Source organism: Callospermophilus lateralis, chromosome 8 (genome assembly GCF_048772815.1).
Source record: "Callospermophilus lateralis isolate mCalLat2 chromosome 8, mCalLat2.hap1, whole genome shotgun sequence".
Lineage (NCBI taxonomy): Eukaryota > Metazoa > Chordata > Mammalia > Rodentia > Sciuridae > Callospermophilus > Callospermophilus lateralis.
Window position 1 is genome coordinate 18536734 of NC_135312.1, and position 144179 is coordinate 18680912.

At 48.8% G+C, this 144179-nt stretch overlaps 2 protein-coding genes and 1 non-coding gene across 3 annotated transcripts in view; 2 read left to right on the top strand and 1 right to left on the bottom strand.

Moving 5' to 3' along the window:
- Sod3 (superoxide dismutase 3) overlaps positions 1-1726 on the top strand; it is a 5422-nt gene extending 3696 nt beyond the window's left edge. The window contains exon 2 of the mRNA XM_076864678.2: positions 239-1726. Within this exon, the coding sequence (XP_076720793.1) occupies positions 255-989 (735 nt within the window). The 5' untranslated portion in view covers positions 239-254 and the 3' untranslated portion in view covers positions 990-1726. The remainder of the gene's footprint in view (positions 1-238) is intronic.
- Positions 1727-5911: 4185 nt separating this feature from the next.
- Ccdc149 (coiled-coil domain containing 149) lies at positions 5912-97376 on the bottom strand. The gene is made up of 13 exons (XM_076864301.2): positions 97263-97376; positions 65720-65881; positions 63775-63813; positions 48721-48828; positions 37922-38038; positions 37081-37253; positions 36410-36482; positions 35019-35103; positions 31744-31888; positions 25301-25377; positions 23778-23810; positions 19284-19400; positions 5912-8781 (listed from the first exon to the last, which is right to left on the bottom strand). Exons 1-13 carry the CDS (start codon positions 97320-97322, stop codon positions 8345-8347), a joined length of 1626 nt encoding a protein of 541 aa, XP_076720416.2. The 5' UTR covers positions 97323-97376; the 3' UTR covers positions 5912-8344.
- LOC143406585 (small nucleolar RNA SNORA67) lies at positions 81207-81350 on the top strand. Its single transcript, XR_013092231.1, has one exon. It is a non-coding gene; the product is annotated as a small nucleolar RNA SNORA67 (small nucleolar RNA).
- Positions 97377-144179: the final 46803 nt, after the last annotated feature.

Here is a 144179-nt window from a genome sequence, read left to right on the forward strand (position 1 = left end):
AAGAACCGTGATCGCTGGAGACTCAGATCTCTCGAGATTTTTCAGCTGGGGTCTCATCCTTTTTACACCCAGTGCCCACTACTCAGCAGGCCCTTGAGAAACAGCACAAAAGCACGCTGGGTCCGGAGCCCCCTGGGAACTTGGGGGGGTGGATCTGAGAACGGTGGGGGTCCTTGGGATTGGGTATTCCCAGTGACTAAGGCTTGCTCCGCCCCGTCCTCGCGGGGGCGCCCCGCAGGTGCCTGACCCCGGCCATGTTGGCCCGGCTGTGCTGCTGCCTGCTCCTGGCGGCCCGTCTCTCGGACACCTGGAATGTCCCCGAGTCCGCGGGGCCCGGCTCCGACGTGGCAGAGCAGATCCGCGACATGTACGCCAAAGTGCTGGAGATCTGGCAGGAGGTCGCGCAGCGGCGGCCGGCGGCCGGCGGGCCAGACGCGGCGCTCCACGCCGTCTGCCGGGTGCAGCCGTCCGCCTCGCTGGACGCCGCGCAGCCGCGGGTGAGCGGCCTGGTCCTCTTCCGGCAGCCGGCGCCGGGCGCCAAGCTCGAGGCCTTCTTCGACCTGGAGGGCTTCCCGGCCGAGCCCAACAGCTCCAGCCGCGCCATCCACGTGCACCAGTTCGGGGACCTGAGCCAGGGCTGCGAGTCCACCGGGCCGCACTACAACCCGCTGGGGGCGCCGCACCCGCGGCACCCGGGCGACTTCGGCAACTTCGCGGTGCGCGACGGCCGCCTCTGGAAGTACCGCGCCGGCCTGGCCGCCTCGCTCGCCGGCCCGCACTCCATCATGGGTCGCGCCGTGGTGGTCCACGCCGGCGAGGACGACCTGGGCCGCGGCGGCAACCAGGCCAGCGTGGAGAACGGCAACGCCGGCCGCCGGCTCGCCTGCTGCGTGGTGGGCGCCAGCGGCCCCGCGCCCTGGGCGCGCCTGGCGCAGGAGCACGCGGAGCGCAAGAAGCGGCGGCGCGAAAGCGAGTGCAAGGCCGACTGAGCGCCACCCAGTCCCCTGTGTCCCCAAGGCCCGACACCTTGCGTGCCTCTCACCTGACACACCCCAGAGCCCCCCACGCCCAGGCCCCCCGGGTACTGGAGAGCTCCCTCCGCCCCTTAGACACCCTATGTACCCCAGGACCCTTCACACCGAGACACCTCCACAGGCCCAGACCCCTCTACTCAGGAGACGCTCCCACGTTTACTGAGAACCCCTCTGTGTCCATAGAAAAATCCATCGTCCTAGACACCCCTCTGCCTCTGGGTCCCTCTGCGCCCAGAGACATCCTATACCCTGAGGTGTCCTCCATGAGTGCAAGACATCCCCCTTTTCTATCCTGAGGGCCACACAGGATCTCTGAGCCGCTGCCCTCCAATATCTCTGAGCTCCCTGCACACTCCCCTCCCCTGCGCCCCAAGGCGCATTGAAATACGCCATCCACCGGAGTCCCTTCTCCTGTGGTCACTTTCCTCCCTGACCTTCAGCCCCCACCTACTGCCTAAGACCCCTCTCTGTCCCAAGGACCTTCTCCTCCCCACTTTTCTTTATTCCTAGGCCCTCTGAGAGTCCTCTAAGGCTTCCTTGGGCCCTTCTCTCCTGCTCACAACCCCCCTGCAGTGCCGCCCTGTTAGGTCTCTGGCCTCGGCCTTCTGCTGTCTCCCAGACAGCCCGAGAGCGCTGCTCTTTGGGGGGATGTTTAGCGATTTTGTGTTGCACATTAAAAACGCAGCAATTCAGTCATGTGTTTGGGGTTTTGGTTACTTTTTATTTGTTTGAGCTGTCTCTTCCACACTCAGCTTTAATTTTTTTTTTAACTTTTGATTTTTTTTGAGATAACAGAAAAATATATACATGTATGTTTGTTATATGTAAATATGTATGTGTGTGTGTGTGTGTGTGAGAGAGAGAGAGAGAGAGAGAGACTGTGTGTGTGTGTGAGAGAGAGAGAGAGAGAGAGAGAGAGACAGAGAGAGAGAGAGATACACATCCCAAATTCCTTTGGAATCCAAAAGGAAGGGAGAAAAACATCTGCAGCAAGTGCCCAGGGGAGTGATTTCATGCCAATGGCCAAGGTGGGATGAGGCAAGCACCAGCCTTTCAGTGGCCAACCATTCAGTGGCCTCCGCCTCTGAATGCAGCCTTTGGTATACTTCGCAAACGTCCAAGTCATTGCCAGTCAAGCCATGTGACTGGCGAGTTTCAGGGCGCGGTGCTGGCATCCGAAGGTGCTGGAATTATCTGTGCCAGGACAAGTTGCAAAGGCAGAGGGAAGTGGTGGGCCCCAAAGGCAGCTGATTTTGATTGGGGCTGGGGTGGGGGGTCCTGCTCCCTTTTGAAGATCATAACCTGTACACACACTAGAAGAGTCTTGGCATGCCCCTTCATTCACCAAACAAAAGCACTTGTGGTAACTGCCTCCCGGGAGACCCACTTCCCAGCTGTGGATTTTCCTCCCTGGATGCTCAGAGGTCATTTCTCCCAGACTCATCAGGCAGTGAGTCAAACTGAACCACAGCCAGAAACCCATCCCCATTGGTTATTTTTGCCTCTAAGGAGGACTAACTTGTTATTTTAACATCTTGCCTTAAACCCTAGTGACAACTGGAGAAAAAGGCTGGTGGCTTTGCTCCACCACCTGGTTCCTCCTAGTTTGAAATGTTCACTGGAAACTTATGGGTCAGCACTGAAAGGGCACTAGCAAACGGAATCTTTAAATACCCTGATCTTAAATGGACTGTTTGCTTAGATGCACAATGGAAAGTTGTGAAAATGCAGCAGCAATTACCTAAGAATCCTCAGGAAGGGAATAAATCACCCCCATCCTGTCTTCCCTTCTGCTGCCCAGAGAAAGGTTGACTCAGGATCACCAAGGGGGTTTGGTTTGTATTTTCCCAAAGAATGCAGGTGCTTGTTAAAGTCTTCTATTGTAGTTTCCCTCTTCCCCACCCTCGGCCCCTAGACAGGGCCGGGGAGACCCCTTAGCAGACTCATTCATCTCCCTTTTGTTAATGGGAGTAGGATTGGCACATTATCCTGGGAGGCTCCAGAGGCAAGTAACAAATCGGAGGGCAAACCACTTTTCTGGGAGGGCAAAGGAATTGTCTAGCACAGCAGTGGCCAACTCAGGTTCAGGTCAGAAGGCTGTTTGAACCCTAGCTTTGGAAGCTGTGTGACCTGAACATGTCATTCAACTTCTCGGAACCTGGGTTTTCTAATCTGTAAAATCAGATCCTCACACTGGATTGTTCTGAAGATTTCATCAAGTATTATTCATAACAGGTGCATAGCACCTGCTTACCCGCTAAGAATCTAATGAATATCTAGTTAAAGCAATGGCTCTAAGTCAGAAAAACAGCTCCCTATTGATGGACTGGGCTGACTTAGAAGACAGTGTCATGCAACCAGAAGGATCCAGGTGAAGGTGGCTACCTCTGAGGTTTCCAAAAAGGACTTCTGCATCCATTGAATGGTTGGCTGAGATGAACCCTGCTATCCCAGCTCCTGGTGGGTGGTGGGCGGGGGTGGACTGATGAAGGGAAGACCGTGAACCACAAGGCAGACATCTGGCTCCTGGCATAGAACCTTATGGGTGCCACCAAGACTGCCCAGCGGACCCTGCATGGCCTCTGGAGTCTATTTTTACTCCTCGAATCTTACAGATCTGTTTTGTTAATCTCCTTATATTTGCTGTTTTGACTTCCCAGCGGCTTGCTAATCAGTTTGCCTATTTGACTCACAGGGTTCTCGTTTGTCACTGGGACTTGAACACACACTTGTTTTGATTTCTTTTTGTAAAATTAGAAGCGTTTGATGTAATGACTCTACCTAGACACAGCTGGTAAAGTGAGAATAATGTTCAAGTTTGCATAGTTTAAACACAATGTAGACAATAATTAGAAATGCTATCTTTAGATGTTTAGGATAAGCTTTTTCTCAGAATTGCAGTGAATTTTTTTTTTTTCCCCCCGGAGCGGGGCTTTTTAGTGCATATATACAGAAATACTAAAAACGTAAGAAAATAGAGCAAATCAGCGAGCGCTTTGGTCAACTTAAAAGACTGCAGGAAATAAACTAACTGATTTTAGATCTGCCTTTTTCGACTGAAAGCATAAAATCTTTACATCCCCCATCTTTTTCATGACTACCAGATGATAAAATAATTTTAGGTGACAGATTGGATGAGTTGCTACAATACAGTTGGAAGCAATCTTCAGCCCCTGCAGGGAGAGTAGCAGGGAGAACAGGCAAACAATATAATTAATCATCAATTTCAGGAAAATTATCACATTTTTATTTCAGGTAACAAAAAAGATATAGTTGGGATACATGATGATCACAGAACCCAATCTAGCAAGGTCTGCACATGAATAGAAGTTCCTTCTTTCTTTAAATAAAAAAAAATTTTAAAAGCCAATTGTTTTAACTTTAATAGGCTATCACTGGCCTTGGATAAGATCCCCAGATATATTCCTGAGCTCACAGATTCTCCAGATCAAGCCATCCAGATTATGCAGACTTTCCTTCTGCATCCAGAAGAAAAATTATCTTAGTAAAGAGGTGATATGAAATGTAAGACAGCACATCTGTATCTATCACTTTAAATTGGCTTCATGCTGTATCAACTTGTTTTATTTTGTGAGCCACAGTAATATCGAGAGACGACGCCTTCTTGTTTTTTTCGGTTTCTCTTTCTAATTAGATTGGCTTTGAGCTCCTGATCGCATCTCTCTGATCTTCAATTTTTTTCTCTGTGCAGAAAGACATTTAGGGAAAAGGGAATGTATTAAAGCAGTGAGGTGGGCTTTGACTTTTTGGAATCCTAACTGGAGCTGTCTGAAGCTACCGTCGGTGTTAGTAAGGAGGAGGACTGATCCAGATGGAGGCTTCCAGAATGATACCCGAGAGAGAAGGTGCTCAGATAAAGAACTTTTCTGAAGAGAAGTAGGTGCCATCACCCACAAAGCTGTAGGAGCAAGACGGCCAGAGGGACAGGGAAACTGTCATTTTAAAGAGCCAGGAAAGATGCCCTCAATAAGCAAGCGCCTGGTCTTTGAAGTTCCTTCAAGAGGAAACAGAACTTTCCTTGCCGTATGATCAGCAAATGCTCCCAGTGGAGGAATTCATAGGAAAATTCACTCCAGAGTGCAAATGGCTGATGGCAGAGCCTGGTTCTAGAACTTGGCACAGGGATGGGGCTATATGTTTGGGAGTGGAGGCCATTCAGGTCTCTGGCCAGTGGTCCTGGGGCAAGCTGTGGGAGAAGGCAGGGGAAGAGGGTGGCAGGTGGGCAGGAGGAGTGTGGAACAGGAAGGAATCTGGATGAGAAATGCCTGGTTTACAAACACCAATCCATCTCCACGTGTTTTAATTAAAAGAAAGAAATAGCATCCCCAGGAAGGCAGAGTGTGGGAAGAAGCCTTCTTTAGGAGAACGGCCAGCTCAGCTGCATTTATCCAGACTCTTCTGCGTTCTGCAGGCAAGCCAGCTGGGACAATAAGTGGACAGACACACCCGTAGAGTCTAACAGGCGGGAGCCTCCGCCTACAGAGCAGGACAGCTGGAAGACCCTAGACACGTGAGGCTCAAAGTCTAGTTAAATCTATTCCAAGTCTCCTATGCCTAGAAGACATGGTCTGCTTTGGCCTATTATCCCTTCAGTGCCTGTGCACCTGGGGACAAGACTCCTCCCCAACCCAGAGGGTGAGTCTTGATGGACTCAACCCTATCACAGGAGAACCATCTCCTTGCCAGGGACTGTTTAGACATAGGCATGTGACTTGGTTAGGTGGTATGTGATGATTCTGACCAATGAAATGTGGCAGGAACTGGGTTCCTTGTTCCTAAAGCACCCACCTGCATATGTGGGGAGAAACTTCCTGCTGCCCTGGGACATGTGTGGCAGCAGGTGATCCCTGGGGCTGGCGCAGCTGTATTGTTTATCATGGGGAAAGTGAACCAGGGACATGGAAACCCAGATTGCCGCTGACTTTCTGGAATGAACCAGCCCTGGAGTGCCCCACTTCAGAGGTCCTTGTTATGCAAGAGAACTCACTTCCCTCTTGTTGACATTTCTGTAAGGGTGACTTGCTGCTGAGAGAACCATGATTGGCGTGGGGTCATCTGGTGGAGTGGGGACAAGAAACTTGCCACAAACTTTCCCAACAACTCTTAAGAAGACAGGCAGACAACCACAAGAAATTGCTGATGCTCCCTTTAATGTCTGAGGGACAGACGAACAGTGTTGGAGGGGACATAGTGTCACACACACATATGAATGGCATGTTGGACTTGGATCCTATGTGACAGGATCCTAACTCACAGGCTCCTGGTCTACCTAATAACACGTAACCCTCCCAAGCTCACTGTACACAGAGAATTTAAGTCAAAGCTCCCTTTGTCCCCATCTCCCCAAACCCCAGGCTCTCTGGGGCTCCCAGAGCTTTCTGGTCCTGATGACGTGTGTTAGAGTTTATCATAAGCCCTGCTTTCCAAAAGGTGGTGAACAAGGCCTTAGAGATAAACACTTGGCTAACTGTGTCAACACCAGAACTTCTGTGGCAAAATTTTTCTTTTTGTTATTCTTGTATTAAATCTGGTTGTGTTTTCCTTTGGTGGCTCTGGTGTCCTGTGCAGTAGTTGAGGCCCAATCCAGAGGAGTTCTTGACTGCTGGCCTGTGTGAGCTTCGGAGCTGCAGAAGCCACCCCCCTGAGCAGGCCTTATGGGGTAGGTCTGAGGGGTGATGGACAGACTGGAACACAGAGGCAGGGACGCAACACTGGGAGTTCTGCCGTCAGGGATTGAGGACGTGTCCTTGTCCCAAGGAGCAGCAGGGTACTGACTCCAGGACCCTCTCATTTCTCAAGGGGGGTGACCTCTGGTGAGTGGGAGAGCGACAGCTGGAGGCCCACACAGTGGGCCCTTCTGGTTGCACTCCTTCCTCTTCTGAGTCAGGCAGTACAGTATCCCACTGGGCTGCCATTCAGCCAGGAGAGGGTCACAGGAGATGAAAACCACAGGGAAGTGCAGGCCGGGGCTGGCCACCTGTACAGGTTTCCCACCCAGGACCATGGCCCTGGAACAAACTTTGGTTTCTTAGGATGAATTTCCAACCTCTGCCACCTTGGGAGGCTCTCTTTTCCCTGCAGGGGGCATTTCAAAAGAGTGACTGTGGTTCAGAGGGTTCTGAGCTTTGGGATGCGGCACAGGACCATCCTGGGGGGAGGAACCTAGCCCGGCTCAGAGAAAGGTCTGTGGGCTGATGCTCTGCAATTCCCTGAAGCTCTGGTGCCACCTGGAAAGGCTCATTTCATCCCCAAGGAAAGTAGCAGCTGGGTGGGGTGGGGGGGACTATTCCCTCTTTCTGTGCCCTTGACCTTGTACACTTGGTTCTCAGGCCTGTCCGTGGGCTGTGCTGTAGTGAAGTCATGGTGTTTTCCTCTCTCTTGCCCTGTAGGGCCATGGGCTCTGCCTTGTCTCTAAAACCCCAGCATCTGGGGGCACAGAGGCAGTGGCCTGAAAGTTCTGAAGGTGTGAAGGGCTGGTCCAGGAAACCAGACTGACCCATCAGCAGCAGCTCTTCCCCAGCCCCAAATGGAAATCAAAGCAGGTAGGTAGCACATGCCGAATAGGGAGGCCATCATTTCTAGATCCAGCCCTCACCTCATCTCAGAGCACCGCTGGGGTCCCCTGCCCCCTCCCGTCCTTCCGGCTCCTTCACTTGAGATCAGTTAATCCTTCAGCCTCGAAGGCTGCAGAGGGGCAGGGGCTGCGGATTCCAAACCAGAAGCCAGCCGTCTCAGCCCGCCCAAGTCCCCTTCGCCGGCCAGTCGGCGCTGTGACAGGCAGTGCTGCGGCGGGAAGCCAGGAACACCACGCGGCCGCGAGTCCTGGGGCCCTGACATGATGGAGTGCAGCCGAGGGCCCCGTGGACACATTCCACTCAATTACGCCTCTCCCTCCAGCCGCCTGGCCGTTACCACGACGGAGGTCTGATTAAAAACCCCGGCCCTGCCCAGCTCTTCCCATAATTTTGATCGACAACATTAAATGCTAATAGAAAAACATCTTATCTCGAATAAAACAAATGCCGGCAGAAAGACGGATGCCGCGAACCAGCCATAGGGCAGCCACGGTCCCCGCGCCCGGCCTGTCACAGCAGCGCAGAGAGAGATGGCGCCCAGGAGCTCCCGCGTTGAATCAATCAAACGGCTCCGGCGTCGTCCTCGGAACGAGCCCAGTTTGCAGCCGGAGCAGGTGTCCTAGGAGAAAGCGGCCCGAGAGCGTGCTGGACGTCCCCCCTTCCCTTACCACCCTGGTGCCTCCAGTGTGCCCTCACGTCGGGCCCTGATCCCGTTCAAGTTGGCACCGCGCTCTGGGTGTCTCCACCCTCCGGGACCCCTTCGCCGCCTTCCCGTGTGACATCCTCGGCCACTGGCTTGGTGGCCTCCAAGCTGTCCAGGGGAGCCGTGGAGAGCTCCCCGCCGGAGGCCAGGCCCTGCGGGGACAGCCCTGGCTCGCTCTTCGGGCCCTCGGTGGGGCTCTCTCCCCTGACCTCTTCCAGTCCGGCGGCCGCCTGCCCCTTTGTCAGTTTCATCATTTCCCTTCCCAGCCTGTTTACTTCTCCTTCCGCAGAAGGTAACTGGGGTAATGAAGGATGAAAGTGCTCTCGCGGGTTCCCGGGGCTCGGACTTGCTGGGGAGCTGACAGCGGGCCTCACAGCCTCGTCAGGCGCTGTCAACACCCCGGCGGCGGCGGCCAGGCTTTCATCTCCTTCTTGCTTCTGAGCCTCCCCTGAAACAGAACGCAGACAGCCTCAAACCTTCGCAGCAAGTCAGCCCTCGCCCCTCCTCTCCTGCCCACCTGCCGCCCCACCCCGTGGTGACCGGCGCAGGGACACCCAGGAAGAACTCCTCTTGCCCTCCTCCCCTTCCATGCATTTGGGGAGCCCCCGCCCAGGGGAAACACTGGACCCACATTTAAAGAGTGAGTACATGCTCTGGTGCTGGCTGTCGCTGATGAAGGACAGGGTGCACGGGGTCACGTTCATGATCCTTCTGCTTGAGGTGCCTGGCCTCCTCCTCCTCACCTCTACTGGCCTCCCTCTGACCAGAAAGTCATTGGGCAGCTCAAGGAAGACCTGGGGCTTTTTATAGTAAAGGAAGGAGGCTCTGAGCACCTCCAGGGTGATAAACAGAAGGCCAGTGTGAGAGGGATTTGGTGTCACTGCGTCCCTTACTGTCCTCCATCAGCACCTCTGTTCTTTGATGTTTCTTCAATCTCAAAGAAAAGATTATGTGCAAAAGCAGCTTCATGTTCCCTCCTTCCACACTAAGTTGCTATCCTTGAACACCTTTTCCATGTGATGCAAATTCTACAGCTGCAACAAGAAGGGGCAGGAGACAAGGGGGAGCCCTGGATGCACCTTGTCCCTGTTTCTCTGCTCAATTACTTTGTAATCAGAAGGACCTGTCTGGCCTCTGATTCTCAGATACAGAGTGAGGGGAAGGACTCCCCTGGGTGCCTCCCGGACCTAATGATGACAGACAGCAGCTTGATGGAGTGATCTCGGAGGGCCCAGACCTGCGTCCAGCTGCAGACTGCTTCCCACAGCCCAGCGGTTCTTAGCCCTCGGGCAAAGCAGTGATGAACCTCACAGAAGAGCACAGTTGGGCCTGTTTAGTGCAGGCACAGGCCCTGGCTAGGGGTGGGCTTGCCATCAGACACATGCAGGTGTGTTTTCAGGCTGCATGCTGGATGTGGGGAGCGGAAGAACAAGCAGGGGTGGGGACAAGGTGGAGCATGTTCTAAACAGGTCATTTGCTTGCTTAAGACCTTTTCCTTGGAGGCTTGGGATCAATTTCCATTCCTTTCACTTAGGTCTTTGCAAGATCCTGCTTCACTCTGCAGCTTCCTTTCCCAGGTTCACTCACATACAGGTGACCTTCCAGGCAGGTGACATGCCCTTTAGGTCTCTGATGACATCATTCAGTTTCTCTCCTCTCTAAAGTGAACCCTGCCAGCTCACACGTAGGTGCGCTTCTGGGCTAGGTACTGAGCTAAGCATTTGACAAGCGTTAACTTATCCAAGAACTTTAAGTCCATGAGAACAAGAGCCTCGGCTGGCTGGTCCACATTATCGGACACATTGTAAGCACTCAAGAATATTTTCGAAAATAGGCCTTACTTTTCTTTTTTAATGAAAGTATAACATGGGGAGATTGGACAGATCTACATAAGCATACAGCTCTGCATTATCAAGCTTCCCATTACTACAGCCAATACCTGAGACATCTAACTTAGAAAGGCTTATCTGGCTCACAGTTTTGGTTGGGCCCATCACTCTGGGCAAGGCAGCACATCGTGGTAGGAGTATGAGATGAGCCACAACAGCTTGCCTCCTGACCGGGAAACAGAAGAGAAGAGAGGAAGGGTCCAGGCTTCCACTGTTCCCTTCAAAGGCACCCCCGCCCCAATGACCTGAAGACGTCCCTCTAGGCCCCACCTTTTAAAGGTTTCACACTTCCCAGCAGCATCTCCCTGGGGACCAAGCCTCTAACACATGATCTTAAGATGCCACACAAGATCCAAACTATACTAAGAAAAATGAATTTTCTCAAAGTGAATACACTAACAAAACCAGAAACTGGGATAAGAAACAGAATACTACCCATCTCCTCCAAACACTTCCTAGTCTAGTGCCCCCAGAATCCCTGCCTGGTCACTTCTCTAATCACTATCCTGTTTAGAATGTCCAAATCAGTTTTGCCTGGTCGCTGAACTTTATATACCGGAACCTGTGCACACCAGTCTCTGTCTGGCTCCTTTTGTTCTATATGAGGTTTGTAGGATTTTTTTCCCCGTGTTTAGAAGTGGTTCATTTAAACACACAATTTCCAACAAATATTGAATGAAAAACATTGAATGAAGACAGGCAATTCACAGGAAAAAGAATACAAATGGCCAGTGAGCACATGAAATGACTCATATCATCACACATAATTAACATAATCCAAATTGCAACAGGTGGTTTTCCATCATATCAACTGGCAAAATTAAAAGATTTTACAAAGTTCAGCATTGCTAAGGATATAGGGAAATAAGGGCAATTATATCAAGTAAGAGAATGAAAAGTACCCAAATGCTTTTATAGGTCATTTGGACATCATCTATCTCATCCTTAAAAGCATTTGAGAAAGTAATTCTATCATTAAGAATCTACCCAGGGAGATCAGCCCAAATACTTCAAGACATTGGTTCCTGGATGCTCAATACAGCATTGATTTTAATAGCATAAACATGGAAACAGAGAGCTCACCAACAGGGGATTATGTACAGAAGTACTCTGACCAATTGTAAAATTCTTTCTAGAGGTACAGGTTGAGCATCCCTTATTCTAAGTGCTTAAGACTAGAAGAATTTCAGATATTTTTTTGAAACCTCTGCCCATACATAAAGAGATATCTTAGAAGGGGACCCAAGTCTAAACATGAAATTCAGTCATTTCATACACACCTCATACACATAGCACAAAAAGAATTGTATGCAGTATTTTCAGTGCATGTGCATTTTGACTGTGACCCATGACATAAGGTCAAGTGCAGAACTCCACTTGGGACATCATGTTAGCATGCAAAAAGTTTAAGATTTTGGAGCCTTCCAAATTTCAGATTAGGGATATTCAAAGTGAAGACACTAAAAAATGTTAAGTTGCCTCTGGGGAACAACAGACTAAGGACCAGGGCAGGAAGCAAGAGTGGAGAATGCTCTGAATTGAATCGCACTTTTGGTGCTATGTACATTTTTTTTCTTTTTGCTATTTACATTTTTAACAAGTGCTTGTGTTACTAGTTTTAAAAAATAAGATATGCACACTCCAAGAATCTGCCCTGATTTGTAGGCTGGGGAGTCTACACCCACTGCTTCCATTTCCCAAGTCTGATTCATACCTTGGATCCTTCAATCTGACCTATGTTCTCCCCCCCAGGGAGTTTGCATCACCAGCTCCTGTTCTCTTCTCAGTCCCCTCCTCTGTCTCCCTGGTAGCACCCATCTTCACTGGCCACATACCCCTCTCAATTTTCCCTGCCTGTGTTTTCTGGGACAATACCATGTTCTTTTGTTTCTCCTCCAAGCTCATTCTGTGAGCATGCTGTATTAGTCTCCTATGGCTGCTGTAACAAATAACCACCAACTTCATGACTTAAAACACCACAAATGGGTTCTCTTATAGATCTGGAGTTCAGAAGTCTAAGGTGGGTTCCACTGGGTGGCAGCCAAGGCCACACTCCCTTGGAGACCTCAGGGAGGTCTGCCCCTGACCTCTCCCAGCTTCTGATGGCTGCCTCCTTCCCACCTTTGTCACCTTCTCTGTCTCTTTTTGCTTTCTTCATGGAAGGAGACATGTGACCACATTTAGGGTTCACCCAGATAATTCAAGATCCATCAATCAGTCATCTCTATGAAATTCCTTTGCAGAGGAGGTAGGGTTTATGGATTCCAGGGAATTCAGCCTGAAATCTTTGGAGATGTTATCTGCCCTCCTGGTTTCCTTGGCTGATCCTGATATCTCCTGGCCCCTCTCAGAGGTCTTCCCCAGTGATGTGGCCTGTTTCACTTCCATTCTTCATGCAGTCTTGCTCACTGGCCACCTTAACCCCTGCCCATAAGTGCAACTTCCACAGCTGTATCCGTGGCTCTACCTCCTACCCCACAGGACGATCAGACGGAATGTTTCTGACTGCTGATTGGATCCTCTACCTTGAAAACCTGCTGGCTCTTTCTGGAAGACAGTTTTCCCCCAGCACACCTTCTTCTGATGCCATAATGCCATTCCAGTACTGCCCTGTGGTCACCTAGACTTCAGACTTGAAGCCACTTTAGTATATCTAGCTCCTTGTCCTTTCCATCCATGGCCAAGCCCTGCCCGTGTCCCTCAGGGTGATGAATTGAATGCCGTTTCCTCTCCAAATTCCTGTGCTGAAGCTCTTGCCCCCAACATGATGGCTTTTGAGATGAGAACTGTGGGTAGTGATCAGGTTTCAAAAGGTCATGAAGATGAGACCCCCATGAAAGGTTTAGTGCCTTTATAAGACTCTCTGTCTACCACGTGAGGGCACAGAAAGAAGGCCACCATGCAAAAGCCAGGAGGAGTCCTCATCACTGAAGCCACAGCACCCTGAACCGGGACTTCCCAGCCTCCAGAATGATGAGAAGTTAGTATTTGTTGTTTAAATCAGTAAATACATAGTATTCTTCTAGAGCAGCCTGAGCTGACCAGGCCACTGCTGTCTGCCTCTGCTCACTCTTCCTTCTCAACGTAAACCACGGGTCAGCCGTCTAAGGTCCCTCCACACCAGCGGTGGTGGCCTGTTTCCCCACGGCTTGGCTGGACATGACTTTCCTACACCATCCCAGCCAGCGTACAGGGAAGCATTCACACAGCAGATGCAAACCAGGCTAGATATTTCAGACACTCAGACCCCCACAGGTGACAGGTACGTGGTAACTGTCCATAAGGATTATATATAAACTTTGAGGATTACTTGATTTAGAAAGATCATATAGTCAAGAAGGCATAATACACTGTTATACTTCAAGTTTTTACCTAAAAAGAAGATATGATCTAAAAAGATGGAGTTGAAATGTAGTTAACGCATAACAATGTAACATATAATGATGTCATGATATCCATGATCCAGTTGAATTTTATACAAAGCATAACAGTTTTTATGAATTTGTTTAATTAAATAAATTAAACAAATTTTTATGAATTTGTTTAATTAAATAAACAAATTTTTATGAATTTTTTTAATTAAATAAAGTGCTCAAAACTACATTTAATTAAACAACTAGATGCATTTTAAGCACTTATTTACCTAATAAGTGCTTAAAATCTTAAGAAAGTAAAAAAAAGATTATATGGTTCACATTTATTGTATAGTTCAAAACATCTTTTTTGATAGGATTTGAATGTTTCCAATGCCCCAAAAATCATGGATATTTGAGATTATGGATATTCTATGACCTTGATTTGATCTTAACATAGTGTACACATGTATTGAAAGGTCACAGTGTATCCCAAAAACATTAGTATCATTATGCATCAACTGTGTCAATTAAAAATTAAGAACAATATTTTTAAAGGGCTAAATCTGGTTTTAAAAAGCTGAGAAACCCTAGAAATGAGACAGCTAAATAAGATGGATCATGAAATAAAAATGAAACTACCAAAATAAAGAAGGATGGAAAACAAGAGAAAGTGATTATAGGTGATTGAAAAAAAAAGTGAAATCGTTAGGGAGGATGGTGGGTTTCACCTGAGCAAGGCAGCTCTTCCCTCTAATTCTCCTGGTACAAATTTCCTTTTCACACTTAAAAAAGCCATTTTGTTCCCTTTAGCTGTGTGTGTGTGTGTGTGTGTGTGTGTGTGTGTGTGTGTGTGTGTGTGTTTTATTAGGGGTTGAACCCAGAGGTGCTCTACCACTGAGTTTCAACCCCAGTCTTTTTAATTTTGAGATGGGATCTTTCTGAGTTGCCCAGGCTGACCTTGAACTTGCAATCTTCCTGCCTCAGCCTCCACAGTAGCTGAGATTACAGATGCATGCCATCACACTCAGCTCTTTTGACTTTTTGATGACCACAGAAAAATCTCAGAGACGCTTTCAATCAAATCTACTTAATACTCTCCAAGTCTGAATTGAGTCATGTATAACTGTGCATTCCTCTTCTACATAAATACTGTACCTGAAAATAAGACCATTCCTTGTGCTTAAATGAAATACATGAATATATAAATTAGTGAATTAAGCAAACCTGGATTGAAAAAAAAAAAAAAAACCCTATTCAGACCTGTTCACCTGGGATCACATGTTAGTTCCTAATCAGTTCCTTGGCCTCACTTCCTCCTGTTCCAGTTCACCCTCCTGGGGAGGAGCCATCCCTAAAAGCTTTGCTACTCAAGGTGGGGTCCAAAGACCAGCACTGGGAGCTTGGTGGACATACAAGATCTCAGATACCACCTCCCCACCTCTACTGGTTCTGCAGCTGCATTTTAGTAAGATCCCAGGCGATGTGGGTACACACCACAGTGTGAGGAGCACTGGGAGCTTCAAGTGCAAACCTCACCCCGGCTTCCCCCAGAGAGCAAAACCTTCCAAGACTGCCAGTGCTTTGGAGCAAAGCCCAAGCTGGTAACCAGCACTCAGGCTTCCAGGACCCCACGTGCATCTCCCTTAACTCCTGCCTCCCCAACCCCACCCTCCAGCAAGGCCAGCCCTTTCTGGTGCACCACCCAGTCCCCTGCCTTTGCTACGGTGGTTGATTCTTCCAGGACTGTCGTTTCCTTTTATATCCCAATGATAAACCTCAAGGGTCAGGCCCAACGCCACCTCCCACATGAAGCCCATCTGGTTCACTCTGCCACAGGTCACATTCCCAGTCCCTGACTCCCCATAAGGCCACACTCCTCCCACCAAACTGCTACCTCAAAATACCTTAAGTATAAATTCTAGCCTGATTAATTTTTTTTAACTTTATTGGTATTCTACTGTGGGGACTCAATAAATAGTTCATTAAATAGTTGGATATATGGACTGGTACATGAATGCATGAATAAGTGAACATATTAGCACACATTTTTAAATGCCATGCATTAATATATGAAAATTAATCCTGAATTTATATTCTTCTTTGCAAGCTGTATTCAATTCAGATTACTACCCTGAAAGTTCTTAAAATGGTACTTTCTGGGGGAAAAAAAGAGATTTATCCTAATTCATACAAACATTTAGCTACACCTAAGGTAACTCAAGGAGCGATCATATACATTTCATACCAACAAATGGAAATTTTTATGGTGGTTGCAGAGGGGACATGAGAAACAGGGAGTCAAAGGAGCAAGTTTGCAGCGGAGTCGGGGAGCTTGATTCAGAAGGAGTAAATGATGGTGCCTTCTGCAGCTAAATTTTTCACCAATGTGAGATGAATAAACTCTTCTGAAATTATTCTTATGAAATTACTTCTTCCAGGACACTTAATAGTATATTCTGCTGCCCCTGAAAAATTAATTAACCTCACTCCTAACACCCTAGCCCTGCGCCATTTGCAGTGTGTTCTCAACATGATTCAGGTTGATCTTTTCTGTCTCATTCACCTCGCAGGGAGCGTAGTCTAAAAGACACGGGGCCTTTTGGTCACTCGTATTTTGCCTCCTGCCATTTCTTTAGATGACATTCTGCTCATGTCCAAATATATGAATCTTTTTTAAAAATGGCAAACCTCTGAGATGACCAGGGAGACTTTTTTAACCTTTTTGCAGGGGAATGGGGGCGGTAGAGGGGACATGACTGTCACCATTCTCGTTCTAGGTTAAAACAGCCGCAGTAAGGGGATGCACAAACACAGGCTGCAGTTCTTGTTTGGTCCTATTTATTTTTTCTGAGAAAGGCTATGTTTCCAGAATGAGGATGGTAAAGATAGAGGGGCCAGGCCCTGGCATTGGATTATGGGTCAACTGTGGGATTCACCAACACAGTTCCCTCTTTCATTTACCTAAAAGATACCTCAAGAGTGTTCTATACTCAAGTCATCATCAGGACAAGTGAAAAGTTCCTGAAAATGTCACAACTGTTGCTCTGTCCCTGAGACTTCTGGTTACTGGCTGTGGTGGCAAAATCCCCCTTTAACTCTGGGACTCTGGAACGTTAATTCTTAAGCTGTGGGGGTTGTATTCTTCCTTCCAGAACAGCATTGCCATTTGCATAAAAGATTTTCGAAGCAGCCAAGAGTAGGAAAATATTATTGCAAATAATAGCAATTTTCTGTGCTGTTTTAGCAAACAGAATTAATATCATTAATACTTATTCATAACAATACTCATCTCAATAATGATAAGGCAGTTGACTGACAGAGATGCCTCATGACACAAATAGTGTGGAAAGAAAAGTGCTTTTTCTTCCTTAAAGATGAAAGACACCAGTGTTGCTTTATAGAAATGATTGCTAGACCCCTAAATGCGTTCTGCCTCTTTGGCCCAAAGGGGACATTTGTCTGCCTTTGTTCACTGGTCTCTGCTGGGCCTTGTGCTCCTGAGTGTGCGCTGCTTTGGGTTGGAATTAATCAGGGCTGCAGCAGCGGTGTGGCCATCCCAGATGCTGACAGCCACTCCAAAATGCCTCCTTGCCTCCCCCAGTGCTGGTGAGGACAGGGTGGGAACAATGAGAGCTGATGATGGAGCTCTGGAAACTATCATTTTGAATCAGTCCATTACTTAACGCCGCCCTTGTGAAAATCAAGCCAGGTTCATGCTCCAGTTCAGGGCAGCAGGCCCAGGCCCAGGCCCAGGCCAGCCCCCCGGCTCAGCGCACCCAGAGCAGACAGGGCATTCTGCACTGGCTGCTGCAATGGGATGACCACCAGCCAAGACACGAGGTGGGGTGTGTGACTGGCCACCCTTGCAAACAGCCACGTGCTACAGATTGGAAAGTACCACCCTTGCTCTCTGTCAGTATGGAACCTACCAGAGTTAGGGGTTTTCTCCAGGAACTCCCCCACAGGTACTTGGGGAGCCTTTTAGTTGAAATCCCAGACACGGCCTGGCTTCTACTTGACCCCCCTCCTATGTACTACAATGAGTGTTTTGAACAGGTTCTGATCCAGCTCAGAGCAGCAGAACCACCTATCTGACCCAAAGACTCCTGGTAAGTAATACACTGTTGATACTTCAGGTTGTGCACAATCATAGCTAACTTGTTAGTCCACTGGATAAAAGTTCTGATGACCATAAGGTTAGAAAGGTGGGCGAGTCCAGGTACAGAGCTGAGGTTTTAGGCAAAAGACAGTTAAGCACCACGCAGGGTTTTACAGACATGATGGAAAACCAGCTGGCAGCCTTATCCTGCTGTGGGAGGCAGAAAACCCAGGAGGGGGTTGCCAACAAGGCCACAGGGACCTGAATCAAGCCAGCGGTGGGAGGGACCCAGGGGCAGGACATTACAGAAGGAGTTCTGTGACAGACAAGATGGAGAAGGAAGGAGGCTGACTCCACCATGTTAAGTCTGAGTAGCTGAGAGGGTGAGGAAAAGGAGGAGGAAGCAGGAAGAGAGATTCAGTGGGAAAGCCAGGCCCTGGGAAATATGGGGTTGTAACCGCAGGAGGAAACCAGTGAGGGGGACGCTTTGAGAATATTCTTATGGAGTTGATGATTGAAGATATGACTCTGAGCAAGAGAATATGGAGAAGAAATGCAGATGTTTAAGGAAAGAACCTTGATAGTCGCATTTTGGGAATATCAGCTATCTACTGCTGTGTAACAAATCCTTCCAGAACCTACCAGCTTAAGACCCAGGAGTCTGGGAACAGTTTAGTGTGATGGTTCTGACTAGTGGTCACTTGTGAGGTTCCCATTAAAGTGTTGACCAGGATCATAATCATCTGAGGGCTTGACTGGAGCTGGGTGATCTGCTTCCCAGATGGCACACTCACATGGGGGCTGGCTGTAAGACTCAGTTCCACACCATGTGAAGCCCATGTGGGGCGGCTTGAGGAGCCTCCTGACATGGCAGCCAGCTTCCTCCAGAGTGAAAGATCCAAGACAGAGAGAGCAAGGCACAAGCCACATGTCTTTTATGACCCAACCTCAAAATTCACATCCCATCACCTCCATAGCATAACAGACCAGCCCTAATACAGTGTGAGAGGGGACTACACGAGGGGGAATGCCAAGGTGTAGGGATCACGTGGTGCCATCTTGGAAGCTGGCTACCACACTGAGGGGTGGAGGAAAACTTCTAAAAATGTGAAGGAAAGTTTTCTTGGGGAGACAAGACTCCACATAGAAAGAGACCTGGCGCCCGTATCTGTTGCCTTATCTGGTCCTCTCGTGGGTCTTTGATCTACTTCAAACCCCCAGCCTCCAGAACTGTGTGCCTCATGGAGGAGATGTTCTCTCCATTCCAAGTTCCCAGATCACTTACTAGGCACAGGCAAAGTGCCAAGATGTCCCTGAGGTTGGCACCATCATGTCACTATTTATGGCAGAGGAAACTGAGTCACCATCCAAGTTCTCACAGCCATTTTGCTGTGGGGCTGGAATGTGAACTCAAGTTGGTCAACTCCTGAGGCTACTCTTATTGTTATGCCACCTGGCCCAAAGGGCAGGGATCTCCCAACAAGATGAACCCAGGTAAATGTGAGGAAGGTCGTGATTGTTCACAGAGCTGCCACAGGGAAAGGGACTGGCGTCCACTGTGGTAGACACAGGTCAGGCAAAGGCAGAGAAACCATGGTGTGCTTACCATCCTTGAGATTCACTCTGGTCTCTGTGGGCTGGTCAACAAACTTCAGCAGGGGGGATCTTGACCTCTGTGTGGTGGGAAGAGCAGGGTCGCTGAACAGTAGGGTGTCCTTGCCTCCTGTCACAGAAAAGGGGAAAGCAGACATACTATGTCATCAGTGGGACCGGGTTACACTTACTCCCCTGTGATTACCTGGCTGTGTGGGTTAGGAATCCTCTTTAATTATAGGTGATCCAGAGGGGACAGGCCAGCTTCTCCTTTTCTACCTGAGAATAGAGCCCTGAGGTCTAGGGCCAGATGCGTGTGACTAAAGACCCTGCTCAGGAATGGCCAACAAAAGCCACCACTAAAGGGCAGCCTGGGTGCACCAATACCAAGTGGCTGGGGGAGACAATGACGATAAAACACTAGCAGAGGGCTTAGGTGCACAGGCGTTGGAACTATACCATACGGTTTGTGCCACATCAGAAGAACCCCCTGACCTCTCTGGGCCGCACATCTCTCATCTGTCAAATGAGGAAGGAATTACCCCCTCCCCCACTCCACCCCTGGCATCTTTGGATGGTTGTGAAGATGAAATGAACTGATAGATGAAAAGCATTTGGGTGTTCAGAAGATGGTCAGCAAATGTCACCTGCTGGAACACGTAGTTCGGCCACACATACTCTGATTTAACCCACTTGGTCATTTAGATGACTGATCACTCTGTCCTAGCAGGTTGTATCAAGTCCTCCACATCATCCCACCTGAGCTTCCAAGTGGATTATTCATTCAGTGATTTAGCCAAAGCCCTTGTCTGTGAGGAGGGAATCCTTAATGGATAGGAGAAGTTTGGAGCAAAGAGGAGGAGGAAAGGAGCCAGTCCAACTCTAGAGGACACGGCAAGCTTCAAAGGTGAGCGGCAGGGAAGAGTGGCTTTGAACATGAGGGTGATGAGCATGAACGGACACAACACATGTGGACAGGAGGCGAGGCCACCCCAGGGGTCAGAGAGCCATCCAGCCAGGATGCAATGCCAAACTTTGGCCCATCAGGCCTTGGGATTCCTACTGCAAACGGAACCCTCAGGGCCCCCTAGTTCAGCCTGTTCTCCAACTTGAGTTCACATTCCAGCCCCACAGCAAAATGGCTGTGAAAACTTGGATTGTGACTCAATGTCCTCTGCTATAAATAGTGACATGGTGCCAACCTCTGGGACATCTTGGCACATTGCCTGTACGTAATGAGTCTCACCTGTCTCACTCTGAGCAAGACCCTTGCTAAGGCTGTGAAGCCAACCTACTAAATGTCTCTGGGCTCAGATCAGAGGCTGTAAACTCTATGATCTTACCCAGGTTCAGGTTCACAGAGCACAGAACTACACTTGGCTAATGAAAGTCTGCTATCTTTGGAGAACCTTCTATCCTTGTGTCCTGGCTCCCCTGAACTTATTCATGATTCCCTTTCTCCATTAGACCACGTCCTATTAACTTGATTTCCAAGACCATGCAAGAGAGTCTGGCATGTGGTGGGTGCTTGGTCGGTGTCTGACAGCATCTGAATCAATGGCTGAGGTGTTCCTGGGAATCCTGCGGCAGGTGGTCGGTGTGCTGCCGTCACCCCACGTGGATGGAATGGGTGATTGGCCGCCATCTGAGAGTCATCCCAGAAGTGTAGAACCTGGTAGGAGCTGAACTTGATGTTCTGCATCCCTCATGTGGAAAAAAAAATTCTAGAAATCTTCAGGACCTTAGTCAGAGGTTTCCTAAAGACAGCTATTGATCTGCAGTTGGGATGTGAGGAGGCCCTCAGAGTGAGTCACCACTCAATCAGGGATCCCATCATGCTGCAAAGGTGCAATCAGGAAACTCCTTGGTGGATTAATGGGGAACAGGCTCTGGTCACCATGAATGGGTAGCAGGTGTCTCACAGTGGACCTCTTGTTTCCTTCCAGCAAGGCCACACAACCTGTCCACAGGTCAAGGAAGAGACTGCGTATCCAGACCCATGTTTCTCTTGCAAGGAGACTGAAACCTGTCTAGCCTTCAGGAGGCTCCGTAAGGAACACACCCTGAGCCACTGTGTCCAACCAGCCTTCCAATATCCCCTGTCTTGGTGGCCAAAGAATCAGAAGTCTAAGCAGAGGTGGGAGCTAGCTGTGGCTGAGTGACCAAGCCAGCCTCAGCCTTCTGCTCCAGAGGAATTCTTGAGGTGGACTGTCCCGTTGGCCCCACTCAGCCACAGGGTCATTATCCATCCCACACAGCTCCTCCAAAACACTGGGACCAGCAACATCAAAGCTCTCAAAAAAAAAAAAAAAAGAGCACGTAGAGAGAGGAACAAGCCACTCCTCATCCATGCCCCATCCCAGAGGGGTGGGGAAAAACTCTTACCCAGAGATTATTTCCTGATAAGGTAAAACACCAAGTTTCCATCATTCTTCTAAATGTCTGAAGGACTCAAATACCTTCCTCAGAAGGCTCTTTGTTCTCTTATTTCTAAATATCAAGTCCAGATCCCATTCATGTTGGTCAAGCTGGCCTCAAGTCTGATGGCCGGACACCTTGTACTCCATCTGGCTCCTTGGGTCTAGAGGTGGAAGTCCACAAACTGGAGTCCACTAGTGTACACAGCCCTTCCACTCAGCTGTGTCGGAGCGTCTGGAAGTTCTACTGAGACCTTCTGGCACAAAAGCCCTCCCCTGCTCCAAAATGTACCAAGTATTTTCTTTTTAATATTTATTTTTAGTTATAGGTGGACACAATGTCTTTATTTTATTTTTATGTGGTGCTGAGGATCGAACCCAGTGCCTCACGCATGGTAGGTAGCCCAGCGCTCTACCTTTGAGCCCCAGCCCCAGGCCCTGTTCCAAGTATTTTCAAGCCACACATTTTCTTACTCAGGCTGATGCCTGGAGTACAGTGGAGGAAAGCAAAAAAGCTTAAAGGGCCAGGCGCTGCACCAGCCAGAGTTCCTGGCTTTCAGTGTGTCTTTTGGAGCATGAACACATCCGGGAGCCACCCTCAGAGGTACCCTGTGCACCAGTCTCTGCAGAGGTGGGACGAGGGCTGAGAGAAGGAGCTGGAGGGCAGGAGCCTGGGGAGGTGATGGAGGGCTATTCCTTGCTGGGGGGCATGGTCAGTAGAGTCCCTCTGGCTCCCTCAATAGCCCCACACCCTTCCCACCCATGGCAGACCGTTCTAGAGTGTGGAAGAGGCTTTGCTACCCGTGACTTCTCTCTGCAGGCTGTGACATTTATTGAACGTGTCCACCTCCCGCTGTCCACTTGTCACTGAGAGAGCAAGCGGGGAGGGAGAGGGCAGCCGAGGAAGAGTCGCAGCGCAAAGTCCAGCAGTCAGTGCATGGCGTGGTAGCGAGGGGCAAGCTCTCCACAGCCTGCAGGCTCTCCGAAGGGCTGTCACCGACACTACAGGCTGATGCCTGGGTTCAGTGCCACCTCTGTGGCCTTAGGTGTCAACTAATGTCCTTCCTGTATCCCTATCTAACATGAGGGGATCCGACTAGGTCCGCAGAGGGAAGGATGTTCTCTCACACAGCAGCTCTGGCCGCTGTGGGCAACATCTGGGGCCAGCCAGGCAGAGCCCGGTGCCCATCAGCAACGTCTGCCACTGGAGTGGCACCCAGTGCTCGCCCTCCTGCCCCTGCTCTCGCCTGGCCTACCAGGGACTCCTCCCGTGGGTCCCTCACACACCAACTTCTTTGGAACCACGTACACTTTGTCCTCCTCTCTATCTGAGCCATCCCTCTCGCTCCCTAACTGCAGGCTCCTGGAGGGGACGGCGGTGTGACCAGCACCCTGGAACAGCACCACATCCACCAAGTCTCTGCCCGGCAAGGTGTCAATGCATCAACGCATGGACGGCTGGCTTACTGGAGAAGACACCAAGCCCTTCAAGACACGGTCAAGAAGACGGAGCTGGTGATCTCTGGAACACGGGGGCTCACCAGCTGGCCAAACACAGGGATTTGGGGAGTGAATGCGGAAGAGGAAAGGGACAAGGGACAAAGCAGGGAAGAAATGGGGGTGGGGAGGAGAACCCTGCCTTTCTCCACCCTGCGGTAGCTCAAATGGAGACACAGCGAGCGCAGGAGGGACTGCGGGGCCTTCAGTGGAGGAGGCTCCCCATCCTGTGTCACCAGGGATGGAAGACAGCATACCACGCAAATTTCACAGCACCCTCCTCACTGCGCCAGGGAGATGCCACCGCCGTGACACAAGCTGGGAATCTTTCTCTGTCCTCCCATTGGTATCTATGAGGAGGCAGGGACAAGAACAACCAGGCGGTGACATAAAATCCACCCAGGCGGGTCCCTGAAGCTGGCTCCACCCTCTGGTGTTTGCCTATACTAATTGATCTCTCTGTTCCCCTCGGCTGTTCCAGTCAGAAAGGTTTAAGGAACACAGACAATGCACTGCTACTTATTTACACGCAGGGATGATACACAGCATGGCTGGTGTGAGCCCCAAAGCCCATATTTCAAAAAGGAACATACTCCCGAGTCCCACGGAAACATTGTAGCTCAGACCTTGGGCAGCAAAAAAGAGAAAGAAAAAGAAGGAAAGAGACAACTGTTATTGCAAAATGGCCATTAAGTCCCCCCAGGACCAAACAACACCAGAGACAGGAAATTCTCTGCACTCGTTCACTCATTCAGCTTTTATCTTTTTACATAAATTATAGAAATGAAATCGAGGGAAATTTCGCTAAGTCATTTTGAGAAAAAAAACAAACAAAAAAACAAACCCAAACCCCAGTAAGTGCACAGAAACAGGAATCTGACTACACAAATAAATGGCAACTTTGCCTGAGTGTGTGGAATGCAGGGCCCTAGAAGAGAGGTCTGGCTTGGAAGATGAGGTTTAACAGCATCAAAGGGGCCGTGTGCAAGATGGGGCATTCGATCCCCAGGACGCACTTGCCACTAATTAGTTCTGTTAGGTCTTTTGACACCAAGTTCAAGGAACCTCTGCTAAAATTTCCAATTTATGAGACGCACTTCCAGGCAACCGAAGGCAGCTGTTCAGATTTACATTTAAGAAAACTTGATGTCGTCCACCTCCCTGTGGCAATTTCCATTTGTCATACGTTACAGGGAAGTAGCCCAAATGAGTCAAGGGGAGAAGAGACTGGTTTGAACAGAAAGGGTAAGTAACTAAAAATACCCGCACAATGCTCCTTCCAGGGACAGAGGAGGTGGCGGGAAAGGATAAATATAAGTTTCTAAAGAGTATCAAGACAAGGGAGACCGCTGGGGGGGGGGGTGTCTCCTGAAAGGGGTATTTTATCAAGATAAATGGGATAAATATAGCTAATTAAAGGGAGAAGTCAGAATTTCCTCTCGCATTGTACAACTGTGGGGAAAAAAATCTCAGGAAACTTGTTTTCCAGCCGTGTGGAAATGTGATGGGGAAGCAGGAGACGATGGTGGGGAAGGATGTTGGGGTTAGAAAAATTTGTTGGCTCTTCACTTTTAGCACAAATTAAATTGGTGATTAAATTGCACAAATCTTTGTACAATTTTACATTCGATTTTAGGGCTCATGATTAAAGTGCACAAATCTTTGTAGAGTCTCACATTCATTTTAGGAGTGATGATTTCATTGAAAGAATCTTTATATGATACAGAAAAAAAAAAGAAACAATTCGCTATATTCACAAAGATTAAGAGTGTGTGTGTGTGTGTGTGTGTGTGAGTGCGCTTGCGTGCACAGACATACACAACGACAGTTTCAGAATTCAGGTTAGCGAAACTTCAGTGCCCCACAGAGGAGACTTGAATATTTTTCATATTTTTCTGATTCTGTCCCCTCCCTTGATGGTTTCTACATTTGAACACCAGTAGACTTTTCAGCAATGCTCTCCAAATAAAAGGACGTTGCAAAGACAGAATCTTCTGTCATTTACGTGTAATTTAATCCTCTGCAAATTACGTGAGAGTTTCCTTTAAAACAGAACAAAATAAAACACTAAAACCAAACAAACCCACAGAGACCATTTCCATGAAGTCCCGCTTACCTGGAAGACTCCACAAACCAGAAACTTCCAGAGTTCTTAATTTTTTCTCGAGCTCAGCCACACGATTCCCTAGGATTCTGGAAAAGGGGAGAACGGGGCAGCAGATCGGTGAGTGACCCACCAGCTGTCAGCGCTGGGAAACCCGCAAGTTCCCTAACAGAAAGGGCTGAGATTTAAGGCCTGCGGACGCGAGGCACGTGCACCTGTGTAAATAATATTCTGTGGAAATACAAAAGAAGTGAATGGCTACGTGTATCCACAAACGCCAATCAAGAAAGTCCTCTGCTGCAAGGTGGATGCCTGGGAAACTATATGGAATTTCTATTTGAGAATTGTTCATTATTAAAGACGGCAACTAATCATGACCACCCTAAGTGGTGTCATACTTTGGTTTTTTTTGAGGGTGGATTTGATTTTTACAAACAACCAAGTCCAACAAATCAGATGGCTGAACATACTGGGTCATGCTACTTTGGGGGTCAATAGAATAAGGTGTACCCTCTTAGACTCTTCTTAGTTGTCTTCCTGATGTCCATATTCCTGGTGCCTAGCACACTGCCCAGTGTAGGGAAAGTTCCAATAAATATATCTGATTAAAAAACACTTTTCTTGATGGGTGTGGTGGTACAAGTTCACAGTCCTAGTGACTCAGGAGGCTGAGGCAGGAGGACTGAGAATCCAAAGCCAGCCTCAGCAATGGTGAGGTGCTAAGCCACTCAGTAAGACCCTGTCTCTAAATCAAATACAAAGTAGGGCTGGGGATGTGGCTCTGCTTGAGTGTCCCTGGGTTCAGGCCCCAGTACCAAAAAAAAAAAAAAAAAAAAAGTTTTTGTTTTTGTTTTGTCTATGATTTGATATTATCTATGGTGAGTATAAAAACAAGCATTTGAAAGAGTTTTCAATAATTCTCTTGCTTTCCGAGATATCTACCATTCTGACTCCCTGGGCTATGTAAGTTCTGGAATGAATATTGGTGAAGGTCCCATTCTTCAGTAGGAAGCCACACTTTGTCCTGTGCATGGTTAGACATCAACATGGACATGCACTCCCTCCTTCCCTTTATGCAAAATTAAATACAGCTGGGAAGTCACTTGATGGTTATCTAAAACGTCAACCACTTTCCTTTGGCCTGGAAATTGAAAACCAGTCTTCATTTTCTGGGGGGGCCTTCCTGGCACTGCTGAGCTAAAGTGACATGGAGATGACTTTAACAGCAACATTTCAATTCCTTTCAGCAAGAGAAATCAGAACACCAGAATTATTCTCCCACCTCTCTTTAGATCCAGAGATAGCTGCACACACCCACGTACACACACGAACGTAGCGTGGATCCGTCTCTCCCTGCACATATAGCTGGCTTGGGATCATCCTGCTTCACCTGAGTTGACCTGCAGCCTCTTAATTAACATTCCCTTTGAGTTCACAGAGAACTCTGATGCTACTCTGTGTGGCTTTCTTCATCTGGGTACTTACGGCTTTTCTTGTCTTCTTTTCCTTATGTCTTAAAACTGTGCATCGTCTTTATCAATTACTTTTCATTTTCACTGCATTTATCGGGTCTGTTCTGCTTTCATGCCCCTGACCCTTCCACAGACACTGTTCTTCCTAATCTCACTTTCAATATTTTGCTCAGACCTTCTGATTCGAGCTCTCTTTTCACAGATGACGGGTTTGAGATGCAATCATAATGGTTGGTGCTCAAGTGGACGCCTGTTTCTTAAGGAGATCAGATCGTGTGTTCCCAGCCGCCTCTTGGAAACAAAAGATAAGGCTTCCCCCCCGCCTATGCTGAGGGGTGCCGTCCAGGCCGTGGGCGAAGGCCTGACGCACAGACATTAGCTGAGACTTTTACAGGTGTTTCTGGATAACACAGCCATTTCTCCCTGAAAGGACACAAAGGGAATTTGCTGGTGTCCCCAATAATCTATGTTCAGGGTCCCTACCCAGGTCTCTCTGTGGAAGCTGCTTTCTTCTCTAACTTAACCATCATCTGCTGCAGGACTGGAGGTGGTAAAATGAACCCAGGAGAAGTTGTGGTCGGAGTAATAAATAGTAACAAGAACACCGTCAACACCAATAGCAAGTGCACTGCCATCAACAAAGAGCACTACGTTAACAACCTCATTTTCCTGAGTCATTAGTATGAGGGGTGGCTTAGAGGATGTGCCTGACCCTTGGGAGGTTTCAGGACCAAGAAGCCAGTGACATGCTGTAGCAAAGCAGCCGATGAGCAAGGGGAAGAGAGGGCTCTTCCGAGTTCAGCAAAGACTCAGACACACAGTGACTCGACTCGAGGCAGAAATAGGCTTAAGAGAGGTGTTTTTTTTGGGGGGGGGAGGGATGGGAGGGAGATTTTTATGTGGAGCTCTTATTGGCTGAGGGTTTTTTAGGACACCAGAGACTGTAGCCCAGGAAGACCCCAGAGACTCCAGGCTTCCCCTCGGCCTCTCCAGCATGGCTCCCCCGACCATGGCTGCCCCTGACCACGGCTCCCCCTGACCATGGCTCCCCACGACCACGGCTCCCCCTGACCACGGCTGCCCCTGACCACAGCTCCCCATGACCATGGCTCCCCCTGACCACGGCTCTCCCTGACCACGGCTCCCCCTGACCATGGCTCCCCCTGAACATGGCTCCCCACGACCATGGCTCCCCCTGACCACGGCTCCCCACGGCCATGGCTCCCCCTGACCACGGCTGCCCCTGACCACGGCTCCCCACGACCATGGCTCCCCCTGACCATGGCTGCCCCTGACCACGGCTCCCCACGACCATGGCTCCCCCTGACCAGGGCAGGGGAAGAGGAACTGTTGGAGGGATAGCAGGAGAGGCGTGTTAATACTGTCCCCACCCCCTCCATGCAAGGACATGGCTTCTGGGGAAGAGCAGGGGCACTAGCGGTGCTGTTCAGTGGACGGGAGCAGTGACAACAGCCGCTCTTACTAGCGTGCCGCCACCTGCTCCTTAGATCAACCAACCACACAACCGCCAACACATTGGCAGGAAAAACCTCAAACAAACTGTCCATTAACTGAATGTCAGTCACCCCATGATGTTCACCAGTGTGCTTCAGGGTGGCTCCCGTGGCACCTTCTCCCGCAGAGGACAACTGTCAAGCAAAACCGGAAAACCAGAGGGGGAGCTCACACTTCCAGAAAGGGGTTCCTCCATCGTACCCACAGGGCTCCACCAAACAGCTCACAGATCACTTCAGTTCAGAAGGCAAAATCACGCAGAATCACAGCCAACAGGCCAAATTCAGATTCTATTCTATCCTTAGCCCTTCATTTGTAATTAATTTCCTTACATGCCCCCAAATAAAACAATGAAAATATGAAACTTAAGACCGTCTAAGTATTAAAAAAGGCACATCAGGCACCTCATGGACTGATAGGAAGCCATCTCTAAGATCTCTTCTTAAAGGGAGAAGGCATGACGCAGAGCAACAGAAACAAAACCTCTTTGTGGTGAACACTAGCTACCATTGTTCACCATTTTTCTATAAACACATGAATATTTATGTGTGTGTATGTACGTGCATTTTGCATTTGCCTTTGTTATGTGTCCTTTGAAAGCATAAGAAATTAGGAACCAGCGTTTCTCCCAGGAAGGGGATTTGGGCAACTGAGAGAAGTTTGGAGATCCATTTTTATTTAACCACGGATGGCTCAAAAATTAATAAAAGCAGTTAAACAGGCAAAGGTGCTTGAAGGCCAACCAGCATGGCCAAAGGAAAATGCAGGCTCTCTTGGCAGAGGAGGAAGTGCTGGAGCCTGGGATGTGGCTGGCCTGGGTGTGGGCAAACAGATCTGCCAGAAGAAGCTGGAGTCCTCTGCAGAGAGGACCAGGCTGGTGGCCTTGGCAGGCTGACTCTGGCAGGCAGGGGACTCAGCCCAGCTTGACCCTGGTGGCCGAAGCTGGGGCTCAGGACTCTGATGGGCAGGTGTTCCTGGGGGAGGGGTGCAGCGGGGGTGGGATGCAGCTGGAGTCTGAGGAACCGCGAACCTAGCAACTGGAAACAGGGGACTGCCCTTGATGGGTTTGTGGGGACAAGGATCTGACAGGAGTCCGTGAGAGAGAAAGAGAGGCAGAGAGACAGGGCACGAGCTCGTGGGGAGGGTGGTAAGAACAGGAGACAGAGGCAGGAGACCTGGGGGCAGGGGGATGAGCAGAGGAAAAGCGAAGGAGACCCCAGAGAAGGTTGGAGCTGCCAGCTCAGCACCCAAGGACGACGCGGTTCAAGATGGGCGTCTGATTAGAGGAATCACAGTGCCGTCCACTCAGGAAACAGTGAGTGACCATCAAAGAAAATGACAGCCGGGAGGTGGGTGAGCCAGGTTCCCTCTCTTCCCGCACAGGACTCGCCTGGGGCTGGAACCCAGAGCCCTGACCCGCCTCCCACCAGCCCCCTGATCCCGCATTCCTGGTCAAGGCCCAGTGCCCTCCCAGGGAACTCCACCACAGGCAAGGCCCCGGGACACACTGGAGGGTGGCCGGTGCAGAGCCCGGGAGGCCTTCTTCACAACAATCCCAGGGGAGTGGGATTCCTGGGAAGGCCCAGGTTGAGGAGAGGCTCTGGGGTCCAGGGTAAAGGGCAGAGGGCCACTGGGGGAAGGAAGGTGAAGAGGTTGAGAGAGGAGGCCAGGAGAGCACAGTCCCCAAAGCAAAGTGATGGTATGGACCACGAGGTGACAGGTGGTGTGTAACGGGAGCAGGGGAGGCAGGGACACTGGCTGCAGGGTGGGGGCAGGTGGAGGGACTCAAGTTGGGTGACCCCTGCTGGCTCAGCAAATGAGGAGCTAAGGCCAATTGCTGCCGCAGATCAGGGTCTGGAGGACCTGAGGGGGTTTGAAGTGCCCCAGAGCTCCCAGGAGGGGCTCAGTGGGCAGGAAAACAGAGCAGGCTCACTGCGTGCTCGGGGCTTCCCGAAGGGACGGGACAGACCTGTCAGGGTCCCACAGATGCCAACTCCTGTTGCTCCCTGGGAAGTGTCCCCAGGTCGCATCAGGGCGGTTCATCCCTTGGCGAAGGTTTCATTTTGCAAGAATGCTGCAAACATCGGATGGTCATCCCCTGGAGACAGCCCCTGGAGACAGCCGGCCGTGTCCTGCTCTCTGCTTTCTTCAGCACATATCTTAATCTCTTGCGTGGTCTTCCCTGGGCTTCACCTTCTCCTTCTCCTATTTTGTTTTTACAATGGTCTGTCCCCACCAGGGGCCTGCCTTTGCCAGCCCCCAGTGCTGGATCCCTCCCCTTCTCCCTTGCAGCCTGCCTTTCCACTCCCTGCTGGGCCCCTCCACACTCCATTCTGGTTCTGAGTGCAGGTCTTGTGAGCAGGACCCAGAAACAGAATTTGCAGAGCTGTGTGCAAAATAAAAACATGAGCCACGCCGATTAAAAAAAAAAAAAAAAGAATTTCAAGATGGTGACAGAGGAACAGAAGGGTCACATGCCAGGCCCTTCTCAGCACAGGCTGCGTGCCAGGAAGGGGGCCCTCCTAGGTTTTGAATATGCTCCCCAAAGTTCATATGTAGGAAACTTAATCTGCACATTTATATGCTAATGGTATCGGAGGTAGGGCTTCTGGAAAATTATTAGGACTAGATACGGTCATGAGGGTGGGGCCTTGTGACAACATCAGAGACCCAAGCTGGCATCCTTGCTCTGTCTCACCATGTGATGCCCTTGTCATGTTATAATGCAGCAGGATGGCCCTCCCTGGGTGCCAGTTCTGTGCTCTTGGACTTACTGGTCTCCTGAACTATGAGAAATATATATTTTTTTCTATAAATTACCCAGTCTCGGGTATTCAATTACAGCAACAGAGAACAGACTAATGTGTGTGATATTTATTGCTTTAATTTATTGTTTTTCCTTACCATTCTCTGAACACTTTCAATTTTGCTCTGTCACTTCTAATTGTTACTCTAACCTACTGTAACTTGCTTGATTTTATATGACAAGAGGCAACGTGCTATAAAAACCAAACGAGACGTTCTGTTTTATTGGTTGTTCCTTTTCACCATTTCTTTTGCTTATTTGGAAGAGTGACATGAGACTTCCTCATAGGTCCAGCTGCCTGCAGAAGTTGACGGCTCCTGCCAGTCAGAGCCCCTCCAAGTCACGCTGTGAGGGTGAAGTGGCACTGAGTCCCCCCACCAAAAGAAGACCCAGAGGAGCAGTAGGTTAAGCCACCCAGGCAGAAATCACGAAATACACATTCCTCAGTGTGCGCCTCGGGGCAAGCTCAGCAAGCTATGCCCGGCTCCAGCAGATGGCCGATTCGCAGGCACAAAGCAGAGCACAGGTCTGCACGTCTAGCTTAATGCTTCCTCCTCGATTTGAGGGATGTCACCTTGAGCTTCTCCCTGGCTGCCATTCATTTCTGGTCACCTCGTCCCATCTCTTCCCTCCCAGCCCCACCCCAGGGCCCTGCCACCTACTTGTTGGTTTGCCTCTGGTGCTGGATGACCATGTTTTTCTCGTGGATCGTCTCCAACAGGGCGGTTGCCAGAGATTTCAGGTCAGAAATGGACTGCGGAGTAGCGGGGAGACTGCACCCGTGGTCCTCGGAGAGCAGGTCCTGAACTAGGTAGGGCATGAATGGACAACTCGGGGTAAATTCGCTGGACTGCACACCCAGGTCAACCCCTCCTGGAGAACGGAAGGTTCCCAGCTTTGAACTGCTACTCTACTGCACCGAAGGTTCACCTCGATTGTTAAGAGTCAAACAACATAAACCCCACGGTGATAATGGACTTTCATCTGCAATTTGAAAGAAGATAATAATATATGCACTTGCCTAGTATGTTAGACACTTTCAGGCTAACTCACTGAGATCTAAAATTGAAAAAAAAAAAAAGGTAATATGTATTTCCATTTTGTGGACAGGAAAGCAAGGCACAGATAGGTTAGACACATTGGCTAAAGGTCACACCGCCACACATGACGAGCACTCCTACCCCTGAGCTCCTTGTTTGTACTCTGGAAGTATGATACTCCTGGCAGGTGGTCAGATAATGCAGGAGGTGATTTGGAATGCAAAAGAGTTTTTTTGTGTGTGTTTGGGTAGCTACATGGCTATTTGAAAGTATTGTAGGAAAGAAAATAAGTGGCATAACAACTGAGTGATTTTACCAATCACAGATGCTACTACAGAAGACAAGCCCAAGTGGAACGAGCCATGTTAAACTGCTTCAAAGAAAAATATTCAGCAATAGTAGCATAAAGTGGTCCAAAGATACGGAGAAGAACTGCACGGCAGACTGCAAGTGCCTGAGTGCTGGGGAAGAGATGGCCACAGACTCGCTGTTCCTGGAAGGTTTTGCTCCACTAAATGCCAAGCCACGCTCATGGCCAAGTTCAGCATGAAGCCAAGCCCCACACAGGGCAGTTGCCTGCAGGGTTCTGACCCCCGTGAAGGGGCCCATCTCTTCTGCACCCCTGCTCTGGATGAGGAGTCCCTGTTGACAAATTCTCACGTGCCTATAAATGGCTCTGATAGGAAATGCTCTGGCTTTTTGTGTTAGCTGCAGAAGTGTCTGTTGAAAATAAAATCATTTCTGATTTGTCTCCACGCCAGTTATCAATATATAATGGGAGATCCCAGGTATGGGATGCTTAGTTTAGCGAACAGGAGGCCCACTGCTTCCTTTATTGCAGAGACCATACTTCTGTTAATACAATAAAGATTTCATTAGCATCTCTGGCAACGAAACACCCCTGATCAATAACACGTGAATATCACCCGCTAAACTTTCTACTACTTTTTCATAGGGATGTGCTAAAACTCTGCTTCCCCATTTATGTTGGGCTGAGGGCTCAGAGTGACTTAAATGTCAGGAAACACAAGCCCCTCCCCCAACATGGACCTGATCTACATGTGGAACTCTGCCTCTGCTACCCATCATTGAGAGGCTTCTGCCTACAAGTTCTTTCTTACTCTGAGTGTCTATTCTTCAAGTTTGGTTTGCATATTTTGGCGGGTGGGGTACTGGGAATTGAACACAGGGTCGCTACCACTGAGGTACACCCCTGGCATTTATTTATTTATTTTATTTTGAGACAGGGTCTCACTAAGTTGCTTAGGGCCTCACTAAGTTGCTGAGGCTGGCTTGAACTTGCAATCCTCCTGCCTCAGCCTCCTAAGTCGCTGGGATCATAGGCATGTGCCATGGAGCCTGGATTGGAGTTTTTGCATCTATGCATTATCCCACACTTATTTTTAGAAACAGAGATAATGTAAAACAAGGACACTGGATCTCCTTCTAGACAAAAGAAACAATATAAATCTCTCATTATGTATCTTTGAATACTGTTCCTATGTGACTATATGTAAATCTATTGATAATATGTAACTATATGTAAATATATGTAACTATATGTAATTAAACATACAATTTTTTTTCCTTCAAAAATGGAGAAAAGTCTTGATTTCTCTACTTAACAATATTCTACAACATTAACATCCCCTAAAACATAAAACTTAATGGCTATTTTAGTAGTCCATATAACAATATTTGCTAATTTATTTAACTACTGTTTGATATTTGATGTTTGCGATTTTTTTTATAACTAGTGAAGAACTTTCTTGCAACAAATTCTTGCATGTGTCTGTGATTATTTCTTGCTGGTTCAAAGGGGGGGTCAGTTTTGGCTTTTCACAGTGCTTTGCTGTAGATGTATAGGCTTTGATTATGGATGCCAAAGATCACTGTTGGTAAGCTTTTCATAGGGGTTTTCTGGAAGGGTTGAGGCAGACTTAGAGATCTGTCACTGTGTGAGGGGTGGCTGGCGACGCCATCAAGGACCACACTGGGAACCACACTCAACGCCAGCTTGTTATTTATGGTAGCCGGAGCTAAACGCAGATGGGCTACTGCACGTTTTTATAGATCATTGTTTTCTTCTTAAAAAACATTCTAGGGTGTTCTTCCCCCGTGGAGTGGACAAACAGAAGTTGCCTGGTGCAGAGCCCTGGCTGCTGGGAGCTGGGGACCTGGCACCTCTGTTTCAGCCTCTGTGGCTCTGATCAGGATGGCCACATGTAGGTACGGTGGGCCACTGAGCACGCGCTACTAGAGGCTTATGTTTAGAACTGAATTCCAAATATTGAGTGTCAGACGCAAGCTCTCTGCTATTTATTCCCCTGGACTGTTCCTGGAAGATCATTATTTTTCATAGGAATCGACGAGAAGGAGGAACAAAATTGCAATCAATACGAGCTGCTTTGAAAGAAGCTCATGTTCCAAGATAGAACAACTTCAGCAGCTACGGGCTTTCCATTTTGATCGCAGAGGCCAGGAAAGGAGACGCTCAAGGAGGTTCAAACACATCTTGGAGACAGGTGCTCAGCTGGTGATGAGGGGAGGAAAAGCCTCCCTAAAGGCAGAGCGCCGTGTGGGGCACAGGTATCAAGAAGACCTCTAGTGCAGTGGTTCTCAAAGTGGGGCCCCAAGGCAGCCGCAGTGCCGCCTGGGAACGCAGGTATTCTCAGGCCCCCTCCTTAGACCTACTGGTTGGGGACCTCTGGGTGGGCCTGGCACTCTGTGTTAACAAGAGCTGCGGGGGATCCTGATGCAGGTGGGGGTTTGGGAACCGCTGCTCTTGGAGTGGCCTTGCTTTCCAGCCCACAAAACCAGCAGCTTGGATACCACGTGGACCCGAGCTCCAGCGCGCCACGTTCATAAGTCGTCCCACCCGGGGCACGAGATCCTACCTTGCTTCGCAGACAGGACTCCAGTCAGAGCGCTACTGCTGGATTTGCCCTGGCCCTTTGAGTTTTTCCGTCTCTCAAGAGCGTTCTATAGCAGTATTGGGAGAAAACAAAACCTTGGTCAGGAAACCCAACGAAGGAAAACACAGGAGAGGCGTTTCCCCTTGGCACACGAGGGCCCCCTGCAAGCTCCGAATGTCAGCCTAAAACACGGAATTCTCAGTCCTTGCCAAAGAGTTATGATTTTATGGATCCAGTAAAGAGTTTTTAAAAATGTTGCCCCCTACATTCAAAAGGTGCTCACTGCATATTCATTAAGTTAGATTAAATCTGAAACAAGAACACAGTCTAACGTGCTTATGTTATGGAACACCCTTTCAAAGAGACATGAAACAGAATAAGTTTATTTTCATGCAGCAAAGGTGGTCTCTGGAAGGATCTGGGCCCCGGGTTGGAAAGAGAGCCACAGTTGATTAGTGATGTCTGCCATGGACACAAGGTTAAAGCAGTGCATACGTGCCACCTACGCGTCTTTCTTAAAACAGACTCTTGCATTAAAATTCATGTGCAATATATAATCAGGGCTTGGCACATAGGAAAGAATAAATGTTAAATAAATGCATCCACACATTTTTAAAAATCATGCATTAAAAGATGCATATTTCTCTGCTGCACGTGTTTGTATAGATCGGTGTAAACCTAAGCGTGGCCCCACAGAGTGGAACAGCTTGGCGATTTCTGCAAACAAAAGCTAAAGCCAACCACCAGGACAATGAGTGGGCTCTCCCAAACATCTAGATGGCTGCAGCACTTCACCCTCAGGAAGAGAAATCAATCTATTTTCAAAGCAGAGAAACCCAGGAGATTTTTCTAATTATAACACTTAGAACCAACATCTGCAGAAATAGATTATCATCAAACTAATGGTGCTAGAATCAGACTAAATAACAATGGGGAGAATTTAGACTTTCTGTCTTTTCACTGTGACGTGAACATGGTCGTTGGACTGCGATTTCTCGCCCGTTGTTCCTCCGTCCCTTGGAAATCATTTTCTTATGGGTGATTAGGAGGCAAATAGCATCTAACGACAGTGGATATTACAAGAAAATAGGCAGGAGCCCTAATTTCATATGGACTGGGGCCAAGAGTACAAATTACAGGATTTGGGGGTTCAGTGTTCCCTGACTAGACTTCAGCAACAAAGGGGCTCTGGCAGACACCACTTTGGTGGCCTTTGCTGTTTGGAGGTTAATTGTTACTGGTGATCCCAGGAAAGTGCTCCCCCAGGTAGAGCACCCCCAAGTGAAGCTCTATGCCTGCAGCTCATAAGAGGGCTGAAAACGGGTGACCTTCAGATGTCAACAGCGGACCGCCCCGTCGACCTGATCCAGTACCTTGTACTTGGCAATGTTGGATTTCAGGAGGTTCACCTCTTCGTGGAGTTGCTTTAATCTCTCTTGAAGGTACCTGGGAAGGAACATCCAGTCAGGATGTGTTTGGGGACCACGCTAAAGCACGAGAGGAAACAGTGGCGATCACCTGCCAGCCGGGCCACTTTGCACACCAGGCTCGCTCTCATCTCAGAGAGGAGGGGGAGAAAAACGTGCATCTTTGTGACCTTTCCTTAAGTGGATGCGATCAAGGTCAAACATGCCCAAGTCACAGACACCCTGCTCTACGCAGGCCTGGCAGAGCTCCCCTCAGGGACAGGGCACAGTGTTCACAGAGTTCTCATTAAGAGGGCGCCTCTGGGGGGGCGACACCAGGCCCAACGTGAAGTCAGACACACGCACACTCTGAAGTTCGCCTCGGGGGAGAGAAACAGCTGAGGGAATTTCTCAATTTATTTTCTCATTCTCCTCCTTCCCCCTGACAGCAATAACACGGAGCTCGGGTGGCTCCTCACCCTCTGGCCCAACCGGGCGGGTGCGGGGAAGAGGCAGAGGGACGCGCAGGTGTGGGGCCTCTGACCTTTACCCCTAGTGTGTGACATTGGTATCATTTTGAGGCTGTGGCTTCCTTTCCCCTCTAAGGCAATTTTCTCCAATGCCTCAGGGACTCTTGCCTGTTTTCCATGCACAGAGCATCCACGTCGATGATGCGGTTCTCGTGGCCGCCCAGGATGTGGTTGAGCTCCTGGTTCAGCCGCTGCACTTTGCTCTGGTAGGAGGCCCGCTCGTCCTTCACGTCCTGAAGCTCGTCCACCGAGGCCTGCAGGTCCTGCTCCAGGGACTCGATCTGGAACCCAGGCCAGAGCCGCCCTCAGGACCCACCGCCTTGGCCTGGCTTTGTGGCCATCCTGCCCTGGGCTTCCTGACCCACATGCTGTGAAGCCACCGGCAAGGCCCGGGACCCAGGCAGAAGCAGGGGCCGCCTTTCTGGCCGGCATCACTGTCCCTGAGGTAACCGGGCAGGGCAGCCTGGAAGAGCAGAAGCAGGTCCCCCACCTGCAGCAGGCCCTCCGGCCTCAGCTCAGAGAGGCTGAGCTGGACACTGGCGACAGCTGCTCCCCAGAACCAGTTAGTAAGAGGGCAGAGCTGTCTGGGCCCCGGGCTGCTCCCTACCCAGGGCCCTGTACCCGTGGAGATTCTGCCGAGAGAAGCCTTGCTCAGCATCTTAGGGCAAACTTGGCCAATTAAGGTCGGTTTTTCACATTTCCTCCCCTCGTGGTCTGTCCTGGGAAGGGGCAAAGTTGCCTGTGTTCAGCACACAGGCTTTGAGCATGGGGCGTCCCCCCCTGAGCCAGAACCCAGAGCCCGGGGAGCCCGGAGCAGGAGGGAGAAGAGCCCAGCTGCTGTTCCCTGCACCGTGTCCCCCGTGCCAACGCGTCCCCCGCCCAGCTGCTGTTCCCTGCACCGTGTCCCCTGTGCCAACGCGTCCCCCGCCCCACAGATGCCAGCCCTCACCTGCTCCTTAGCCCGCTCCAGCTGCTGCACCAAATCCTCACGCTCGTGGGCCGCAAAGTGCCGCACGCCAATCTCTTCGTCCCCGAGCCTCTGTTTGGCAATTGTCATCCTCAAGAGCTGCATTTCCACAGGATGAGCAGGGGATGGAGAGAGACAGATGGACAGACAGACAGACGAAGAAACAGAATAGGAATAAGTAAACAAGGACACCAGACTGAAACTTCGGATAGGAAATATGCTTTCAAGAAATACTGGGGGAATGGCCAGGTGTGGTGGCACACGCCTGTAATCCCAGAGGCTCGGGAGGCTGAGGCAGGAGGATCGTGAGTTCAAAGCCAGCCTCAGCCAAAGTGAGGTGCTAAGCAACTCAGTGAGACCCAGTCTCTACGTAAAATACAAAACAAGGCTGGGGATGTGACTCAGTGGTTGAGTGCTCCTGAGTTCAATCCCTGGTACCCAAAAGAAATACTGGGGGAAAAAGACAACTGCGTGTCGATACAATGGATCCTTTAAAAAATATTTATTTATTTATTTATTTATTTTCTTAGTTGTAGTTGGACACAAGACCTTTACTTTACTTATTTATTTTTATGTGGTGCTGAGGATCGAACCCAGGGCTTTGCACGTGCTAGGTGAGTGCTCTACCTCTGAGTCACAACTCCAGCCCCCTATGACGGATTTCTAACCGCCTACATGCGTGCAGGCGACACAAAGCCTGGCCTAGAGAGCGAAGGCAGATGCACCGTGGGGCAGACTCTGGGTCCCACTTAAAATCAGCAAAGATTCAAAGAGGAGGACCCCACGCTGGAGAAGACACCCGGATGGTGAGCTCCCACGTTCTTAGTGACTAGGCGATAGAATCCGGGGCCCTAGGAACGTCCCTACCCAATGACGTGGCACCTCCACTTGTGACCATCTGGGCTAAGAATAACCCAGTAGGGAATGGCCTTGGGGAGGAAGACAGGTAGACTGCACGGCCATTCAGAGTCAGGGGGCCCGACACAGAGCCGACAGCAGAGGGTCAGCAAACACAAGCACACAGCTGCGCGGGCTCCGTGAACTGCGTCGTGCCAGGCAGCGTCTTCGAGATGCCAGGTTAAACGGGAAGAGGGGACACAAACTCTCCTACGAACGTGATTCAATTGTCCCCAGAACTCATGAAAGAATGACCGACCGCGTCCACCAAATCACTAACATGACATGTTTGGGGAGGAGGCTGCACGGCTACCTGGCCTTTCTTTGTGGTCTAGTTTTTTAAACCATAGGCACAAATTTCATTTGATTTATAGGTCTGAAAATCTCCAGGGAGAAAATTCCAGTCTCCAACAACGTCGTTTTCCAAGGGACCGCCCAGAACCCAAGCTTCTCCAGGGCCCTGCAGCCAGGCCCACCCACAGCTCCAGACCTTGGCGGGAAGGCCCCAGGGGGGTGAAGGGGGCCCAGCAGGGGGTCTCAGAGCCTCCATCCGCAAGCCACCCATCACAGGGACACAAGCCACTGAAACGGAGTGTGGTGACAGCGCGGCTTCCTGATGCTTCTTGGAAGGTTTGAGGCCTGAGTCCCCCTCTCCCTGCAGGTGCACGTGGATGGGCCTTTCCACGGATGAGGTCCTGGGGACAGTCTTCGCTGCCACTCGATGTGACCTGGCCAGGGCAGCCTGCTGCGGCCCTCCTTGCTCCTGCGTGGATCTTGAGAGATCAGTGGAGACGTCCTCGTGACTTTGGAAGTCTCTGAAGGGTGCAGGGCAGGGGGACGCGAGGGGCACAGGAAGCAGGAAGCAGCAGCCATGGCCTTGGGAGACCGAGGAGGAGGACAGGAAAGCGCGTTTGCCCGTGACATCCACTCTAGGTCCTTGTCTGAAAACTACTCTGCTGAATTCAACAGATACCGTGGGGTGCCAGGAGCTGCCGCGTCCCTGGCGTGGGCCAGGCTCTGCTCGCCGGAGTCTGCTCGCCGTCCCGCCTCCGCCCTGTTCTCAGCTTCTGGACCTGTGACTCTGCCTCCCCAGCAAGCCCCCTTGTAACCCCAAATCCACATTCGAGGTCTCCCGTGATCACTGCGGGACACACACAGAGTGGTGAAAATCCTAAGGGCCACACATGCGTCCCCTGTTGAGGTCACACGAGGCCACTTCCCCCTCACGATTCAGTGGGAACCGGAGACAAGGGGACTTCTCACAGCCTCTCGTTAGTGCCAAGGTTTTTATTTTTCAATCCTGCTGAGGTTTGGGGACATTCAACTGTGTATGTTTGTGGGGCACAACATGCTGTTTCAACACACGGAAACAAGGGGTGCTGGTCACGTCTGGGCAATTACCCCGAACGATTGCCACCTCCTTGTGGTGAGACATTCTGTTTCAGCTATTTTGAACTAAACCGTGGATTCTTGCTAAGTACACTCCCCCAACTGCACAAAAGAACATGGGACTTATTCCCCCATCCAGCAGCCGCGTTGTACCTGTTGACCATCCTCCCCTCCCCCACCCCCTCTAAAAACCACAGTTCCACTCTCTACTGCTCTGAGATCCTGAAGAATTTGTCCTTCTGTGCTTGGTATGTCTTCCAGATTCATCTGTGCGGTCACAAATGATACAACAACATCTTTTTAAAGGCTGAATAGTATTCCATCCTGTGTGTGTGTGTGTGTGTGTACACACTCACATTTTCCTTATCCATGCAGCTCGTGGTGGACACTGTGGCTGGTTCTACACCTCGGCTGTTACGAACAGCGCTACGGTGACAAGAGCTGGTGTCTCTCACACATACTGATCTCAGTCCTTTGAGATGATACACCCAGGAGTGGGATTGCTGAAGGCCAAGAAGCGGAGCATCCTTCATGCCACCAGACTCTTGGCTCAGGACGTCAGAACCCCAGAAGTGTGCGTACAGAGGGACAAACGCCAGTGGAACAGGAGCAGCCGTCAGAGGAGGGCCGGGAGCCGGAGCGCTGAGCCGTCCCGTGTGGCCACGGAGCCGGTCGTGCCCTTGAAGCGGGACTTCTCCTGGGACGTGAAAAGCAGATCGACGGCCTGAGCTTTAAGTAATAGGTGGCCCGTTCACAGCATGCCTCGCGACCGCTTCATCCAGAACCCCACATCAGGTTTGCGCTCTGCCGATTAATCATTCAACGTGTTTATGGAGCTCCAACAGCCATATGAGAGTCGCCTTCTATACACCGACACCGTGAAGCTTCGATGACCGCGCTGACAGTCATTGGGCGTTTAACGTGCACAGAGTCGCGACTGCAGGCTGCCGGGCTGCACGGGTGGAAACGCTTGCTTTTTGGAAGTGAGTCCCGAGTGTAAGAGCTGGTGGTGAGTGAGTCTGAGATTCAAGTGCAGCGAGCCGAAGGAGCCTGAGATGACAAGATAGGGACAGCAAAGCCCGGGGAGAGTCCTCCTGCCTCCCCAGCCCCAGAGAACAGCTCCTGTGCTCTGGAACCGGCAGCCTGGGGCCCCTATCCTGGCTCCACAGACCAAGCTGTGCCACTCGGAGAATATATCTCAACATCTCTGGGCCTCCGTCTCCTCATGGGTAACAACTGGGCAGTGGGACACTCGTCTGAGGGCTGCTCCAATGTGAGGCGAGAAAGTGGGGGACATTCAGTGGCACCTACTTAGGGGGACTCAAATACACAGGTTCGGCAAGAAAAAAAAGAGAGAAAGAAAGAATTTTAAAACCTTGGCGATCATCCTGTGGCCAATGCCCTAGCCTTGGAGTGAGGTAGGAAAGTAACCACCGTTGATCTATTAAATGTACAAATATCATGTTTGTTGATACATTTGTGCAAAACCACGCTGTTGATACCTTCTGTGATACTGCAACTCAGCAGCGTGACCACAGCAGTGTGCCCTGAATTCCTGGGCAAGTTAAGGGAACATCCAGGAGAGCTTGGGCTGGACACGGATTTCTGTCACGTACCAGGCGGCACCTGCCCCTCATCAGAGACGGCGCATCTTCCCGGGGACACCTGGTGCCACCCTGGAGCATGAAAGGGCTCCACAAACCCCAGCGGCTCCTGGCTCACTGCTCACATGGGGCCCCGCGAGGGACGTCCACCTTCCAGTGCACCCTCATCTGCAGGGTGCAGGCAAACAGGGCTGACTTCCCCTCGGAAAATGCCACCAAGCAACTGCTCAACTCCCTCAAACAGGGCCGTCCGGGTGCCACCACCCGCCTCCCCTGCAGCCCGCAGGTGGGTCCGAGCCCAACGCAGCCCCCGCTCCACCAAGAGATGCATCCATGTGCTGATTGGGATAGAAATAAATGTTTATGAATGGATTCCGGCGCCAGGCGTCAGCTGCGGATGAGGCACAAGTGCAGCTGGGCCGTAGCTGAGGGAGATGGCCCCAAACAATGTGCTGAGATGGCTTGGAGAGCCCTTCCCCCAGCCGCCACGACCCTCCCCAGGCTCCGAGTGAGGAAGACTCGCTTCCTTCTTTGACCTCGGCCTTTCTCTCTCCTGGCCCTCAAACGCTCCACCTCGTCTTGTTTTCAATCACCTGAATCTATTTTACCCAACAGGCAGGCAGCCAGGTGCCGGAACAGCTATTCTCTGTGTTCAGATCATTACTCCTGGCTGTGTGCTCTTGGCAAGCTATCTAAACTTGCTAAGCCACATGTGACTTGACTTGTTGGCTTTAAAAAGAATAATAAGGATAAAAGTTGTCTTGTAGATAGGACAACCATGTATGGTTGCCCAGGCTGTGCACTGCACATCTGCAGCTCCAGGGGTTTCCATTCCTAGTATGTGAAGATACAGTGCAATGGTCACTGTTCATGTGACTCTCGACGGAGCTTTAGAAGTGCAATCCCCAGTTATACTCGGTATGGTTACACTTCGGACACAGTGGCTATTATTTCCCAGGGCTATTGGAAGAGTCAGATGAAAGGACTGCTAACAGGAAGAGGATGCCCACCCTCTTTGCCCTTGTCCTTGTGTAGGGCTGCACATAGCCCACCTGGGGAGAGGGCGCAGGAAAGGCACTTATGAAACATCCACTGGGCCCGGGCTGTGCCCAGCAACCTCATAAACAAGGCCTGCCCTCCTGTTGGTGGGGAGGGTACCGGGATTGAACCCAGGGCCACTCGGCCACTGAGCCACATCCCAGCCCTATTTAGAGACAAGGTCTCACTGAGTTGCTTAGTGCCTGGCTTTGGCTGAGGCTGGCTTTGAACTTGTGATCCTCCTGCCTCAGCCTCCTGAGCCTCTAGGATTACAAGCATGAGCCCCTCCGCCCCGCTGAAACCACACTATCTTGATCGGGGGTCCACTCAGGCCCCGAGCTCATCTAAGCCAGGACAGGTGCAGGGATGCTCTCTGAGGGCCAAGTGCATCGGATTCTCCTGACAAGGAAACGTCAGGGAGTGCTGAGCTCCCGCGCCTGCTGCTGATCTGGCCGAGTATCGCCCAGGGTTCAGGACCAGGAACCCAGGCAGGGCAGGATGCGACGTCTGGTGTGGCGGAGGCTGTGTGAGTGGCTTCTGCAATGCCCGGGCGGGGGCTTCTCATCCTGTGCCCTCTCCCCGGGATGCTCTCTGTGAAGCGTAAGCTCCCAGAGCTCCCTGTCCCTCCTCCAGGACCGTGACAAACATCCACAGCTGAGCCACCTTTTTTTTAAGGGTGTATCCGTTAATGAGTCACCTGCAGGCTGATTGGCCCCCGTCTTTATTGGCTGGTGGCTTTGACAAACCCATCCAGAAATCCATGTCAACAGAGGATGGTCACAGAAGGCTCTGTCACTGACGATGCCAACCCTGGATGGAGCAGAGGTGTTAAGACCGTCACCTGGTGCCACATAAGCTCATTGTTAAGGGCAAAGCCCGGGCTCCTGTCACCTCGCTCACTTTAAGTCTGCGGTGGGGACCCAGGACGTGGGAAAGCGTGACGTTGGCAGGAGTGACCAGGCTGGGCTTCCCGGGCTTCATCGCAGGTGTGCTGCAGGACACGTCGTCCTCTCTGACGAAGGCCACTGTGGGTCCTGTGGGGGGACGCTCTCCTCCAGGGCACAGCGATGACGAGGGCTGAGCTCTGGGGACCGGGCCGCCACCGGTGAGGCTTCTCACCCCAGTGCTGTTTCGACTGGACACAAGGAAACAGGTGGCCGCCAGGAGGGACGACCCTCAGGCTCCGTGGAGCTCTGTGCCAGAGGCTTCGGGGCCACCATGGGCCTGTGTGGCCCTAAGGACAGCAGTGACACTGACCCTGCCAGACGCTCGCCCAGGGCAGGCACCTGCCGCCTTTGACCAACAACAGCTCCCGTCCAGCCAGGGCACCCCGCTGGTCTTCCCAGCAGGGCCACCGTCCTATGATTCCGTGCGTCCTGTTTTCCTGCTGTCTGTCCCCCACCTCCTGGACGGTGTCCCCCTGCTCCTGTGCACGGTGGCAGGCTGGAGCCGTGCTCTGGGGAGAGCGAATCCCACCGTGGTGGCTTCAGAAATGGCGCACAGAAAACGACAGCGACCGCGGCTTCCCACCCCAGAGCTGGTTCACTAGGCCCTTCCTGGGGTCAGGGACCCAGCTGTCCTCTGCTGGCTCTACTGTCCTCTGCCTCCCTCCAGTCCACCTCCCTGAACCCACTCTGCTCCCGATGCCCGATGGGGAGGCAGGTGGCCCTGGGGCGGGAGGGGGTCCCCCTGGGACCTGCAGCCCCCGTTGGCCCTTATTCGCCACACACTGGCCCCGTGATTGTCGGGGCCACCCAGGCCCTGGACAGCTTCTCCTGGTGGTTGACGGCATGGCCACCCCTCCCTTCCCCAGGGGCTCTTCCTCTTGACCTTGAAGACCTGGGTTTTAAGGCAGGGGCGGAACCTGGCGGGTCCCTTCCTCGCACCTCTCCTCTGGTTTGGGCTGGGTCCCTGGTGACCTGGGGGCCTGAGAAGTTCCTGGGCGCTGGCGGCGGGAGCACAGGTGTTGGTGGATCAGGTCGCCCTCCCTGACACAGGAAGCCGGGCCCCACGGGGGCCAAGCTGCTCCTAAGCCAGGTGGCAGCGAATCCCGGGGGCTGCAGGGTGCCGAGGCTGCAGCTGGACAAGTGGAACAATCAGTCTCCCCTGAGATATCCAGGGAGTCTCTTCCCTCCACCTGGTTCCTTAACACAGCGGAACTAGAGTCGGGGCTTCCCAAAGTGTGGCCCGGGGTCGGCAGTGACAATGGCACTCGGAGGTCAAAAGCTTCCCCCTGGATAGCCACTCACACATGACCGCCTTGGCCCATCTGGCTGCACCTGGAGCCCGTGGTGGTGGCCAGGGTCAGGGCTGAGCGGCGGGGAGCAGGCCACCGCTAGACAGCGGCTCCCCAGGCGGCGCACCTTGGGCTGGTTCTGCTCCCCAGGTTGCTCAGGACGCCTCGCCCGAGCCAGTGGCCGCACTGACCAGGTGGCAGCAGCCTCTGCAGCATGTGAGTTTCTTTCTCTTTCTTTCCTTGAACCCTTTGTTGAGCCTCTCCTCATTCCCCGACTTGCTCACTTCCGTTCCTTCAATAAAGATCATGTCTCATGTTGAGAACGAGGACGCCCCTTCCCAGGGACACTGCAGTGTCCACCTAAGGTGGCCCTCAGCCTGAAAAGAGCTAGGGTGCCACACGGGTGCAGTGCAAGGGCAGGCAGAGCAGGACACGTGGGCATGCCCAGGACTGGCACCTAAGAGCTGGCAAAGGCTCCACTTGACCTGTGACCTGAGAGAGGAGCAGGAGCCTGCAGAGGAAGGCAAGGGGAAAAGGCAGAGCAGACAGCAGGCTCAAAGGTCCTGCGGCAGATGGTGGCAGATCAAAACACGGCTGCGACTAGCTTAGGTATGAGGCGAGCCTGGTGAGGATGCAGCTGGAGCAGTCTGGTGAGACTGTGGAGGCCGGCACACCAGGACGGACTGTGGCCGGCACCCCAGGACAGACTGTGGAGGCCGGCACACCAGGCCGGGAGGTGGCCCAGACCTGGGAGACGATGGCAAGGTTGCAGCAGCCAGTGACATAACGAACCAGAAAAAACCTCCCAAACCAAACCTCCAAGGGTAGGCCTGTTCTCTGCCCTGCAGTCCCAGGGGCTGTGACCTGCTGTCACTGTCAAATGAGTCACCTGGCCTCATGCTGAGGACTGGGGTGGCTGGCCTGGGGGAGGCTGTCCATGACACACAGGGACTGAAAACAGACCAGCCCTGGAATGTTAGAGGCCGAGGAGGACGCAGACGAAGGCCTCGCTCTCTCTCTCTCTCTCTCTCTCTTTTTGTGGGGGCTGGGGGCCGGGCTGAGCTCCTCTGGGTGAGCTCCGCTGGACACTGTCACATCTCCTGCACCTTCTGCCAGGCCAATGACTGCACAGGCCCTGGATATGAGTCACCCAACTCTGAGCCTCGGGAGAGAAGACAGCTGATGAATGTGTCCGGCCTCTGAAACCAAGACCCAGGTCCCACATTTTTACATAACGCCACATGAGTGACGGTTGTATTCTGCTACCTTTCCTGTCCTCGATGTGATTCTGCAATCTGTATTTGGGGTAAAAATGGGAGTTCATAACCCACTTGAATCTAATGTATGAAATATGATATGTCAAGAGCTTTGTAATGTTTTGAACAACCAATAAAAAAAAAAAAAGACCCAGGTCCCAAGCAAATGGTGACATTCAGACTGTGGCAAGGCGCAGAAGCTTAGTGTGCACACACAAGCATGCACACACGCACACACATACGCACACACGCACACACACACGCACACACACACGCATGTCCTCCCCTTCTTTCCTTGAACACCAGCTGCTGATGTCGATGCCCAAGTTTCACTCACTCAAAAGGCAAAAAGATTAAGTGACCAAAAGGCAGGAAGGCATTCAGGAAAGCTGGAGCAGGGCGTCACCACCCCGTGGAGGAAACAGGACAAGAACCCGCCAACCAGGAAGAGCCACGGACCTCCAGATCACCCTTAGGACGTCCCTGAAACGCCGCCAGCATTTGCATGAGCTCAGAGAAAGCTGCACACATTTCACTTCCTTCTCTATGAGACCTCGCCCTGCTGTTACCACTGGAGGAAGGGACCAAGAAGGTCTCATCTCTAATCAGTGACCAAACACCTAGGTGACAGAGCCTGAATCCTGTAACGATGACTAAAACTACACACGAGGCCTGATTAGCTTGTCCAGTGTTAATTAGGACCTTTCCTGGGTGTCCTCTCTACCCCCTGTTTCATGGCCAAGAACAGTAGAGCCTAATTTCTCCAATTTATGTGAAATCCAAAAGGTTTTCTAAAACCTTAATTTAAAAAAAATTAAAACATGAAGGCAGACAGAGTAGAGAAAAGGCTATGTAACAAAGGTTCTAAGCCTATTTGCTGTTACTGTAACAAAATAGCTGAGGCTGGGTGCATTACAAAGAGGTTCTGCAGGACTGATTGGTTCTGTCAAAGGCCAGAACATGGCAGGATGGTGTGACAGGGATGGGTCGTCTGTGCCCAAGAGCTCAGGAAGCCAAGAGGAAGCCTATCCAGAAAGGCGTCAAGTTTGCTCTTTTACAACAAAACAAGTGGCTGTTCTGGGAACTGACCCATTCCAGGAGACCAGCGTCAGTCCCTTCCTGAGGGTGGTCATGAAGTGAACACCTTCTATCAGCCCCACCTGTTAAAGGTCCCAGCACCTTTTGATACTGTTGCCCTGGAGACCAAACTTCCAAAAATGTAACCCTTTGGGACAAACCATCTCCAGAGTGCTCACCATCCCAGCTGAATGTACGTCTTCAGATCTGGCCTCCTGATGCAGCGGAAGGCAGAGTCCTCTCTGACCTCGTGTTGCAGGAGAGGTCTCTCCCAGACAACTGTCCCAGACAACACTGTCATTTCTTTTTTTAAGTGAACATGTTGCAAAATGGTGCCTTCCAACAACCAACAACTCCCAGCAAAAGCAGTCACCATCATTTGTCAACGAATTTGGTGACATCCAGAAAACACTTCCCCAGGAAAGCTGCTCTGAACACACACACACACAATATGTGGTGTGTGTGTGTGTGTGGGGGGGGGGGAGTGTTTGTTTTTTGTTTTGGTTTGGTTTTGAGTCAGAATCCAATGCCATCTCCATTGCAAAATCTGCCTCTGGCAAGAAGTTGAAAATAAATCTGTCTTGGCAAAACAGGAAATTATTTTGGGGGACAAAATTAAACTTGGGTAGTTTTTCTTTCCTTTCCCGATTGTACTTTTGTTCACGGCTTCAGCGGGAGAAAGAGAGAGTACGCACATCGAGCTTGGAGTTTATGAGTTCATATTTTATAATTAACGTTGCCAACAGGGGAGTCTGATTAATACCAGGCAGTGGATTTTGAGCAATGTTCCATACAAATTGCCAAATTTAGCAATAAAATAAATTGGTTATGTGAACATAATTAGTAGGATGACTACTTAAAATTCAAAACTGAATGTGAATAATTCCAAATCATCTGAGCCACAAATCCATTATTTGTACAGAAGGGGAACGTATAGCATTTGGGTTTTATTTTGCCCTCAACCGCAATGCTCTCCACCACCAAGCTGAGCATAATGAAACCCCTGCACCCGGTTGTAACAATGTTTTAGAGCAACTCAGAAACACATGCGTCGGCGTGTGTGCCCAAAACACACACACACACACACACACACACACACACACACACACACACACACAGCAATGCAATAAAGATTAGAAATGCTAAACTGAATTTTCTTTGCAAATGTCAAAACCTATCACAAAATTTCCAGCCATGGTGCATTACGTTTTTCCAACATGCTGTACATGACCTCTAGAGCGCAATCACACAGTAGAGTTCTTTGCCTGTAAATAGTCACAGTACCTTATTGTCACCCTGGACCTCTCCAAGCCTTTGCTGAAGTTCTTTAATTTCTTCTCCCAGATGTTTGTTTCGCTCCTGAGAATCTCTCAGTAGTTGTGCAAGATTAGCCTGGAAATATCAACGCATCAGGGAACACGATCAGAAACAGAGCAGTGGATACATGTGGGGCTTGGTGGGGGCAGTTAGTGCTGGTGTCTGAGCCGGGCAGAACCCCACAGAGCCCCTTAGAGCAGACCCACTGCAGGTGAGGCCGCCGTGAGCCTCCTACCGGGGAAGTCCTCTGTCTGCAGAATGGACAGCGTCCACCAGTCAGTTGTGCATGACCGTTTCAAAAATTTTCTAAGAGCTCATCATGAAAATACCCAGCTTGAAAGTGGACAGAATCCGATTCTATACTTTGGGCCAAACAACAGAGGGGAAGCTTCCTTTTCTGATTCAGGTAAGTTTTCCCCCCTTTTAAATGTGTCTTGGTTAATGAGCTCTGCTTTGCTAAAAGTACACAGAATGTGGATCTCGATTTTAGGAGGCAGCCCAAGAGGTCATGACCGGTGACAGCTTCTGAAATCAGGACCCCGAGGTGACTCTTCAGTCCTGGGCTGATTCCCACCTCCCTGTCCCCTTGTTCTAGCTCCAGGGAAGCCATAGCCAGGACCCTCGCTTCCCTGCCCATGTCCAGGACGCCACACCTCCATTGAGCTGGACTCTGTGGCCACGTGGGACGCCCTGCCAGCCAGCTGCCCCCTCCATGCACTTCCACCCCCTCCCAGACTGCCTGCCATGGCCTCTTCCAGGCTCCCTGGAGCTCCTGGCCACCCACTAGCTACCTGCTTCCGTCCCACGGCAGCTTTCAACGGCCACCGTGGCTCGTGGCTCACTCTCGTGGCTTTTTGTTCTACAGGACACTCTTCTTTTTGCGAGGGTGGCCTGCCCCACCTCTCGCCTTGCCGATCACGTTCCTTCTCAGCTTTAGCGAGGACAGCACCAGCAAAAAGCCGAGTGTTCCCCTCCTCGGCTCCACGTGTGGCTCCCTATAGGACCTGCGCATGAGCAGGTGTCCTAAAGACTCGGGTGAAGAAGGAAGGGGACAGGAGCCGCCAGCCTGCCTCAGGCCTGGGTGGGGGACTGCAGAGAGGGCTGAATAGATTCCCTTCACGTTGCAGCTGAAGGAACCAAATCGAGGGATGTTGGGAGACCGAGCCAGAGGAGGTGGCTGCGTCTCCAATGACGTCGATGTCAGGGCTTCAGGGAGTGCAGGGTTATGGAGGTGGTAAGAGAGAAGAAGGGGAAAGAGCACAGGCCTGGCCTCACCTGGCTCCCCCTCCCCGGCCCTGGGAGGGGTCCCCTGCCTCCCTCACGCTCTCTTCCCTTGGAGTCAGGCCTGACCCCATCTCAGCACGGTGACATCCTCTGTCCTCTCCCACGACTGGGACCGCCCTCACAGCCCGCCTGCTCATTCCCTGCCACCTTCAGGATGCTGCCCAGAGGTCACCGCCCAACAGGGGCCACCGGGGCCATTCAGTTGAGTACCGCGACCTTCCCCTGGGCGGGCCTTTCTCCCAGAGGCCCGCCATCTCCTAACACGCCGTGTGATCTACTTCAAGGTTTGTTGCCTGCTGTCTACGTCCTGCCCTGCTCCCTGCTAAACAGAAGGGCAAGGAACTGTGTTCTCTGCTGACCTCTCCCCAGCCCCAGTGGATGCCCTGTCGGTATTGGTGGACGGAGGGTCAGGAAGCCGAGTCTGGAGGCTGCTTGTCCTCAGCCCAGGGAGGGATGGCGAACAAGGACACCGAGGGCCAACAGCTGAAGCCAGGGCCCTGCCCGCGTCTTGGCTGGAAAACACAGTCGTCCCCACGGTGGGATTCGGCTCGGGGGCCTCTCGTTAGCTGGAGCATCACTTAGCAACACAGGCTAATTTTGTACCCCCAAAATGCATATCTTACACTATTTGGGTTCTAATTTTCCCAGATCACTCTTATGAGACAAAACGTTGGTGAGGGGCTGGGGATGCGGCTCAAGCGGTGACACGCTCGCCTGGGCACTCGCCTGGCATGTGCGGGGCGCTGGGTTCGATCCTCAGCACCACATAAAAATAAAATAAAGATGTTGTGTCCACTGAAAACTGAAAAATAAATATTAAAAAATTCTCTCTCTCTCTCTCTCAAAAAAAAAAAAAAGTTAGTGAAAGAGGACAATTAATTCCCGTTTCCTAGTAGGAAAGCAGAGAACCAAGAGCCACCGTGACGGGTGGCGTGTGGAAACCTCTCTGGGTGGAACCAGATAGACTCTAACTGGGCTGGGTCATTCCACCCGAGTTCCTAACCCTTGAGTGTCCTCACCTGTAAAACAGCGAAGAACACACAACTCATGTGACCATCTGTCACTTCATTAACTAATGGACCCAAATGTCGGCTCCAGTGCTTGGCATACAGTAGGTGCTGATTAAAGCCTGACCACCCCCCTTGACTGAGGCCCTTCAGGAGCTCCAACAAGTACCTGGTAGACAGCTGTGTGGAAGCAGCTGGTGCGTCCTTGGACACACTGGCTGCCTGTGGCCTGCCCTCCCCTGCTCATTAGCCATTCACTTATTTACACAACAAGGGTTCACTGAGCATCTCTTGTGCGCCCGGCACTGTATTAGATCTGGAGAGAGAGCACTGAGCAATGCAGACGAAACCCCTTGCCCTTGTCAACGTGCACCTAATTAATGACATCAAATTAGGATAAATAAAGACAGCATGTTGCATATTAAGTGCCCCAAAGAAAAAGCCGGCGGAGAGAAGGGAGAGAGTAGAGAGGGGGCCACACTGAAACCGAGAGTCGACCAAAAGAGCACAAGCCTCGTGGGCCCCTGGGAGAGCTTTCCAGGCAGGGGAAGGGCCACCTGGCTTCCGTCTCCCCTTCCCCATTGCACCTCAAGCTTCCATTTGAAGGAACCGTCCCAGGCGGCAGCGGAGTCCGAGGATCCTGACTGGCCTCCGGGTCACTTTCCTCCCGCTCACGGCTCTCTTCCCTGAGCTCAAAGTCTCACCAGCAAGTGGCCTCAGCCTCTCCCCCACAGCCCTCCAGACGTCCCCAGACGTGAGCTCACTGTCCTCTCCTGCATGAGCAAACACACTCCCTCCCCACTAGGACAGGTCACCAGACAGGAGGGACTGTCCCGGGGAGGAGCCACCCTGAGCTGGCTCTGTCCAGGGCCAGCGGCCACCTGCAGTCAGGAAGACCTCAGCATCCTCACCTGGAGGAGAATGCAAAATCCACCCCCCCCCAGGAGGCTTCTCCTCAACAGTGAGAAGGATCCGGAGAAAAGAAAAAAAAACCACTAACAAAAGACAAAAAATAAACAATAAAGAAGTCGAGAGCTTCCCTAACCTCCCCTTTTTGATCAGTAACAGCCTGTGCCCCTCAGGCACAGGAGAAGACCCTGCACTCACGACTCTAACTGCAGTAGCTGACCCCGAATAGCTCAGCCCATCAGTGGTAAAAGACCCCATCCCTTCCTCTAATCCATCACTGATGGAGACTTTTGTAAAATGCAATAAACACAAATTACTAGGAAAATGAATTTAAGAAGACATCAAGATAAAACTTCAAGTGTTTATTGTTGGATTCAAAAGACATAAAAGCATGCTGGCAGATTGCTAGAAAAGCCTCTGAACACCGACTCTCGGTTTCTGCACCATCTTATCAAAAGCCAGAAACAATTAGGTTGCAGTCTGCCTTGGTCCGTGGGCCTCACTTTGGAAAGCATTGAGTTGAAGGATGCTCCCAGGTATCTAGATACTAAATCAGAACAGGTGTCTGCATAAGCAGCAGTGGAAGATTCCAGAGAAACCTGGGGCAAAGGCCTGGCTGCTTCAGGAAGCAGCAAGTTGGAAACCCCACATCGATGATCAGACGTTATGTACTCTGCAGCCTGGCCAAAAAGAACTCTACCAAAGTCAAGTCAGGCATTTATTTCTCTTTTTTTGGTACTGGGAATTGAACCCGAGGTGCTTAACCACTGAGCCACATCCCCATCCCTTTTTTATATTTTATTTAGAGACAGGGTCTCACTGAATTGCTCAGGGCCTCACTAAGTTGCAGAGGCTGGCTTTGAACTTGCGATCCTCCTGCCTCAGCCTCCCAAGCCACAGGATTACAGGCACACATCATCTCACCTGGTTAAAGTCAGGCATTTCTATATTATCCACTAAATAATATTCAATTAAAACCCCAGGGGGTGGGTAGCCCAGTGGTAGAGCATTTACCTACCACAGGTGAGGCACTGGATTCGATCCTCAGTACCACATAAAAATAAATAAATAAAATAAAGGTATGAAAAAGATAAATCCCTATGCCTCCAAGTCAGTTCATCTCAATCTTCCCCCTACCGCCACTCCCATTTTAAACTTGACCCTGGGATATAATGGGCTGGGGGAGGAGCCACCACCTTAAAGCAGGTGACTGTAATTTTCTTTCACATTTAACAGACTGGATTACCTGTCAACACACAATTCTTTTCTATTCAACCCTTCCACCTCCTCAACTCCAAAACAATAACTCTGAAAACTAGAAAATGACTATTCTGATATGGTACCTAATTCCTTGACATACACCTTAAAGAACAAAAGAAGAAAAGAATAAAGAAAGAAAGAAAAGCCATACATTTCAAAGCACTCAGAATGGAGGAGGAAAGTTCACACAATTCTTCTGACCAAAAATAACACCCGTGACTCACACGCTCTCACTCAGCCATCCATCAAACCAATGCATGGCGCCTGCTTATGATTTACCAGCTCTGCAGGGCGTTTTGTCTCCGTGTTATTGAGAAGGACTCGGTAGCACCGTGCACAGGAGATGTCGGGGGGAGTGGCGGGAGTCTAGGAAGGGTTTCCCAGGGATGGCAGCAGCACCAGGGATTATTTCCTCCCCATCTCTGGGCAGAGGTCGGCATCGAGAGCAAAACATGCCATGATCCACAAAGAGGCCTCTTAAACATTCAGATCCAGCCAGGGGCAACATTAGAGGTTGATATTTTTGCCCTGATAATAGAGGCATGCAAATATAGTGGAGCCGACTAGAGAATCCAAACATGCACGTCACTCTTTCTAGCGAGGGGTTTGTGGATTACAATTGTGCTGGGGAAGGGAGAGGGGGTTTGGTGGACACAGAGTAGGGCCTTGGGCTGTGCTCTCTGAACACCTGCCTCTGACAGGGAGCAGCTGGACCCCTCCCATAGGGAGGTGTGCCACAGCCGCTCACCAAAACCAGTTCCTACCATGGGAAGCGGGGTGCCTGGAAATGCTCTCTGCACAGGGGTGACAACCACACATCCTGACAGGTGGAGGGAAACAGCCCTGGGACGAGGGAGCAGCTGGCTCCTGCCCCCAACCTCTAGGCAGAGAGCCTCACTGCGCAGATCAGTCCACCTCTCTGGAATTCCGGCTGCAGGTAAACTCCAGCTCTTGCTCTACCACCCCTCCAGTTCCCCTACAAGTGGCACAAAATATGTTAGAACAGTTTATACCATAGATGCCATATGATTTTTTTTTATTCTATAAAATGTTTTTTGGGAGAGTGTATTCTGACATGTCGTATATACATGGAGTATAACTTCCCATTTTTGTAGTTGTACAGGATTTGGAGTTAGCCTAGTCTTGCATTCATATATAAACATAGGAAATTTATGTCTGATTCATTCTACTGTCTTTCCCATTCCCATCCACTCTCCCTTCCCTTCATTCCCCTTGGTCTAATCCAGTGAACTTCTATTCTTCCCTCCGCGCCCCATTGTTGTACGACAGTATCTGCATACCTGAGAGAACATTTGGCCTTTGGTTTCTTTGAGGATTGGCTTATTCACTTAGCATGATAGTCTCCAGTTCCATCCATTTACAGGCAAATGCCATCATTTCATTCTTTTTTATGTGTATGTATACCACATTTTCTTTATCCATTCATCTGTTGAAGGGCATCTTGGTGGGTTCCATACCTTGGCTATTGTGAATTGAGTTGCTCTAGACATTGATGAGATGCCACATGATTTTTACACTTATAAGAAATGATGGGCAACTTTTAAATATAATTATCATCATATTTGGCATTGACCATGGCTATTAAGGATTCCTATCTCAATGGTTAGGGAACAGACACTGGCTCATAAGAGGAGATTTCAGGATACTAGCTGTAAGAGACAGCCCTAAATATTTTACATGGGGGGATAAGCACCTACTAAATTTCATTTCTGTGCCTGCTGTTAAAAATGAAAAGATGGACAAGAGGGAATCAGAATAGCACCCCCCGCCAAAATTATACACTATTACCATCTAGCTTTCCATTGCTGTAACCAAAGTACCAGGCAAGGCCAGCTGAAAGGAGGAAAAGTCTACTTTGGCTCAAGATTTAATGGGTTCGGTGCATGGCTGGCCATCACGGTTGCTTGGGGCCCCAGGGGGGCAGAACATCACGGCAAGGGCTGGGGGAGGAAAGTGCTGAGCTCCTAGTGGCCAGGAGGCAGACGGGGCCCAGGGGAGATGAGCTCTTCCAGGACAGGCCCTCGTGACCCACTTCCTCCAGCCAGGCCCCACTGGCCTTCGGGGGCCACCAGTCTGTCCATTCAAACTGGGATGGATTAATTAGGTTACGGGTCTCACGATCGGATCATTTCACCTCTGAACATTCCTGCAAGAACACAGGAGCTTTGGGAGGACCCCTCACATCCAAACCAGAACACGGCCACAGTATCATTGTGAGCTGAAGGTGGCTGCTGACTGACAGATCCAGGAAGAGCTCTACACACCCCCTTTTCTGCCTAAAACTGGAGCATAAACTTCCGATTGTGAAGATGTCCCTCTGTCCAGTGCCTAGAAAGAGTGCTCGCCAGAGACAGAGGGTCACAGTGGACACAAGGGGAACTTTCATAAACATTACTAAGGTAACCCTTAATTCTCATAATTTTTTTTCCCAATATGTTTCTAGTCACTCTCCCACAATTAGTCCCCAAAGCCCAACTTACCTGTCTTTTTTTAGGTCGGTAATATTAGCTCCACGTCTAGCACTTCTTTGAGTTTTACTTCTTTTCAGCAAACTCCCATTGGACATAAAATATTAATAAAATTGTGTGCTTTTTTCCCTCCTGGGCTCTGCCTTTTGTTATTTAAATTTGCAGGCTGCCATCACCAAACCTAAGAGGGCGGGGTGGGGAGAAGCTCAGCCTCCCCAGCAGAGAAAATCAGAGCAGGTGGAGAGGAGGCTTCTGACCTTGCACTCTTCCAGACACTGGGAACAGGAGTCTTGCAGAAGGGACCCAGGTTCTCACCTGAGTCTTTACACAGTTCAGACCAAGGCTGGGAGGAGAAAGGAACAATCCCCCAGTCATCCTGAATCTGTGGAATTTATTAGATAGACACATTTCGAGTAACCCAACCATGGAAAAAATTATCCCACATCACAACATGAAACGAGACAGACCACAAATTCCTGTAACATGCCTCTCAATCTGCAGACTTACAAATCAGAAAGGGAACCAAAAAATGAGAAAGAGAAAAAAGACAAGACAAGCAAACCCCTTGATCTAGGCACTTCCTCAGGAAGAATCAGGAAAAAAGAGAGAGAGAGACCAGATTTAGCAAATGTTGCTCAACTACTTGGTATTAAAAAGGTTGACACCCTGGCCTCTTAAATCCACACCTTCAACAGGGCAAAGCATTAGATTAAGCAAGAATGCATTAAAAGAATGTTTGATGATACATGGAGTCTTCTTGAAAGGTGTGATTGATAGCAAATTTAATTGCAATGTCTCCTCGGCTGCTTCTGTCTGACGGTGAGTCCCAAGTGAACAGCAGTTGGGCGGAGCTTGCTTCGCTTAGCAAGTGCCCCTCATTCACAGCAACTGTCCAAATGAGGTCCTCTGCTGCAGGGACAGCTTTCTTATTTACCAAAAACCACACAGTGAGCTTGTGTTGTGCAGAGCTGTTGGCAGTGCCAGGAACCATCAGCAGCCCACCCCTCTCTCTCTTAGAACACACATTTGTTAATGAATGCATGCAGGTGGGGTGGGGGGGTGCTATTTAGATAAATGTTAGCTTAATTTTGGTCATTATGATCCGGCTTCTGCAACTTACTGGCTCTCAGCAACTCCCTTCATAGATCCCAAGTTCTCTAGACTTTGTGAGCTCAAATTTCCTCATATTAAACTGGGGGCGGGGGGTGGGGTGCTCCTGCTTCCCTTACAAAATCATCGCCAGGATCCAAATGGCTGATGGGAAGGTGCGCTGGTGCTCAGACTGAAGTTGGCGTCGATATGATTTGGGGGGGCTCTGAGCAGCCGGACCTCAGATTTCCTCCTCGTTTCCCTGCTGTAACGGTCAAGTTGTAGCGTTCAAAGTGTTGCGAAAAGATCCATCTCAAAGCACTAGAGGTCTTTGAAGGTAGTTTAGGTTCTGAGCATCAAACCAGGACACATATACAAAGTCACTCTGATTCGCAGTCACAGGGGACGGAAATACGCTTGACCAAGAAGACCTTTCCACCCAAATAAAAGGCTTCCTCGCGTCCCACAGAGGGCCACTGTGTATTCTGCTTTCTCCAGGGTTGTCAACTTGTGCTTGTCACCGTATAAATAAGCCATCATTTTGCCGTGGCAAGGAAGCAAGACGCCCTCCTGGATGGGAAGAGACGCCTCCCCTGGTTCAGCCGCTCAAAATCAAGTGGGGACCAGACCAAGACCTTCAAGGGGCGTTTGTTCCTTCAAGGAGGAGTTTGCAGAGGGAAAATGTGCCACTGTGACCAGAAAGGACCCAGCTCCTGAGAAGATTAGCCCAAGACAATTTAGACCCCCCTTTGTGGAGCTGCTTGTTTAGCAAAAGAAAAACATTTGAAGGGCCGTTTGAGATCTTGGGGTGATGTCTGGCGGCAGCACACAGGGGCGCGGCAAGCGTGGTTCTGCCTGGAGTGACGAGGAGACGTTTTCATTTCAATGTCCCCTGAGAGGCTATTAGTGCCATCGCTGTTGTCACGATTCCTTCACAGCTTCTTTACCGGATGATTTGCCATTGGAAATTGAGTTGTTTTAAAAAAGGATTCCAAGCTCCCAAAGAAAGCCCGGCAACTGCATTTCTAGAACTATAAACATTAAAGTTCTAGTCTGTCCCCTAAGGAGGAGATTTTAAAAAGCAGGAAAAGAAAATCATGGCCAGATCCTGGTGGCTGCAGGAAGGAAGATGGGCCCAGCATGGATCCCCAGCTGGTCTGTGGGTCTCCAGTTTCCTAAGTGGACAGGGCATTTAATTTGGAGGCTTCCGGAATGGCTGGATTGATGGTTGACTATGCTTCCTCCCCCATTCCATTGTTCTATGCGTCAAAGAACCCCAAACCTGACCTGGATGCCAGACTGCATGTGGGTGGGCTTGAGTTCTAGTCCTGCTGCTAGCCTACTGTGTGCTGCTAGCCTACTGTGTGCGCTTGGGTAAGGCACAGGAAAAGATCCTGCACATCCAATATTCACCAAGCACTCACTGACCACCAGGCAATGAGCATTATAAATATTACCAGTTCCTAAGAGCTTTATGGATATGTTTCATTGTCATGTCCATTTTGAAGTCCAGAGAGGTTCCACTGATTGCCCAAGATCACCCAGCCAGCAAGTGGGAGGTTTAAATTTGAATCCATTCAACTGCATGCTAGAATCAAAGTCCTTGTCATTTACTGCCACCATGCGCTCTCCTGAGACTTCATGAGAGACATACTGTCAGGTGGCTTCAGAAGAGAGTTGGGAGATCACAGACACGTGGGCATGCACATGTACATGGTCTCTGAAAAGCACTACAAAGACTAGGAATGTGGTCCTGCTCCCCATCTGAGAAAAACCTCGCTACAGTCAGGACTTAAACGCAGTCCACAGGCTGCCGGGACCCCTGGATGGCCCGCAGGGGTCTGTGACTCCACGTAGCAGTAGGCAGACCTCTCCTGGCCATGGAGTCACGCCTCATCTAGAGCAAAGACCAGAGCTTTCAACAGCTTCTCAAAGGCCTCTCTGTTTCACGAGAGTCAAGAACCACCCAGACAGAGATGAACAGAAAGACGAGAGGGGCACCAAGGAGTGATCTCAGCCATTTCACCCTCCAAGTCAAGGAAAGAACCGGGAGGAACCAGTGGGGAGGGGTCACAGCCTCCTCCCGAGTCAAGCATCACCAGCAGTTTCAAGGCAGCTGAGGGTGCTCCATGGCATCTCCTTCTTGCCAGCACGGGCATCCTGTGACCTCCAGGTGACATCTGTTAGCCTGGCAGCTGGCTCTGTTCTAGAGCTTCCCACTTATCCAAGGGGCATCTGCTTTGCAGCTGGGGAGGGGGGTTGGGCTGGTAAACATGTCACACGCTGCTCTGCCTTTGGGATACGTATGTATTCTAAGTACATAAGGACAGCAGCCAGGCCAGCTGTGTGTGTCCACCTACTTCCAGCTGATAACACAGCTTAGAAAATAACTGCCTCTCCTTCCCGCCTGCACACGCACCCCACAGCTGCCTGCTTCTGGCTCAACAGAAAGTTCGCTGCACCCAGCACCTAAAAGTCTAATGCTATGTTTTCTTCCCCAAACTAAGCTAATAAAGAGGACACCACTTACCAAAGACCAGCCGTGCCGAAATAAGTTAACAGAAAATAAAATTTAAGAAATGCCTTGGGCTGGGGTTGTGACTCAGTGGTAGAGCGCCTGCCTAGTACGCGTGAGGCCCTGGGTTAGACCCCACAAAAAATACTAAATAAAGGTATTGTGCCCATCTGTAACTAAAAATAATTTTTAAAAATAAAAAAAAAAAGAAAAGGAGTATCTTAAAGGGGGGTGATTCTTATTCCTAATCCTAGGACGATGTCCCTTCTACATATTCAGCACTGTCCCTGTTCCTTAGCCAGATTTCCCCTCTACCTTTGGCTACAGTTCTTCTCTCCTTTGCACTGATTGCCGTTTAACATCTAATATATTTTAATGACTTTGTTTCCTGTCTGTTTACAGCATCCCTCCTGGAGTCAGGAGGACTGTGCTATCCGACACCCGAATCAGCACACCTCAGGGAATAATGGGGATACTAAGAAAATTTGCTGCCAGGAGAGGAGGCGTGAGTGACAGGTGGATGACCAAGGACGGGCCACAGACCCAGGGCTCTGGGCTGGACTTCTTCCACTCTCATGTCCCTCCTGTCTAAACCAGCACTGGACACCCACAAAGTGCCCCCTGAGGGCTGATGAGTCCCGCCGTCACCAGCAGGAGCTCTGAGCACACCGCAGGGCCCCACTGGGCTCCATTGCTAATGACCATGTCACTTCTGGTGTGTAACCTCCTGGACCTCCACAGGCACCCACTTCCCCTGGGTCCACACTAATAACAGGAGCTACCCCCCACGGCTGGGTGGAACTAAATGAGAGCAGCCTTGGTGTCGGCAACACAGCAAAAGTAAAAGGTAACACGGGCTGCGGACAGAGAGCAGATGATCAGACACCCATGCTTTGTCTGGCCTGAAATCAGACTCTGGCCTGAGCATGGCCTGTGGGATCTCTCCTGAGACCCAGGGGCAGGCTGATTTTAGTGGAAAAAAGGTGTGGGGTCTACAGCTCCAGGGTGGTTGGCAGCCACGTTTCCCATTCTGTGGAGAAAGTGGGGCCATTCAAAGAAATGATGAGCCAGGCACGCTGGTGTGTGCCTGTGATCCCAATGATTCGGGAGGCTGAGGCAAGAGGATCGAAGGTTAGAGGCTAGCCTCAGCAACTTAGCAAGACTCTGTCTCAAAATAAAAAGTAAAAAGGGCCAGAGATGTGGCTCTGTGGTTAAGTACCCCTGGGCTCAATCCCCTATACCAAAAAATGAAATAAATAAATAAAAGATGATGGATGGAAACAGAGAGATGAGAGCAGAGACCTGGCCCTGCCATCCCCGCTCCCGAGGCCAGTTCACGTCTGCCTCCCATGAAGGCTGCTCAGCAAGCCCTTCTGAAAAACCTGCTCTTTGGCCCAAGTTACTTTGAGCTACAAGTGCAACCAAGAGGGTCCCTGCAAGGCCAGTATGTTTGACCAAGAGCCATGATGGACAGACCAACATGTAATATGCAATTGCTTACAGAGGGCTGGTGGACTGCACATCACCTCTGAGAACTGTCTGTTCCATTCCTTGGCCCATTTATTGATTGGCTATTTGTTTTATTGGTGTTGAGGTCTTTGAGTTCTTTATATATCCTAGAGATTAGTGCTCTATCTGATGTGCAAGTGGTACGAATTTGTTCCCAACTAGTAGACTCTCTATTCACCTCACTGATTGTTTCTTTTGCTGAGAAGAAGCTTTTTAGTTTGAATCCATCCCATTTATTTATTCTTGATTTTAAATCTTGTGCTATAGGAGTCTTATTAAGGAAGTTGGGGCCTAATCTTACATGATGGAGATTTGGGCCTACTTTTTCTTCTATGTGTGAAAAAGTGTTCAACATCTCTAGCAATTAGAGAAATGCAAATCAAAACTACCATAGATTTCATCCCACTCCAGTCAGAATGGCAGCTATCAAGAATACAAACAATAAGCGCTGGCGAGAATGTGGGGAAAAAGGTACACTCATACATTGCTGGTGGGACTGCAAATTGGTGCAGCTAATATAGAAGGCAGTATGGAGATTCCTTGGAAACCTGGGATTGGAACCACCTTTTGACCCAGCTATCCCTCTCCTCAGTCTATACCCAAAGGAATTAAAAACAGCATACTACAGGGACACAGCCACATCAATGTTTATAGCAGCACAATTCACACTAACTAAATTGTGGAACCAACCTAGATCCCTTCAATAGATGAATGGATAAAAAAATGTGGCATATATACACAATGGAATATTACTCAGCATTAAAATAGAATAAAATCATGGCATTTGCAGGTAAATGGATGGAGTTGGAGAATATAATGCTAAGTGAAGTTGGCCAATCCCAAAAAACCAAATGCCAAATGTTTTCTCTGATTCATAGTGGGATTGGGAGGGGGAGCATTGGAGGAAAGATGATCTCTAGATAAGGCAGAAGGGTGGGAGGGAAAGGGAGGGAGGTTGGGGGTAGGAAAGATGTTGGAATGAGATGGACATCAGTACCCTAAGTCCATGTATGAAGACATGAATTGGTGTGAATCTACTTTGTGTACAACCAGAGATATGAAAAATTGTGCTCTATATGTGTAATATGAACTCTAATGCATTCTGCTATCATATATAACAAATTAGAATTTAAAAAAAACAAAAAGGGCTGATGAGAGGAAAAGGGTAATTAGCAGGTGCCGCTGCTCACCTGGGGTCAGGCACTGTGCCAAGAGCTAGGCCCGCGTCATCCCATCTGTCCCTTACAGCCTTCCATGCAGTGGGCACCATATTTGTCCCCATTTTATGAATGAGAAAGCTGAGACATGGACACCCAGAGGAGCCTCCCTAGGCCACACAGTTTGACCCCCTGACAGTCCTTCCACCCCAGGTGACCAATCTGAGCCAGGTGAGTGCTCCCTGCTGAAGGTCATTGATGGCCGCTGGGCGCATTTCTACCCTGGCCCAAGCAGGCTGGAGGCGAAGGCGGGGGTTTCTGCTCTCCTGTTCAGGGGAACCAGCCAACAAGGCAGCAGATCCTAAGAACAAGAGGACGCTGACGTGACCATTGCCAATGACAGAGCTGTGTCATGAAATACAGAATGCCCAGCTGAATTTGAATTCCAGATGGATGTAAAATATATTTTAGTGTAAGTATGTCCCCGACATTGCATGGGACACAATTTTATACTGAAAAGGTTTTCCCTGGCTATCTGAAATCCAACTCTCCCTGGAAGCCCTGTATTTTTATTGCTAAATGTGGCACCACAGAGAAAACAGGGACTCGGCCAGTTCATGAGACTCCAGATCCTGCGCCCCTGGAGCCTGCGCCATTTGGGAGCTTCTGTTTAGGCAAGGCCATCGGTTTCTTTTGGGTTATGCAGTTTGGCATTTCTGTCACTTGCATCTCCAAACACCCCAGGTCACCTCGCCACTCGAAGGCTCCAACCAGGAAGAGGGAGCCCCAGCTCCTGCCACCATGCCAAACCCTGAAGGGACAGAAACCAGACGCTGCACTAAAAATGACAATGGCAACATTTGGGACCTTGCGCTTGTATTTTTGGAACTGCAGGAAGGCAGCTTGACAGACTTACTGGAATCCATCAGCTCCTCCTCAGTGTAAATGTTTTACTATAGAGTCACAGAGCGTGAATTCACCTAAGACTGTCAGACTCCTTCGTGAACGCCAACCAACTAAAGTCACAGCGAAGATGACTCCTCACAGCCACCAACTGCACTCTCGGGAGCACAGACTTCAGGTTTAAACAGTCATGATGAATTTCCATGGGACTTTACTTAGGGGGGAAAAACCATCAATTAGCTCCACAGGAAAATTAGACTTTGGCTCAAATGTGGAACATTACAAACTAATCCCATCAACCAGGAAGGAGGGAGGAAGGACGCAGCATTGAATGACAGAGGATGACCACAGGACTGGGTTGCTGTTTCAGAATAAAAGTCACGGTGTGGGTGTGGGTGCACTTGTGTGTGAAAGTGTGTGTGCAAGTGTGTGTGTGTATTTGGGGGGGTCTATTGGGCATAATGTCCACCAGCATGGATTTTACGTGCGGCACCTGGTAAATCTTCAATGAACAGGTATCATACCTACTACGGTCATTGACACCCTTCAGTGAACACAGAATTTTGGCACCATTCCAGCCAAGAATGGACAGACAGCTCCTGTGTCCTCGTGATAGCTCCAGTTTGAAGACCTTCTCAAGTGCAGAGGATTTCCATGACGTGGGACATCCCACCAGGTGGGCTCCCCCCGGGCACACTAACCTATGAGGGGGGCACTTCCGGACACAGAACAATGCCGGAGTGAAGGAAAGTCTAACCAGCTGTCTTTGGACATATTTGGCCAAACATCATATTTAAGGATAACCCACATTTAGGGAGGCTTTGATGATCCTCTCAATTGCATAAGACGACAATAATGTTAATAAGCCCAGAGTTACCAAGATTAGGAAGAAGTCTTACCTGTTTCCTCTTTTCAGGGGGAAGTGATGGATCTCCATCCTACAAAGAAGCAAACAGGACATAGATCTTCTGTGCTTCAAGCAACTGACCAAACTCTGAACCTAAATTCAGACCTTCCCCACCTCTACCACCCTGCAACCAGTTATGGGTTAAAGCAAACTCAAGTAAGCTTTTTTTAAAAAAAAATATATATTATTTTTTTTAGTTTTAGGTGGACACAATATCTTTATTTTACATTTATGTGGTGCTGAGGATCAAACCCTGTACCTCATGCATGCTAGGTGAGCACTCTAGACCACAGAGCCACAACCCCAGCCCAAATACGCTTTTTTAAAAAAATTAACTGTAAACTGGGCCAGAATTATTTGGGAAAATCAGTTTGTTCCAATTAGGACCAAACCTATATACTTGTGTGAACAAAAAGTTAAACACCAGGCTCTATCAAAATCATTTCTGAGCAGAGACTAAACTGAAATAATATTCAGTTTCATTTGCATTCCTCTTTTGAGTAGTTAGTACCAAAGGGACAGTGACAGCCGCCCCCCATAAAGCCACCACTTGAGTGTTCTCTATGAGCAGAATACTGTGGGGGGGGGATAGGATTTGCTCCACATAAAAAAGGACTATCAGAACTTTCAGTCCTGATAGACTTTATGACTTTTAAGGACTGAATTCCTATCCCTTTAGGGTCCTCGGGGACTATAAATATTCAGGGAAATAAGTAAGTGCTCACTAAACACATACTCAAAGGATGTGCTCCGTGGACAAGTCAACATTATTTAAACCTGAGGAACTTCTCTATTTTTCCCTACTCTAGAGCAGTTCAGTGACCCCAGCCATGGTGAAAAGTTCGTAGTAGTGTCTGCACTTCCGAAAGAGACTGCGTCAGTGAGGAAAAAAATAAAATCAAGAATGCAAAACATCACCATGCAGTTAGTATTCTCTGCTTCGGGATAAAAGGCACCTTCGAAAATCTTGCCTTATGATAAACTAGGGAGAAATCTTAAGCCCCCAGATAAGGGAAAACTTATAAAAATCTGGATAGATCCTTACTATGCAAATGTTTAAACGAATGAGTTAAATCCGTACCCATAACCTAGAAAGTTGGCCAAAATAAAGTGCCGAGTAACAAGGGCATGTTTTAGACTAACACTGGCCAGATGCTGCCCGGCAGGACAGCAGGGAGGAAATGTCCTCTGCAGATGGCCCAGTGTGGTGACCACCATGGGAGTGTCCCCTGTCCACACCCTCCCGCACAGCAGCCACCAGCCACCTGCAGAGTCTGAGCCCATAGAACGTGGCAGGTAAGACTGAGGAAGTGAGTTTCTTACTTTGTTTAATTCAAATTAATTCAGCATTAAATTTAAAGAGTCACACATAGCCAATGGCCTCTTTATCAATGCAGACTTACAACGCAGGTCCTCTCTTAAAAAGTCCATATCAATGGATTAATAAGGAAGTAGTCACATACACAAGCACGTATGTACACATGGGTGTGTTCAGAGACTCCAGAGCAGGCAGCCTAGAAGCACATGCCTGTCACCAAAGGTGGGACTGGATTGGGGCAGAAACGGGTGGCAACTTTCAACCAACGTTTCCACTTTGGAACTGTTTGAATGCAATCATGTTTTGTTTGTTTGTTTGTTTGTTTGTTTGTTTTGGGTACCAGGATTGAACTCAGAGACACTCAACCACTGAGCCACACCCCAGCCCTATTTTGTATTTGATTTAGAGACAGGGTCTCACTGAGTTGCTTAGCGCCTGGCTTTCACTGAGGCTGCCTTTGAACTTGTGAGCCTCCTTCCTCAGCCTCCTGAACCGCCGGGATTACTGGATGCACCACCACATCCAGCTGAACGCAATCATTTTTTAAGACAGAGGCCATGCAACCCCCTTTCTGTCTCCGCGGAGGGCACGGGACAGGCACGGTTGGCATCATACTTACGATCAGCTCCCGGTACTTCTTTTTGAGGGACTGGTGGCGTTCTCGAAGCTGATTGGCCATGAGCTTGAACTGGTCCCTCTCCTGCTGGCAGGTGTCCAGCTCCTTGGACAGGATCAGCAGCGCCTCCTTCTTGCTCTCCAGCTTTCTCTTGCACACCAGGTACTGCAAAGCAAGGCGCCAAGAGCAGTCAGCCGCAGCTCGGGGCCTGGGTCGAACAGGCACTGGGCCTAAGATGCCGACTGCGTTTTCAGGGAGCACCTAGCTGGGCACATTTGTCCTTAGGTGACACTGTGCCTACGGATGGCTACAGTGCCCGATGTGCCATCCCCGAGAGGCAGAACCAAAACCTTGAATTTTCATGAACTTCAACAAACTGGGACAGATTAAAATAATTTAATTGTCAAATGAGTTTAAAGCAGAATATACTTTTAAGTTACACACAGAGGTAACTCTAGCTGGGCCCCAATTCTGTTTCAGAAAGATGCAGATATCCAGATAAGACTGTGATATAAAGACACTTAATTAAAGTACTGTAAAAATGTTGCTAAAAATAATCACTCGGTGGTAAATTATTTGCCCAAGTTTTTAAATTTCCCTTTCTGCTTCTCTGTGTTTTCTAAAATTTCAAGAAAAACCCAATTAGCAAGGATGGTGGAATGTGATGGACATCACTATCCAAAGTACATGTATGAAGACATGAATTGGTGTGGACATTCTTTATATGCAAACAGAGGTATGAAAAATTGTTCTATCTGTGTAATAAGAATTGTGATGTATTCCACCGTCATGTATTTAAAAAAATAAAACCAAAAAGAAAAAAAAAGAATAAATCCAAATGGTTTCTACAATTAAAATTGAACATATTATTAAAAATCATTTAGTCAGACCAAAAATCACTGCACAGATTGCTCCCTCCCACAAAGCCCAGCAGACGTTTCCTCAACTGTAAATTTGTTCATGAACTCAACCTTGATACGTACAAGTTTTTTCTATGATTCAAATGTAGAAACTAGTTTTAGGAGCTAAGTATTTTGGCCACGCTGAATTCTCCGCCAACACTTGTGCACTTGGCCGGAACTCCTGCCTCCTGGTTAGGGGATTTCTTCATCCCAGTCCCCTGCACCATGAACCACCCACACCTAACCATCACCCTCTGTGGCGGCCGGCGTGAGCCCACCGAGGACTCTACTTTTATTGGATATATTGCACCATCTGGTGTTATTCACACATGTGAAATGTGGTACGAAATACCTTTTGAATTTGCCCCGTAAAAGACCAAATTCAGAGCATTCATGAAAACAATTTATAGTTTCATTATACACTCTGACATGAGTACTTTGTCATTATGGACGCTCACACAAAGCAGAGAGAGAATCAGCACTCCCGTCCCATTTGAGTCAATGCTCTTTCATGGACAAAAAGCATTACTCATATATAGTGCCTGCTCGCAACTGACTTTGTTAAGTTCAATTTCAAATAAATGAAAGGGAAAAAAGAGAGTTTTGTGCATTAGCGCAATTTTTTTTTTCCGTTGGAAAAAAGTAATTGCTTAGCTTCAAAAACAAAGGGGAAAGAAAAGGCATTCTGAGCTGGGCTCGAGTTCTGAGAGAGGACCCTTCACCTTGGATGAGCTTTATTCCGGGCAATAATGAGGTTGGAATCCTGCCTTAAAGCGTCCTGGATTCTGAGACTTTGACATCGTCTTGGTGGAGGCAAAACAGTTCTGTCGCCAGAGTGATTTCTCAAGAGTAAAATCCCGAAGAGTGAATCCCAGAGGAGAGCGGCTCAGAGACCCACCCTGCGATGCCCGAGGGGAGGTATTGAGATTTCATAGGAAAAAGCACCCTTCACCCACAGGTGACAGATCTGCCCTTGTCCCTTCAGCTATTTTTGTGCGGTCAGCAGCCTCCGTTGTCAGGATTGCAGGTGTGAGTGGCACTAAGCAGTCACCTTTGTCCCTTCAATTTTTCAGATTTAAATCTGTGGCCCCAAAGACAGGTGATGCCTTTGACTTGAGGTATGAAGCTCCCAACTGTATGGAGACACCATAAGCTGCAGCAGGGAGCCGAGGCTGGGACCTCTGGTCTAATGAAGGGGACAGTGAAGGGCCACTTCTTATTGGCAAAGTGGAGATTTAAGTTCCCTGGCCTTGATGGCCGCCTGTTAAGGTTCCAGAGAAACCATTTTCCTTCCAAGGTCCAAGGAGACCTCGAAGCCAAGAGGGCAGCCACAGCCTCCTGGCTCTGGGTCTAAAGTGCCTGCAAGGAAACCAGCACTGCTAAGCCCCAGGGGCCTAGGCTTTGAGGAGCAGAGCTCTGCAGGGCTACTCCCCTGCGGGCATGGGAAACAGGACAATTATAAGCTCCATGGAAACATAAGAAAGAAAATACAGTCTATATAGGACTAAAGCCACACCAAGGAAAGAGCACTCTTTAGAAAATCAAGGCTGAGCTGGGTGCAATGGCACATGCCTGTAATCCAGTGGCTCAGGAGGCCAAGGCAGGAGGATCGCAAGTTCAAAGCCAGCCTCAGCATCTTAGCTGAGGCCCAAAGCAACTTAATGAGACCCTGTATCACAATAAAAAATAAAAAGGGCTGGGCATGTGACTCAGCGGTTAAGTGCCCCTGGGTTCAATCCCTGGTACAGAAAAAGAAAGTCAATGCTGGGCTGTTCTTTCTTTTGCATGTGATGGTCTAGAGCACTGGCTTTCAAAAATTTTATTCCATGTCATTTATTTGTATCAGCAGGACAAGACTCAGGCTAAAGCCTTGCTTATAAAACAGGCTGAAGTGGAGCTGAGCCCTATAGAGCTGGCAGAGTGGACAGCTGCCTGGACAGTCCCTTGAGTCCACAGAGAACGCTACATGATCCAGGAATAAACTATTGCCATGTTAAAGGACTGAGATTTGAGGGTTGTTTGTTATAGTAGCTGAATTCAGCCCATCCTAATACAGTCTACATGAAAGAATGTGAGGGTGTGGGGCTGGTGGAGAGTACACTCACCCCTGCCCTGAGCCTCCAATGATGAAGAGGCATAATGTTACCTCTATTCATATTACTATTAACAAGAAAAGGCAGTTGTGTGAAAGTGCTTTACATGTATGATCTCCTTAAATCCTCACCAAAACACAATGACGTCACAATGTCTTTATCATCGATATTTTATAAATGAGGGAGGATTGAATGAAAGAGCTTAAATAATGTGCCAAAGGATTGGCAGAATCAGAATTTAAACCCAGATCTTTTTTTAAAATATTTTTTTGTAGCTGTAGTTGGGCACAATACCTTTATTTTATTTATTTATCTTTATAAAGTGCTGAGGATCGAACCCAGGGTCTCACACATGCTAGGTAAGTGCCCTACCACTGAGCTACAACCCCAGCCCTGAACCCAGATCTTTACAGACCCAGCCTGGGGAATCCCAATTCCTGAAAAATGGTCAGCATTCTGTACCCCCCCCCCCGCAAAAAAAATTAGAATCATCATGGAGTTGGGGCTACATCTAGTTGGTGTTCCTAGAATACAGAAGGTAAGAAGGGAATGTTTAATTTGGCTACTTTTCTGAATTTGCTAGAATAAATGGGTATGAAAATTTTTATTTATTCATGTAACTCTCTTTAAAACTAGTGCAACTTTCTCTAAAACATTCCCCAGTGCAAGGCCAGACAGGAAATGAAAAAGAAAAGATCCCCAAGGATCCCTCCTCCGCTTCTTGTGAGGACCCAAGTGGAAATAATAAGGTTCCCGTCCACTCTTGGGAAATGGGGTAGAACGGTAAGGCCTGAGGAAGGAATGAGAGTTGTCTTCTCAAAGTGGACTGACCCCCAACCCGAGTCTTCTGTAAGCTCAACAAACATCTCCTGGGCGCCTCCTTTGGGTTGGGCCCTGAGCAGAGCACTGGTCTCCCCAGAGGGATAAATGGTCCTGCTGAGTGTTGAAAAGCAAAAATGGGGTGCCTAGATGAAGCAGTTTCACTTCCTGTTATCCTGAAATTCCCGAAGACCAGACACATTTTCCTGTCTAGTGAGGGACTGAGCTGATCTGAGGGTGCTTGTGATCTTCGTCCCGGAGTGCGATCGCATACAGGTGCTGGGGAAAGGTCGGTGGGTTTGCTCCGGGCTGCTACCCAAGCCTCTGCTGGGGGGACACGGAGCATTCAGCATGCTCATCACCGTTCCCTTCAGATGCCCCCAACTCCTGCACCCGAAACACATCTGGGGCCCAAGGACTGTGGATACAGAAGCTAGCGTTTATTTGAAAGTCACCCTGGCAAATCTCTGCCTAGTCTCCGGAACGTGTATGGACTAAAATCAAGCCTTTCTCAAACAGTAGTTGCCCCCCATTAAAGCATGCATTAGATTTCTACATGAACCTTCCAACTCACACTATGCCTGTGCCTATTTCCAGAGCCTCCTATTTCCTCTCTTTCAGAATCAGCACCCAATGCTGGAGCTGGCGCGAGCCTCACAGATAACCCCAGTGACTCTTCCGACTGCAAAGAACAAAGTTCCTGTCAGCCAGAATATTCCAGAACATCCATAATATCCCATGGTGTTTTCAAATCGTAGTCATGATCCATTAGTCTGGATAGTGAAATCAATTCAGTTGTAACCCTCATTTTCTTTAATAGGAAAAAAAAAAGAAAGAAAGATACAGAACTGAGCAGACACTATCAGAGTGTGTCCTGTGCAGTAAGGGTTAGTGGCTTCGAGGGCTGCCACTTTAGAAGTGTGACAGTCACTATCACTGCACACTTTCTCATTCTTTCAACATATATTTAAATAGTCTCATGCCAGGCACAAGAGAAACACAGGTTGGGGGTGGGGTGGGGGGAAAGAGCTTCAGAGATGATGCTGGACATGAGCGGGCACCGAAGGCACCCGGACAACCGTCACTGTGTAAGTGAGTCATCAGCTCGGTCTTTGCGACTGAGGCAAGCTCTTGATTAGTCGGGACTGAAGTGTGCAATGTTAACATGCCATGTAAAGTTTTTTAAAAATTAGACATTTCTTGTGCAACATTTAAGGCAAACAAAACATTTGCATGCTCTCACTTAACAACCAACACGGTGACAACTGGGACCAGAGGCAAAGTAGCTGGGATTCAGAAAGGTTCAGTGTCTTTCTCAGGGTCATGTTACTCAAAGCAGAAGTTTCCAGTAGACGTTCCAAGCTCCTTTTCCTCTTCGACATCGGTAGCAAATAAGTTATCAGCAGTTCAACACGTTACCTCTCCGGGATAGAAGCGTATTTTTCAACAAGACGCTCCTAGAGGTAACTATTCAGTTCTAAGGGAAGTATCTGTGTCCCACCCCAGGACCTTTGCACAGTCGTTCCTGTTTGCAGTGCTCCCTCCATTCCCTGGTTTTGTCCAAATCCTTGCTCTTTCCTTTTCAGGATGATCGTCCCTCTTTGGTACCACCGGGACTCTTGGTTCCATTATCTGATTTTACTTGGCTTTGCAGCGTTTACTACTACTTGACCTTGAGTTACACATTTGGTTCTGGGTTTATTTTCAGCATCACCTTCTCCAAGACAGCAGACTTCATTTCATTCATTCCTTATCCCCAGCACTGAGAAAAATGCAACGTGCCCACCTGGTGCTACAGCAAAGTGCTGTGCGAACCGTCTCCATCCATCCTCTGTGTGTAAGTGTAAATATGTCCGTGTAGATATAAACTAAGTGACAAATTGAGAATGCAGATACGGACACACACATGAGAAACCCCACACGTCATCTCACCCCAGCTTCACTGGACCTGTGGCATATGTGGTCCAGATGCCCAAACTCTCAGCTAAGAAAGACCACAGGAATCATAGCTCCGGGTCCTCATGCCACAGACAAGGAAACTGGGGCTCCCCATGTTGAGGTGACTTTCCAAGGTTGCTGCAGGACCCAAGGTGGGAACCTAAACTGAGGATTCTTTTCAGATCAAGCATAGTGCTCTTTTTATGCCACCAAATTCATAGAGACTATGGCTAGTCCATAAGCTGAGAATTTATCATCTGTCATATGGAAGATAATAACGAAGTGAAGGATAGTCTAATTATAAATCACTAACAGTACTAACCCCAAGATGCTAAACACCATAAGAAAATCACAACACTCTCAGAACAGAGAGAAATGAAGCTTGGGGTCATCGTGGAGGTCATAGCAGAAGGAACCCAGATGCGGGACTTCCAATCTTGGCTTTGCCACTTTCTAGCTATGTGATCAACTATCCGGCCTCTCTTTTTATCAAGTGTCCCCACTGAGTGGATATACAGTGTTAGGGACAAAGCTGTCCCCGCTTAACAAACAGGGATAGTTTTAGTACCATCACAGGATTGGTGCAAGGAACAGTTCGTATATGTAAAGTGGTCAGTTGAATGTGTGTTGTCATTACCGCTATACCCTAAGAACATGAAATGCAGAAAATTTCACCTTTGTTACAATAACATTGTGCTTTACATACACTTCATTTGGGGCACCGTGTCTCTTTTTATCACGAGGAGGGAGTGATCACAGCTGGGCAAAGAAGGTGTTCAAAGAGCTGGAGGAAGATGCGTCTTTTGAAATGCACCCTGAAGGACAGGGAGAGGGACACACAGTGTCGGGGGTGAAGTGGACACCCACAGCCCTGGGTGAACAACCCCCAGGCAGGGACGCAGCCACAGAGTGGCACAGAGGCCAGCGGCCCCACTGGGAGGAGCTGGGTGCAAAGTGAGTGGCTGCCTGGGCTGGCCGGGTGGGTGGGGTGGGGGAGCTGGAGGGACAGACCAGGTCCTGGCGCTGCTGAGCACTGCAGGTCTATCAGATCTTATCAGCTGGAAGGAGCCCAAAAGTCTGTGGATGGGAGAGCATCACAAGGAGCCCTCTTAGGAAGACAGCCCCATGCTGGCATCCTGTGGAGCAAGTGACACCACACTGTGCGGGGTGGGCAGAAGTGGCTGCCTACCCCTCAGGGGAGGAGAGAGCAGCCTGGCCCAGGGGCCACCACAGACATGCCACCCACCCTGCAGCTTGACGGGATTTGGCACACCCCTGGGAACCCACGGGCTCCACTGCTTCTCGGCGTTCTCTTATCACACTGCCTAACGCGACACTGTCAGCAGGCGCTGTCCAGGCAACCGCAGGCTCATGTGGACTCAGCCACGACACCTGGTATCAGTCCCATCAGTGGGCCAGTGGGCCACCTGGCTGCCCAAACACAATCCAAAGGGCCGATCTGAGCAGGGCAAAGCCAGGAAACATACCATTTCTAGTTCCTCGGGCAGAGCCAAGGGATCTGTACTGTATTCTCTTCATGCTGATTCTGTTGGTCGGGTCCACACATAGAATATGGACCATGGACTCTTGTTCTCCTTCCAGCCTCAGGAAAGGAGGAATTCGGTTAGTTTTCAGGAAGGGGAAGGAGAAGAGAAATGAGCATACTGTGAATGCTCACTAGGTGCCAGGCCTGGTCAGGGGTGATGACCACAAGACCTTTATTTGATCATGACAGCAGTAACAGCAGCCCCTGTTTGGTGGTCCTACTCTTCTCCAAACTCTGCTCGATGCTCCCTGGAAATGCCATAGAGGACCCCTATGGCCGCCCTCTGCACTAGGCTGTAAGATCAGCCCCATCTTAGAGATGAGGACACTGAAGCTCAGAGGGGCCCATCATCCTTCATCCCAAAGGCAGTACATGAGGGAGCCAAGCTGGTGTTGCACCTGTCAGTCAGGACTCTTTGGTGGTGAGCAACAGTAACCGACGCTCTAACACAGGAAGGTGCTGGAAGGACAGTGGCACTCACAGGCTTGGCAGGAGGACAGCACAGGTCTAGCTAGGCAACTCTGGATGCTGGGGACAGGAAGGACCTGGCACCACCAACTACAAGGTCTCATTGCAGGAAAGTTCTGGCTGCAGATGGGGTGCACTGAACTCCCCTATGCCTCGGGCTGTCTGTCTCTCTGTTTTCAGGGGTTCTCCAACTGGCCTCTGACGTGCCATTCTTGGGCTGCTTGGGGACAGGTAACCGGTCCCCAGTCCCCGCTGCATGCAGGCTGTATCCAATGGTTACACAAGTGAGAAATAGAGGTGCACGGTGGGAACAAATGCTCTCCACCCCAACCCAGGGGGAGACCCTTCCGCTGTGTTTGTTTCTCTATCTTGCTAAAGTCCTCCTTCTTGTGGTTCATGAGTAAAGGTTGTATAAGAAATACTGGTCGTTTAATAAGAATCCCCTTTATGTGAGTCAACCTCTGCACCCCTGTGAACCACGCACAGAAACCCATGCACCACGCAACAGGGGCTCAGACGCACTCCTGCTGAGGCCCCCACTGCTGCAACTGCATGTACACTGGCCACCAGGAGCACCAAGCCACACACTGTACGCCGGGTAATCAATGAACTGTGGATGGAATACATATGGGAAAATATGCCCAGTTTTCTGGCATGTATACTACATATCATGAAATATTTTTATTATCCATTCAAAAAGAGATCTCTTTTGAATTGCATTTCAATTACACTTTTTAAAGCAGAATTCATAACTCATTTGTCCATGTAAACACGTGCCCACACACAAACACCCTGGAGGTAGCCTCATGCCCGTCGTCTTACAAACCCTAATCCACAGTTTTCTCTGTTGAGTGGCTTTTATCTACCTGTTTCCTGTTATCTGCAATAAAGCAAATCATAATTGCTACAAGGAAGATCATAATAATTAAACGACTATCTGACATACTACATTACTGTTTGGATGGCTTTACGACCAGATAACTACTGCTGAGAGATGAAGGTGGTGGGGTGTCAGGGGGGTAGCTCTGCCAAGTGACCCTCTCAGCCAATCCATGACTCGTGGTCCTCGGTGACTTTTACTGATGGGATCAGGCTAGAACTCATCAGCTGCTGCAAAGCCCTGCCCAATGAGCCACCAGGCTTCCTGGGAAACCAGAAACACACGGAGCTGAAGGGGTGGTGTGCAGGAAGAATTTGGAAGCTTCCCACTGCAGACCACCTCTTTCTCAGAGGAGCCCCCTCTAGTTTGAGTCTTCCCTGTCCCCCAGAAGCCCTGAGTTGCAGTCTTGTTCCCTGGAGCTGCCGTTGGGAGGGAAGGGACGTTTGGAGGCGGGGCCTAGAGGAAGGCCTTCATGTCCTTGGGAATGCCCTGGGAAGGGAGGGTGGGACTCTGGGCCCTTCCCTCTTTGGCAAACTGGCCTTGAGGTGAGTGCTGTACCACACGTTCCCACCATGATGCGCTGACTCACCACAGGCCCCAAAGCAACAGGGCTACTTAACCATGGCCTAGGACCTCTAAAGCTGAGCCCAAGTAACCCTTTTCTCTATGTAAGTTGACTATCTCCGGGGATTTATTACATTGTCAGGTAACACCTGCTCTCTACCTTCTACTGTTAGTGCCTTCTCCCCCCACATCCTCTGCCTTCCCATCTAACAAGGGGCCCAGGTAAACTGCAGCCACCATCAACACCTTCTCAACCCAAGAAGCCATCCCTCGGCCGGGGGGCCCAGTGACCTCTGCCTGCAGCTGCCTCTTCCGGCTTCCCTATCTACTCCAGATCCCAGATTCCTGGAGAAACACAAATCAAGGCCCTCCCGCCCTCCTTTAACAAAAACCTCTAGTACCAAGGAGGCTGGCAAATAACTCCCCTGATATGGGGCTGCATGTGCCTCACCGACTTCATGGCCCACGGCCCTTCTGCACGCTCTGTTCCACCCACCTGCCCCACTCCCACACTCTCTCCCTTTCCTGCCTCCCTCTCTCTTCCCTTTCTCTGTCCTGGACCTGGCTCTGGGGCTGGGAAACACTCCACCATCCCCAGGCGCAGGAAGAGCTGACTACCTGACTTTACCTGGATTACACCACCTGGCCCAGAGGAATGCACATGCGCACCCTGTACTCCGCCCACCTGGCAGCCTGCCTTGCTCCAGGGTCAATGCCTTCACTTGACATCTCCAGGGAGGAGCTCAGCTCCTGGCCTGGGCTGTGTGCTCAGTCTTCACTGGAGATACAAGTGAATTTCAGTTTCCACTGAGCCCGTGCATGCGTATGTTGATTTAGACGCACTGATATACTTACATATTTCCCTGTGCTGGTCATCAGTTAAACACCATGTTAGCCTCGAGTTTTGGAGGGGGAATCTCAGTGTACACGGGAAGAGTGCAGGATGTTTCCTACAGGATTATCAAAACTCCCTTTGCATGCTGACCTCGTTTCATCACCAGGTGCAAGGAGTGCTTCCCTACCAGCCCAGGGCCCTATAGTCCCTTCCTTACCTTCCTTCTCAGAAGTCCTGCAGATTGGCCACCCGGCACAGGCATACAGGAGTGTCCCTCGGAGACACGTGTACTGAACTTCTCCAGACGCCAGTTTGGATGTGTATAGAGTAAAACGCCAGGCAGGTCCGCCTCCCGCTGCTGGACCCTGTTTTTATCGAAGCTCTCTGCCCACAGCCCTGGCCTCCGTCCCTGGTCAGGTGGGCACGCCCTGCACTGCCCTCTTCTAAATCTGTGTTGGCCTCCGTAATTTTCAGATAACATTTCAGCAATTTCAAGTTGGTGGCTTAATGATTCTGATGCCATTCTCTAAGATGAATTTTTTTATGATCTACCTTTCTCAGACTCACTATCCCATTTTTCCCTCTCCACATTACTTTCGACAGGCAAACTTTGATTATTTGAATGCCCCAGGGGATGTGCTGGAATTTAAGTTAAGTGAGATTTCAGGTAATTGGAAGAGTTTATAATGTGAACTGTAGTAGCTGGGGGCTATGTGAAATTCCTGACAGTCTTGGCTAACTGAAGTCTTGAATAAGGAAGCTTCATCTGGATATCCATCCCAATCCTTTCACTCTTCCTATCCCCCTTCTCATCTTCTTAGCCCCTACGCTCTCCAACAAGTATGCCCTATGCTTCTGGGCCCATAAGATGAAGAGAAAACATGAGAAAGAGGATTGCTCTCTTTCCATTGCCTATAAAAGGGCCAAGGGACCCCCTCTCCTTTGCCAAAGACGGCATAGATTGTTTTAAGTCACTGCTTGCCCACCGTGAAGTTGCTGTGTCCCCAGTCCCCTGCCTCAGGCTCAGGCCAAGATGTTGACAGTGGGACCCTGGTTCTGCTTTGCACCAGAGACCATGTGTTCAAGCTAGAGCTTGCAAATGAGCTACAGTCAAGGCTCCCCCACTTCCAGCTGGGCTGCCGGGGGCCTGGGATATGACGGATACAGAGGTGGCCTATGAGACAGGCGCTAAAGGGTTAAACAGTGTCTCACCCACTTCAGTTACATGCTGAGCCTAACAGTCCCATGTGGAGTGGGTGATGGACAGCTGGTTACCACCTTCTGGAATAACAATTCCACTCAGTAGCAGAGGGCTTTTTTTGCAAGCAGGATATTGGTAAAGCGTTGGTAAGGCGTACATGATATTTTGGTCAGACTGACTTTAAATGTGAAACTCCTGTGGCTCATCTTCCAAACACTGGGAGGCAGAGGGGAAGGGTGTGGTGCTTTTGCTTTGCAGGGGAGGCACCGAGAGGGCCATGGAATGGCAGGGGCAGAACTAAAACCCGTCCCTGGCTGCCCTTGGCCAGACGGGAAGACACCCGGGAGACTCAGACGGGAAGGCACCACTTCCAGACAAAACGTGGCACCTGGGATGTGGAGTGTGGGTCTCACAGGCATTGCACACCAAGGGGACCAGGAGGAGCCCCTCACCCACTCTGTGACTCTGTTTTCTCTTCTAGAATACATAACAATATTATAAATAATCATTATTTTGGAGCCTCCTGAGAACCCACAGATGACCCAGTGCTTCAGATGAACCAATCATTAGTCCCCATGGCCATTCCAAAAGGAGAGATTACTGTCCCCTTTTACAAATGAGGAAATTAAGCCTCTAAGAGGTTTTTAAAAACAAGTAAATATAACGACAACAAAATCCTGCAGCTGATAAGAGATAAAGGTGGGATTTGAACCCAGACTTGTTCCATACCATTTCTACCATAGCCCCACATTCCACTCACAGGAGGCCATAGGGTTCCACAAAATAGTGCACCTAAAAGAACCACTCAATAGACTCCAAAGACACCAATCTTAACACAGAAATCAAAAGAACAGTGTTTGTCCCGTTCAAGACAGAAATAATCTCCACTCCGGCTTGTGGAGACGTCATGGTTTTCTGGTGAACACTATCCCCTGCTGGAGTGACCAGTCCCCTGAGGCCAGAGCACTGGAGACAGGGTCAACTGGAGGGGATGATGTGTGGGAACAGTCCCAGCGTCCACCCTCTGACACTCCAGTCTCGGGTACAAATCCTCCAACAGGCAAGGAGGTGTCCCATCCCAGTTTGCCCCAAGTGGCAGGCATCTGCAGGCTTGAGATCTTGAAATCAGCCATGCACATCCACCGCCACTTCCTACTTAAGTAAGCAGACCTCTTACCACCACCTGCCAAGCTTTCAACCAGTCACGATCATTACAGTCCTTCTCCCTGGATGAGAACCTCAGAGACAGTACTAAAGGGTCACTTGGGCCCCAAATTGTCACCTACAGGTGTCCCCAGCTGAAGCTCTGTCTACCCCTGCTCATATTTTCCTGAGCACTGCTAATTAGCTCCTGCACTGCGTCTTCCTCGTGCTTATGTTTTTTTTCCGCCATCTCCAGGCGTCACTGATGAGTGACAAATTTTCCTCAACAAGAACCATGAGTTCAGAAGCCAGCCCACAGCAAAAAGTCAGGCAGAGATTCTTCCAGGACACAGGAGATGATTAAACCACTGGAGTTTTCAGAGGACAAACTAAATTGTAACCACTTAAGGCTGGGATTCTATCATCCGGGGCTGTTTCTCTGGCCAATAACTGTGCAAATGGGTTGATTATGTTAGTAAATGGCTCTCAGGGGTGACCCGAGTTAATTATGGCCTTCCAGGAAGAGGGTGAAAACCTCACTGGCTACAAATCACCAGTGGACTGCAAGCCAATACGGGGCCCAGTTTTACTCGTTTTCCTTGACAGTTCATTCATCCACCCCACCACTGTCTCCGTCTCCACCGTTCATCAGGACAGTGTTTAAATGGCAATAAAACAGGTGGTTGGGTTTACTTGTCTGCGTGTTTTTGATACCCTGACACAAACACCCGTGGCATTAAACCCAGGTATGGCTGACACAGGTAAAGTCAAAGGATGAGTACTTCTCTTTCAGTAAAAAAGTTCAATGATAATTAGGATTGTCATTAAGAGTAGCATCAAAATAGCTCTACCACTCCCCAGCATCCATCCTAAAGAATTAAAGTCAGCGTACTGTAGAGATGCATTCATACCCATGTTTTATTAGCAGCAAATTCACAGTCGCCAAACTGTGGAACCAGTCTAGGTGTCCATCAATGGATGAATGGATAAAGAAAATGTGGTATACATACAAAATGGAGTTTTACTCAACCATAAAATAAAATAAAATTATGTCATTTGCAGGAAAAAAAAAATGCACTACTCAATACATGACCGAGCTGACCATTCGAATAGGAGAGGAAACTCGGAGGCAGAGTGCTGGAAGGATACAGTAGCAGAGGACAAGCCAAGTGAGACCCTGGGTCCCAACCCCTGCCTTCACTTCTCAGTGATCTCGAGCAAGTCAATCCATCTCTTGCTGAGCCTAGATCTTTTATCTGTAAGACGGGGGCCATGCCCATACCTTTATCAATGATTACATGAGACTGGGCGAACCGGGTGTCAGCCTAGTGATCAGCACATGGCCGTCACTTACTAAGAGATCAACGTCAGCCCATCATCGGCATCTTCTTCATGGACATCACTGGCGCCAGCTGCTGTCCACACCAGGTGACAGGGCACAAAACCTGAAATAATTGAAAGGCCTGCCCAATCGGATGGGCTCAGATCCCAGATATGACCACGGCAGCATTAGCCAACACTGATGGCGGCACTGCTCGGGGCACTTCCCTCACATTAGCGCCCTTGACCTCACGACGAGGCCCTACCAGGTGGATCCCATGAGGGTCCGACATTCACCCAAAGCACTGGACCACGGGATGGAGGCAGAAGTGTCCTGTGGGACTCCAGATTCCCTTAAAGGGAGGAACACTCTCCTTCCTCTCTCCCTTCCAGCCACACACTGGTCCACAAAGTAGAAAGCCTCCTTCTTGGGATGGTGGGGGCCAGAGAAATGGAAAGTTCGCTGGGCTCTGACAGCGGAGCCATGGTACAGGCTGTCTTGAGAGAGACGGCTCTGTCTTCCCTAGGACACTTGTCTCTCTGGACCACAGTAATGTAATCCTAAGGAGCAAACCAATGTCATACCCACGTGCCCAAGGCCCAAACCGACCTTGAGGAAATCTGGCACGTGCATTGTAACGACAATGTGTGATTGAGTTCTCAACAGCTTATAGGAATCCCCACTGCCGGCATGGGTCTCCAAGACACAAAGGTGTGAGAGCACCTTATTGGGGCATGAAAGGGGGTTTTAAATGTAAGAATATTTCCCTTCTGGCACCATCATCCAAATACATACTTTCTGAAAGTAAGTACGCCAGTGTGCCAGGTTGGTTGGTCCACTCGGTCACTAAGGCTCCAGTAGAGTGGGAAAAACAGGCTCCAGGATCAGAAAGCCTGAGGATTGCACCCCAGCTCCTGCGTTTCTCACACGCTCCCTTCTGCCTGCTTAGCTCTCGGCTGCATTGACCACGGCCTGCACCCACAGCCACGGCCTGCACCCACGTCCTGCGCCCACGGCAACTGCAGCTGCCTCTCCAGGGCTGTGGGGAATAGAGGAAGGTGCACAGGTAAAGCATCCTAAGCAGCCAAAGTGCTCAACTCTGTATTCCCCTGCTCTTTCAAATAAACCACAAGTGGAGACGTTTGCGACTTTACTGTCATGAGTGATAATAATGAGAGCAGGACAGGTGGAGTGTCCCTCATCCAAAATGCTTGGGACCAGAAGTGTTTCAGATTGGAGGCTTTTATCAGATTTTGAAATAATTACGTATACAGGAGATATCTTGGAGATGGGACCCAAATGGGAACACCAGATTCATCCGTGTTTCACGTCTGCCTTATGCACACTGCATGAAGATAGTTTTATACGACATTTTAAATAATTTTGTGCATGAAACAAACTTCGTGTACAAAGAACCATCAGAAGGCATCATGGGAGGATTGTGTCTGTACTCAGAGTTTTGTATTTTAGGATTTCAGATTGGCGTGCTCAAACTATCATGGCAATCAGAGTGGTGGTTGTAGTATTTGTGGTAGGAAAATCCCCACAAACCAAACCAGAAGAAGGGGAAGAGGAGAGGGCATTTCAATGGGCATGGCCAATGCCAGCATCCTGCTAAGGCTTGGCCGCTCAGCACCAGGTGGGGTGTTTCTGGGAGATGCGTGGATTCATCTCCTTCTCTTCGATGTCTTCACAATGACTCCAGCCATCAAATCAGCTACTTTCCTTGCTCACCAACGCCGTCTTAAAAGACCCCCTCTCAAACTCAGGTGTTCAAATTGTCCAATGAACTCTTCTTTGAAAAGTGGCCTTTTCACTAGTGCCTCTCAGGAAAGTAGCGACTTGGAAGAAGACCTGCAGGCCTAGGTCTCTGGGAGACACAGGATACTTGATTTCTTTTGCCTTCCTTTGGCTGCCTACTTGCATATGTAAGTCCCTCTGGACGGATCAGATCTCAACTCACAGGCTGAACTGGCCATCCTTCTTGACACAGGCCAGAGGCGTTGATGTGCAGCAGGTTTCCTCAGTCATCAACGATGACCTCCCCACCAACAGGGAACAGAATTGTTGGAGGTGGAGCGTTCTGGCCATAAGGGCGTGGCTATTAAGATGGTGACAGAGAAGACAGAGGACTCTGTGGGACACGGAGACCTTCTACCACACCTCCATTGAAGAGATGCCCCTCAGTGTTGCTGACCTCATCTGAGAGGGGCTGTCCTGCTGCCTAGCTCCAGCCAGGGTTCAGTCCTGGGGGTAAGGAGCAGCTGGAAGGGGACGGAAGGGAGCCCAGGGATGGGCATCTTGTCATTTTTTTCTTTCTTTCATTCTTTTTTTTTTTTTTTTTGAATAAATGTCACTTTTTGAGGTAAAAAAAAAAAAAATGTGGCTTTTTCAGAAGGCAGCTGAGGAAGGGAATGAGATAGCTTCTAGAACTTGCTCTCCCAGACACCTCACACCAAGTGCTGGGATGTCAGATGCCCATTCAGATACACCCAGGGACGTCACGGCAACACACCGAGGCACATCCAAAGACCATCAGTGAGCCTGGGAGGCACAGCCAACCTTGAAGACCCGCCTCCAGCCCCTGACCCTGCAGCCTGTTCTGGAACCCTGCTGTCACACACCTGCACTCCTGACAGGGGGAGACAATGCAGTAAGTGTCCCTAAGACATTGGCTTCAGGTCCAGCAAATGTGCAGTTTGTCAACATCACAGCGTCCTGTGCTGCCATTATGACTGATGAGGATGGTGACGGTCACGGTAATGACGGTGACAATGATGGGGATGAGTGACATGGAAATGGTGTGATATTTATTGCTGGGTAGAAAAAATAAATTTTAAGACAGCTTATTGGAACAGAAATGAGAATAATGGTTCCCTCTAGGGCAGGGGGACTATGACGAAGGGCATATAGAGCCCGCTGGGAATCTGAGAATGTTCTAGACCTTGATCTGGATGGTGGTCACACTGGCCCAGACATATGTAAAAAAGGATTGAGCTGCCCACTTAAAATGTGTGCACTCACAGTCTGTGTTTAGCCTCAATACCAATGAAAAGCTAAAATAGCATATACTATAAAGCCATTTTTAGAAAGAGTGGCCTGAGAAAAATGGGGATTGTACATTTGAATGTTAACAGCATTCAGTTCTGAGTAGTGAAACTACAGACGTTTTTCCCTTTAAACATATCTGTGTTTTCTAAATTTGGAGTGTGTGGTGAATTCATATCACTCAATGTTTAAAGTTAAAATCCCCCACTACCCAAGGAGTTTATATCTCCAGACAGCACCTTCAGCCTCTCACTTCTTCCCAAACCTTCCCTCATTCTCAGTCAGGCCCTCAAGGGCGGCCCCCCAGCTGCCCAGGGAGACTCTCCGAGGTGGGGTGAAGCAGGCAGAAGGGAGGTGAACTGGTGCTGTGAGGCTCTCTCACTTCCCGGGAGACACTGCTCATCAGAGCCCGTCACCCGGTGCACCTGCCCCGGCCAACGACAGCACAGAGAGTGTTCTGACTGACCCTTTGGGATAAGGTCTCATCTGCAGGGATCCTTACCCCACTGTGGCTCAGCTCCCAGCCTCTCCTGAAGTCTGGATAGGAATCTAGAACCAGACCCCAAAGTCTCCCTTTTTAGCTTAAATTCTTGGATTTAGATCCGAGTCCGCTGGAAGCCGACTGAGGAAAGGCGTCTTCTAGCAGCAAAGGCTGTCACCTCTTCATGGAAATGGGTGCAGAGGCCCAGCCAAGGCTCCCAGCATGTGACAGAAGTTAAACCTGGCTCTCCACCTTCCATCTTGCTGAGTGACCATAAAAGGGTGTTGTAGTCAGCTCTTTCCCATGTGACTAAGGATCTGACCAGAACAACTGTAGAGGAGGGAGAGTTTATCTGAGGGCTCACGGTTTCAGAGGTCTTAGTCCATAAAGGCCGGCTCCATTCCTCGGGGCTGGAGGTGAGGCTGAGCATCATGGCAGATGCGCGGCAGGGGGAAGGCGCTCACGTCAGGGTGATCAAGAAGCAGAGACTCCACTTGCCAGATACGAATCTACACCCCAAAGCCACGCCCTAATTCCCACCTCCTCCAGCCACCCCTACCACTTCGGTAACCACTCAGTTAATCCATATCAGGGGATTAATTCACTGATTGGGTTAAGACTCTCATGGGGACACTCACAACCCAATCATTTCTCCTCTGAACCTCCTTGCACTGTCTCACACGTGAACTTTTGGACGACACATCACATCCAAACCATAACACAAGGGCTCTAAATTTCTGGGCACTGTGGAAACATTCTGGATTCCTGTTTCTTTATCTATAAAATGTAGACATGACCACCTGCTCTGTGTGTCCAACCTTCAGAATGGTACGAAGGGAACGTAGAGGAAGGAGACAATGTCCCCCAATGGATTGTGTCCCTGACTTTTGGCAGTGCCAGGGACATAGCAAATCCTCTTGAATATCAGTTGAGGAAAGACAAACGTAAGGAATTATTTTTATTAGTATTTCTCATGATGAGAAGGTGATTGCAGAAACCCAAGAAATCCCACAACTTCTTTGCCAAAGAGTCAACCGTGGGTGGCAGATGAGCTTCGGAGCAAGCTTAGCTCCGGGTCAGGAGCAGAGATGAAGAAGTACACGCTCCGTCACACGACAATGCAGGTCTGATCCCCACAGAAAGCCCCGCTTCGTAACCAAGTCATTTCCCACCTGCAGCCTCTGGCTTTTTTTCAGGTGTCTATCTGACACCCTGAGGTTCCTGCTCGGAAGGAAGGAGAAGAGAGGCAGCAAGGGCCTGTGTCATGGTAAACTTATAAACCCGCTGGGCTTATTAAACGGGGATGTGACTTGCTCCCTTTAAAAGATCACAACCTATATTTTGAGAGTCAGAAGTTCTGTGGGATAAAAATGGAGATGAGGGGACTTTGGGGAAAGAAACAGATGAGAATGTTGTTTGAGAAAATTTTAAAGGGGGGGGCAGTTTTTCAGTTCAAGAGTTCAAATGAGAACCCTTTGGATTTGGGATTCTTTGGGATTTGGTCACTCCACACAGGACACTGTGCCAGGCACAGCGGGAGGCTCCGATGAATCAGCTGCTCCTGCTCTGAAGCAGCTGCAGGCTGGATGCGAGGCAGGAACACGGGTAACCCCAACATGGGGGGCCCAGGACCCATGGTCAGAGGCAGGGCTGGACGGATGCCCTGCGATGGTAGGACAGGAACAGAGCTGTCAGATGAGAGCAAGGCAGTTGTGACTGAGCCTGGAGAGAGCAGTAAGGGACAGTGAGAGAACAAGGGGCCACCTGAGGAGAGGCCTGGAACGTGGAAACCCAGGCTTCAGACTGAGAAGTCTATTAAGGGGTGATTCAAAACCCCAGCAAAGAAGAAAGCAGAGTAGTCAGCAGATGCTCTGAAGACCAGAGAGGGGTACCAACAAGAAAGGGCAGAACAATGTGGGCGAGAGGCAGGGCACAAAGTTGGGAGGTAAACAGGAAGTTCTCGGAGATGCTGGGGAAGAGGAAGTGGCCCAGGGTTGATGAAGAGGCTGTGAGCCCACCTGTGAGTCTGGAAAAGAAGGAGACTGCTGGGAAGGAAGAGGGCCCAGGCTGACCCCAGCAGCACTCACCATCCTGCAGCCAATTGAAAAGCAAATTGGAACTGGCTAGGAAAAGGGAGTCCCACCCCTGCCACCTCCAATACTGCCGCGGTGGTGGGTCTGCAGATGGCAGCAAGCAGGCCGTCAGTCTGTGCCTCATCAATATGAATTTTCCATGGCGTCAGGTTGACAGCTGGCAGGTGACACACCCCCTCCCTCTGGAGGAGCATCTCTGGAGACCTGGGGAAGGGTTTTCCCAAAGTCAGACAAAGACAGGAGCCCCACAGAGGGCTGGGGCCTTAAAATACCATTGACACACTCTGCCTCACTTTATTGTCACCTTAGCCGAGATACACAGGCAGGTAGAATTATCTCCACTGTACAAAGTCCAGAGGAGATAAGGCCTTCCATGTCAGGAGCTCTGCCCAAGACCACGGAGCTCCCTAGCAGGGAGCTGAGGACTTGGGTAACCCAGAGCAGCTGGCCGGGATAGTAGGCATGCACCAGGGTCATCTGGACAAAGCAGAGGTGGACAGCAAAATCAAGTGGGTTGAAAGTGGATAAGAGCAAGGGGCAGAGATGCAGGTACAGATGGGTCCTGTGCTTTACTCAAGCCTTTCCCCATCCCGCCCCTCATGTACGCCCCTGGAAGACCAGTTCCCTGCCTAGAGCACCCACCCACCTGCTTCCCCTGAACAGATACAATCACACCACCAGCCTCCTCCAGAGTGAAGGCCACACCCAGGACCCCAGATCCTTCTCTACTGCTAACAGGACATTCACAGTCTCCCCATCAGAGGACAGATGATCTGAGAGTCCCCCAGTAAGTCCTGTGTTTTGCTCCCTGCCTATTTCTATTTTTTTCCTCTAAATCTCCACTTGCTGAAATGAAGCCCAAACTTCCTGGACCCAGTGCCACATCCATCCAGAACCTTCTTCAATCCCCCAATCTAAGTCTACCTCCCCTCACTTTGCAGAGTCCTGTTACAATACCTGTCCTGGGGCTATGGCCTGATGCCCGTCCTCCACCACCCATGACTGCAGACGCCTCCAGGCCGACTGTGCTGCAGAAGGCTCCACACCCAGGGTGCTCAATGCCTCTGGCCCACTGAAGGCCGACCTCTCCCCCGAGACCCACTCTGCCCCACCCCTGTGACCTAGGTTGCCCTTCACTCCCCTTCGCAGCAACCAGCCACCTGGACCAACAATGGCGGATCCATCCTGACCTCACTGCCCCCTATCTTTGTGCCTGGCCCTAATCAAGCCACGGGAGGACAGGCACATCCTGGAGTCATCCTCCGCAAATGAGGATGTGGAATCGAGGCAGAGACTGCAAAAGGGCTGGAGGAGGATGCTGTGGGATGCCGAATCTGCGCCCTGCCTCGGGTCCTGCTCCTCTTGAGCCACAGCACGAAGCTCCATCATTCCAGAAATCCTGTCTCCTGTCCCTCCACAGGCAGTCCCAGTCCCTTCCCCTCAGAGCTAACGTGCGCAGGAGGTAAGACCCACACTCAGAAAAGACGCCTTCCTTCCTTGGGCCGCAGGTGAAGACTGACCAGGTAGGGCTTTAAGGAAAGCTACAAGATAAAGAGCTGGCCTGGAGCTTGGCGGTCACAGACAGATGGTGGGAAGGCTGGAGAGGGCTGTGGTCAGGGAAGAAGGGGGAGACTCGCCCTGGGGGAGGGTATGGGGTGTGAGAAGAAGATGGAGGCCAGAATGCATGAAGGACCAGGGTGGCCGAAGCAGCTAATGCAGGAGGGCACGAAGAGACAGAAGGCAGACACGAGTCAGCAGGGTCCTGGGAAGCCACTGAGGTTTCTGAGTAAAGAACCTGTGAAAAATGTTTTGTTTCTGGACTGGGGATGTGGCTCAAGTGGTAGCGCGCTCGCCTGGCATGCGTGCGGCCCGGGTTCGATTCTCAGCACCACGTACAAACAAAGATGTTGTGTCCGCCGATAACTAAAAATAAATATCAAAAAAATTCTCTCTCTCTCTCTCTCTCTCCTCTCTCACTCTCTCTTTAAAAAAAAAAATTAAAAAAAAATGTTTTGTTTCTGTGTTTCAAGGTGGCTTACCTGACAAGTTGTACAGAGCACAGGCTGGCTTACAGAAGGTCTCATTCCCTGGGCAAAACTAGGATGTCTGTTGCAATAAAACAGCTCAAGATGATGGAAGTAGATCAGATTAAAACGGAAAGACCGCAAAATAAAAATCGACCAAAGGTTTGTGTTCCATGGGAAGCAGGGGCCGCATCCCCTGGGGCCACTTTTCCAAAGGCTCCATGGAGAGTCACATACTCTCCACGAAGCAAATCTCTTGTCACGAAGCACCCAACATCCCAGTCTGGTTTTACTGGTGGAAAAACCAGGCACTGAGTAAGACATGTCATTCATTCTGGTCATTTTCATTCAGAGACGAACCACAGTCCTCTCCTCAGCTTCAGCCCATACATTTTATTCAATGTGAAACTCACTAAATTAATTTTTTTTTCACATAAGAAGAGTAGAAATTGTCAAATTTAGAAGCACATATGCGAATTTCCCTGCCCAGGAGAGAACATGAATCCCATTAGTTAAAAATAGCGGTTGTGCTCACTCCTCCCCCTTGCGTGTTAATTTTCATAAACTTACTCTGAAATTAGCCTGCCACTAGGAAGATAGCTGCTCATCAAAAGTGCTCCCAGCAAGCACCAAGCTCGCCTTGCAAGAGTTCAAGCGATCCCAGAAAACTCAGAACAAGGCAACGTTCTAACAGCGTGAGTCCTGTCTCGCCAGACTCACTGATCCCCAAACTCCTGCCATCTCGAGGACCGCCACTCTCCAGCGACCCACCCAGGGCCATCTTGGACTCACTCTACTCCGTCCTCCCAGTCCAGCTGCCTAGGAATCCTTAGAGGTCTTCCTTTAAGACGTATCCCCCATTCTCCTCTTTTTCTCTATGCCCCGTGGTACAGAGCCCCCTTATCTCTTCACTCAGATTCCCACAAATTCATATAACCTACAGTTATTGAGTACCTACCACAGACAAGGTAGTGCTGAGGTTACAGATTAATAGCACATGGTCTCTACTCCCAGGGAGTTCGAGATCTTTTGGGTCCAGTGTGGAAACAGGCAAGTTAAGGGTGACATGCACAATCACAGCATACGTGGCATGACTCGGGCGCAGTGAGACTAATTGAGAATTTTGATGGTGGCAGAAAAGCGCCAAGACTGGTATAGCTCCTCCTAGCCTGCCTTTCCCTAATTCTTGGCAATCACCAAATTTGTTTTTATATCCCACTGCCTGGCTCAGGGTCCTGCAGAAAGTAGAAGCTCCAAGACAACCGAGCCCAGCGGAAACAGGTCCATCCCAAGGGCTTTCCTCAACCTGCCTGCTAGCCTAGGAAGCGCCTCTCTGCTCCTCGGGACACCCTGCTGTCTGGCTTTTGAACTCACCCTGGCTATCCCACCTCGATTTCTACTACATGAACACCTGCCCTCATCTAGAATGTTCTCTCAAAGACCAACCACCAGCTCGGGGCTCATGCCCACTTCCGGTCATGATCTCCCTTACCCTCTTTAGCCAAAGGGAAGAGACTCATTATGAGAAACTGATGTGACTGCATTTTTGAAAATAAATAAATAACAGCAGCTTCTACCTCAAAGCCTGTCCTAAGGAAGGGTGCGTGACCCTTGTCCTTGGAAAAATCCACAGAGCCTTCCTAGGCACATACCCACCCTGCTGAGTTGTTTGTCTGCAAATAACAGGAGAGATCTGCTGCGCCAGGTGTCCCTGACTCAGTCAGGCTAGGTGGGGACCCATAGCCACCCCCTAGCCACCACCAATCAGCATGAGACAGGGAAATACCTGGGATGCCAGATGACCCCCAGTAGTTTATGGTGGTTGATAACACATTGGGAAACCATGTAGTTCAGCACATACACCCCTCATGGCCTAAACCAATCAGTTCAAAGGAATCCCCCTCTTGTACTAACCAATCACTCCTACCCAACTTGTTCCTGCCAGTGAATGGGCTAATCAATGTTAAGAGTTGTTGTTTGATTTTCCTGCAGATGGAATGATTTGCTGTGTGATGTTGTGACGCATAAAGCATCCCCCCAAACCTATAAAATCTCACTGAACAAAGGACCGGGACTCACTCCCTGGGACTGCTGTGTTGGAAACGGTTGTAAGTCCAGGCTCGAGCTTGCGATAGACTCTTGTGTGCTTGCATCGGATTCGGCTCCTAGAGGTCTATTGGGGGTCCCACGAATCTGGCATTACAATTTCAAGATCCACTTCTAAGAAGTTTTCCACAACGGTTAGTCACCAAATGCATATGCACATACTCCCATATCTGAGATCTATTGTTACTACTGAGGTACAGGGTATTTTCAATCAATAATAATCGCAGCTAATGGAAATGAATATGTTAAAGGACTGGTAGCCCATCTTCCCACCTCACCTCCATCTCCTGTCCCCTCTGCCCTATTTCTCCCAGTGCAGGCCTTGCCTTTGTTAAGAACCAGGCATTCTGCCTTCCTGTTCCATAGAAGGGGTAGTTCTGCAGAGCACAGCTAACAGAGTGACCGCCCGTTAGTTTTGAAAGTCATTAAGGTGTCAGAGCATAAAAGAGTCTCCTCTGTGGCCCCTCCATCATGACCCCCCAAAATACTGGAAAAGATATCCCAAGTTCAGGAAAGGGAAGAGTCAGGGGGCAAAGAGGACTTAGTTACTAGTCTTTAAGAAGGAAGCCAGGCCTGGCCCCACAGGTCTGGGGTGAGAGGGACTACAAGGAGCTTGGCTAAGCTGTTGGAAAGCTGTCGAGCTGGGGAACTGGAGAGGGAAGGATTCTCTGTGTCACTGGCTTTCTGCCTTGGATAGCCCCTCCCCTATGTCCAAAACAATCAGACTTCTTGCCAGGTGCAGCGGGCCTGCTTGTAACCCCAGCAACTTGGGAGGCTGAGGAAGGAGAATCCCAAGTTTGAGGCCAGCCTCAGCAATTCAGGGAGACCCTCCACAATTGACCAAGAACCTGTCTCAGAATAAAAAATAAAAAGGACTAGGGATGTAGCTCAGTGGTGAAGCACCCCTGGGTTCCATTCCCAGTACCAAAGGGGGAGAAAATATTAGGCTTATTGAGGTACAATTAACATAGAGAAACACTGAGTCCTTTTAGGTATATAATCCTTTGACTTTTAACAAACGTATACAGCCATGTAACGATCACCAAAATCAAGACACGGCGTGTGTCCCTCACCATCGGAGGCTCTCTCACGTCCCTCTACAGCCAAGGCCTCACCCACCCCACCCCCACCTAGGCTGCGGTTTCTGCCTTTTCATTTTGACTTCTCAAGAATTACTGAACATGCATATGTTCAAATCATGAAATTATGTGTTAAATCTGTGAAGTTCTTATATATTAACTATACCTTAATAAAGGAGGTTTTAAGAAGACGTATGACAGACACCAATCAATACAAAACAGTCACTCTTCACAAACATTAAAGCAATCAATTATGCATGAATCCTCTACCCTGTATCCCTCAAAATGAAGTTACTGGGTGGTATGGAGGTTGTTTGGAGGACAGAAGGGAATAAACTCTTCTGGTTTGAGAAAAAAATTCATATAAATGGAGTCATCCAGGAGGTGTGATTGACTCTGGCCTCTTCCACACCCCCATGTCTTTAAGGCTCATCCCTTTCTTGCACAGGTGTGCAGGCTGCTCCATCCTGACCCTCAGCAGAGCTCTTACACCCATTACCCGTTTGTCCACACACCGAGTGAGGGCAGCTGGGGCTGTTCCCAATTTTCAGGGCTTGGGTGTCCAACAGCCATAAACATTCACACACAGATTTTTGTGTGGCCACGTGTCTTCATTCCTCTCCAATCCTGCCTACGAGTAGGACTGCTGGGTTGTTTCGGTGAGTGTACATTTGACTTTATAAGAAACTGTCAAACTGAAGTGGGCGCAATGGTGCACCCCTGGAATCCAGCGGCTCAGGAGGCTGAGGCAGGAGGATCGCCAGTTCAAAGCCAGCCTCAGCAACTTAACAAGACCCTATCTCTAAATAAAATATTTAAAAAGGACTCAGTGGTTAAGTGCCCCTGGGTTCAATTCCCAGTACCAGACAGAGAGAGAATGTAAATCTGTTTTGGAAAGTGACTACTATCCTCTATTCCCTCCAGCAGCGTAGGAGACTTCAGCTGCTCTCCTTCCCCCCTTGCTTGTTTTCCACCCAAGAGGTGTGTTCTGGCTTCAATTTACACTTCCCTGATGCCTGCGGAAGCCCAGCATCTGCTCCTGGGCTTATTTACTCTCTGCACCTCTTCTTCAGTGCAGTGTGTACTTACCTTTTGCCCATTTTAAATATTAAGTTGTCTATTTTCTTATTACTGAATTGTGAGAGCTCTTTATATATTCTGGATACTTCCTCCCAATAGGTGACTTGTCTTTTTTTGACAGAGACTTTCAAAGACAAGTAACTTTTAATTTCAATAAAGTCCGATTCAGGCTTTTCTTTCTTTGATGCAGTGTGTTTTCTGTGCCCTGTATGCTCTTGTGACTTTTTAGTAGACCTCTCCCAAACAGAAGCTGGGTGCGTCCAGCTAAAGGTTACATTTTCTCGCCTCTGCCACAGCTGGCCATGTGACTGTGCTCAGACCAATGGGATGTGAGCAGAGGTGACAGGTACAGCCCTCCAGTCATCCCTATTAAAGAAAAGCCCTGGCCTTGGACTCCCCTTGCCACCCCTCTAGCCCTGTGCTGAGACCCAAAGGTGGTGGGTGAGGACCACACCCTGAGGCGTGAGGAGCAGTGACATGAAAGAACCGGAGCTCTGAGATGAGACACAGAACAGAGCTGCCCTCCTCCCAGAGCACCACGCTACCACGTGGAAGAGACAGCAACGTGGACGTGTAATTAAGCCACTCTGCCTTGCGGGCAGGCATCTCAGACTCTGCTCTAACGTATCCATCCCTCCTCCTTAGGAGGTGAAAAACAACCCCCATCCCCTGGACTCCTCCCGGCATGGGACGCACCCAAGCAGAAAACTGCACGACTCCCAGCCTTCCCCATAGCTCGGGAGGACAGCAGAATATCAGCCCTGGAGGAAGCCACGGGCAGCCGAACAAAATGGAGAAAGAGCCAAGTTCCCCTCAGGGCCACCAGGGGCAGCTCATCAATTTGTTCTTCATTCACCCGAAGTGACATGGACTTGGGACTGACTGCCAAAGGGCCAGAGCGGGGCAAGGGAGGACACAATGGTGACCTAGAGTGACCAAGACAAAACATGGGAATGAAGCAAGGAAAATAAGGCTGAGTGGAAATAGCCCAGGCTGGATGCGCGTCCCCAGCCCCAAGTCCCGCTCAGGACCCCCACCATCCGCCCTGGAGCTGAAACACGGCAGAGGTGGGTCTCCAGTCCGGAACATTCCCACCACGCTTGCGATGAGAACTTGCAGTCCAAACGAAGGTTTTATGTCAAATTAAAGAGGTTTTCATGCCACGTTCACCAGCGTGGGAGTCGGAGGGCTCACGCCCAGGACCAACGTCGCCTGCCAAGTGCAGGCTAAGTGGGCCCAAGCATGACTTCATCTGACCTCACAATCCTGGCACCAGGAGGTGGGTTCTTCTATTATTTCAATTAAAAATGAGGAAAATGAGGCTCAGAGCAGCTGCATGGGGCAGTGATTTTCCCCAACATCCCCTTCTTCTGGGAAAATCACCCCTCGGTTTTATTTGGGCGGCTACCCCACCCCCCGCTGGCAGCCCGTGGAGCCTGGGCAGGCTCATGCCCATCTCCAGGCCCACGATGACCAGATCACTACACTCCTGAGCGATTTCTTGCATGAGAGGCGAGTCCTCTAAGGGGTTTTGAAAGCAGTATCCTGAAGTTTTATGGGATCTGCTAGACAGAGTCTCATCTTCCCTCTGGACTTGAACTTGAGATGATGGGAGGCAGAGACTAAAGCCAGGAAGCAAGGAGACCCCAAAATGGAGGAAAACCGTCCATTTGAATGCTGGATCCCATCGTGCTCCATCATGGAATTATGTGCTAGCTGTTTTAGCTCTATTAGTTTCTTGGGGCCGCCATAACAAATTACCACAAACTGGGTGACTTGAAACAATATAAATTAATTCTCTCATAAGCCTAGATGTTAGAAGTCCAAAATCAATGTGTCAGCAGAGTCACATTCCCCAACGTAGCTCTAGGTGGGGATCCATCCGGTCTCTTTCTAGCTTCTGGAGGTTGCTGGCGATCTTTGGCTTTCCTTGACTGGCAGCCGTGAACTCCACCCTCTGCCGCTGTGGTCACACGGCCATCCTCCTTCCCTGTGTCTCTTCTCATGGTCTTCCTTCTGCATCTCAGTGTCCAAATTCCCCTCTTCTAATAAGGACGCTGGTCAGTGCATTAGCACTCACCCAGTAGGACCTCATCCTAACTCCAGTACAGCTGTTAAGAATCTATCTCTAATAGGGTCATCTTCATAGGAGTGGAGGGGGCTTGAACATAGTTGAGGGAGAGGGGCACAATCCACAGCATCGGCCAATAAATTCTTTCTGAACTCACCCACTTTGGCTTGGACTTTTGATCATTTGAACCAAGGAAGAGGCAGAATTGAGAGGCATCCCCAGGCCTCTTAATATCTTCAGAGTCTAAGCCAATGATTGAGAACTAACTCTGGGTTTTCGTTGTTTTTTGTTTTTTTGTTTTTAACTAGGGATGTACTCAGGGGCGCTTAACCCCTGAGCCACATCCCCAGCCCTTTTTTGTTTTATTTAGAGACAGGGTCTTGCTAAGTTGCTTAGGGCCTTGCTATGTTGCTGAGGTTGGCTTTGAACTTGTGATCCTCCTGCCTCAGCCTCCTGTTGCTTGGATTACAGCTGTGAGCCACGGTACTTGGCTTGGGTCTTATTCTTATCTGACCACAGTACTGAACTCTACGCCTGCTCCACCCTTCTCTGCCAAAGGCAGGGGCTTTACTTAGGGCCACCCCAGGGTCAGCTGTCTTACAAAGACCCTATGACAATTGCACATAGCATGTTCAGGAAAAGGAGATCGATTGCTCTCTAATTAACTAACCAAAATTCAAAGAGTGAAATGAATTTAGGCAGTATCCGTCACAGGGTGGGAGGCTTACAGGTGACTAGGATTTTTATCTTGGAAATATGAAGTTATTGATTGCATAGCTGCATTTGAGATCTCTCCAATTTGGAAAGCTCACCTCGGGTGGTGAGAAGAGCATCTGCCCCTCCCTAGACATTTAATTTCCAGAAGAGAACACCAGCCGGGCCTCGTCCACATGCATGGCCGAGTTTACTTTGGGGCCTGAGAGAAGGCTGTAATTTCAGCTTGTTATACGAAAAATGTGAAAATAAGGCTGATCTCTGTAGGATCGTTTTAAATGAAAACTGCTTCCTAGAGGCGAGCCGTGGAAGCAAACTCATTGAAAGAGAGTATGGGGCAGGAAGGGCGAGGGAGTGAGGATCCAGGTGGGAGGTAGAAATAGGGGCTTCTGCAAAAATAGATTTGAGCTGGCCCAAAAGTCCATTTGGCTCGGGACATAGGTGCCTCCATGTTTTCTCCAATTCTTCCTCTGGGTCCCCAGATCATTTTGTAACACCACCAGCCACTGGCCACACTCTTCCTTGACTCCTACTTGCCTGAGTACCAGACCCAGGCCACACCCACAGACCTGGCCCCAGTGATAGGCAGGGCGTTCTCCTGAGCAGTTGAGCTTGTAGACAGACAGACTAGAGTTATCCCAGGCACTTTCTAACAGTATGACTCCATTTCCTGTGACTGCTGTCAACAATCCCTGCAGACTGGAGGCTTAAAACAACACAAGTTTATTCTCCCATATTTCTGGATTCCAGAAGTCCAAAATCAGTGTCAGCAGGGCTGGCTTCTCTGGAGGCTCTCAGGGAGTCTGCTCATGCCTCTTCTGGCCTCTGGTGAATGTGCGGTGGATTCCTGAGCCTGTCGATGCTGCATTCCAGTCTGTCTCTGCCCACACAGGTTCTCCTCTGAGTCTCTCTTCCCATAGGCTTCTCCCTGTGTCTCAGTGTCTCACACCTCCCTCTTTACTCAGCCTGTTATATTTAGAGCCCACCCTAAATCCAAGATGATCTCATTGTAAGACTGTTAACAAGACTGTATTTGCAAAGACCCTGTTTCCAAATAAAGTCACCTGCACAGACAGTGGGAGTTAGGACTTGCACATGTCTATGGAACCTTGCATTTTTCCCAGGCACTAAACATGATGCTGAGGCGGGTGATCTGAACACGGTATTCAAAGAAAACTGATCCAGATGCTGAGGATTCAAAGATGAATAAGACTTGGTTCCCTACTTTAGGGAACCTGCCACCTTATGGGAGATATAGACAGATGTACCAATGACTAAAACACAGAGCAGGACCCAGCGATCCCAAGCAGGTTCTGGAGTCAGACAGACCTGGGTTCCAATCCTGCCTCCTCCACTTACCAGCTGTGAGATTTTTAAGCAAGTCCCAACCTGCCTGAGCTAAGGTTCTCTTAACCAGGGTAAGAGATAACTCACGCCTGCCCCATTGTGAGACGGAAGCTCAGACCACTAGGGAATGCTGAGCTCCTTCCTATACAGTGCTTAACATGAAGGATACCTTCAAGAAATAGCCATCCGTTACAACTAAGGCGGGAAGCAGGTTGGATTCATTTTCTCCTATCCCACGGCACCTGGTTGGGTGCTCACCATAATCGAGGTCTTTAATGACTGTCTGTGGAAGGCAAGATGGTGTTCCTCTAGAGAAACTCAGCTGGGAGACCGAGAGACCCATTTAGGATCCACTGACTTATTCGACAAGCATTTATTGATCACCTGCTGTGTATGGACTTGGGTGTGAAGGCACTAGAAATAAGAAGCCAACTAAAACACAGGGCCCAGTGAGGGGACTGCGCACATGGGACAACAAAGTCAGTGCAAAGTGGCAGTAAGCTCACCACTGAGAGGCATGCTCAAGGGACATCTCGCACAATTTAGCACTTGACTGCATCCCATGCTTTAGAATGTTCTTATTGTTTGTGGTGTGACATTCCTCCCTCACTACATCACTGAGCCTCAGGAGTTCTTCAAGGGCAGGAGGGTTATCTGTCTTGCTGTCCACTGACTTCTAAGCATCTTGCAGGGTACCCGACTCCTAATAAGCATTTATTTGATAGGCGTTTGTTGGAGCATTATTCTGCTGCATATTGGTGCCTAACTGCTAGACTTCTATGGAGAATCACCTAAAGCCTCCCTAACTAGGCTGTAAGTGGACCCAGAGATAAGGTCCCCAGAGGATCTGTCCCTTGTCAGTTGAAGGAGCTAGAGATGGGTTGCAATACTGCATAATGCCATGGGTTAGGAGAGCTCTGGCTTTTAGACTGATAGTAAACAAACTAAACCAGGGCAGAAGCTATAATATGTCATTCCTCTTCAGGAAAGAATTGCTCTGCACTCACTGGACATTAGGTGGCTAGGTGACACCCGGAACTGCCAGCACAAAGGGTGAAGCCTGGCAGCTTCCCCAGGAGAGGGAGACATCAGCACCCCTCTTACCTGGAGAAGCCAGTAAGTTCTCAGGGTAGACTGAGGAGGAAACAGCATGACCTGAAAGCAGGTCCCAGAGATAGGTTCATGACAAAATCGTTTAGGAGACCTGATGTTCTGTTTGCACAAACCAATCACTTCTGCACCCGTCTCACTTTTTTGGTAAATGGCTCCACCAGCTTGCACATAGTAGGCCACAGAAACATGTGTTGGTTGAATCGAAAAACGTGATGAATGAACAGCAGCTAGGACCTGGAACTCCCTTACCCAAACCATGGCTGCAAGGAATCCCACCTGGCCCAGTTGTTACCCCAGGACCCAGATCTCCCCCTGGGACCACTCTTGCACCAGGCGTCCAATCGCTTGCCTCCAAAACAGTGGTGACCAGGCAGGCAGGTGGGGCTTGGCTGCTTCTCCCGCATCCCAGGGCTGCTCTCTCCAATCCACGGCCAAACCCTGCCTGGGGGGAGGCCCCTCCCCAGAGGCTGGCACCCGATGGCGCGGAAGGCAGTGGCGTCCGCGTAGACCCCAAAGTACTGGAGGAACTGCGCACCTGGCAGGTCGCGCGGGGCCGCGCGCCGGGGCCACCGTGTGCGCTCGCCCCGCGCGTCCTGGCCCGGCTCGGCCTCGCGGAGCGCGGGCCTGGGCCGGAGGCTGCTCGGGCGGCCCACCCCGCCCGGCCGGCGCCGCGGCCTCACCTCGCTCACCAGCCCCTGCCAGTCGCTCTCGGTGCGGTCGCCGCTCATGGCCTCCTCCATGCGCGGGCCGGCTTCATGGACGCCTTCCTCCTCCTCCTCCTCCCGCCGCGCAGCCGCCGCCGCCGCCGCCCGGGCCCCGCGCGGCCCCGAGAGGCCCCGGCGCCTCCGAGCCGCCGCGCCGCCGCCTCCTGCGGCCGCCCGCGCTGTTGCCTCCACGTCAGCCTCCGCGGGAGGAAGGGGAGGAGGCGCCGCGCCCGGCCGGCCGCCGCCGCAGCTCGACCCCGGCCCGCGCCCGCAGGGGGCTCGGCCGACAGGTCTGCGTCCCGCTGAGGAGCCAGTCCCCAGATCCCGCCATCCCTGACCACCGTCACGACCGCACCGCCAGAATGTCAGCTCCAGCCGGCGGGGGCTTTCCGGGGAAGGTTTGGGACCATCCTGACACACAGTAGGTGCTCCACAAGCGTCTGTTAAGTGCGTGAATGAATGAGCCACGTGGCATCATATTCTTAACACACTGTTTTAAAGCTACTAACATTTGCTTTTTGCTTTTTTTTTTTTTTTGCAGTACCTGGATAGAAACCAAACCGCCCCCCCCATGCTAGGCAAGTACTTCACCACGGAGCTACATCCCCAGTTTTGATGATAGTTTCTTTTCTTTTCTTTCTTTCTTTCTTTCTTTCTTTCTTTCTTTCTTTCTTTCTTTCTTTCTTTTTTTCTTTCTTTTTTTTTTTTAGAAAACTGTCAGCTGTCATAAATAGAAAGCAAATTAAAAGTTGGAAATAAAACATTAAATTCTAAATAGGGACAAAAGGTCTGAGTGTGGTTCTTGGCATGAGTCAAGAGAGGTGTTAAAGGCACTGGCATCAAACTGAGATTTTTCTCCTAAGAGAGAAGATGGAAAGAATTTCAGAGGAAAGGCAAACCTCACAATGAGTGGATGTTAATCCCAGCCCCATGCCCTGCCACCTGAACCCCTCACAGATCACCCTCCCTGAAGTGCAGACCAGCAGGTAGGCTGAGAAGCTGTGAGCCCATTTCACAGTTGTGGACGCATCACAGCCAACATTTACTTCTAATTTTTCTATGTGCTGTGGATCCTGTTTCAACACTGTGAGATGGACATTATCCCCATTTATCAAAAAACAAAGGCCTGAGAAGTGGGGAGGCAGAGGCTCAGCTAGGACTTTTGGTCCCTTCTTCTTGGAAACCTGAAAACAAAGTATCACAATTGGAATTGAAAATACTGAACTCTATTCTTGGCCTTGTTTGGTTGGCATAAAAGAATATTTGCAAAATGGCACCAGTAATTCCCCTGCCTTGTCCCTGCCATTGTCTTTAACTTTGGCTCTGGACTAAGTCATGTGACCTGCCTTGGCCAAAGCAATATTTGCAAATGTGCTACAAAAAAAAAAAAAAAAAAAAAAAAAAGGGTTGTAAGATACCTGTGGGGCAGGGCTTATTCTTACTTACTGCTCTTGGGAACCTGTGTTCAGAACCATGGAAACATGCCCAGAATAGCTTGCTGAATGACAGGACTTCCAACCAATAGCCAGCTGACCTGCAGATACTTCAGCAGGAAGGGTGGGGCACTGACCTCCAGCTGAGCACAGGTGCATGGGTGAACCCAACTGAGGGGAACAGAAAGACCACCCAATGCAACCTTACTCCCTTTCCTGAAGGGTTCACAATTCAGGCTCCAGAGAACAAGAAAAGAAGGGGCTAGAATGCAGCTAATCTTTGGACTTCTGGATCACCTACCTTGTTCTCTTTTTAATCCAAGGAAGTTAAAGAAGGTCATCCCTGAGTGGAATGTCTAGGGTTAATTAATGCAGTGCCCAGCACTGTTCCTAACAGCCTGTCTCATGCCCAAAAAGCAAGGTACTGTCTGCCATATATTGCCCCTTGGTGAACCATCTGGTTTCATTCTGACCTGTCAATTAAATAGACTGCAAGGAGACTGAGTAGAACTTATTTCATCTGCCTTCTGCCTCCTCCTTGCCTGGTTTTTGGGTGGGAAAGCCCCTATGGATACCCCCTACCACAGAGCCATTCAGCACTGCTGCTGCTTGCAGCCATCACTGGTGTTTCAAGAAAAGGGACAGGTGATCAATAAGCCCTCGGGAACCCAAAGACTTCACATTAGAGACCATGTACCTTTAAGACAGCTCTCTCTGGGACTCTATTTCCCCCACTTGCTTTCTTTCCCTATAATAAGCCAGATATTTATTAAAGTATTTGAAAATAAAATTGGGGAGGAAAATCAGAGTGGCAGACCCCCTCCATTCCCGCCCCGCATTAGGAGAAAGTTTCCACTCAATTGAAAGAACATCTCTGGTTGCCTGGGATTTCCTTGGAGATTTCATGCCTCAACTGCCAGCTCCAACCTGCTTAGCTCGTGAGATGTGATGAAATCACAGACCAAGGCAGTGTAGCTGCAAGCGATTCTTTTTTATCTCTTTTCATTTATGTAGCCTGACATTGAGTAATAATAATAATTAAATCCAGTGTAAGCTTTTAGGCACCTATACCAGAAGGCCTCTAGATACTTCAGCAGCAGCAGCCCCGGCCGACGAAAACAAAGCTAATTATATTGTGGTCACCCATTTTCAAAGGAAAAATAAAACCACTTGCCAACTATCTTTACTTCGGATAAAAATGGTATGTTAAATGTCCCCAACACACACACACACACACACACACACACACACACCCTTGTGCATGGGACCGATGTAAAAACGGATGGCTTTGTCTTAATTTTGTCACCCTAGAACAAAGTATTGAAACGTTGGCTTTATTCTCTATTTTCCCTTCCCTTTAACTTTCTGAGAAAGCATCTCCCAGGACCCAATTTTTCCATATATATTCATAGCCCCAGGGCCAGTTTTATTGATTTATTTATATGTACCTACAGTGTTAGAAGAAAGTACTTAGATGCTTCTGAATGATGCGTCTTACTTTTAAAAGTTTGAGAGGGATTTAAATGTGGAAACTCCAAAATAGCTTAATCTGAGCAGTTGAACCCGTACATACTGGGGAAACAAAAAACATCTCTGGGGAGGTGGGCGGGGGGATGTGAACGTGTTAGAAATTTCCGCCTCTCCTTGCCGGTTCTCTATTAACCTGCAACAGCACTCTGGCCCTGTCCCAACAGCCCCAGACACAGGGGAGAGCCCGGAAGCTTTTGATATAACTTCTCCAGACAGTATTTTCAGTTCAGATTCTGGCAGCCCAAGCACAAAATGTCAGTACTCTCATTAAAGGAAGCTAAGCAAATCTTCAGTAGAGATTCTGGCTCAGGTTTGTTTGTTTGTTTTCCTGAACTGGATTTTGGAGGGGGCAATATTCATGTTACTTGTCTCCAGCCTGTATTAAGAAATCCAATCTGGGAAGAAAATGACTCATGATTGCAGTTTATAAAGGGTTGGGGGGTGGGGGTCCACATGCACCAAGCATGCAGGCACACACTTAAGTAGCTCCATATGAATCAAGAATCCCCAATTCTTGCTTTTTGCAGAGAATTCGTTTTGGCAGGTCCTACTAGGAGCCTCCATGGCTGGCTGCTACAAGACTTTCTTTGCTCTTGATTTTAGCCAGCACCAGGGAATTTCAGGTCCTGATATGGGCTGCAGCAGGGCCTCCTGCAGAGCCCTGAAACCCGAGGTCCCCTGTGCCACTGGCCTCAATTCTGCAGAAGATAAACCTCCCTGCCTTTTTCTACCTAGGACATTGGGGAGGGGGGCTCATCCATCATTTCCCTACCCAAGGCCAGCAGCCGAACATCAGAGGGGCAGAGGGCAGATTCTGGCCTGGTTCCTGATTCCAAGCAACCACTGTCTGTCTTAGACCCTTGGGCTGCGGGGTCCTGGGGGTCCTGGGATCCTCGCTGGCACTAAGCCCTGCCCGGCAGCAAACAATCAGCAGAGTGCCCCACCCTCCTCCAGCCCTGCTGGCTGCCAATCAGCCCAGCCGCAGGGGGTGGAAGGAAGCGCCTCCAAGGTGCTCAAAATGACTGAGTGGGATTGATGACTGCCTGGCAGGCCGGGCTCCACAATTGTCATCCGGGGGGCTGGGGCTTGGGCATTTTGGGGGGTGGGGAGGAGCTGAGGCTTCGAGCAGCTACTGAGGCAGGTGCAAGGGCTCCAGGAAGGAGGACCTAGATGTCAGGGGGAAGAGGGGAGGAGAAGGCCGGTGGGTTGGGAAGCCAGGGGGACCGCAGGAGAGGCAGGGCGTGGGCACCTAGGGAGGGGCCAGAAGAGAAACACCTCAGGAGAGGAGACTCCGACCTTGGGCACCCGGGAGGGTGCCAAGACACCCACTCCCAGGCTGGTGGGGGGATTGGAGAAGAGACGTGGTCTGAGGAAGGAGTTAACTGGAAGAAAGTCAGGAAAAGTCACTCCACTCTCAGATTATTCAAATTGGTTGTACTTATTGATAATGTATTTCATTTTCTTCTGCTGGGGGGGGGGATATGATTCAGCACAAATTTGATGTAAATTTATGGAAATGGAAATGCACACACAGAGGCTGCAGGCCCCAACTGCTGGCGGGTTGGCTGCATGGCCCTCCCTGAGGCGGAGGTGACTGCTCTCTGGACTTGGGGAGCTGAAAATAGAAACGTCTGACTTGGGGGCCACTGGCCTCTCCAGCGGGCCAAGAGAGGGAATGACCCTGTCACTCTGGGAAACTTCTGAAAAAAAAAAAAAAAAAAAGAAAAAGAAAAGAAAAAAGCTGATGACTGTCCAAAATAGGATCACCTCCATTGTCCTCCTGCCTCATTTGGTCTTAGGGTGGGGGGCAATTCTTACCCTACCCATGCGGGCAGCCTTATCTCAATGGGAAAGGCTTTAAGAAAAAAGGAAGAGAACGAACATTATCTACAACCTACTGTGTGCACAAAAGTAGCTAGTGGGGTGACAGAAATGTTTTTTCTTCTTCATTCTGGAAGAACAATGGAGCTTGGGGAAGAAAAGGCAATCAACCTGATGGAAGGGTGAAAAGGTGGCACCCCCCATGTAAATGGCTGGAGCTGGTAAAATGCCGACCATTCAGCGTCCATTCGGCTGTCCTTCAGAGCCAGGCACACCGGGCCATCTTTCTGTAGCAACCTCTCTAGCCTGTGTCCAACAGCACACCAAGGCTCTCACAGCTTGGGGATCACGTCTCTGGGCCAGGCCTTGCTTTGCAGCATGTGGTCACATTGACAAGAGGAAGTCAAGATACCAAGCTGGGCCAACAGGTGTTACTTCATTCCTGTCAGAGGTCCCTGCCTTTGACCAAGACTACAATTCTTTTTTCACTGTCCAAACCGTTCTGGGGCCTCGAGCCACCAAAGCTCACCTGGTCTGAGGATAGACAGGAAATTATCTGCAGCCCAGGGCTATGTTGTGGGTGGATTTGGGCATCTGTTTCAAGAGATGGGAGTGATCCAAACACTGTTATTACATCTGTGGGGCAGGACTTGTCAACACTTGGTGACATCAATTACAGTGCTTTGACTTCATTTGGTCAGATATCCCTCAGTTCTCTAATTGAAACTCAAAATGGCAAGATCAATAGAGATAGTCGGCAAGGGTGCTTGCCAGCTTATGTGTTCCCTGCTAGTGCCATGTCCATGTCCCTCCTCTGTCCTTGTATGGCACAGTGATTGCACTTAGTAAGTCCATTCGTCGCCATGTGATGGAAAAACCAATGGTGAGAAGTCTTAGCAGAGTGTCCTTTAACATGTGAGGCCTTTAGTCACTCAAGCAGCATCTCTTAGCTTGTGCTGAGTTGGCTCTCACCCTCCACCCTCAAGGGTCTTCAGTGTGGTGGCCACGGTCCCAAGCAGCTTAATCCTGGAGAAACATGGAGACACCCTCCAGAAATGGACCCTGCAGAAAAAGCAGAGTAATTAAAACATGGTTGGGTTGGACCATGTGATCTTGAAAACCTGTGCCTCTAAAATTAATCTTACATCTGGGTGGACTGTACAAAGGTTAGTGAAGGTCCCCCTGCTATCTTCCAAGAAGGACCGTAGCACCCCTGAGTGCTACACCTGCAAGGACTCTTAGAGATTTGGATCCCTTACTGGACCAGGGAAATAATAGAGCCCCAGAGTGGAAAAGCACTGTGCCCAAGGTCACAGGGCATGCTAGAGGAAGAGTTGTGGTGACAGCCCAGAGTTTCCACTTTCCATGTCCTGAGTCCCATCTCTGAGGTTCATGAGGTCATCTCTTCCTTTGCAACAAGCCATTCCAAACCTAGTGGCTTGAACACCATTTATCACAATCTCTTGTAGTTTTGTGGGTTGATGGGCTCAGCCGGGTGGTTCTCGTGTGGCATATCCCTGGGTAGATGTCAGATGGAGGCTGGGGCTGGGGTTATGTAAAGGGTTGACTAGACAGGATGTCCAAAATGGCTGCTCCCGTGACCAGAAGTCACCACTTGCTCTCAGTTGGGAACTCACCTGACGCTGTCAACTAGAACACCTCTTCAAGTCCCTCTACGTCGAGTGTCCCACAAGAGGGCAACTGAGTTCCCCTAGAAGCTTCCCAAGAGCTGGTATTTCAGGGGACAGGAAACCAAAGTCACCTGTCTTCTCAAATGTTAGCTGGAACTGTCACGGGCGCACTTCCACTATGTTCTATTGATGTCACAGACAGGTTGGTCCAGATCACAGGAGTGGGGGAATAGACCCCTACTCTAGATGGGTATGGTGTGGAGACGGGCAGGGAAGGGTTCGAGGGTGGCCATATTTGTACACAAGTTACCACAAACAGCCATCCTGATTTTTACCCCAAATTTTATACCCTGTTTAGAAAGAGAATAATAGGCAGGTCTTAACCAAACTTACCTTTTTTTTTTTTTAATTTTAATGAAAACAAAATCAATTGAATTCTGGCTGTCTGGCTTCTATCTACATTTTTTTTTTTTTTTTTTTTTTTTTTTTTTTTTTTAGAATCTACCAATTTGTGAGTCCCTTAAGGCAAAACACGGCATAGAAGAGTTCCTAAAGAAATACCCCCGAGGAGTACTGAGGACATCGACTGTTAAGAGAAGGTAGATCCATCAACGGCAGGTACTGAAACACTAGAGACCCGTGGTATCTGTTCATGAGGGAAGGAAGGGAAGTAGAAAAGCGTACCCTAGTTCTGCTGAAAATAAAGTCCTTGAGGGCAGAGACTGTGCCACGCTCGCCTCTGTATCCTTAGTGCCTGGGACAGTACCTGGCACAGAGTAGGTGTTTGATAAATGTTTGTTGAGCCTAATTTAAATACTTTTCTTCTCAATAATCATATAAACTAGCACTTAATGAGGACTTGCCATGTGCCAGGCACTTTGCTGAGCACTTGACACGTATCACCTCTGAATCTTCACAAAACTGTGTAATCACCTGTAATTATCCCAGGTCTGATATCCAGCAGGTAAAAGCCAGGAAGGCTCTCTTGGCTTCTGAAATATTAAAATACTCATGCACATGAGCTGGGGTTGTGGCTCAGCGGTAGAGCACTCTCCTAGCACATGTGAGGTCCTGGACCTCGATCCTCAGCATCACATAAAAAATAAATAAAATAAAGGTATGAAAAAAAGTACAAGTTAGTAAGTAATGTTTGTTCTGTGCCCCTTGAGTGAACCCCTACCCTTAAAGCTCTCACCCACTGAACACCCCAGTTCAGGAGAGACCCTGGTGGTCACTGACCGTGTGCTTCCTTTATGGCTGAGAGCCCCCTGTGGCTCCCCAGCAAGGGCTCCCGTCTCCGTGTGTCTCTCTGGCCTGAGTTGCCGTGACCCGAAGAGGGCCAGAGTCCAGTGTCAGGTAAGTGTCAGGTGCCTGTCCACCATCCAGGAGTGGCAGGGGTCTTCCAGAACTGGAGAGCCTCTGCTTATTCATCTGTGACCACTTGTACAACTGGCAGCCTCTGCCATGCCCTGCATGGCTGTTGAATATTTGGTGTCTTGACTCTCTGCCTTTGAGAGAAAAAAGAAGGTAAGGAGGAGTTTTTGAAATGATTTGACCAAAGTCCCATAGCTAGCAAGCGCTGAATCCAGAACTGACCTACTTCCCAATTCCCGGCACTCTTCCCAATTCCCGGTGCTAGGCTAATGTATTAGTTTGCTAGAGCTGCTATAAAAAAAGACCCCAGACTCGGGTGTGGGGGGGGGTGGTAAACAGCAAAAATGGATCACCTCGCATTTCTGGAGTTGGAAGTCTGAAGTTGAGGTGTCAACAGGTCGGTCCCATTTGAGGGCTATGAGAGAAGGTGTAGGTCTCTCTTTGTGGCTTGTGATGTCCTGGCCTGTCTCCCCATTATCATTCTCTGCCCACTTCTCTCTGTACAAATTTCCCCTTTTTATAAGGACACCAGCTATATTGGAAAAGGGGCCAACCCTACTCCTGTGTGTCCTCTTCTTAGCTAATTACACCTGGCAATCCTGTCTTGTCAAATAAGGTCACGTTCTGAGGTGCTGAGGGTTAGGACTTCAGCATGCAACTTGGGGAGGGAGACACATCCCACCTGCGACAGCTGCCTTCCTCTCAGTGAGGTGCCCTCCACCTCTGTGTAACGGTTGTCTAGACGAAGCTTGCCTGGCTCAGATTGACTTACGAGGTCCCCTGAATGCCTAACCATCCCCAGGGCTTCCTCCCTGGCTCCAGTGGCTGGAATTGGCAAAGACCCAGGGCTATCTGCCCTCCCCCACACAATCTATATCTTTCTGTGGTGCTGACCCATTTGACCTCTAGTTGAAAGCTGTGCGGGGGGAGTTTTTTGACTCACTTTTGTTCTTTTTCAAGCTCCTTCAGGTGTCGAAGCTCACTGCTATTTCTACAATCAATGACTGGCCCCGAGTCAACTCCTGTGCCTTTTGCACTTCCGTGGTCTCTGCAGCTCGGCAGATTCTGAACTGCCATTCTCATCTGTTGAACCCTCTTAGTTCCAAGGAGACACTACAAAGGCTTCCCCCACTGTGTGCTCTCAGAAGACACTGCCCCTGCAACTTGCCTCTCACTGGGGCTCCCGCTACACTCTGGCTACGTGAGGCCGTTGTCTGGTTTCCTTGAACACTCCTTTGAAACACCCAGCAACCTTGGCCTCAGATGCAATGTCCTCGGACTTGGAAACTCATTGGACCAAAAATGTCTACAACTTATTTTTTTTCCCCTTAGATTTTCTTTTTTTATTGATTTTCCATTTTTAGCACAAGATTGATCACCAGCAAAATACCAATTTACATACAGATTCTGCTAAACTCAGCATCCTATATACTTGGGACTTTTTCATCCATAAACCAATTTTTTAAAGGGAGAGATTCTATTATCAGAACCATCCCTGATGACACTCACTTTGGTCTAGAGGAGGCAAAACCCAGAAGGACCACGACCTGGCGGGGTGAGCTCAGCTGATCTGCAAGCATAACAGGGTAGGAAGTCAAGACCCAGGTGCATCCCTAGAGGGGCAAGCTGATATTTTGCATAATTCTTCAACTACAGGCCCAGCCTGTAAACCTTGGTCAGCAACAAGTTTATCTGACAACATTCAACAAGTACTTTTTGAGTACCTACTATGTGTCAGGCACGGTTTAGGTACTAGGCATGGAGCAGAACACAAGGACGTAGGCTTCACCCTCATGGTGCCTACAGTACAGTGGGGAAGCCAGTGTCAAAGAACTGTGTGTGTTTGTGTGATCCGTTGTGTGAAGTTATTTAACCACCCCAGTTACAGGGGCATTCCAGGTTGTGGAAGAAAGACACAGGGTTTGTATGAGAGCATATAAGTAGGGAACTGAGCTGAGTGTCCTTGAAAGCAAGGCCTGAAGGATACGAGAAAGTCAGCCAGGCCAGAGGATGGGCCGAGAAGGCGCACCACCCGGGCAGAGAGAAGAGCAAGAGAATGAAAGAACCCGATGAAGACCAGCCCGTCCAGAGCACAGAGAGGGACAGGATGGGACTGGGGAGGACCCAGCCTCCTTGGGAGTCATCACACACCACTAGGTGCCTTTGAAGGGCCTACTAGGGTTAAAGCTAAACGTCAACAACAGAGACACAAATACACAGTGATCTGACTCAGATTTAACTTCTCCTCCACCAAACCGGCTGGCGGGGCAGCCCCGCTCCCCAGGGCCTCTCAGGACCTGGGTTCCTACCAAACTGTTTTTCCTCCTTCACTGGGATATGGTCCTCAGACGCGTGATTGAAGCTGGGTCTCTGACCCATGTGCCTTGAAGTTTGGGGAAAGAGGGGAAAAAAATAAAGGCAGTTTCTTTAAAGCAAGACAGAGGCAAGTAGCAGACGTCCTTCCATTCACATTCCATCGGTCAGAACTTCATCACGTGTCCACACAGGACTGCAAAGGAGCCTGGGAAGGGTGCTCCAGCCACAGGCCCCAGGAAGAAGACAGACTTGGGGTGAGGGCAACAGTAACGTCTAACAAAGAGGAGTTGTTGTTGTTGTTATTTGTTGTTTGTGTGTGTGTGTTGTGTGTTTTGACCCCCCAAAAAAGGCTTTAAGTAATCAAGTGGAAGTACTTAAAGTCTTTGTGTCTGAAGAAGAAGGACCTTGGAAGACATCTAGACCCAACTCTCCATCACACGAGTGTAAAGCGAAATGAGGTTCAGTCTCCAGCAACCAGCGCTGCATAACCAACCGCTGGAACTTCAAAACATAAAGCATGCCATCACGTTCGCAGATTCTGTGTTTGAGAGTCCAGCAAGGGGTATGGGAGGGTCAGCACGCTTGGCTTCACAATGCACCCCGCAAAGGAAGGGTGATGCCATGGCGGGAGGCTGGCACCCTTGGAAGGCTTTCTTCCCCGGGCCTGGCCCTGGGTCCAGAAGCCCTCTAAGCCTGGCGGTTGACTTGAGTGCCTACATGTGACCTGTCCATGGGGCTCTTCTTCCTCACAGCAGAGCCGCCCCAGAGTGGTGAATTTCTCACAAGGCACGTGGAGTTGCAAGAATGATGATTTTAGTGAAAAAAAGCAGAAACTATGTTGCTTTTTATGATCTATCATTGGAAGTCAGTCAGCGCCACTCCTACATTGAGGGGAGGGAGCAGTCCTGCGTGAGTCAGAAAGTTGTCTAAACTCCTCTTGAGGGAAGAACATCAAGGTTCACACTTCAGAGAAGTGTGACAGACTGCAGTTTTTTCTGGAAAACATGATCTAGGGCAGTGTCCACTCCTATTGGCCACAATACCCATCACACATGCAAAACGAATCACCTCCTTCCCAAGATACCCAACATCTCATCCCAGTACTGCATGGATTGTAAGTCCAGAATCTCTGTATCTAAATCTTGTCCAAATGTGGAGGAGACTCCTCGGGTACATTTTTTTTTTTTTTTTTTTTTGTCAATATCTTTAAGCATCCTCCCTGTTGACCTTTAGATCTATAAACTAAAATGGTAAGTTATCTGTCCTCTGTACCAGCCACACATCAGTGGGACAGGCAGTGGGTAACTGTCCTCGACACTCCTGTTCCCTGGTTTGTCGCAGTTCTGAAATCCTGGCAGGGTTCAGGAATCGGTCATACTCTGCGCACTGTCTTTGCAACTCTTGGTTTTCTGTCCTCTGAATTATCTTTTCTATTCCTTGAGATACAACTGTGTGCATTCACTAGACTTTTCCGTTTGATTCTTGCCTTTCAAAGATTGAGGATTGAAAGTCCTCTTTTCATTTTATACTCTTCATTTTTTTCCTCAGAGTTAAAGATGACCTAATTCCTTTTAAAAATTCTCTCTCTCTCTTTTTAATCATGTAGCAATATATAATCAACTCTACAAAACCACATCTGTGAATCTCTTTGAGACAAACTCTTCCCCGTCTTGAGCCCTTGTGTGACCATTGTGGGACAATGTCCTCAAGATTCTTTTAAGTCTTACTATGTGCAATAAGGAATACTTAGAGGGCCCACCCTAAAGATCCTTAGAAGGACCTTTATCTGCCTAGAAGTTTCTCTGAGGTAGTACCTTAAATCCTTCTGAGATTCAAACAAGGGATCTTGCAGTTCTGTTCTAAATTTATATTCTCAACTTGGGATCCTTTCCATACAAGGACGATGCTGGAACCTTTCTATATCCTCCAAACTACACCTTAACAATTAAGGGTTTAATCCTTAGTTTATCACTCCTCTGTAATTTTATTATAGGCACCTAGACATTAGGCAGAACCCTCAAAACTCTGCCCAGAAATCAAGTTTAATCATTTTCTATCTTACACATTATAACAGGAAACAGTTTTCTTGAACTTTTTCCCACTACATAATAAAGATCTCCCTTTCTTTGGTTTTGTGTATTTTTCTCAGTTTCCTTTGAACCTTTGATATCTCTCTCCATTGACCCTCCTGTCCTGACTTGGCTGTCCCCACAAGGGACTTCCAGGACCCATCTGCCTCTGGGTCCCAAAGCTAACACTACCTGTCTTATTTTTGGTTAAAAGAATCTCCAACTTCCAGGTTCCAAATTTCTGTTCCAATTTTTCTATTTCTATGGCCACTGTCTATTCTTATTACTTCCAAACTTGGAGGCAAAAAATAAGAATTTTACTACATTTGCAGATTATGTGGGTCAGGAATTCAGCAAAGACATAGCATGAAAAGCTTGCCTCTGGCCTGCCCGGAGTCTCAGATGAAAATACATGGAGTTTAGATCATGGACTTAGAAGTTTCCCCCATCAAATACCTGGCACTTGGGCAGCGAAAACTCAAAGTCCAGCACTATCCTATCAACTCAAGGGCCTACACAGGGCCACTCTGCGCTGCGTGGCTTCCTCACAACATGGCTGCCTCGATAGCCAAACCTCTCACATAGCAGCACAACTCCTAGTGTGAATGTTCTAGTGGGCAGGGCAGAAGCTGCATGACCCTTAAGGGCCAGCCTCAGAAGTCATTCGTGGTTCCTTCTGCACATACCATTGGTCACAAGGAAGTCACAACTCATTTGGATTCCAAAGACTCCTGCTCTTGCTGGGAGAGAATCAAGTTCACATTGTAAAGGAGCCTATGGGATGTGAGATTTTTATGCCATTTTTGGAAAATAGGATCTGCTACATCCAGGAAGGTCATTACTGACGAAGCAGAACTGAAACTCAGTTGTGCTTACGCCCAGACCCCTGTCTTTCACTGTGCCACGCTGATGAGTCAATAGCATCATTTGCATGAATGAAAGACCTCATGTTATTAAAAAGAAAAGTTGAAACATAAGGCAAGACGCCAAATTCAGTCTCAATTGAACATTCTCTGTATTAAAAATACAGCATAAATATATGTTTCCCAGAGTTCCTGCAGAGCAAACAGCTGCATTTATTTGCGTCCAAAAACATGGAAAAGTTCCAAGCTATAAGCAAAAAGGAAGAAACTTGAGAAAACGATTTAAACTTCCATAAGCGTAAATCTTCATAAAAATGGTGGTAATGTTGATTAAACCAGGTGCTGAAACCTTCTCCTAGTCTGAAGTGTTCTACTTACAAACAGCCCCTTGCCGTATGACATCATCTCCCAGGACATCATGTATATTTGGCTAAGCAGTCAAATGAACTATAAAACTTCGTTATGTCAACTTGATTCATCATTCTTCTTCTCCACGTCCAACATGTACCAACTCAGGCTCATTCATATTCTCTCTCTCTCTCTCTCTTTCCTCATCCATCCCATAACACACAGGTACACACACACACCTCTCTGTATTCACAAGAGTCCTTTCGGGTTCCTTAGATCCTTTGTGGGACAAACATACATAACCTCAAGCCAATTTAGGATACTCTTACCTGTCACATCTGTGAAATCTATTCTCTCTGTGTAAATTCCTTCCTTTTGTCCCGTGAATAAAGATATAGTCTGGGAGAAGGATGAGACCAAAGAATCTTTATAAAACTGCTCACCTCTTTCCCTCCATCATATTCTATCTCCGGTCTGGGAATCTGAAAATGTCAAGCAATGTATTGTCCCTGCGATTTAGCATTAGCAGGAGAGCTCTTTGAAAGGATTCCATTACATCTTTATGTCCTTGTACATAAACAAGGTCTTCTCTGAAAACTCAGTTCGGATTTGATTTGCTGTGGGAATTCCTTAGGTTGTGCTAAAGATTTTAAGAGACAAAGAAGGGAAACCGTATTCAGGACTTCCTTTGTGCAGAGCAACATGTTAGGTGCTTTTCTTAAGATACATACATTGGACATGGTGGCATAATAAGATTGGGATTGCATGTGTGTAGAGTGGGGCAGGTACCCAGGAAGGAAGAAGCGGGGAGGGGGAGAGAGAAGGCAGAATGAGGGGAAATGGACACAAGCTGGTTTTAAAGGAGGCCTCAGAATTCCAGTAGCGTGGGAGGTATGTGGAAAGGAAGGCTTGACATCACTTCCGTTTGCTTCATGAACTTGCTGACTCCTTATCATTGCCAATTTGTGAACCTGACATGATGGGAGGCCAAGGACTCCCATGTCACCTCCTACAGCTACTCTTGTTTTTTCCCACCACACTGGCCAGGCGCCAGGCTTCCGCGCACCCCAGGGCCTGGAAATTTCCATGGGGAAATCCAGGATCAATGCCAGCACTGTTCTGCCTCAATGGTCTGATGGAGGGTTTTTTGTTTGTTTGTTTGTTTGTTTGTTTTTTGCTTAGAATGTTCCTGTGAAACTCTAAGAGAAAAGATTTCTGGTGTTTTCAAACACCAAACAGTGGTGATTGGTGGCAGCAGCCCTGGAGTTAAAATGAGTCCAGAGGGTAAGGAAGGCAAAGAATAGGAGGAGCAGGGTGAACCCTCAAGGGCTGGGCAGCTCACAACCCTGTGGGAAAAAGCATTACTGGTGAACGGAAACGGTCTTGGGTGGTTACTGAGCTTCGCCCACCAGGTGGTGCGCTCGGCTGGTCTGTCTACCTAACTGGAATGAAGACCCAGTATCTGAGGAGCACAAGACTCCCCACCCCTCACCAGGCTCATGTTAAAGGCCCAGCATGGGAACACCCAGGGTCAATGCCAGCACTGTTCTGCCTTCGGTGGTCCCATCCAGACCTGGCCTAAAAGTGCTGCTTTGGGACTTCTGTGTTTTCTAAGCTGATTGCTCTGCTGTTTCTCAAAAACAGTCCATAACTTGTCATGCTTTCTTTCCCGCAGATACTGGATCGCAGTAGCTCATGAATGATGGTCTCAAAGATTCTTCTCAGAGTGAAAGAGACAGAGTTCTGGGAAGATTAGGACATTTTATAAAACCTCTTCTGCCTCCTAATCATGAGCACCAACAATGCCATCATTTCCATAATCATCTTTAGAATTATCTGAAGTGGAAAGGGAGCAACAGACCTGTCTAATGAATAGGGGGTGGGGAAATAGAACCAGCTGATGGGTGATTGGGTGGCCCACTACGTGCGGTCAGGGGGAGCCTGAGGGTTGGACCTGCACCCATTCTCCAGCTTGGACTCCCTCTCATCTTGCTGGGCTCCTGCCCCGCTGCAGACACAAGACAGTCTCAACATCCTACCTTGGTGCCTACGCAGAGAACACTGCACTCCATCTCAGGATCGTCTTGCTATCTCTTGGAGTTTTTGTGTTTTGCTCCTTCATATTTGATACCTATAATATCTTGTCACATGCTGCATAATGAAGTGTTCGTCCATGAGACACAACATAGGATGGTGGTCCCCTGAGATTCTGATGAAGCTGAAGAATTCCTGTCACCTAGTGATGTGGTGATCGTGGTGACATCACAACACCACACTCCTATGCTTGTGATGATGCTGGTGTGGACAGACCTACTGAGCTGCTGGGCATATGAAGACAGCATGATACAACCACGTGCAGTACCTGGTGCTCCATCATGGACCTCTGCGTCTCTGGCTCATGCTGGGCCTTCTTGGTGCTTTGGAGAGTGCTCCGGCTTGCAAAGAGAGGCTCCCTGGGACGCCGTGGCTTCACCTACACTGTCGGGAGTCGCCACATGCATCTTGTGTTCACCGAGTCTTCTTGACTACATCATCATCTCTGTGCCTGCTTTAATGTGTGTTGTTGAGCTCAACATGGGCCTGGGAACAACAGGCCATACCATGCCCGCCACATGGCCTAGGCTTGCAGGAGCTGTTCCATCCAGGTTCATGTCACCACACTCGGTGGCATTCCCACCGAACTGAGTACTTCTCAGAACAATCCCCATAGAGGGGCAGATTCCCTCCTACTGGACTATAAATTTGAGGTTAGCCATATTCTCCCTCAGCCCCAACTCCAGCCACCAAGCAGGTGCTTTTGATTGAGCAAGTACCTCCATAAGAACCGGTCAAAAGAACCAGAAACCGGAAGTTTGGTTCCATTCCTTCTAGGACCTGTGTTGACAAGAACACATTTTGGGGAACAATACCAGGTTGGCAGAGCAGCTGTGATTTCCCAGACACCTTGCCGAGTCTCCTGGGCACATGGGCAAATGACATTTATTTGCCTGTTTCCTGATTAAAAGACCCTATGACTGTTTACTTTTCTTGGCCAGAAACCAGTTAGCATGAGTCTCATTCTCTTTCCCACCAGCCGGCGGGGTGCAGATAAGCATGGTGGCCTTGGAAACTGCATCTGGGGGTTGACGCAGCACAGATGGGCAGAGCCCAGGCCCTCGAATCAGCACATGGAGGGAAGCCACCTCCCAACCGCTACCACCGTCTGGGGATTTTTGTGGGTAAGAAATAAACGTCTGCCGTGTTTGAGGCATTTTTCAGAGTTTGGGGTTCACGTTGTAGCAGCATGGGTTGCTTTAATATCTTTCAATATTGCCAGAAAAAACCCACAAAACTTTGATTCTTTGTTTTGTCAAGCCACAGATTCTTTTCCATTTCAAGCACTTTTGAGTTTCCACATTGGTTATGGAGTTTTAGAGACCATTCCCACTTTCAAAAACACCCTCACTCGGCAAAGGCCCCACTCAGGGAAGGGTGTGTGAAAGATTCTGGTTGTCCTTTCTAGGAACTCTCATGCCGAGACATTATTCTAGTTCCAATAGCAAACACAGAGGAGTCCTGAAGCACCAGACAGAGGAGGATATGGAGATGGGTGAGAAATCACAGTATGAAATTCTGTCTTAAAGATCATAAAATCTGCTGGGCATGGTGGCACATGCCTATAATCCCAGCAGCTAGGGAGGCTGAAGTAGGAGGATTGCAAGTTGGAGGCCAGCCTCAGCAACTTAGCAAAGCTGTAAGCAACTTAGCAAGACCATCTCAATATAAAAAATGTTTTAAAAAGGGCTGGGGATATAGCTCAGTGTTAACATGCCCTGGGGTCAATATTCAGCACAAAAAAAAAAAAAAAAAAGATCATAAAATCCAACTCTGTTTGGTATTCACTTACAAAACAAACTTCCAGTGTTCTGAGATTTCTGGGGAAGGGAGGGACCCTCTGGTTCAATCAGGTGCCCCTGAATCTGTGAAAGCCACTTGCCCTTCAGGGGCTCTTGGTGCACCACCTGCTCTGTGTAGTTATTCCAGGAAACACAAACTGAGTGGCTTCCTATTGCACAGAATGCAGTCTAAATGCTCTAGTCTGAAATCCAAGGCCTTCCACTATATGATCTCCACTTTTGTTTCCAACCAAATATTGTTTTACTTTGTCCTATTTACACTCTTTTTTTCAGGGGTGGGGGAAGACAGGTATTCCACCACTACCAACCACCACTATATATATCTCCAGGCATACAAATATACAATATGTGCATGTATTATAATATCTATCATATATTATATTTAATGTGTCATCTATGACCTTAGGACAGACAAGGTTATACTACAGTGATAAGTGGAGCCTAAACTCCAAGTGATTTAACAAAACAGGCTCACAGTTTGCTTCTGCTACGTCTTCCTCATGGGGTTGTGTGTCTTTGGTGGGGGATGTGTCTGTGCTCCACTCAGGTACCCAGGGTGATGGCCACTGTGCTCCATCTAGGACGGGTAACCTTCTCCTTGACTGCAGCAGGAGAGAGAGAAACCAAGTGCCCTCGCACTCTCACACACATTCCATTGGCCAGAACTGGTCTCGGACCCTGTCGAATTCCAAAGGAGTGGGAAAGCAGGATGAAGCAAGTGCCGTATTTACTGAATGTCATTCTCCTGGCCACTGTGGTCTTCCAAGACATTTTCCCAGTTCTCTCCAGCTGCAACCAGTATTTTTCTGACAGTGTTCAATGTGCCTGTCCTGTGTAACGGGCATTTCCCACATCATATGGAGAACGTAAGTGTGTATACGGCATCCAGGACTCATCTCCATAGAAATCACTACATGCCAGACGCTCTCCTGGTCACATCTGTTAACACATTAAACCTCATAACCCTCTGAGGTTCCCACTTTTGATGTGTCCAAGGTGAAGACGAGGACATGAGAGGACCTCCCACCGCCAGTTGGTTCCACAGCCCCTACTGATCCACTGTGTTATGTCGTGGCTTCTTTTTTAACTTCCTTATTAGCAAAGACTAAAATGTAAAACTGATTCATTTCTTTATTTCTCTTGACACCAAATACCATTTTAGGCACTCAGTGGATTTTCTGGAAGGCAGAGTACATAATTAGTGCCTTTTCTAATAAAGATTTTCAACAGACCTGATCTGTTAGTAGTTTTCCTCCTGGCTTTGCCAGATTGCTGCCGTCATCCAGGGAACCATTGTAGGAGTTGCCACTGTGTCTCCTTAAAAAGCCACAGGTCTTCACAGGAAGTAGAAGGGGGTCTTTGGGGACATATAGGGGACAACCAGACAGAAGGCAGCAAAGTGAAGGTGAGACACGCAGGAAAAGACTCCAGCCACTTGGTTTCTATTGTGTTTGATTTTGTGCTTAAGAGACTGTTAAATTGAAGGAGGGAAGTGTGGCTGCTGAGTCTGTTTGGTCTCCTTTTGAGTCCCCCAACTCCAGAAATAAATCCAGCTCCCCAGAGACGACTTTCCTTTGCTTAACTGTGGATTCCTGGTAAGCTGTAATCCCCTTCCACTGGCCGGGAGCCTTCTACAGGCTAAATTTAGAAAAATTAAATTACAGCCCAGCAGTGTGGCTCCCCAAAATGAAACCTATAGTACAGAAAACCTGAAACACAGGGAAGGGCTGCGCAGAGGGGGGCGTCGGGGACCTGGCCATCGGCCTCACCATCTCCCATTGGAAAGTTTCTGCTAGTTTGCAGAGAAGAGGGGACTGTAGGAGCCAATTTAGAACCATCCACGCGATGATCGATGATGGGGAGAGGAACCTTGTGCTAATTACGCCTCCGAGTTCCAACCAGGCATGAAGAAAGCACAGTCAACCTGGTCCAGACAGAGGCGCCCCCAGCGCAGCGCCCAACCGCGCATGGCGAGGGCCGGTGACTCAGGAAGGAAAAATACTGGGAAACCGTCTCCTGCGATGACTCACCACGGGGCCGTGCTGTGCTGTCCTGATGGAAAACTGGTGGGATCTCGCGGATTCATAAGGACCTGGCAGCCCCTGCTAGGACTTGTACCCACTTAAGTGGGAGGGGCGGGGCGGCTCTGATCCAGGCTGCGAAGAAAGGGGACTAAATGGCACTCTGTCATGCAACTACCCACGGCATGGCTCTGTGCCCCAGAGAATGGCAAAGATGCCCAAGCCGTCTTAAGGGGCATGGCAGGTCGTGAATCAAAGTATTCTCTGGATTTTTTTTGTTTAATGCCTGGCAAGTTTTCCTAGTTACCAAGAGAGACCTCAGATTTAGATGCCAAATAGTGGGGTTGGAGTTTTGTTCCCCGGGGCTGGATGTGTGCTTGGCTACATGAGACCTTGGGTTCAATCTCCAGTGCCAAAAAAAATATGAAATAAATGCATATTTTGAAAAGGAAAAGGAAAATGTATTGGATGTTAGGATTTAAAAGAAAATGCTTTTGATATGATTTGTGTGTGTGTGTGTGTGGAAAAGTGAGACTCCTGTGTCCGTTGACATTTGTAGTAGATTAATTCAACAAATATTTATTGAGTTCTGAAAGTGACTAGATATTGTTCTAAGCATTGGGAATAGTGTGGTGAACAAAACAAAATCCTTTTCCTCACAGAATTTATAATCAAGAGGGAGAAACTGATAATAAGTAGTAGACAAAGCAATAATGGTGTGATTTCTTTCTTTCTGTGTGTGTGCGTGTGTGGTGTGTGTGTGTGTGTGTTTTCTGGGAATGGAACCCAGGGATGCTTTACCATTGAGCTATATTCCCAGTCCTTTTTGCTTTTTTTTTTTTTTTTTACAGGGTCTTGCTAAGTTGCTTGGGGCCTCACTAAGTTTATGAGGCTGGCCTCTGATTTGGGATCCTCATGCCTCAGCCTCAAGTCAAGAAACTGGTGAAAGAAGAAAGGAAGGAAGGGAGGGAGGGAGGGAGGAAGGAAGGAAGGAAGGAAAGAAGGAAGGAAGGAAGGAACTGGTTTTATAGGCATGTACCACTGCCCCTGGATAATTGTGTAATTTCTTATTGAGATAATTGTTATGAAGAAAAATAAATAGAAGGAGAAGTTAGAGGGCATTTTAATTGTCTATTGTCATCTAACCAAGTAGCCCAAGATTTAATTGCTTTAAACAATGACTTATCATTTTTCATGATTCTGTAGGCCAGAAACTTGGAAAGGGCTCAGCTGGATGGTTCTTCTGCTATATGTGACATCAACTGGGATCAAGCACCTGACCCAATCAGTCAGCACTGGACAAGACTGAAAGGTCTAAGAAGTCATTTATGTCTGCTTGAGATCACAGAGTCCCCTCTGTATGTACTCAGTGTCTCCCTGTGTTGTCTCACCACTTGGTAATGTAGCTTGCCCTTGCATGGGAACTGGCATCCCTATAGAAAACAGAAGGGCAAGCTGCCAGGCCTCCTAAAAGTTGGTCTTGAAACTGACACACTGCCATCTTTTCTGCATTTTACCGTCAGAGCAGGCCACAAGATCAGCCCAGATTCAATGTTGGAAAAATAGACTCCACCTTCCAGTGGGCGGAACTGATTGCAGCCATTGTTGGAAACAATCAACTGCAGAGAGTGACTATGTTAGGTGTTACGATCTTAGGAAAGAACATTTGAACAAGAACCTGAATGAAGTGAGGAGATGGACCGTGGCAAAGATAGAAAGGGACCATTTCACACTCGAGACAGAGGGAGCCACTAGGATAAGGCCTTGAGATGGGACACACTCAGTGTTGAGGACTGATTACAAAAAAAAAAAAATCAAAGAGGTCAAAGATATATGGGGACCGTGGCTAAAGAGGAAGGAGCAACAGGGTGAGTCACTACAAATGGGATCAGGGCCCTTCTAAGAGGCCTGGTCAGCTGACAGAGACAGAATGTCGGTGAGATGATCAGGAGCCTTGGAGTCAAGGTTAGGTCTTCATGTTTTATTCCAAATGTGATGAAATGCTTTCTTAGGAGAGCAACATGAAATAGCTCATGTGTCAGAAGGAGCACTCTGGCTGTTCTGTGGAGAATGGATCAGACGAAAGAACAGAAGGAAGGAGGGAGACCAGCGTGGGGCTCCTGCCATCATCCTGGTGAGAGGTGTTGGTGACTTAGAGTAGCAGCAAGAGAGACGCAGCAAGTGGCCAGATTCTGGGTTTGGGATTTTGAAATTACAGCTGGCAAGACCTGCGAACAGAGTGGATGGAAATGGGAGAGAACTGATGAATTAAAGCTGATTTTTAGATTTTTGAGACTAGATGACTATCATTTAGTGGAATAAAAAAGACATAGGGGAAAAAGATTTAAGTTAAGGAGTAATAAAAATAGAGTTATGTTTCAGATCAAGTTCAGAGAGAGATTATCAGAAATCACACTGGAGCAGTGTTCTATGGTCTGCATGGTTGTGTCACGCCAAACTTCATGAGCTAAAACCTGAAACTTGCTCCCTATTGTGAAGACATTAAGGGGTGGCCTTGAGAGATAATTAGGTTGAGGGAAGAGCCATCAGAAATGGGCTCAGTGCCCTTCTAAGGACACCCAAGGAGCTTGTTTGCCTCTTCCACCCTGTGAAGACCCAGCGTGAAGATGCCATCCACAAATCAGAAAGCAAGCCTCCCTACACACTCAGGCAGCCTTGATCTTGGACTTCCAGTCTCTAAAACTGAGAGCAATAAATTCTCTGTTGTTTGTAAGCTTCCTAGTTTATGGTATTTTGTTGTAACAGCACAAATGAATGAATATGTGGTAGAAATATATGATCCTGAGTTCAGGGGCGATCTGAACTTATAAATTTGCAAGTCAACAATGTGTGCTTGGTGTTTAAAACCACAGGACCAAATGGAACCTGGGGCTCTCACCATGAGAGATCACAAAGAGTAGGGGCCAGCAAAGAGACAGGAAAGAGGCCACCATTGAGAAAGAAATAAGAAAGAGTGATATATGGGAGGCTGGGGGGAAAGGAAGTTTCAAGAAAGGGGTAACACTCTCCTGAGTTGCTGCTGCTGGTGGAATCAGATGCTATTTGCCCTTTGGCTTTGGCCAGTGCAGAAGTCTCCTGAGTGACAGAAGTAGCTACAATGGAGGAATGGGGAAGGAGGAAAGGATGAGAAAGTAGAGGGAGGTAACTAAAGAGCAAGAGAGAAATGGGTCATAGGGGATATGAATAAAGGATCTTTTTTAAAGATAGGCAATATTAGAGGATGTTCTGACATTCATCCATGAGATCGGGAATAAAGAATTGCTGTTTGAATCTACAAAGCTGTGAGTGGCTCGTGATTTTGTGCCCAGCCAGACTGCGGCAAAATATGATTGTGTGTTTTTTTTTTTAATAACACATACCAGCTAACATTCATGTACCGAGTAAGTGAAGACATGGGTTTATGCAAGATTATGTAACAAGTAAACTATATAAATAATAAAGAAAATGTAAATAAGTAAAGGAGAAGGAGTTAGATGAACTTTGTTTAAAAAGAAAAAACTGGTTTAAAAAGAAAAAACTCCAAGCATTCATTGATTCATGTACTAAAGCACTTGCTCAAACTCACAGTCTGGAAGAACTACCAATGACAACATTCAAAACCACAGCTCAGTAGCTTAACCAACAAAGACCTATTTCTTGCTCCATCTCTGTAAGCAGGAAGCTCTGCTCCATTCAGTCACTCAGGGATTCAGGCTGATAGAGGTTTCACTTACTGTACTGTCTCAGCAGATGGCTTCAAAGCTTACTACAGAAGAGGAAGAGAAGAGCTAGAGTCACACCCTGGCTCTTAAATGCTGTGGCCTGGAAGTGGCACACATTATGACTGCTCACATTTATTGGCTAGAATTAGTCATATGACTCTCCTAACTATAAGTGGGTTGGGGGCATGTTAAGGTCTGTAAACAAGTCTGGATGGCGCCTGGCATTTTTCCAGAGGGAGTGGTTAATGTTAGAGTCCGTAAACAAGTCTGGATGGCACCTGGCATTTTGCCAGGGGGAGTGGTTTGTGAGGTGGAGCCAGCGAGCCATTAAGTGTGGAGATTTCTTATTGGTTGACTGCTGTATCTAGTTTATGCTAATTAAGATAAGCTGTGTGGAATGTATAAATACCTCTGTTGTCTTACAATAAACGGCTCCAACTCCGACTGTATCAAGGTACACAAGTTGTTCGTCACCCCCCCCCCCCCCAGTTATTTTGCCCAGCCAGCCGGGCTGTGGCAGGGACACATGGAGGAGCAAATGGAATTCAGTAAAGAGTAAATGTTGCTGTCACAGGCTGATCTGGAGCAGGAAGAGAAAGTTGCCCCACTCTCCTAAATATTACACTGCCTCCTTGAGTGTTATGTTGACATGTAGGAAGGAGTGCTTGAGGGGGTTATTTAATATTTCTATATGCACTTTCCTATCCTTCTCCAAAAATACTTAACACAGTACTGAAGCACGAAGCATATGCTTGAAATTTCTTCCTGGCTGATGGATTGATTGATAGGTGGCATAAAGTTTAATCACAGTGAAACAGCCAGAGTTCATCTGGACCAAGATCTCCAAATAGCGAAAATTCAATTCATCCAAGCCCCGAGGATGAATCTGTAGCACACATCAGTTACTGGCATTAAAGAGAAACAACAGAGCACTAATCAAGAGGAATCTGAGCTTGGAAATCTGAAAAGAGAACATTATTCATTTTTTTTTCTTTTGTTATTTTATAATCTTTAAGTTTCTCTGGAGGAAAGAAACGATATTAAATACACTGAAAACAGAGTTCAGAGACAGTAATTCTGTTGGTAAGGTGGAAGTGCCGACCTTTGATGGAAGCAAATTTTGAAAGTCATCATGTGATGACTTCTTTAGACCATATATGATTCGAGTGGATGGAGATAATGAAGATGGTGATGCCGACTATTTGGGGCAAGTGTAAGTAACTGCATCTTACAACCTTTAGAGCTCAAGTACAGTCCAGTGTTGCTTCAGGGTCCTGCCTCCCCAGCACAGTCGCTGTCCCTTTAAACCCTCCTCCAAATGACAGCTTCCCAAAGGAACTTCCCATTGATTTCAGAACTCCTGACTTCTGCTCTGCCAGAGAACACATTTGTGTTGTTCTATTTTTATTTATTTATTTATTTAAATACACAACAGTGGAATGCATCACAGTCCTTATTACACATATAGAGCACAATTTTTCGTATCTCTGTACATAAAGTATGAAAAATTGTGGTATATATGTGTATTAAGAATTTTAATGCAAAAAAAAAAAAAAAAGAGTACATGTATGATGGAAGAAGTTGGCGTGAACACATTTCTGTTGTTTTAAGCCACGGCGCTTTGAGGTTCTTTGTTATGCAGTCCTGAGAAGCATTGTTTCAGGACAAGAGACCAAGGGCCTTTCTACCGGAAAAACTTGAAGAATTTAGATAATAAATGTTTTTGAGAAAAGTGTTCCTTGTTTTGTTTTGTTTTGTATTTCTTTTTCCTCTGGGGTTCTATTGTGGACACATGTTGTGTGTGGAGATTGTCCCGGATCATTTTTTGAGGAATTTCCACTAACATCTTCATTGCAGGACAGTTTGCTGTGAAGATGGGCCCTCTCTTTCCCTGACCCCAAACAGTCAGGGGTATGCAGGGGACCTGTGGTCAGCCAACTGCGCGCCCCCTGCTGGGGCTTTGGATTGTCAACCAGAGGCGCAGGCACAGGGTGGCCCTTCCTCCTCCAGCACTGAGGCCAGGCGTGGCCGGGGTTGGGTGTCATGGTTCCCTTCCTCAACTGCTTATCTTCTCCTGGACAGTCCATGAGTTTCCAACATCCTTCCAGTCAATCCCTTTTGGTTTAATGTACGAGTTCATTTCTGTTGCTTGCAACCAAAGAACCTGAATGAATACAGAGCGCCTGCTGTCCCCACACGTGTCCTTCAAGTGTGAGCTTAGTGGGACTGAAGAGGGATAAGTTTTTCCTGGTCATTCAAGTAATGCCAACACCGTGACAAAGGGAAGGTACCCGCCAGATATGTTTTTAAATCTTTTTGCTTGACTTCTCATTGGCTAAAACGCCGCTGCACAGATAGTGAGAGGATCAAGTGCTGACTGATTGAACAGGGCTCCCTTAGAAGAGAACATATATATTTAATGGCAGTCCAAGGAGACCACAGAACCGGCGATCACACGGTCTCTTTATCCCTGGAAGGGGTAGAAACTTCCTATCCGCCAACCTAGTGGGAAGTTAATATTGACAGCAGCTTTGTGACCAGCCCAAAGATTTGCCTCAGATTTTTATTTATGTCAACTAGAGACACACTCTTAGAGTTTAGTTGCTTAATGCACAATTATTGGCAGGATCCAAGGAGTCAGGTGAATTCATTATTTTCCCTCTCTGAACTGTGAATGCTTTTCTCTTTACCATGTCCTCTGTCTCCCTCACCCACGCCACCTAGAAATCTTTCTGAAGTTGACTTCTGTGGCTTCCTCTCTGCCCGGCAAATCAGGTTCCTGTTCAGGAAAATAATAAATATATTTGCAACTGTTGGATAAATTAGGCCAACTTTCCCCCCTTTATCAACTTACTGATGCCCTGGAATAATACCAGCTGGGTATTCCTACCCGCTCGATGCTTCCCGACTTCCTCCTTCCTAACCCACACAGGAGCCCCAGTCACCTGGGACTCCATTGCTCCCTCCCCAGGTCCACCTTCCCTCCCATCAGCCCCAAGCCAGGGCTGCTTCAGTCTCTTTGGCAACTTTTCTACCATCTAAGAAATAATCAAGCTTCGCTACCACCTGCCTCTGTGAACTCTTTATAAAAATGTAAAGTGCTACACTTTAAAAATTTAAAAAACCAGTGAAGTGCCTTCTAAAGTTCAACCCAAGTTTAGAAAATTCATTACAATGAAAAGAGAAGAAAGAGATTTTTTTTTTTTATCACTGATAGTTAGTGGCATTGATGGATCATGGCAGAGCCATCCGCAATATGGCCAAATAATTTCACTGGAGAGGATTTTATATAGCTACAGCTAAAATTCAATGAACTGATTCAGAAGACTCAGTATAAAATATAACAGTGACTTCGAGTGCCAAATCAATTTGGGGGCTTGACGGGATAGGGAGAGCCTCTGTGCCCTCCCCCTTCATGGACGTGACTTTAACTGGGACTGTAAATTCTCGAGCCCAGGAGTGGTGGGCAGCGGGTGGCAGAGGGTGATTTAAGAGACCTATGGAGAAAAACCAGCCAGTGGTTGCAAACACTGGTGCTTTGAGGAGGCTGTGACTATGAAGGATGTCCTCAAGAGAAGACTCAGAGGATGATTCCTGAGAGCAAACTAGGGATGTGCAGTCGGGGGACGAGCATTCTAGGTTTTCCATTGGGATCCGTCCAAGTCCCTGTTTCCACTTCACTTTCCAAGCTTCTGAAATGGAAGGCTTAGACCAGAATAATGTTTTCAAGGTTTTGTGTTTTCATAGTAGGAGCCTTTTCAGCAACGAGTTGGTCTGCTGTTTCAGCTTGTCCCTCCAGACCTGTGCTCCAGCCTTCTTTTTGGGGGGAGGGGGGAGTTACGGGGGATTGAACTCAGGGGCACTTGACCACTGAGCTACGTCCCCAGCTCTATTTTGTGTTTTATTTAGAGACAAGGTCTCAATGAGTTGCTTAGGGCCTCACTTTTTGCTGAGGCTGGCTTTGAACTTGCGATCCTCCTGTCTCAGCCTCCCAAGCCTCTGGGATTACAGGCTGCACCACACCCAGCTAGCCTTCTTTATTCCACCCTGAGCTCCAGAACTGAGGACGCTGTCATCAGCCTCCCTGGCCCCTGCTGTCCACCCAAGGTCAGCCAGTAAGAGTTACCAGCAGGAGACTGAGGGGTGTAGGGAGAGAGATCAGGTGTCCGTCTCCCAGATCTCTCCCTGCTGGGCCAGTGGTGGGCAGTGGGTGCATTCCTGCCCGAGTAACAGCCTCCATTAAACCTCTGTCTTTCAAGTTCCAGAACCATCCCCACTCCTGCCCCAACACACATGGGTGGCCACTCTGTCCCTGGTCTCCAGAGCTTCAACACCCCCCCCCCAGCTTTTCTTCACCCCTGCCCACACCTGTGAATCACCTCTTCATTGAACTCCACTCTGTGACCCTATGGACACGTGGCATCTCCTTCCTGCTGTGATGGAGGCTCTCAGAAACTTGCAGGTCTAGCAGACCCGATAGGAGCTATTCCCTATGCCTGGAACAGGCCCCCAGCCCTGCGTATGATGCATGGCCTGAGATGTGTGTCTTGCACAGAAAGAAACCTACGAGTAGCTTCTTTCCAGATCATCACCCGTCAGGAGGTGGGGGCCTCCCTCATCCAGTGTAATCAAAATATATTGAGCTAACCCATTCCCTTGAAAAGAACACGAATCCACTCCTGAGGGCGCTGCCCGCGGGACCCCAGCACCTCCCAACACTGCCACAGGGAGGAAGTAAGTTCCCCAAAGCAGGAACCCTGGGAGACACACTCAGACCCTAGCAGGTAATTTCCCTGAAGTGTTCTCAGGGACTGTTCTCAGGAGGGGGGACTGCGACCACAGGCAGGGTTGTGAGGGGTGCTCCTCATGGTGGGGGGGTATTGCTAGTGCCCTATACTGCAGGCAGCCGTGAAGGATGGCAAGCCTGCCTCACCATCCCAGGGCACCCCATCCTCCACATCCGCCTGTTCCCAGGGAGGCTCAGGGCAAGCTGCCCAGATGTTCCTGTCCAAATGATACAGCCCACTCATTTTCAGCAGTTTTTAAACTTGAGAGTGGACAGTGTGGCTCTTGGGAATGTGTTTTCCTGCATTAGAAGTTGATTTTAAACACAAATATACCGCTGTCCGTTACAGAGGGACATAAAAATACAACTTCAAAAGAGCAGAGCCCAAAAGAAAGGGTATCATCAATGGGGAAAAAATTTTGAAGACATAATAAAGAGCCTTGAATCTAGTGGAATAAGCCAGGAAATGAGAACAAAATTAGCATATTATAGCTTTTCACAGTGACTTACTCTGGGTTTTTACGGGGGCAAAAAAAAAAAAAAAAAAGAGAGAGAGAGAGAAAAGAAGAGAAACTAGTTGATAAGAATTTATCTGACCAAATGCATCTTCCGTCCCCAGCACACCTACAACAGTGACGCACTTAAAATGTCTTTTATTTATTTATTTATATTTTTTGTGGCTATCCGTACCTCAGGGTGCTCTCAGAGAAAGCAGCATGTGACTTGTTCTTGGAGGAGGCAGCATGAGGTGTGGAAAAGTGAACAGTAGAGCCTTGGCCTGTCCAGAAAAGGTTCAATTAAAGGGCCAGGAATTATGATTATTAATTTCATTTCATAATTCAAGTCTTCACAAGAGCCCTCGTTGCAGATGCACCCTGTGAGGACTGGAGCTGTCTGTAAACCAGCCTCCTCTTCTTAAAGACAAGATGGGTCCCTGAAGGGCAAGGCCCCTTCCTGCCCTCCACTGCACGGGCTCCCATTCGCCTTAACTTCAGTTGCCTCGGCTCAGTTCCGCTGCATCTCACAGTCCCCCCCCCACCCCCCACCCCCGCGTCCCTTCACCACACAGAAGAGCACTGATGCCCAACAGCCCCAGCCATTTTTCCCAGTTTAGATTTAAGAAGCTCCCAGCTCCATTCTCTTGGAAGCGTGATAATGCACCTGGCATACACATCCAGCCCTGGTGAGTGCAAATGTACACTCCTTGGACATCTGGCTTTAGGCAAACATAGGTCTATTCTAGTACTAACTGTCTGGAGCCAGCTCAGATTTGGAAATAACTTTTCAAAGAAAATATTTTTCATTGTAGTAAAAAACACAATATGTAAATTTGCCCGCTTAACTGTTCTTAACTATGCAGTCCAGCGGTGTCGATGACACTCATATCGTGGTGCAACTGTCACCGCTATTCATCTCTAAAACTCTTTTTATCCAGCAAAACTGAAACTCTGTACCTTTTAAACAACGTACCTCCCCTTCTGCTCCCAGCCCCTGTCACCATTCCAAGGTCCAAGTCGATACAACTGACTTCTTGGATATTTTACATAAGTTGGACCACAGAGTGTCTGTCTTTCTGCACACGACTTTTATGAGAAGGGTGGATGTGAGAGCTTCTGTTAGGAGAGATCATGATGCCACTGGGACATGATGATAATTCTGGGCTGCTCTGAGACCCACCTGAGTCTCCAAGGATATGCTTACTCCCCTAGTGACGGACATTGGTCTCTGCCTGTTCCATCTGGAGAGCAAGCTTCTGGGAGTGGAAGGAAGACCCACCCTCTAGCATCCAGCCGGGGGCTTCACTGAAGCAGCAAGCCGGGATCAGACTCAGAGTCCTGGTGTTTGAGGACAGGGTCCTTGGGCCTTTTCTGGCTCCTGCCAATCATGTGCAGGTTGCTCCAGGAAATACCTGCTGTTGCCGCCCCTCCCCCTCCAGTTAAATGACCTCCAGGAAACATCATTGTCACAGACCTGCCCACTTCAGCCACAGTAATCTCCATATGATTAAAAGGACTGCACTCTTTCCCCATTATTATTATTATTATTATTATTATTATTATTATTATTATGCCTTTTCTTCTTTGTAGGATCCAATGATTAAATTCTAAGATTTTTAAAAGCAAGTGCATATATGGGGGTAATTAGAAAGTTGCCTTCCATGCCCAGGAAAAGAGCAAGCCCAGGAAAGCCCTGAGAAGACCTTGAGCCCTCAAGTAAGGCTGATCCTTAGCAAACAGCCTACTCTGAGCCATGGGAGAATCCTTTTTCCAGAGTTACCATATTATTAGGTTTAAAGGTCTAGATTTCAACAATAACAAAAAATCGCAAGGCATACAAAGAAATAGGAAAATATGTCTTATTCAAAGGGGGAAAAATCCGCAGAAACTGACCCTGAAAAAGACTCAATGGTGCTCTACTTGGTCAAGATTTTAAACCAACCAGCTTAAAGATCCTCAAAAAACCAAAAGGAAGAGTTGGAGAAGGCCAGGGAGATGATGAATGAACAAAATGAAAATATGAGTAAAGAGAGAGGAAATTCTAAAATGTAACCAAAAAGAAATTCTGGAGTTGGAAAGTATAATAACTGAGATAAAAACTCACTAGAAGGACTCAAAGGCAGACAGGAAGAGGCAGAAGAAAGAAGATGTGCATGTGAAGAGAGGAAGATGGAAAGCACTGATTTGAGGAATGGTGTGGACAGCAGTGACAGTGGCTGGGAGATCAGTGTCTGAGATTGGGGTCCCTGATGGCTTCATGGCTGTGGCACGCTTGGTGACTGGGAAAGTTTCTGTGCAAAGGCATAGGATGCCTGGTTGCTATGGAGATGTCCTTCACGCTAGAGTCTTATCAGCATTGACCTTATTCTCAGGCACAGCAGCTCCTGGGAATGAAGGAACTTCCTTGCTAAGATAACCACAGTGTTTCACCAGTTCTGCTGCTCCTGAATCTGCCCGCAATTTACTAACTTTAAACAATGGACTTTCTTGAGAGCTGCACATTGCAACTGTAGAATGTAACTGAGGAAATAGCTGCATACTACTGCTAACTCTGTAACTTTCATGAATACAAAGAATAATGCTTGCATAGTCTTTAATCTGGAGACATATATAAAAGAAAGATTGCTAGTGTAATTCTTTAGATATGCTTCTCCATCAGAGAGCAGTGCTCCACCAGACCCCAGCTGTTTTATCTTCAAGATCTGTGTGTGTGACTCTTATTTCTTCTAATCTCCCATTGCCCCTCACAGGAACCTGCTAGTTTGGCCATGTTGATCACTGCAGAATGGAAAGAAAAAGACTGAAGAGAAGTAAACAGAGCTTAAGGACATGTGGGACACATTTTAGAGGTCCCAGAAGGAGAGGAAAGGGGTCCAGAATATATTTTAAAAAATGATGGACAAAAACTTCACAAATTTGAAGAATGACATGAATATAAACATCTAGGAATCCTAACAAATTCCAAATGAAGTTAAAGAGACCCACACCAAGATAGCCACACCCCCAAGGCTTTGATGGGTGCAGCTCACACTTTAGTTCTTCTGCTCTGAAGTTAGTGCCTGTGGCTTTCCTAGGCTCTCCTGCTTGCCTGGGCTCTACTACTCTAAGGTCTTGGGGTGGTCCCGCCCCACAGCTGCTTGAAGCACTGGGATAGCTCCAGCCCTGCAGAAAGTCTCTGCTGGGCCACCAGGCTGTGCAAAGCATCCTCTGAAATCCAGGTGGGGTAGCCCTGCCTCCACGGCTCCTCCACTCTGCACACTGCAGAATTAGCACTCCAGGGATGACACCAAGGCTCACTTTGCCCCTTCTTGAGCAGCATCCCAGAGCTCCCAGGTCCACTTGAATCACAGCTGGGACAGCTTAGAGCCACTTCACTGGGATGTGAGGAGCTGAGACCTAAGCGGATCCTGGAAAGTGAGCCCTAAGACCCCACAGGAGTCCTTGGCCCCTCCCCAGAAACTCTTCTGACCCAGCATTCTGCTCCTGTGATGGGACGGGAGCCACAAAGATCATGCCTTTGGAGTCACCCTCCATTGTCTAGATGAGCAGCACCTGGCTTCCTTCTACCCACACACAACTCCTTATCACATGTTGCCTAGTCAGCCTCTCCTGGCCCAAATTCCTCACATAGATGACCTAAAGGAGAAAGGTGTATGTGGGCTCACATTTCAAAGGTGTGGGCCAGAAGGTCCTGCAGAAGAAAGCTTCTCAGCTTATGGCAGCCAGGAGGTGGGGCAGGGGTGGTTGGGAACCAGATAGACCCCAAGGTCATGCCCCCAGTGACCTATTTCCTCCAACCATGACCCGCTGGTCTGCAATTTCCACCACCTCCCAGGAGTCCATTCAGATATCAGTGGGTTAATCCACAGGTCACCACCCTCTTCCTGTCCGAGGCCAAATTACCAGGACAGTGCTGCCCTGGGGACCAAGCCTTCCACGCCTGAGACTTCAGGGGACGCTTCATATCCAAGCCACCACCAGTGGTCATAGGGCCACCTCTCGGCTGACTCTGCTAAACACACTTTTTTACTTTAGTGAGCATGAAAGAGTAGGATTTCTCCAAGTGAAAAGACAAAACAGGGCTCCCACAGGGTGAAAGGGGACCCCGTCCAATAGCGGTCGCCCACACTGTCATTCTGTCATAGCCAAGCTGAGCATTTTCTAAATCTTAACCTTCTCCATTTCAATGAAAAAAATCTGTATTAACTTACGTCACTCTTCTTGAACTTTACTGGAAGCAGGTAAAAGAAGGCATGGGGGTCCTGTGTGCTTGGCGGCTACCTCACTCCTCTAAAATCCTGCCTTCCACAAAGTGTGACGGTGATCCACGGAGGTGCATTTAAAATGGACATTTTTTTTCTCCTCTCCCTAACTTGTCCTCCCTGATCTTGGGGGAAACAGGATCACCCTTCTTCCCTGTCCTAGGCCAAATCATCTGCCCTGGATAATACACCCTCCACAGGAATACAGAAATTCAGACTTAGGGATGGCTCCAGGAAAATCTAAGAAATCTTCCAAATTAACAAATGAATTACTACCCCCATCAGGGCACAGCTGGAAAGCAGCCTTTCAATCACCTCTTTAAAAACCCTCAGTTCCCTCTGGTGGGCCCAATCACATCCTCTGAGACAGGAGTCCCCTGTGTCTCTCTTTGGCTAGCAGAGCAATAAAATTTCTTTTTCCTTTTTCTTAAAATTACATCCTCACTGAGGATGTAGCTCCCCAAGGCCCTGGGCTCAACCTCAGCACCACCAAAAACAAACAAACCAACCAAAAAACAACTGTGTCCTCATTATTGGATGGCCACCAGGGACAAGGACCAAGATTTTGGTAACAAAAGTCCTAAGAAACAGACATAATTCAGCCAAATTCTTTGCCACTGTATATCAAAGATGGCCTCCCCTCCGATTTCTAATACCTTGTTCCTCACCTCCATAGGAGCCCCCCATCAGAACCGTCTTTACCATCAATACTTCTTCCAGTGTTTGGTCATAAGCACTGGAATAATCATTAAGAAGAGTGAGACTTCCCCACAACTCTCCTCCTCTTCGTGTGTGTGTGTGTGTGTGTGTGTGTGTGTGTCTGTCTGTCTGTCTGTCTGTCATCTGCGGGTCCACTCCCCACCTCCTGGAAGCAGAGCGCTTTGTTCCCGGCGCGGGTGACACCAAATGGAGATCCTGAGCCAAGACTGGTGCAGTGGTTTGGTGGCCAGGCAGGGGTCACAGGGAGCCCTGTGAGGAGGGAGAGAAGGGAAAGGCTGAGCAGCCCAGGTGGGCAGCAGGCGCCGTTCCTTGGACACTTTGAGAAACAGCATGAAGCACGTCTCAGGATTACCTGGCTGAGGGTGAGTAACCTGCCATATGTATTCTAAAATTTTATCCCTCATGGCTGAGGGTCAGTCTTAGGACATTCACTTTCTGGTATTTGAAGCCTAGTGGGTGCACTACTGGGGACAGGGAGTGCCCTCAGGCAGAGAGAGACAGAGAATCCTAGAGTATACAAGGAGTATCTTCAGATGAGCTTCCCCTGCAGGAAATCCAGGTAGTGTCTGCTACACCATAGAAGAAAGAGCGGAGGGGTGGAGAGAAGCAGAGCCCTTCATGATAGTTATGATCTGCTGGATCAACCCTAGCCTGAAGCACCTATAAATTTCATAAACTGTTAATTTGAGTCGAATTTTCTGGGTTTACAACATAATGATTCCTAAATCATTTCTTTCCTAACCTTCTCCTCACAACTGAGTAGATTCCTTGGAGCTTCAAACATGAAGGAAACAGGGATGAGGGTAAGTGGTTCCAACATTTTCTTCCTGAAACCAAAGTACAGTGGTTAGAAGATGAGGAGCTACGTGGGCTGGTGGCCGGGTCTCCTCCTGAGGCAGGGGTGCAGCGAAGAGGACCTGGGGGGGAGTCCGCTCCGCGCTCTGCACTGAAGGTCACCTTCACGGCACTGGGCTGCACTCCAGGAACCAGAATGCCTACCGAGAATCTGGCTATGGAAGCAAAGGGCTTCAAAGGTTTCTTGAATCTCAAGGAATTCCCACCAGCGACCCCTAGAAAATAATTGAGTAATTTTATATATTCAACAAAATAATTGTTTCCATAAGTAATTTGAGGAAGTTAAACAGGAAAAGAAAGAATTCTTTCTGACATTTCTCATCGTTTCACAGACTTTTGCGGAGTCAGGAGAACCCCGGGTCCCAGGGAGCTCAGCAGGACGGAGACCCCCTCCATCCCTCCTGTCCACTCCCAGGCTGGGCAGGTGGCTGGGTCTCACGGGGCGAGCGAGGCGCCGATGGAGACCGCCTGTGAGTCCCCAGCATGGCCACCAGAGGGCGCGCCCGGGACCCGCCGAGCCTGCAGGGAAGCCGCAGAGGGTCCCGCGACAGGAGCCTGACGTCTGGGGCGCCTTGCAGCGGCGGGCGGCGGGGCGTGCACACAGTCAGCTGCTCGGGGCGTGCACACAGTCAGGCGGCGGGCGTGCACACAGTCAGCTGCTCGGGGGCGTGACACAGCCTGCTTGGGCTGTGACACAGTCAGGCGGCGGGCGTGCACACAGTCAGCTGCTCGGGGCGTGCACACAGTCAGCTGCTCGGCGCCTGCTCTGGGGGTCCGAGAAGCAGGTCCTGTGAAATCGGGGTCACTTGATTGGGGCATCAGGTCACCTCGGGAGCCGCTCCTGCGTTCCACCAGGTGAATTCCAGAGCCACCAGCCACCAGGTTAAAGACCCTGAAAGCGGGCGGTCAACGCGAACCCCGCCCCGCAGCCCGTTTTCCAATTCGGGTCTGAATCGCTCCCCCAGCCCCCCACCCCCATCCACATCATTTTGCTGGACTTTGGGTCCTTGTAAGACGACGTTAATGACAGACCGTGATGGAGCTTAAAACAGACGTTCTTCCAGGAGCGAGAGAGTCCACTCCAACTCCAGATTGCCTGGGCTGGATTTTGTGTGGGGGTCCTTTTCCCCACTGGCCGTGACAGCAGCTCGGGTCCAGGGCGTGGCCTCTCCGGGGACCGCAGGACCGGCGCTGGGCAGCTCAGGGCAGCTCAGGGCAGCTCAGGGCAGCCCCGGCCATTGCAGCGACCCTGCTATTGCGCGCCTCAGTTTCACATCCAGGCTGCAGTCGCGCTGGGAGCTTCTCTTTGTCCCCGGCTCCCAGCTCCTTTCTGGGGAGCTCTATGGCGGGGGGCCTCAGGCCAGGGTGGGGAGAATGGCTCTTCCCCTGTGTCCCAAAGAGGGCTTGCAGGTCTTGGAAATGGAGAGAGGGCCGGCTCCTGTGTCATGCCTGTAGGCGGGGTACCGCTCTTTGTGGATGATCCCCAACGCAGAGGGTGGCCTTGGGACTCTCCTCTTGGGCCTTAGTTTTCGCAGCTGTTCAAGGGGGTCGTGACAGTGTAGATGTGTGACTCCTCTGCGAAATGAGTCCAGGATCACCCTGTGAACGTAAATATTCACAAGCACGCATTCAGGTACACACTCGAAGCACACCTAGGTAGGGACGCTGACCACTACTTGCTTATTGTTGTAAGTAGCATTTGTGTGAATTGTCTCCTGTGATAGAGCTGGGGTCAGATTATGGAGGGCCTATGTGCTGGAGGGTGAATCTGGGCCTTCCCATGGGTCAGGCGCTGTTCCTGGCTCTCTGCGTTTCCCAGGGCAGCGCTTCCCACCAGCAGCAAGATGGGCATTTGGGCAGGACAATTCTTCATCCTCAGGGGACTGTCCTCAGCATTGTGTGACTGTCAAGGGGTTTTGGGGGACCATCCCAACCTCTGCTGACGTCAGCCCAACTCACCTGCATTTTTAAAAGCTCGCTGCGTTGGAGAAGGATTTGCCAGTGCGCCTGACGGACCATCACCCGTCACGAGGACATCACCTACAGCAGGATCCTAATATCACGCTGCACCCCACAAAAGACTCAGCTCCTGTGTCGGCTAGAAATAAAAATATATTTTTTAGAATTTTCATCTCTACCCAGAATTAAAATAACTGCAAGCACAGAACCCCCGGCTGAGTAGGAGGCTCCTAAGCACAGACGGGGCGTCCCATAGCTGAGCTACTGGCCGGGAGGCTGAGGGGCGCTGAGTCGATGTTGGTCTCAACTGCGAGGAGCCCTGGGCCCAAGACCGTGTAAAAATAAAAGCGTCTCGTCACTATTTTCAATTTTAACGACATGGTAATAGGTGGGGTCCTTCCACCTCTCTCCACTGGAAGTTGGTGTCCACCCAAGACTGCCTTGTGGTTTGGGTTCTGTTTTCACAGGTCCCTGGAGTGGACGGGGGTGTGGCAGAAGCTGCTTGAGCTGCTGTGGTCCTGCTAGGCCAGCTCAGCCACATCCGCACTCTGTTCCTTCCTGTACAAAATCCTGATTGTCTGTGGCTGCTCTTGTGTTAAAATACTCTTATTCTTAGGTTCCTGTGTAATCACGTTTTTGCCAAAAAGTGTAAATGGAAGCCAACTGGATGAGCGTCTGGGAAAGCTGTTGTTAACTGCAGAACAAGAGGGATAGGCTGACACGTGCTTTTGGCCCTTGGCACTTCTCTTTTCTTGCCTGGAATGCAAGTTGCAATGCTTAGAGGTGGAGCACCCTCTTTGGAACCATGAGGTAGGCAGTCACATCAGAGGTGAGCAGCTTCTCCAACGCAGCACTGCCCGCCTGGGTCTTCATCGTGTGAGCAGAGTGAACGCCTCTTTTGACTGGGCCACTGCTGTTGGGCCTCATTACACGAGGTGCCTGAGCCCCGCTGATCATCACCATCTCCCCTGGGAGCCGTTGCAGTAGGTATTTTTGCATGTGTGGTCTGTCCCAAGCATTGGAGCATCTTTGTTGTGTTTGGGGACATTGTGACATTGACAGTTCAGCTTCCACATAGCAGAACTCAGAGACCAAAAAACGGTCCGGGCCTCCCCCAGCAGGAGGCTCCGCCACGCAGTTGGACAGAGGGAGGCTGTGATCCAGGGACACTGGAGGAGGAGGAACTGTGTTGGAACTGGGTCACCTTTCCATGAGCTCCCTCTCCACATAGCCAAGCCAGCCTCAGTTGCCTGCAACCGTGAGCCCCGATGGGCACGTCCGGACTTGCTTCTTGTTAAAATCCAGTTCTCAAGGGAAGACCCAGGAGTCCTGGGCCTCTTGCAGGAAACCACTGACCAGGCACGTCCCTATGTTGGACCTCTGTGATGTGCGCAAAATGCAGCTCTGTTCACGTTCAGCCACCTCCATCTCCAGAGGCCACCACATGCTACAGCCACCTTCTGGGTTGAAGTTACTGGTGCAGAACCTAAAGGCAAAGGCCACACCTGTGTAGGACAATGTGACAAGCAAGGGGCAGCTGGGACCTCAGTCTTGGGCCTCTAGGTGAAGAGTGACTCCCAATACCCCTCTGCCTCCAGTCCAAGAATGTCTGTGTAGCTTTTCACAACCTGGATTCAAATCTTGGCACCAAGAAGCGCCTACTGTGTGATCTTATGCAGGTCACTTGACCTCTCTGGTCTTTGGTTTCCTCCTCCACGGGGCCAGCACCTACGGATCATACCAAGTTTCATGCTTTGCCATCGCCATCGTGAAATTCATAGTACACACAGGGCCTGCCTTTTCCTTTCCCATAAATTATGTGAACAGCTCTGCTCTCTACAAATGAGGGATACTGTTTACCTCAAAGATTTGCAGTGGTAATTAAATGGGAAATGTCTCTCATGTGCTTAGCCACATGCTTGGACAGAGTATGCTCTCAGGAGATGACAACTGTCACATGTGAGCTCAGGTTAACTGTCTTCCAGCATCTTCCCCGGCAGGCAGACTCCCACTCCCGGCTACCTCTCTGTCCTCAGAGCCAAAATGGGCACTCAGGTGGGGACGAATTGGACACTCTCCGGGCTCCATTATGGGAGAGCTGGAAGCCACCAGGAGGTCCCAGAGGTGAGGTTTCAGTTCATTCCAGACAGAGACAGGGCGCTTCCCTGCGACTCTGACCCTGCGGATGGAGTGTCCTGGAGGATTCTGAGGTGAGAATCCAGGCCACTCGATCACCCAGAAACGCCACCGGCTCCGGCTCCTCACCTCTCCTGCTGCCCTCACAGCAGCTGCCCTGCATCCCGCCCCAGGGGACACCCCTTGATCCAGCCTGGTCTCCCGCCTGCGTCCCAGAGGACCCAGGCTGGACCAGCCCCTGGCTCTCCTGAGATGAAATTCATTCATAATATAACTGGACCAAGTGCACCACTTTTAAAAATCAATATATTGCTCTAACTGTATTTTAATGTAGAAATAAAAAGGAAGTAATCTATATAAATAAAAAAAAAGGTTCTTTCAATTTGTACAGATCCCAGAGAGGCTCCCCTAGGAAACCAAGGTGGGAGGAGCCCCCGGCACTGGGTGTGGAACCACCGGGGGACCCCGTGGTGAGAAGCCAGGGCAGGGTCAGGGGACCTGGTTCTGCCTGGAGCCCCGACTCCTGCTGTCTGGGCACCTGGGTCCTCGAATGTGCGGGTCCCCGTGTCTCCTGGGGCCGCTGCAGATGTCCCCGATGAAGCTCCCGCAGGTTCTGAGCACCTGCCTTCCTGTCTGGCTGCCCTCCAGCGGTGGAGGAGCCACGGCCAACTGAGGGGTGACAGGTGACAAACACCTCCCTGCCCTTATGCAGCTTCCACCTTGGGGGGGGGAGGTGATAGGGGACAGATCGTAGCAGACAGTCCAATGTCCAGCATGCCAGGCGGGTGGCCAGAGCAATGGGGTTGGATTAGGAGGTCAGGGGCATGGGGGAGGAGGCAGGGGCTGCTCAGTGCATAGATTCCCGGTGCCTTCGTCCCACCCAGTGGCCATACAAGGGGCAGCGGCCTGTGAAGGCTCTCCCATTCGGAATGCCTGCTGTTCCCGTTACTGCCGATGCGGAAGGAATGGCCTTAATACAGTGTAAATAAGAATTATCCCACTGCCGCTCTGAGGTGGTCGGCTGGGGCTTCAGGAAGTGCTTAGCCGGGTGGTTTTGGCCTGCAAACTCGTGCCATGTGGTCAGGGCTGTGCCGCAGTCTGGCTGGGCACAATTCACAAGCCACTTGTCAAACAGAAACGAACTCTATTTTTAGAACACACTCCCGCACCACAGGAGCTCTTCAGGAATTCCCTCAGAGCCCAACTGCCACCACCTGCTTCCCACAAGCCTCTCCTCCTCCCCCACTCCTCCTGCTCTTGAGGCCGATTGGCTGGGTCGTGTGGGCGGACCAAAAATGTCCCCCAATGAGCAGCTCCGTGGTCTGAAAGGGCGGGGAAACAGCCCAATGAGCATCACCGCAGAGGAGCCAATCAGCTGGCAGCTGGAAGTTTGCTGGGGCCCCTTAGGCTGTGGCTCTCAACAGGGCTGCAGGAGCAAGAGGCCAGGGTGACTTGGGCGGCCTGGGCATCTCTCCCTTCATGTAGTCACCAAGTTTCTCTGTGGGGTCCCGTGAGTGGGCTGGAAGGAATCCTCACAGCACGGAGGCTTGGGGACAGTCAGGTCATTCACACAGTGGCCCTGAGCTCCGGCGGAAGTTGAACCCCCTTTTGTAGTGGGCACTCCAAGGAGGCCCCGTGACTCTGCCCCTAGCCCCACTGTGTATGTGATGGCCTCGGGGGAGGGCGCGGGGACTGAGACCTGATTCTAGTGATCAAATATGGCAAAGGGGATGTGCGTCACCCTATGGTCCTGTTAAGATGTAAGGTCACTTCACTGGCTTTGAGTGAGTCCAAAGGCAGATGGTCCTGGAGGGGCCTGACCCAGTCACCTGCCCCTCAGAAAGAAGTCCTCAACTTCCCTGAAGCGGGAGAACCCAAGCTGCAGACTGTCCCTCCATTCCTGGCTGGACTGTCAACTCCCCGGTTCCCTGTACCTTCCAATATCACCACATGGAGGTCTTTAAAGTGGTGATTAAGTTGAAATGAGATGATTAGGGCAGCCCTACTCCAGTGTGACTGGTGTCCTCAGGAAGGGGGGGGCAGGATGCCGCAGTCTCTGGCTGGGCACAAATCACGAGCCTCCACACAGCTTGTAGATTCAAACAGCAATTCTTTATTCCCGAACTCACACCGGCCGTCTACAAACACGTTCTGGGGGAATCCACGTTCTCTGCCCAAATCCACTCCGTTCTCTGCCCAAATCCTCTCCTGCCTAAATCCACACCGCATGGGCTTCTGTCTCTCAAAAAATACTGTCTGACCCTAAGCACTCAAGAGGAACTCAGCAGCAGGATACGCCCTATTCCAAAAGAGGAACACCCTAATCTCCTATTACTAAACCACCCTATTCTAAAGGGGAAACACCCTACTCTCCTATTATGCTAAACTGCCCTATTCTAAAGGGGGAACACCCTAAACACGGATCCTGCCCTGGTCCTTGAGCAAGGTCACCTTTCAGAAGTCCTTCCACTAGACAGCATGGGAGTAAGCTGGCAAGGAATTTGTCATACCTACTTGGCTGATGGCTCCCAGCATCTCCCCCCTTCTGATTAATTAAACAACAAGTAATGTGGCTTAAGGACCGTGCCTGGTAGGTTGTCCAGTTCAACATATGGCTCTTACCCGTCATTGGAAAACTGACCTTTAGGCGTCAGCCTCCTGTCTTAGGTTGATACCAATGCAACTGGATCATACCCGTCACTGACTACCGGTCCAGCATACAGCCATACTTGTGGATAGGTCTATGCACCAGTGGGGGGGTGAGGTTCTTTGCCTCACCTCTGTTGGCCCCCAAATTTGGCCTTGGTGCCAGTGGGGGAGTGAGGTTAATGTGGCTTAAGGACCGCGCCTGGTAGGTTGTCCAATTCAACATATGGTTCTTACCCGTCATGGGAAAACTGACCTTTAGGCAACTGACCTTTAGGCGTCAGCCTCCTGTCTTAGGTTGATACCATTGCAATTGGATCATACCCGTCACTGACTGCCGGTCCAGCATATAGCCATTGGCCCCCAAATTTAGACCATCACTAGCAGAAGGGAGGAGGATACAGAAATGCCACGACACCAAGCCAATTGACAGTTCCTTTGGAAAAATTGCATCATTGGTGACACCATCAGCAAAGATCACTGGTGACACCATCAGCAAAGATATGCCAGCATTACCACAATTTGCTGCACTAAACGTAGTTACATAGTCCAGGCAAGTTCTGTAAGCAGTTCAAAGGGGAGGAATCTATCAATCTGTCCGTCTCCTCCCAAAGTCCGTTTCCTCCCAAAGTAAGTTGACTCCTTGATTGAGCATACTTGTTGAGTTATATTCATTGGGATGAAGATAGGAATTCTGGCAATGATGCTAAAAAGACATTAACCTGAAAAGAATTATTAAATATAATGAAAAGGAAAGGTGAAAGTAAACAAACAGATCTGTTAACCTCCTTAAAAAACAATCCTTAACAGCTGTTTACCTGATTTAAATTAGTAAACAAGCAGATATGTTAAGCACCTTTAAAAACAATCTTTAACAGCTGTTTACCTAATTTAAATTAAGCCATTTAAATCACGTGAATAAAAAAAATAATAATAATAATTTGGATCCATTTTCTCATGAGCGCTCCTCATATATGAAATACGCACACACAGACATACAACACAAAACACAAATGTGCAAACAAACGTACAACACATAAGATAATAATAAAGGCCTTGTAGCTTTACCTAGGTGAAATCTCCATTGCAATGTTTAAAAACTCCACAGTCAAAAAATAAAACTGATCAGAAAAACATTAACCTAGGTTTGTATGAGCTCAAAAAATAAAAATAGAACCTTATGATGTGGGAAAAATGCAATAATAAAATAGATATTGAAAAAAGCATCCTTGTTAATCACTGTTGCAGATGTAAGAATGGCCAAGCTGGAGTTCTGGATATCAGCTGTTATGGATTTGAGTCAAATCATCTTCTTTTCGATTCGTAGAAATTGCTTTAGTTAGTCTTTCTGGAATCCAAATCGGCTGCTGTTCTCCCTGTGGAAACACACAAACAGAGCCCCGACTCCAGACAATCACTGGGTCTGGACCTTTCCATTGTCCTGTTAGAATATCTTTCCAAAGAACTTTAGGCTTATGCACATTTTTTGGATACATATGCCTTTCCGCAGCACTAAGTCCTGATGAATCCAAATTTAAAAAGTTTAGAGTAAAAAGCGTTATTTTAAGTTTATCTTTGGGGGATATATACCCCTTTCCAATTCCCTCTTTTTGTTTTAGTAAGTACGTTTTAATAGTTTGATGAGCTCTTTCAACTATGCCTTGTCCCTGTGGATTGTATGGAATTCCTGTTATATGAGTAATACCAAATGATGAGCAAAATTGTTTAAAAGAGGTAGAGGTATAGCCAGGACCGTTATCAGTTTTTAACTGTTTAGGAACACCCACAGTGGCAAAATTTTGTAAGCAATGAGCTATAACATCTTTAGTTTTTTCTCCGGCATGAAGGGAGCCCATCAAAAATCCGGAAGAAGTATCAATTGTAACATGTAAATATTTTAATTTTCCAAATTCTGGCAAGTGTGTGACGTCCATCTGCCAAATATGGTTAGGTATCAGTCCTCTAGGATTGACTCCAAGATTAACTTGTGGTAAAAAGGTCACACAATTTTGACATTGTTTTATTATATGTCTGGCTTGTTCCTTAGTTATTTTAAAACGCTTTTGTAAAGTATTAGCATTAACATGGAATTTTTTATGAAAATTCATAGCTTCTTCTAGTGTAGAGAAAATATGTATGTCATGTGTAGTTTTATCTGCTAAATCGTTGCCCAAACTAAGGGCTCCAGGCAATCCTGTATGTGCTCTAATATGTCCTATAAAGAATGGATCTTTTCTGTCCCAGATTAGACTTTGTATAGTGGAAAACAAAGAGAAAACAGTAGAAGAAGGGGAAATCCTACCAGCATCTTCAAGAGATACTATAGCATTAACTACATACTGACTATCAGAAAATAAATTAAATACAGAATCTTTAAACATTAAAAAAGCTTGTAATACTGCATTAAGCTCTACCTTTTGAGCTGATTGTTTGGGTACTAAAAATGTAAAAGTTTGATCAGGGGTAACTACTGCTGCTGTACCATTATTTGACCCATCAGTGAATATATTTGGAGCATTCATGATAGGGGTTTTTCTTGTCATTTTTGGAAAAACTACAGGATGCTTAGACCAAAAAGACAACAAAGGATTAGATGGTAAGTGATTATCAAATGAAACATTAGATTTACACATGATTATTGCCCAAGTATTTAACTCATTAGCTAACTCATCAATTTGATCCATAGTATATGGAGTAATAATTTTATTGGGAGAAATTCCAAACACTCCCTTCGCTGCTTTTATTCCTTTGAGTATTAATTGTCCTACAGCCTCAGGATACCTAGTAAGAATAGTGTTAGGAGAATAAGATAAATGTATCCACAATAATGGACCTTCTTGCCAAAATACTCCTGTAGGAATATTTTTTGTTGGTAGTACAATAAATAATAAAGGCAAACTTATATCAATTCTATCCAAATGTATATTTTCCATATATGTTTCAATAATTTTCAATGCCTTTCTTGCTTCAGGAGTTAACATGCGAGGTGAGTTTGGATCTGATGGACCTTTTAGAATATCAAATAAAGGTCCCAACTCTCCTGTTGGTATGCCTAGATAAGGCCTTATCCAATTTATGTCTCCCAATAACTTTTGAAAGTCGTTAAGTGACTTGAGTTGATCTACTCGTATTTGAATTTTTGGTGGACGGACCATGGTTGAGGATAATAGAACTCCTAAATAATTAATTGGAAAATTTAATTGTACTTTATCTATTGCTATCTCTAGATTATAATTTTTTAATAAGTTTGTAAGTGTGGCATAACATTCCAGCAATATGTTTTTATCTTTATGTGCCAATAATACATCATCCATATAGTGAAATATTTGTAGTTCAGGATTTTGATTTCTAAGTGGCTGGATTGCTTTATTAACATATATTTGACACATAGTTGGACTGTTAGCCATCCCTTGAGGGAGTACTTTCCATTCATATCTCTGATCAGGACCTTCATGATTTAATGCAGGGATAGTAAATGCAAAACGTGGACTATCCTAGGGATGAATTGGAATTGAAAAAAAAACAATCTTTAATATCTATGGCTAAAACATGCCAGGTTTTTGGCAAAGCAGACAATTGAGGAATCCCTGATTGAGCAGGTCCCATAATAACCATCTCATTATTAATGGCTCTTAAATCTTGCAATAATCTCCATTTACCAGATTTCTTTTTAATGACAAAAATGGGAGTATTATGGGGAGATATGGAAGGTTGTATATGTCCTTCCGCTAATTGTTGTTTGACCAGATCATGGGCTACTTGTATCTTTTCTTTAGTCAGGGGCCACTGAGGAACCCACACTGGTCTTTCTGATTTCCAAGTAATTTTGATTGTCTCAGTGGCCCTTTCTGAAAATCCAACCCATGTCTGTCTGTTCCTTGATCTATTTGAATTGGTGCTGCTATACCTTGTCCTTGTTTTCCTAATCTTTTTTCTTTCCTAAAACCTTGTCTAGCCCTAGTAGTGGGCGCATTAGGATTGATGTTATTTGTTAATGTCAAACCTAATTGATCTAGGACATCTCGTCCCCATAAATTTATAGGAAGATGATCCAATACATAGGGCTGTATAGTTCCCTCACAACCTTCAGGATCCTTCCAATCTAATATCATTGCACTTCTATGGGGATTAGTAGCCACTCCTAGGCCTCGAAGCGTTTGAGTGGCTTGTTGTAATGGCCAATGTTTTGGCCATTCCTTACTAGATATGATGCTAAGGTCTGCACCTGTGTCCAGTAGCCCATTAAAGTCGTGTCCTTGAATATTTAGTTTTAACATTGGGCGAGAATCTAAATTTAAAGACAACATAGCCCAATCTACACCTGTGGAGCCTAATCCCCTGGAACCTCTTTTTACACTATGACTAGGAAATTTATTATGTAGGCTGGGTATTATTAACAACTGTGCTATTCTGTCTCCAGGTGAAATTACTGATATACCTCTTGGAGAACTAGCTATAATTTTTATTTCACCTACATAATCGGGATCAATTACCCCGGGACTTATCATAAGTCCTTTTAATGTAGATGAACTACGTCCCAATAATAAGCCTACTGTCCCTTGGGGAAGAGGTCCTTTTACTCCTGTGGGAATGATTTGAACTCCCATCTCTGGAGTTAGTACTGCTCTGGCAGAGGCACAGATGTCCAACCCTGCGCTCCCTCGGGTTTGTCTGATGAGGGATTTAATGGACAATGTGTCCTGGGCACTACTCTGATGGTGTTGCTGGGTTCCTCCACTGCCCCGTATATTTGTGGTTGTGGGCCCCGGAGCATTGGGCCCGGCTGTCCGTTTTTTGGCAACGGAGCCTGATGCCTTTCTCCACGGTATCGTGGGTAAATACCTGGTCCTTTTCCGTTTTTTGGTAAGGGAGTACCCTCTATGGTAGTTTGAGAACGGCATTCATTAGCCCAATGTCTCCCTCTACGGCATCGTGGGCAAATACCCGGTATTCTATTTCTTTGATACCTAGTTTTGTTAAATCCTCCTCCTATGGGGCAACTCCTTTTAAAATGTCCTGTTTGTTCACAATCATAGCATGTTTTTGGCCTGGTATCTAAAGCCTGTTGTACTGCAGCTGCCAAGACTTGCCCTTGTTCATTAATATCTCTACATAATTTAATATATGTGTTTAAATCTTCATGTCTCCATGGTCTAATAACCTCTCTGCAGCAACGATTTGCTTGGTCATAAGCCAGTTGTTTTATTAATGGCATTGCTTGTTCCGTATCCCCAAAAATTTTGGCAGCCGTTTGAATTAGCCTATCTACAAAGTCAGCGTAAGGTTCATTAGCTCTCTGTATTACCTTAGATAGCTGACCTTGTAAATCTCCATGTCCTTGTAAAGTCTTCCATGCCCTAACTGCGTCTGCAGCAATTTGTGCATATATAGCAGGATCATATTCAATTTGTTGCCGCTGACCCTCATAAGGTCCTTTTCCTAGCAACATTTCTAAATTTCTTTGAGGGTAACCGGCTGCTGCATTTCTCCTAGCTGTCTCTGCACAAAATTCCTCATTGGCAACCTTCCATAACAAATATTGTCCTCCATTTAGCACAGATTTACACATGCTAGCCCAATCTGCTGGCGTCATGTCCAAGTTAGTAATGGACTCGACCATGTTCACCGTGAAGGGAGCTTGGGGACCATAGGTTGTTACAGCCTCTTTTAACTGCTTCACTGTTTTAAAATCTAAAGCACGGTGAATTCGCTGCCCTCCTGCCTGCTCAAGTACAGGGCATGCTAATCTTCGAGGTCCTGTCTCAGGATTCCATTTATCAACTACGGGGTTTGAGGGCCACTCAGCTGTCTCTATCGGTGGGGCTGTTGGTTGAATTAAACCCTCTTGTGATAAAACGGAGTTAGTAACAGCCTCCTGTTGTGGCCTTTTTCCTAACAACCCCTTTTCCTTTAAATTTTCTTCCTCTGTCTGACTAGCTGGAGAGACCTTCTCTTTTGCTTGATCTAAAATGTCTTTCACCATGTTCTGAACCTCTAACAATTTACTT

Bases quoted from the DNA above. Each gene is read 5' to 3' on its own strand.
- Ccdc149 (XM_076864301.2), bottom strand. From the start codon at position 97,322: ATGGAGGAGGCCATGAGCGGCGACCGCACCGAGAGCGACTGGCAGGGG. The intron at 31,889-35,018 runs GTAGGATCTCGT...TGCCCTACCTAG, and splicing joins AGTCCTGTCTGCGAAGCAAG to TTCAGGACCTGCTCTCCGAG. The intron at 23,811-25,300 runs GTAAGCGGGACT...TTGCTGCCCAAG, and splicing joins TGGTTTGTGGAGTCTTCCAG to GTCTGAGCTACAATGTTTCC.